Raw genomic sequence first — 144,179 nt, forward strand, 5'->3', positions numbered from 1 at the left:
TCAGATATGTCTTGATGTCTACTAGTGTAAAATAAAGTTACTCTCGTAACTTCAGCAACCGCAAGCTATTGCATATCTTCACAATTCTTTTATATGAAATATGTCAGGGCTGATTCATCCCTGCCATAATGTCAGATGGTTCGATGTGAAAAGGAAGGGGAGAAGAAATGAGGCCACTGAAAAGTGTTTCATGGAAGTGCTAAGGACACATCTCTAGTTTAAGGTCGTTAGAGCTGTTCCCGCGTGCAGCGAGGGGCAACGCATCAGGGAGTCTCCAAAGTCTTCGGACGGAAACGAAGACACAGATCTGGTTCCTGTGCTGCAGCTGCACAGGGCACAGAACTGAGCCTGTCACAAGACACACTTGTGGACTAGGATTTATACCCAAGGTCAGTCACAAGGGATTATTTAGGACCATCCTGAAGCTGCTGTAACTCATACTAGTTGCCAATAATCAAATTTTGATAAATTCGGATACGTCCCTAACATGCATATAAAAAATACACAATCTTGTCTCTGTAATAATTCTCCTAAGCACAGAGCAGAGCCTCCTAAGACAACTCTGAGAGCAGGGTTTTTCCCTAAGCCATGGCAGCTCTCCAGCATTTTGCCTTGAATGTCAAATCTCTGCAAAGATTTCTTGATTTATTGTCTTTCACCGTATTGCCTCACATTCAATATTACCCTGTAGGTGTGAGGAAACACAGCAAGTACCAATGTTTGGGTTTAACCTCCTAATTTTTATGCCGTAGAAGAGTGTGTGCTCTTGAAATACTCCTCAGAAACACAAGCACAATCTGGGAGAACATCAACTAGATGAGTTGGGCAGTCTCCAGCTGTGAAGATAGCAAGCAAAATATGTTCTGCAAACTTTCTAGAATCTGCATAGTATTACTACTGCACGCTCATGTTTTCTGTGTGCATTTTTAATCTGTCATTTTCTAGTTCTTAGAAACATATCTACACAGAAGGTGGTGTCAATTAAAAAACAGAACGAATAAATAGATTTTATATGACCCCTTCCCATTCACTTTTTTGAGGATCAGATCTGCCCATCTTGAGTTTTCATGCTGCGGTATTTTCACCTAAAAGCTGTGCAGCATTTTAGTGGAACATGAGAAAGATAAGACCACAAAATGCAAAAAGAGACAGCAAGATGTGTCACGTAGCAGTAAGAACTCCATTATGTGTGCTCCAGAAAAATAGAGATTTCTTGAAATGAAAACAGAATACATTTCTAGAAAAACAAGGAAAGATTTTGAAAGTCTGAATGGCAGGATATATTTGCAGTCCAGATGATATTAAAATATTTCACCTTTTCCACCTCTAGGGGGGACTATGTTTTCAGCAAACCTGTCTGTGAAGAATTTTCTTAATCTACAGCAGGCAGTTCAGACTGTTCATGCTCGTTGGAGCGAGTCAAGTGATTCTGGCTTTGTGCATGTGTTATTTCGGAGGGGGAAACAGCCGATGTCTGAAATGACCTTAGCCCTAAAGGGCCAGTCTGGGATCTTTGCTCTCGCTGCAGTCCACAGGCAGTCTGCCTGCTACTGATTCAGGACTGCAGGATTTGCTCCTATTAAAAAGCATTTATGTAGCTGGAAAAAAAAAAAAAAAAGGTCTGTGGAGAAATGTTGGATTTATAGCTATGGAAAATCCTGCAACTGAACTAATGATGAGGTGGATTAAGAGATATTTTGAATTGGGATTAACAAGTCCATTTTCATACATAATTTTTTGGCTCAGAAGAACGAATGAATCACAGGCTGGAGTTATTCTTTATAAAATCTCTTTAAGGTGAAGGAGAACAACTGAGAAGTTCATGATGCCTCGGGGCCTGCAGAGGCAGGGTTACTCCCGGGAGGCTGAATGCAACTGCTCATGCAGGTGAGGGCCACATACTGTGGGCCAGATCCTTTTCTAAAAGCATCAAAATCACTCTTTACACTTCTACTGCTAAATGATGCTGGCTCAATGCCCTTTCCCCGTGTGCTGGCCCTGCTGCTCCCACTCCCATTCGGTCCCGCAATGCTTCACCTCGCAAGGAGCATCCAGCGTGAAGGACGGCAGCCTCGCGGTTCCTGCGCTTGCTATCTCTGCCTCGGTGCTTACACAGCTTACACGCCAGCGAGACAGCGAGGACAGCATGGAGCTCACACGTAAAATGAAGAAGATCCTCTGGTGGGGGAAGGAGGGAATCAAAAGAGATGTTTCCAGATTTCAGTGTTGTAAACATCTGTAGGGTCACCATAAAGCAGTGACTGCAAAGGTCAGCATTTCAAAACGTGTCTTAAGAAAATGTTTTTGCAAGCTCTGTGGTGAAGATGGCTGACGCGTTGTATATGGTAACATTCTGCTTAATCTCGACTATGTTATACGCAGTCATTTACAGCAAAAAATGCCTGACATAACTTACAGTACAGGAACACACAAAACGAGCTGCACCAGGGTGGATGTTTATGTGATCTCCAAGAACACTCTGAAGTTCAATTCAGTAAGCAAATAAAAGTACTTTGAAGGCACATTTCTTAGAGAAGCTACCCATCTCTGAATTTCTGAGCTTTATTATTTTACTGAGCTGTATCAGATAAATGATCCCCCCGCCCCAAAAAAAGACTTTTTTGATGCTTATTTTTGCACACAGTATTATCCGGTGTTTTCATTCCACTTTGCAGCTGTAATTGCAGCTTCCAGCTTGCTTTTCCTTTCAATCAAGCGATGGCAAAGGTGAGCAGACAGGTCGCCCCGGGAGCCCAGGTTCCCCTCTCCGAGGCTGCTCGGCGAAGGCAGCAACAAATTAAGTTTACGCACAGCTGCCCTGACAGCGACCTCGGCACTGAAGGAAACAAACCCCCTCTGTAAGGCGAGGAGCAGCTCACTCACCTCCCTAACTCAAACCTGGGGCACCGAGTAATCGCAGAACGTGCAGCGAGCCGCCCTGCCCGGTGCGAGGATGCCGCCGTTACGGGACGCAGAGGCATCCACTGAGGGATGCCCCTCAGGATCGCACCGTCAGAGCCATCGGACATCCAGAGGCTCTTTCACAAAGCGTTTCACGTGTTTCATGCTGGCACTGCTCCTTATTCCAAAAAACGAGCGTCCGTTTTCAATGGATAAAACCAAAATCTAAGCGTAGGAGTTTTACAACTGGTGAAGAGAGCGGATCGGGGATGCAGTTAACACGCTGCTGCCAGGCAGCGTTGTCAGGGTAATTTAAAAAGTTATTTTCCTTTTTTTTTTTTTCTCCCCCCCCCCCCCCCCCCCCGGAAAGCATCCCAGAGCAGCACTTGTCTCCCCCTTTCCCCGGGAAGCCTTTGCTCCTGGCGGCACGGCGAGCAGGGGAAGGGGCGGGAGCGGCGGCCGCGGGGGGCTGCGGGCAGCGGGGGCGCCCCCGAGGGCTGCGCGGCCGCGGGGCGGCTGCGGTCGCCCCCTTCGCCCGCGATGAAGGTAAAAAAATCGCAGTAAAAGGCAGCGGGTCCCTTTACCGCCGGCGCGGTCCCGCGGCTCAGCAAGGCAGCAGCCGAGCGGGGATAAACCCCACGTAGGTACAACGCGCGTATGAAGACATACATCAGCGCTACCCCCGGGTTCCGCCCGGCGCGGGGGTGCGCGGGGGCCGGGCCGGGGCGGCCGGGGCGGCTCCGCCCTGCGCGCAAGCCCGGCCTCGCCGCGCCGTGTGCGCCCGCGCTCCCACACTATTTAAACGGGCGGGCGGCCGCCGCGGAGCGGCACGGGGCACCCCGGGGGGGCGGCGGGGGCGATGCTCCGGCCGTAGCGCCAGCCGGCGGGGGCAGGTTGTTAATTTAATTCTAAAAATATTTAAAATTTTTAAAATTTTTTAATTTTTTTTGCGAAGCACCTGAGCAATAAAAGCACGAAGGGGCGACTCGAGAGGGGAGGGAGGGAGGGGGCACCCGCGGCGCTCGGCCCCCGCCGCACCGCACCGCACCGCACCGCACCGCGTGGCCGTGGGGGCTCGCGGCCGTGGGGGGCCGCGATGCCGCCCTGGCTGCTCGGCGGGCTCTGGTGCGTGCTGGCGGCGCTGGGCGGCGGCCCCGCGGGCGCGGAGCCGGCGGCGGCGGAGGAGGCGGCGGAGGAGAAGCTGATCCGGGTGCTGGTGCTGCTGCCGCAGGACGACGCCTACCTCTTCTCGCTGGCGCGGGTGCGGCCGGCCATCGAGTACGCGGTGCGCAGCCTGCGCGAGAGCGGCTCGGGGCTGCCGCCGGGCTACGCCTTCCAGCTCACCTACGAGGACTCGGCGTGCGGCAACCGCGCGCTCTTCAGCCTGGTCGACATGGTGGCCCTGCAGCGCCGCCGCCCCGACCTGCTGCTGGGCCCCGTCTGCGAGTACGCGGCGGCGCCGGTGGCGCGGCTGGCGGCGCACTGGGACGTGCCCATGCTGTCGGCGGGCGCCCTGGCGGCCGGCTTCGGCGCCAAGGGCGGCGAGTACTCGCACCTCACCCGCGTGGCGCCCGCCTACGCCAAGATGGGCGAGATGCTGCTGGCCCTCTTCCGGCACCACCAGTGGAGCCGCGCCACGCTGCTCTACAGCGACAGCAACCCCGAGCGCAGCTGCTACTTCGCCATGGAGGGCGTCCACGTGGTCTTCCAGGAGGAGGCCTTCCACATGGCCGTGCACAGCTTCGACGAGGGCAGCCGCCACCTCGACCTCGACGACGTGGTCCGCACCCTGCAGGCCGGCGAGCGGGGTGAGTCCGCGGGGGCGGCGTGGGCATGGGGGGGGCCTCGCCCCCGATCCCGCTTCGCGTTGGCGAGAGGCCGGCTGCGCTCTGGTCTGCTCCCACCCGCTTCGCGTTGGCGAGAGGCCGGCTGCGCTCTGGTCTGCTCCCACCCGCGGGTCTCCTGGGGCAGTGCCAGGGCATGCCGAGCTCGGCCTTGTGCCCAAAAAGAGTTCCCACCACCGGTCTGGATCGATGCTGGGACACCGGGCAGGGAGGGATGTCACTTCTCCACCTGTTGGAGAAGGTGGCCGCCAGCGCAAGACCAGCCACACATGAGCTCGGCCCCCAAAATCTTGCCCTTGCGGATGGGGAGGGAGTTGCCCTTGGTGGTTTTTATTAGGATGGTTTCATCGCCATCACAGCTCGCCAGGGGAAAGCTGATTTCTTGTGATACCACAAGGCTGAAATCGCATGCGTCCACCCGCAGATGCGGAGCAGCAAATCTGTTGCTCGTTCTGCGAGATTTTTTTAAGTGACTCCGTGTAAGTTCAAAGGCTGAGCGGAGATGTTTTCCTCTCACCCTGCTGTGTCTTGCCGTGGCGATCTCTTTCCCCACTCCTGCCATTAGGAGCCCCGTCGAGTGCTTCATAAATAACAAATGCGTTTTGTGAAGCGGTCATATCGGGGAATGTGCGAACTCTAAACCCTCAAGTGCGTGCAGTAATATTGCCACCAACTGTTAGCAAAACACTGTGGAGATAAATGGCTTGTAAAACATGTTGGAAAATCACCCCTGGGCTGGATGCATAAAGTAGTAAAAGGCTTGAAGTACTTTGGAACGTTTAAAATACATTTAATTACAAATTTGAAATGCGATCTTGCCAACTGATGCACAGATATTGGGGGGGGTCATCAAAAAGGTATGTTCCGTTAGAGGCTTTACCAGCCATAGATTTCTTTAAGTTGTTGCAAAGAAAGAAAAGGTGTATTTTGTCAGCGGACTCTTAGGAATCAAGTTAGAGAAAGTTCTTAGCTGTGTTTCAGTAGAGACACAAACGCTGAAAATATTTTATGCTATTTTTACATCCTCAGTTGTAGCATCTTACAATAGTATAAAAATTGAGCAGATATAAATCCTGCTCTATGTGGCTGACACAACCTATGTCACCGTGCTGTAGGCTGGAGTGCTTTAACAGTCCAGCTTTGCACTAGTGATGTAGTTAATGTTGGTGTGAAATTCCTTAATATGCACAAGACCATATTTGTCTAATAACAAATGGACCTTTAATCTTCTTTTTGTGAAAATACCTAAGCAGGTGCTTGAAATGGAGCTTTCCTGTAAGTACTGTTTGGGACAATGTAGTGAATGAAGACAAAGAAACTTGTAAGTGCTAGAGGAAACTGCTAAGTATGGAAAGATTTTTCTTTTTCAAATCAACCTAAGTTATGTGCATATTTGCCTTTCCTCATGCTAAGAGCATAAAAATAAGATTACGTCAAGAAAAGATAAGTGTTAACCCTTAGGCAAAGGGAGCTCTGGCTGTGCTGTTGGATCGTGAGCAATGGCTAAAGGCAAGCTCTGCTCTCTATCCCGGTGCCAAGAGCCAGGGCAGAGAGGCTTGCTTTTTACTAAACTTAAATGCTTTGTTGAGCTGGGACCTTGTTGAGCTTGGTCTTGCGTTTCAGTTTCATTCTTTAACTTGCTAATAACTGGGTTAAAGCAGCCCTCTGTGTTACTTCTTTGTGCGTGTGGGATCCTCTCCCTCTGTCTCACCTGTTTCCATTTGTCCTTTGCTTCATGCGGCTACTGCTCAATGCAGTAGGTGCGACCCTTCCGCCTCCGTTTGTGCATTTCTGACTTTACGGGCTGACCGCATGGCTTGCCTTGTATGTCCCTTTTGTCCTAAGTCGTGTTTCTGCTGCCCACAATGCTAAGACCATCAAAATATATTTTAAGTCGTTTATCATGAAAGGATTCACCATGCACCTTAGCTTACCAGCTGAGGTCTTCATTTCTCCTTGGGACTCCTTGGAGGTCGCCTGATGGGGTAGCGTGGCTGGTGGGCAAGGTATTTGGGTGGTACTGTCCAAATCACTTCCTCTCTACTTCTTTTAACCAGCTTTTAGGGGCTACTGTATCACACCTATGACAAGATCGTCCCACGCTCTTGACTCTACACCCTCTCCCTTGCCTGTACAAATGCACAGGGAAGATGTCACCTCATATCCCTGCTGGTGGTGATCCCACCTGGACGGTGGCTTTTCCTTTAGCAGCAAGGAGTAGGAGCAGGCTTTAAAACGGATATGGGGTGCATGCTAGAAACTATCTTACGGCTGAAAAAGAAGTTGCACCATCAAATACGAATCTTGCAGCTTTGCTAGCCATCTTCTAGGGTGTCTGACTGGAAGAGTCTTAAGGTGTTACGTGCTCAGTGTGGCCTGCCATCAACCCTGGCTGGAGCTGCCAGGTCTGCGAGTGGCCCAGGCTGGCCCAGGAGGTTAAATCCCCACCAGACGGGGCTTTGCACTGAGCTATTGGGGCTGGAGCCCAGGATTGGGAGCTAGGGCCGCACCTGGCCGCACAAAGTGTTTGCTAGCAGATACCTGTCTGGACCCTGGAGCCTTTTCAAGAGCCTTGAGCCTTGGAGGCTCAACAAAATTGTGATGAAAAATATGGTGATAAAAGTTCACCGCCTGTCTTTAATGGATGTCATTAGTAGCTGAAGCTCACTTTTGAAGGCTCAGGCTAGCCATGATGGTCATGAACCCCATACTGCACTTAAACACACTTACACTTTGTGTAAGGAGGCAGGTGTGTAGCCAAAGGGACGCTTACTCCTTTAAGACTCTTTTCTTACTGGAATTAAACACTAAATATTTGCAGAACCAGTCGATCTTTGTCAATAAATTCAAAATATTAGTATTAGAATTACTTTGTGTATACTATACCAGAGGGAAAACATTTTGTGTGTGTGTGCATGTGTACATTTGTGTGTTTACAGTAGTAATGTACAGATGCAGATTAAGTAAACATAACCTACATTTTTGGAACATTGCAAGAGATCTGCCCAGAGCTAATTTGCCTCAAAATCTTGAAATATATAATCTTTGCTCTCCTGCTAGGTTAAAAACCACATCCAAATAGCTAATATCAATTTCCTTACATTCCTTTAGAGGTTTACAAAATATGACTTGGTGTATTTTAAAGCAGATTTTTTTCCTCCACTTTTCTTTATTCCTTTTTGCTCAAGATCTTTTACTGGTGTTATGGGAATTGCTTTGATTTCCATCTACAGATTATAATTTTATGATAGGTATGAATTATAAAGGCAAAGTCAAAGGAGAATTGGGAGGACAGCAAGGAAACATTTCAAAAGGAAATCTCTCACCTATACTGAAACTAGGAACAGGGAGACAAATCCATTCCTGATGTGAGTTTGGAAAAATTTTGATCCAAATTTTATTGTAAGAATTATTTTTTTCTTCCTTCGTGTTGATACCTCACAACAGTCATGAAATATGTCTTGCTGTGTTGCTCTGGAAATTATTATTATTACTCTGCAATAATCAGTTGGACAGAGGTATGCATGGTATAACTCTCCTGAAGTGTGTGGATTTAGCAGAATGTGATTTACACCAGGGCTGCATCTGGAACTTTAAGCCTATGATGGCATAAAACCAGAAGAGTAATGGGAGAAGATTCATTGTGTGAGAAGATTTGGCCTGTTTGGCCTTTTCTTTTTTCTTTTTCTTTTTTTATAATAACAAACACTTCTAACCAGAGAAGCTGAATGTGGTTTTGATTGAGTTTTATTGTTTGGGTGAAAATATTTGCGTACATTATTGTAGTTTTTAAGTCCTGCCATGCATGACAGCGTTCCTGGAAATGTGTGCGCAGTTGGTTTTGAATTGCTGTTCTGACGAGCTCTCTTATGACGAGGCTGTAGGATATAGTCACATGCATCGATACAATACTTCACTGCGCTCTCTGATGTTAGTAGCTTCATACGCATAGTCCTGTGAATGCACATAAAAGTTTATGATGTAGGGTGTTCAGTGTGGGAGGTATCTACCCACTGCTGAAGGTCTAGCTTGAGACTCTCCTTTCTCCTTGCAGAGGGAAGAGGTAACACGAGGTAGCTTGTCATGCCCAGCACACTGGGGAAGTGACGTCTCAAAGTGCATCCTTAGATTAATGTGGAAGAACACATTAGAGGTCTGCTGCCTTGTGGAGGGGTCTTGCACAGACCAGCTTGCTGGAGTGGATGTGGTAGGGCAGCAGTGGGATGCTGGGCTGTGCAGAGCCCTCAGCCTTTGCGTGGCAGAGAGCAGACCATCCCGACTTCCCGAGTCCCCGCTGTAGCATCTTTCGGGATAGGACATGGTGAATTTGGCTGGCATGCTTGAGACTCATGGCTCAGGTGCCAGGCAGGCTTTTCTAGTTGGGTTGTCTGAAGCTCTTTGCACCCCTGAGAATCACTGGTGGCTGTTTGAGCACCTCATAACAATATGTAGGGCTGTGACTGCATGGTCTCCTCTCTCCTGCCAGGCAGAAAGTGAGCTGGGCTGCTGTGCTAGAGATCTGCAGTGACGTGGAAGCTGCTGGGAGGGTATCTGGAGGCTTTGTCACCTAAGCTTTGAGTTGTCATCGTGTGGATCACACTCCTGCACAGAGCACATCTGCAGGCTTGTAGATCCCATTGCAAGACCAAAGCCCCTGTTTAGTGTTTGGTCCATGACAAACAAAGCCCTGTGGCATTTAATCTTCTAACCATGTTTTGTTGTCTTGCATGAAAGGTGGCACTCTTCTCCCCTCCCCCCCCCCCCCCCATTTGTAGCTACCGGACAAGCGTCCAGTCAAAGGTAGTTGCCTAAGCTCATCGTATTGTTGGAGAGAAAGTCATCTGCTGGAGAGATTCATATCATTGACCTTATACAATTGCCTTAGGATGGAGTAAATAAATTGCAGAGAGATTGCTTTCCATTGACTGTGGGGGACTCCGGACAAGAAATTTTACACTAGATGTCTACACTTCAGGCAGCTAAGGTGTAGGTGAGATGAATCAACACCAAACTGCTCAATGGACTGGGAATTACAATGGTAGTATCATTTTATCATCTTCATTCCTCATCTTCAGATTGTCTTATCTTCACTATGAAGCCACCAGTGGCTTATTGTTGCAGTTAACTTCATGAATATATGCAGCTGAACAAATTCAAAGCCAGAAATTCATTGCATGTTGCAGGAGTAAGATATTATGTCTTTTTTTCTTTTTTAAAAAACTCCTTTTTGGAGGAGATGAGGGAATATGAAGTCGCTCTGTTTGGTACCTGTCTTCCATGGACTCTTCAGGAAATCAGTTTTATTTGCTAGCTGAGTTGTTTGTTGCAACATTAGGAGGACGGTTTGGGTCACTGTCTCTGGCAGAGTACACGCTTAAGACTGTTCTCAAAAGTTCTTGAACTGCTTCTTATCTGTGTTTTCCATTTTTCTCCACCAGTTGTAATCATGTGTGCCAGCGGTGACACAATCAGGAACATCATGTTAGCTGCTCATCGACAAGGAATGACCAATGGGGACTATGCTTTCTTCAATATTGAGCTCTTCAACAGCTCATCATATGGTAATGTTTTTCCTTCTGGAGTATGTTGCAAGGTCTTCTGTAAATCTGGTAATATTTTTAGATCTGTTAGCCTCAAAATATGCGCTACTGAATCTCAGAATACACTACCATCTCTCCCTGTTATTGTAATTACCTTCCACTTGGGTTATGATATTGCAGGAAAGAAAATAGACGTTAGTTTTTGTTTAGCTATAGTTACCACTGGGTGGATCACAAGATGTAGTATGACTACGGTATGGGCTAGTTAGTTCTGGTCTATGCTGGGGATTCACCCATCTCATTTCTTTTAGCTTTTGATCGCCAACTGTTTCTGCAAAAATATTCAGCATTGAAAGAGAGATTCTGGATGGTACATGGGCAGTCCAAATATCTTAGAGTAGGCTGGGTGGATAAAAGTGGCTGACTTCACCCCTCATTTTCTAAGGAAAAATGATCAGATTTGTGAAGTTAAAACGGGACTTTAAAAATGTAAATTAAATTCATTTGATTTTTGAACTCTACCCACATTTGATATTATGGCAGTATGTGGCAGAGACTAAACCTGCTGTCAGCTGTTAACAGCTGTCTCAGTTAATTTAAAGTTAGTACTTGAACAACGTGTTTGCTGACAGCTTTAAACAATGTCAGACTGCTGAAGCTGAGGGAAGTGCCTGCCTGAGAACTGGATTTTACTGAAGTGCCAAAATGGCTTTTGAAAGAGCAGTCTCTTTTGCAGGTGCAGGGAAAATAACTTCCCCCCTGCAGGCTGCCTTAACTAATCCAGTACAATAACAAATTCATTTAAAATTGAAGACCAAGTGGGAGTTGAAAAAGAAAGAAAACTTGTTTTCTTCTTTTAAGCCTTAAAAAACTTGAACAGAAATAATTGAATTCACAAAAGGATGACGTGTTTTGTTTAACAGATAAGTTATTCTTAAGTGAAAATCTTTTAAATAAACTTTTGATTATCCATCTAGGACCTCTGAGATTGTTTTACAATAAATAGCCCGCTTTGTTGACAAGCTCTATGATAAACATCCGTTTAAATTCAGAGGTACAGATACATACAGAAGTACAGATACAGCTATATATCTCTTCCAGGTTAGCTAAAGAAGTGCCAAGTTCCACTAGCTAATAAGGAAATTACTGAAATAACTAAAAGGTAAAATTACAGAACAAGATCAAAACCAATAGTTCAAATCAAGGTTTTGTGTTTGCTGATTTAAATTTGCAGTGATTTCATCCCTTGTGACATAAAGTGAAACCGTTTGGTATTGCAACCCTAATCAGGACCAGGGTAAAAGCTGAAGGTTTTATCCATGTCATCAGTCACAACACCCTGAAGTTTCAGCCCTTCTGTAGAGTATGTATGGGAGTTTGGCAGACTTGATTTTTACCTGTGCCACTGATCAAATAACTGCTTCAGTTTCTGGGGTGTCTCATTACAGCTGAGCTACTGCCGCATTTCATCTCATGGAATGAAAATGTCAGATGTGATTCATCTGACCTCAGATACAAGTCTGCCTCTGAGCTGGGCTCCCTTTAGAGTCACAGGAGAGAAACAGGCACTCCTGTACAGTGATTCACCTCAACCTTAGATGTCTGAAATGGCTCAGATGAATCATTCCCTGAAGCTCACTGCTTCCTTGCCTTGGCTGTGAGCAGAGCCTGAAATGACTAGCTCAGCTCTGGAGCTCTACCAGGGAAGTGCCGAAGCTGGCTGGGACAGATGTTACCCAAAGTTGTCTTTGAGCACGGAGATGCTCAATGAGTGCAGGGGCTGCAGGAGGTGGGACACTGCATTTTGCAATCCATTCACATTTCAGGACGGTATTTGCTAGGAGGCAGTGGTGGTTGCAGGAGGCAGTGTTGCACTGGGATGAGTGTCTGCAGTGACGCAGCCACTGGTGGACGGCACTTGTTCAGCCATTTACTGGGCAGTGCTGTGCTGCCCTGGTGGGGGACCTCCACACGGTGCTGTGCTGGGCGGTGGTACCCGTTTGGCGTGTGGTTGTGTGGGGATCTCAGCATTGTCCTCCTTGGGTCATGGGAAGTCCAATCTACTTGTAGTTTTTCCAAGTAAATAGTTAAAACTGTCTACCCTCTGATGTTAAATTGTGGCATTTTCTAACACTTAAAATTCTTTAGAAACAGTTTTTCTGTTTCTTTTTTAATGTGTTTTCTGTGAGGAGCAAAATGACTTTCTCTCAGAAGCTGACTTCTTTGCAGATGGTCATCACATGCAAAAAGCAAGCATATAGAGAAACACAGAGAAATCCTTTCCCCCCCCCCCCCCCAAAAAAAAACCCTTCCTCTTCCCAGTGCCTTGAGATTTTGAAATTACAAAAGGTACAAAATCTAAGACTGGATGCGATTGACAAATTAACATTCCCCCAAGCCAAGTCCATATGACTGTGTTTTGTTATTGCCCTCTGTTCTGAATGCTTTTAATTTTTCAGAAGAGCAGACTTACTAAATGTCAAGGCCGCAACAACTGCAGTTAAGTACTGGAGCAGGACTACATCCTGTAAGATTATCCATGGATGAATTTAAATATGTAAATTATTTTAGGAACTTTGTTATGCAAGTTTAGCTACCCTGTTCCCACTGTCAGTTTGTTTAAAAAAATAAGTACGTACAGTGTACAGGACAGAAATTCATTCATGTTCTGAGCTTCAGCGCTCTGGCAAGGCTTGTGTCCTCTCGAAAGGAAGCCACCCCTAGTTACACTGCTAGCTCGGGGGCCTTCCTTCTGTTTCCATGCACAGACTGAGCTCTTCAGGTGTTAGCTCTGTCTCTTGAGCTAGGAAACTGTTGCTGGACGTGCATGTCTGTCTTTTGGAAAGCAGGAACAAGGACAGAGTGCACGTATTGAAAAGAAGAGTGCTACTGCTGACTGCAGTCATGTTAGCGTGTTAGGCTGCGGGATGTTGTCCAGTGTCAGGTCTGATGAGTGGAGTCCCAGCATAAGTATTTCTTGACCAGTTTATCTTTGAATTGGGAAAGAAATCCCTAGATCAAGGCAGAAGTATGTAGAATTTCATCATAAGAGAGCAAAAGAGCTCCAAAAATAGCTGGCAAAAAAAAAAAAAAAAAAAAAAAAAGAATGACTAAGGTCATGTATGCATTTTGTAAAGATTGCAATCCTTGCCAGTGCTGACCTATGGTAAATAAGGTTTTCTTGGTGAGGGGAAAGAGAGCTAAAGGGAGTTTCCATTTAACAGGAATCTTTTTCAGGGCTTAACTGGGACTCTGCCTTACTCCTTGTGTTGAGAGTGACAGGAGCTGCCATAGAGGCAAAAGCAGCATGAGGAAAGTGTTTCTCCCTTGAAGAGCACAGTTCCTTCTGTATTTCTGCTGTGCTCTCTGAGGAAGGGAAGCAATTCCCTAATTGTCTTTGGTATCCAAAAAAAAAAAAAAAGTCCTATCAGCACTGTCTGGGTACCAGAGGGGGTGAAACAAAGGCTCTGTATTCTGCTTTGGGAGGGCTTGGGGGTCTGTCCATGAAGTCTTGCTCTCACAGACACCCAGGTGCAGCCTGGAGTCCAGTGCAAGGAGCACTGAAGGTTTGGTGCCTGGGCTCTGTTTCCATTAGCATCTCCTCCCCTAAACCATTCACTTTTTTTGGTCCAGACAGCGATATGATTAAGGTCCTTTAACCAAGAAGGGTAGCCACATCCTCCCTCATCTCTTAGTCCTGCAGGTCACCCTTCAGAATTGAGCATATTCCACAGTCTTCACTTTTGCACACTTAGCCATGAATTTTTGTTGTTGTTGTTCCAAAAATAAAACAACTGTCTAGCTTTTAATTGTTTGTAAGTATTTAAAAGCACACTGTTTAGGGCTACTACTTTTCTACTCCTACTCTAGGCTCCTCTACTTATCATTTAAATAGAATAGCACAAAACCTGATCCAGGTCGATGCGTATCTTTCCACTGATCTCATGAAGCATTGGATCAGGGTCTCAGGACCTGTTAGGGTCAGGCCTTGTTAGGCAGAAGGGCTTCTTCTATCAATTAACAACCAGTCAGCTGTTCTGCTTTTTCAAAATCTGATTACTCTATTGGTGTTTTGAGTTGAATCACTTCCCTGCTGTGACGCAGAACACATGTAAATACAGCATAGGCAGAATCTCACTTATTTGTAAGTGTTTCTTTTCCATTGGGAGCAGGCCTCATCTGGCAGCCACTGCACATGTGGCTTTCTACTTGACTGCTATGGGAGAAGTAGCTGTACCATCTGCCTCTCACGCAGGATGATGATCATGCTATTGTATTTTCTGAAGCCTTTCTGACTGCTGAAGACTGAGAAGAGGGTCACTGATGGGGGCGATATGGAGAAAAAGCTTTGTGGTCAGACCCTCCCTCACTTGTTCTAAGTTAAATATCTCTGTGTCTGAGATCTGGCGTGTTTTTTGCTGAGAGATATCTTCTCATGCTTAGACTTGAATCCAGCCTTTAAAAATAAGCAAGCACAGCATGGGAGTAAAGTTGTCTTTCTGTTTGCACATTTACTTGACAGCTGTCACGTCAGCTGTTCCTTCCTGCCCTTCCTCAAGTGGGTTCAGTTCTCCTCATACTTTTCTGTCTCCCCTAGGCAAAAGAGAGGGGACTTTCTGATGGAAAAGGGAAGATGGTCCTTTAATGGTGCCTGATTTGATGTTGGAAATATGTTTGTTTTCCCCCTAGGAAATGGCTCTTGGAAAAGAGGAGACAAACATGACCTTGAAGCCAAGAAGGCGTACTCATACCTCCAGACCGTCACCCTGCTAAGGACAGTGAAACCTGAGTTTGAGAAGTTTTCCTTGGAGGTGAAAAGTTCTGTTCAGAAGCAAGGGCTGCATGAGGATGATTACGTAAGTACTTGTTTACAGGCTTTAGGTTTTAGCATCTTTAAAAACACTCTGCTAATTAAAGCAAAAACAGCTCTCAGCCCTTCTCAGGTCAGAAACACCTGGTTTCATTTACGAAAACTTACCATTGCCCATGTAATCTCCTTTTGCTTTGTTTGGCAATATGTAGTGCTTTTTTTGGTTTGGTTTTTCTGTGGGTAAAGCAAATACCAGCTAGAATAGACGTATGCACAGTCATCTATGACCAGTTGTCCTGTGTTCAGGACAACCTTTTTTGTCTTCTCCCAATACTCTTCTTCAGTAAAAAGACATCTCAGAAAATACACAGGCTGTGTATTGCATCTGATGATGAAGTTTTTCTTAAACGTAGTGAGAAATATGGTCTTGTTTCCCTAGTAAGCATATTTAACTTGTTATTGTTGTTTATTTTAAACTGTCCAATTATATCACTATAGTCCTTGCAAGCCCTTTTAAACCTAGGGGAGTTCCAGTGTCTTCCAGAGGTGGATGTGGGAAAGTGTACGTCTTTATCTTTTTATCTATCTAAATGTAGGAGGAAGATGCCTCTGAAAATTGGTTTTGAGCTACAGCAAAGCTAGTTCTTCAGGCATATTCATAGAAAAGTTTTCTGTGAAAGCAAGAATTTATAGCACATACCTATTGGGATTTCTGCATGCTGATACAAGTACTTCCCTGATAGTCGGCCCTCCCCAGAATGGAGAGTAAACTTTCCAAATGCACTTAAAGAAAAGAGCTCTGAAAGGGGTTTGGTCACTACTTAGCTGTAGGAAACGAGAGCTGAAATACAAACAATTCCATAATAAAAAGGACAGTCAGGGGGAAAAACTTGAATTTGTTGCAGTTAAGTGTGGCACAAAACTGCTTTTACTATCATACATGCCTACCAATAGAGGAAACAATGAACTAGTGAAGACAGAAGATATTTTGGCTTCATAAAATAAGGTAGTATATTACATTATTTTTTCAAGCTAATTCAAATATTGCTGTGAAATGTATTCTGTGAAATTAAGATGCTGCAGCAAGGGTAGATGTGCTTTGAAAGCTGGCTCTTGGGTGAAAGGACAAGAACTGAGGCAGCCAGAGCACCTGCTTTCTCACCTGAAGTGAGATTTGAGGGGAATTTAGGTCCTAAACTCAAAAAAGCAACCTGAACCCCTGATTTGCCAGCTGCCACTCAGGCACCTACCTCAGCTCTTAGCTTTAAGCATTGTGTCCCCCCAGGTGGAGGCATTGTCTTTGATTCAAAGCAAAAGCCCATGAACTTGAAGGCTGTGCTAATAAGTGACCCCTCCTGCAGTTTATCACATAACCTCAGCTGTCTTCAGAAAACCTGTGCTAGTTAGAACTTTGATATATTTTATTTAAAATGTAATGTTGAATCACATCAGTGGCTTGCATTTTTACTGTAAAGCTTCCAGAGTCTAAGCAGGCAGAAGCAATCTTTTGTTGGCATTCTTTGCCTCAGGCAAGTAGAGACACTCCAACTGACAAGTTCAAGGTGCTGCTCTCTGAAGAACCTGCTAAATGGGTTTTGAACAAGGCAAGGGACTGTGATTTGTGCTGTTTTTCCCCTTTCCCTTTGTGTGCCTCTTTGCAGATGTTACCTTGAAAACCTGCCACCTGCTCTTGACTGTGATTGTTGAAAAAAGTAATTTTGAATATTTAAGATCCAGTCACCCCCAAAGACTTCCAGCTGTAGGGTTTTGTAGCATTTCTGGTTCAGGCAGTGCGAAACTTTCCTGAATGAGGAGCACTGTTAAACTGGCCAAGTGCTCAGGATCCTGTGCACCCAGCTCATGGGCGACGGGCTGTGTTAGGGCAGTTTGAAGCAGGGGGGAGGGATGCTTTGGTCTTCTGTAGGATGCAGACCCACCTCAGACCATGTGCCAATTCAGCATTGGTGCATGCTGAGATACAGCAGTGTCACTGGGTAAATATGAGCCCTGTTATGTTCAAGCAGAATTGGATCTGCGAGAGATCAAATCCCCTGGTGCTGGCAGGGGAAGGTTTTGCTAGCTAACGTGTTTGCTGGGGACATTCCTTGCAAGTCTGTGCACCTGCTGCCAGAAGTCCTCTATTCTCTTTTCAGAGCATGGTTGCTTGTGCAATCAGACTTCTGTGCTGGCAGCGCTCCTGACTGTCCCAGTGTGGCTTCATGGGCGCCTGGCTCCCCGCCGCCTTCCCTTCTTCCCTGGCTGCAAATGCCTCATCCTTTTCCTGCCTGGCTCTGCAGGCTGCTTCCTCCATCTTCCCTTCTACCTGGCTGGGCACCTTTTCTTGCTCCAGAGCTTTTTACCTTGCTCCAAGCACTGCCTCCCTCTAAAAAAGGCTGACATTTCAGGGCCAGGCAGTGGCGCTGGATTCCTGCTGGCATTGCCACTGACTTCTGTGCCTGTCACCACTCTTACTTTCCCATCTAGCTTTCTGCACCCTTCTTGGTCTCTTCTCATTGCCTTGGGGCAGAGAGAGAACTTGTGATATATCTATGCCTGCTGTAGTTTCCAGCCATTTGAAAAGGCAGTTCTTGGCTCATGAGATCTTGAATAACTCATGGTGGAGCCCTCAGGGATCTGGGGCTCCCCATTTGGGAACTATGGATCTCAGCTGTTGGGAAAAGAGATTTGGTTTCAAATACAGAATTTCCTGGTATTGCACTGATGCTTAATGCGTATAGGTCTCAGCAGACCCTCCCATACCTGCTTTCTTATAGCCTCCTAACACAATGGGAGTAAAAACCTTTTTTAGAAAGCATATTCTTGGGTTGAGTATAGCAAAATAACTATGTTACTTCATTAACAAAGTGTGATTTTTTTGTTTTGTTTTGTGTAATTTGGCCTGCTTTTCACCGTTTATGATGAATGTTGCATTTCCTCACTTTGGACAATGAGAAAGAGATGGAGCAAATTCCCTTAACTGATTGTCTTGCTGCCACATTCAGAGGAGAAACATTTTGGGGAAGTCTTGAGGCTTAATCTAGCGAGGAGAAATAAAAAGCCAAACTGAGGTCCAGTCCCTTCCTCTGTGAAAGCTGTATGCATAGTGGGCATCTCATTAACAGTACTTCTTTTGGCAGCATGGAAAGAAAGTGGCAATGTTAGCCTCATGGCATGCTGACCATGGCTGTTTTCTCCGGGAGAAGCTTGCTAGGCAGAGGCCGTTCAGCTGAGTGGGCTGGGAAGTGAAAGAGACTGATTTTTCTCTGCTGGATTCTGCTCCTAAAAACAAAACCTATGGGGGAAGACAGTCTTTGGTACAGTCTATCTCAAATCCTGTCTGCGGGTGTTGAAACAATCCTTATCCTTTTCTGCAAGCCATGTCCCTGGAGGACAGAGTCAGAGAAATTTGGATTTGAAGTGTTCAGTGTTTCTGCTACTCTGTGTGGATTTTTCCAGTGTTACGGGAAAATGAGGCCCTGGATGTATGGCCTAAATTATCTCACAGTGACCCTAACTGAAAGAAAAGCAGTTAGTGCTGCCATTTTGTCCTGCCCTCTTGCCAACATTAATCCTAAAGGCATTATTATCTACCAAAAAAAAACATCATAAAGATGGAAAATAACCAGATGACAGAAGAAAAGATAAGAAAGACAAAGGGCAAAGTCCTAAAAGAGCAGCTGTCAAATTGCTGGACTGAAGAGCATGTATGGCCCTTGGAGAAATAACGGGTCAAACAGTGTTGGCCATCTTTGTTTCCAGCTGTGAAATTACACAAAGAAGTGAAATTTGGAGAACATATTCTGGATACTTCTTTCCCAGGTCAGAAATAGCTTTTGTTTCGATAGGGATGTCATATTATGGTGATGGGGAAGGCAGAAGAACCTGCCCCTTGTGAGTGGATAGGAAGGTGTTGGAGAGGCAATTTCTCTGATTTCTCAAGGAATCTCTGCTCTGAAAGAATAAATGTCCTTAAACACCTTTTAAATAACCACCAGCGAGAATAAGAGTGTAAAGGGGTTCAGAGGAGTTCTAAGATGCCTTCTCAGAAGTATTTGGGTAGGCAGTATCTGCACAAGATAGGGCTAAAAAGGATGATGTTCCCTGCCTGCAACATCCCATTGCAACAGTTGCTTGACAGTCAGCAGTGCTGTTAGTAAACACTATTAGTTTGCTTTCTTATCACTTTCCAAGTCTGAAAGTGGTTACTGTCATGTTAATATAAGCCAAAGAACTGGGCTGAAGCATCAGATCTGCTCAGCTCTCACTTCAGTATTTAATAATGACCCGATTACTTTTTCAATAAACATTGTTGTTCTGTAGAAGGTCTGGCCATTTTTTTGTACCTTCCTGGAGGCTGACCTCTGATAAAATAGCCCAATGTGGAATTCTTTCCAGAAATCCCTTTAGATTGGGTGTTCAGGCATCGGGACAGTAAAATCACTTTAATGTTGTTACAGAAATTACAGCATTTTTCTTTCCTCTGTAATGTTAATACAGTACTAAGATATTAACAGCAACAGGTCCTGGAATTTACAAAGCAATTGAGATCCTCAGTCTAATAGCAACATACAGGACAAACTCTGCTCACAGATCTATAGCAGAGGTCAGGCAGACAGCAATGGGAATTGCATGCATTTGCTTGAAGGAAGGATCTGAAACTCTCTGAACTGGTGTGTGAATAGATCCCAACAGATGCTCTAGTTAAAAATGTTTATGAATAAATAGCATTTCAGTTAAAGTATATGCATAACGCATTTTTATTAAATAATGCCGAACACTAGATGAATTGGTGGTAGGCTGCAGTTTGAAAGTTCTTAATGCACCTTCTGTTCCTGACTCAGGTCTAGAATTCAATAAATGCTTTTTTTATGTCTGACCCGGTATTCTGAGCGGAGATGATTTTATAGCCCAGGATATTTGCTCTTCTGAGGTTACAGACCACCCATGGCTTGTTTTTTTCTTCTCATTTAAAAACTGAAAATCTAACTAATTAAACAAATATCTCTGCTGTGTTAACTACATGTCAGCATTGTTTGCTAAAGTAGATGCATCGGTTTTATCCTATTCACAGCCTTTTTCACAACACTGAAAATGAACAGGAGGAAAAGGGAACTGGAGTCCAATTTGCCTGTGAAGTTATCTCAGTGAAAGAATGTGTGCAGAGTCACAGCTGCACAGATTAATTAGATAGTGAGATGCTATTACCTATTAAAAAGGGCAAGTCTGTTACTTTTAATATTTTCAGCCCTCCTAAATGAGAAATGGCCAGCATAAGAGCAACTGTTCGTGCTCCAACAGTTAACTACAAAAGCTACGTGGGAGGTAGCTGTACTCATAAACTTTATCATCTCATCCATAACATCCGTGCCAGACTCTTCCCTATGTGTATTCCTTACGTCAGCCTTTTAATTAGGATTGTACACCAGCTAAGATAAGGGTTGGGAGAAGCGAGCAATTCAGTAATGTCACTGAGAGAGATGGTAAAAATGTAACATATTCAGCAGCGTATGTCCCACTTGTCTTTTTCAGGCACAGCCTGGCAAGATTAATGACAGTCAGGCTTTTGTGTCTCTTCTAACTACACCAGAATGAGAGAGTTTTCTTGGAGTTTTTTTTTTTTTTAAACTTTGCCAGGGAATAATTTGTTCAAATGAATAGATCTATTCAGCTGCTGGAGTGCTTTGCTAATTGTGTTCGAAAGAATAAAAGCAAACCACAAGCTGCTTTCAGCAGCAGGAAAAAATGGGTTCACATGCCAGCTTATTAATAAGATGAATTCTATTATTAAAACATATTTAGGATTTTTGAGCCCAGCTCCTCACCCTCTGGAATTAATGAGAGTTTATTTAATTTCTGTAAGAGCAAAGTTGAACTCTGGATTGCTGAATTTGGTGAATATAGCAGACATTTGCTAAAGTTAATGCTTTCTCAGTGATATGAAAGACTAGTGTCTTCCACATTGGGGTCTTAGGCAAAAAATATGGAGTAATAGTATGTTATTTGCAGTTAACAGATGTCATAAAAGACAGGAAAAGAAAGAAATTATTCTTCTCTCTTTCAGTGTGTTTCTGTTTAGTTTTTCTACCCTAAGCATATTTTTGAAGGTTTCTTAAACCATGAACGAGATAATATAAAACTGTAGGTATATCTGAAAATAGTAACATCTGAACTCCATGGGAATGTAAAAGTTTAGAACTGATCTTCGTATATATGTTGTATATTTTCCATAGCTCCGTGTTTTTACTTTGGTTTCACAGATATTCACATTCCACTTTAACTAAAACCGACACAGATATTTATGGGCAAGGTACTCTCCCTTTGAAGTTCTTGCTAGAAATACACCTTATTTTCCACTAAAAAAGTGTGAAAAATGTGTCTTCCAGTGAAGTTCATAATCTGTTTGTAATGTCTCTCAATGCTATTTGCATTGCTAAGCTAACGAGCATAAAAGTAATGTGTCCAGTCGAGGTCTTGTTTTTATTTAAATTCACAGGAATTTTGCTGTGGATTTTAAATGATCCTTAGGTTTGGCTCTGTGGTGTTTGAATGAAGGCAAGAAAAGGCTATGTACCTCATTCTGCACAAAATTACACTTAAAAGATGGAAGACATTTGCAAACTGACTTTCCAGCAGCTAGTACCTTTCTCTACAAGCCATGTTCCCTGTAACTTGTAGAAATAGCACTCAGTTGGCAGTTTCTTTCTTAACTGAAAAAGATTCTAAACTAAGCAGGGCATAAAGTAGGAGGCTTGGGTGAGACTGGCCTGTGTCAGGAGGCTGTTGGTAGCAAGCAGCAGGGCACAAGCAGAGTCCTGCACCAGCAGCTGGAAGTCTTGTTCTTGCTTGGAAGGTAGATTGGCTACTCAGCATTTCAATCACTGCAGAGGATTACCTCTGTTGGTAGCCTAAAGCTGCAGTAAAATATACTGAGTTAAGATTTCAGTATTTGAAATTTGCTGGAACTGAACAATTTAATCAGAATTTGATTAGGAGGGTGACAGGCATTGGAAGAAAGGATTCTCATCTTGTTTCCTTTAAGGACATGGATGAAGGGCGGGTAATATTTCCAGGCCAGAACTGCATATACATTGGTTTGAGAATTCACGGGGAGAAGACATGTTGCCTCCACAGAGACGATTTGGCTTGATCCCACATGGAGATTGTTCAGGAAAGGTTTCCTGTACTTGTTTTAGCTATAACTTTGGAGAAGGCTATCCTGAATAACAGCAGGAGAAAGTCTGACTTTGACATTCAAGTGATAGGGTTCCTGAAAGAATAATACAGGTGGAAATCAGTAATACCCCAAGTCTGATCTTCTGCCATATTGACACATTCATTTCTTATTGCTGAGTGCCAGAAGGTTAAACAACCCGAATATATCACTGACAAAGACCCACTCTGCAGAGTTGCAGATCAGATATGAGGACACATCAGGCCCTGTGTGTGGGTGAGTGAAGTTACCCAGGTGTATGACTTTGCAGAGAAAAGGCAGGCAGCAGAACTTGGATCTGGTCAGTCTGGGATGTGAAATAAGATCAGCATACAGCTCTGCCAGCTTTTTTTCTTCTTCCTTTCCAGTGGATATTTTTCAAGTTCTCTAATGTGGAGGGGTTAATATATGAGGATGGACTGTGTGAATAAAGGCAGTGGTGTCCTTATGTACAGAAGGAGCCATAGGAATCCACTTGAGGAAACTCCCAATTTTCCTTCTCTCTTCAGTAGAACTCCTTTTCATCAGGAAGAGAAGTCTGAAACAAAATCAAAAGGTTTAGTCTATTCCAAGAAGAACTAATATATCAAGGAGGATTGGAAAGACAAGAATTGTCTATGTCCCAGAGCAAATGAATAAGAGGGGGCATGAGAAAGGCATGCAGGACAATGGGAGGAGGGTAGGTGAGAACCTCTGGTCGCCCTTTGCTCAGAACACAAGAACAAGGAGACATTCAGTAGGCAGGATATTTGCATTTGGTGGGACATGCGTTTTCACAATGCGTCCGGTTAGCCCACCAGACTCCAGACCACGGGATACCTTAGGAAGTAAAATCTAGTGGGAGCTCAGGGATTGGGCAGTTTAGGCTAAAACAGAGCAAGGATTTATAAGCCTTTTGGAAGGGCTGTAAATCCTCAGATTTTTAGGAATAAACATCTTGCTGCTGGACGTTGGGAGGACATATTCCAGGTGCATAGCTGGTACCTCACTGCCTGCTGACTGGTACACATGAACATCTTTTGAGGTAGCTGCTGTATCTTTCCTTTTGCATGCTAGTGAATTCCTTGCAGGTATGCCGGCAGAGGGGTGGTTAAGCAGCCAGCTGGACACCTTGCATCAGGTGTCCAGTATCTGAAAGAAAATAACAAAAACAAGTCATCAATTTTTAAAATATTTGGAATGGAAACATGATTAACAGCAGCCTGAGGGTTTGCATTAGTTCCATGCCATTAAGGTTTACAAGCTAGTATGCCCATTTACCCTGGTATTTAATAAAAGGATCATTTGTCCTAGCAACCTCAGCCTCAGGTGGGCTCTTCTGGCAAATGATTTACTTCTAGCAGTGAGGTACCCACAGGTGTTCACAAATCCTCCTGCTCCCTGAGCACCTAGGTTTCCACTCCAGGACACGCACATCCCAGGATGCCCTGCAGCCAGATGGTTGGTGCCAGGCAGGGTGGAGTTCACATTCTCTCAAAAAAAGGATTTCATCCTGAATTTCTCTCATGCTGGCATAATAGTCTTGGCCCTGGGGCGTTTAAGATGAAAGGGGGCAGGTGGTGATGCTTTCTTTCAGAGAATTTGAAAAGATTGGCTCCTTGTGGGGTTTTTGTACCAAAAAAATAAAAATAAAAACAAAAAACAACCAAAAAACCTCACGTGTCTCCATCCAGCAATGTAGTTCATTACCCTAGTGTATGAGTAACAGGGTAAAATCAGTCCCTCATTCTCCACCTTCTCTGCTGGCAAGGGTGAGGCAACGTGTTGGTGCTTTTGAATCCTGTTTTTATGTGCCTAAATTTCTCCCACTATTCAATAAGAAGCTTAGATGACTAATCCCGGCTTCAAGGGTACTTTAGAGCTAAGCACGATGTTTGGCAGTGCCTGAATCATCTGTGTTTATCCAGTCCTTAAGACTGTGTTTAAAGCAAACGCTCTGCTGGACAGCTTTTGCTAACCTATTACAAAGTAGAAATACTATGGTCCTTCCACAACACTGTGAGCAGACGCTCGTGATAACCCTGTGTGGCTTTTTATCCTACCTACTGAAGATGTCACTAGCCTGCACTTACCGTATTTATTCAGAAGCTAGTATAGCATAGTTAAATTCAGTTTGAATGCGTGATTTTCCACAACAGTAATTTTTCTGAGTTTTGCATGAGAACTGCTGTAATCTCAAGAGTTTTCAGTGGAGAAAATAAAGTATTTCCATGATTGTTGTTGTGTGGTGATAAAGTTAGAAATCCAGAGTCCAAAACAATCACGCATGAATGCCCTTCCTGTTTGTCCTAGCTCTGTATTTATTTAAACCAGTTAGCTTATTTTAGCAAGTGGAATTGATTTTTTTCAGATGAGTGACTCTGTCATCCTGCAAAACTGAAATATGTTCCTGTTGCAAAACAAACTTGCTTGCTGACATTTTAAACTTAAAGTTTAATGAAAGTACTGTTTTTGGTTACAAGATACTAATCTGCAATTAAAATGTTCTAACTGTTGCATAATGCTCACTTTAAAATGTAAGCATTTGTTCCAACGGTAGAATAGGTTATCATCAGACTACCAATGGGGTCCCTAGAAAAATCTATGTAAAACAGAAGTACTTAATATTTTGTGTATGTTCAGCTTGTTATTCAGTTAACTTACTAAATATCCCTCCTCTTTTGCCATTGTGAATAGAGGTATGACTTCTAAGCATGGTTTTGTAACTTATCACAAGAATACCTAAGTAGTTAGCCACAAGACATGAAAACTTACATGTAGAATGCTTAGCTATAGCTTTTACAGTTAAAATCCCTTCAGTGGTCAAGCCATGATGATATAATACTGTTTACTGGAGACTCTTTGCATTGGTCATTTATCTCAAGTTGGAGATTTATTATAAATATGATGAAGCATATTTCACCTTAGCTGCAGGAATGTATTAGTGCATTCTCTGCTTCTTTTTCCTTAATATCTGGCCTAGGGTCCTTACAGCTGAATTACAGATATGAATATTATGTATGTAAAGTATGCATACAGGAAAAATTCCTCTAAATGGTTATTCTCAGGGTGGTTCAGTTCGGGTACGAAGCAGTGCTACTCATTAGCTACATTGATTGCAATCCTTTGAGGCTAGTGTTACATATGTTCTATGTATGTATATATGTTGAGACCAGTTTAATATATACTCTATCTTTCTATAATAGAATATATTATTATAGAATAATATAGAAACCAAAGCACAGAGGTGTAAAATGGCCTGTCTCAACTTGCACGAGAAATCAGTGAGTGGATTTGACAAAGCTAGGAATAAAACCCATACAGGTTTGCAGGAAGGAAATCTGGTTCCAGTGAAGTTCCCAGTCCCTGGAATGGGGACTGCACTTTGGGCACACAGTTGGAGGTCCGAGGGGAGTTTGAGGCCTGGTGATGTCAAGCCATGAGTTTGGTCCAAAGTTTATGCAAATCAGCAGCAGGAAGAGTCCCTTGATGTGAGCTGACTGCGGCTTAGGCTTTAAACCTGCTGAGGTTGAGGTTCCCATTTCTGTGTTTGTTGGAACTAACAATTTTTGGCTATATCTAGAAGGCTTTCTGCGTGGCCTGTTGACAGCAGACTCTAGAGATCTAAGGCTGTTTTCTGGATAATCATACAAGAGGGCTGCAAGCAACAAATAAATGAGCAACGGGGGATGCTCACCAGTAGTGTGTTGGAGTGGTTCTTCCGTGGACTTGTGTATCAGCTGTCGCTGTGCTATTTTAGCTGGTATGTTACAGTGCAGCTCCCCTGCAGCCTAGGACTGAATAGGTTTGGACTTCAATTCACAGCTGAGACAAAAGAGCAACTTGTAGCTGCCCCAGCTGGATGATACTGAGTAAATCTACTCGTTTTTCAAGAACTGGGTATGAAGAAAAATAAAGAAGAGAGCATGAAGAATAGGTAGGAGGTACAAGTGTGTGTGTGTGGTGGGGGGGAGCAGGCTTTGCATTTGGTTTTCTTTCCCTAGCAAGAAAATAACTAATTGACAAAATCCCAGAGCTCCTTGAAATTGGCAGCTTTTTAAAAATAAATTCCAGACATTTGTTGTTAAATTCTTTTTATTTCAGCATAACTTTTTGTGGAACAAAGGTCAGCTTCTGGTGCACATCTGACTTTAAAGCAGATAAGGAGTTTGTTACGGTATTTGTTGTAGGCAGTATTTCAGTCCTGTTGGATTAAGCATCCTTTTGCCTAGGTGTAACAAGGCTAGCAATGGCCTGGGGTGCACATCAGCCTGGGTACCAGCTTTGCCAGACGCACAGGTAAACAGCACAGGAAGGGAAAGGCACAGTCGCTTCCTGAAGGAAAAGGGCTTAGCCACAGAAGAGTATCTTTGTGTCCAGATCGCACAAAGGCAGTGCCGGGAGAGGAGCTCTCTTGGATCTCCTGGCCATCCTCTTCCCATAGTTAGTGCTGTCGACTTCTGGGGAGCTGCGTGTGCTCCAGCGCGTTGGTAAACCCCGTTGCAAAGGAGCTCCTACAACCAAGAGCCTGCAGCACGTCCAGCTTTCTCTGCTTTATGCTACAGCTGCTGGCAGCCACAGGGAAGGAGGCGTAACTGCTGTGTCCAACCTCGGGGACTGCCTGGGAGCACAAGATACCTGTGGTGTGACAGGCCACCCCCAATTGATCTTGCATGCTGAAAAATGCAACAGCATTTGAATAAATCTTTCTAAAATGTGCCTGATCTTTTACTGTTACATAATATCCCCCTTCCCATTGCCATTCCTGCAATCTCTTTCTAGGTAAATGCTTACCCTAATGAATGCTCATCCTCTTTGCCTAAGGAGTGATGCAGGATCCAGCCCCAGATATCAAATGAGACTTGGGACAGTTACTTGTCCTATAGAAAACGAAGTGCCGAACTTGGGCCTAATGTGTTCTTGAACAGGCACCAGTTAATTTATGTATTTATACAGAGCTGGTATCAGGGAATACACTGGGTAAGAGACTGTCCTTGGTTACATCTGTGTTGCCCTGAATTTGGTGTAATGCTGTATATTTCTTCTCAGTGGTGAACTAAATATTGAGGAAGTGGCCTTCTCCGGAGAAGTTTTTCTGTTATTTTTCTCTTTCCCTTCCTGTTTCTTTGAACCTCTAAGGTCTAGCTCCATTAGAGGAGGAGTCTGGTTGCCCAGGAGAACAGACTGTATTTTTAGCATGTAGGAATTTAAACATACAGCTCTGATTAACTGTTTTGTAGCTTTATCCTCCTTTCCAGTGCCGGAGTGGTTTCAGTGACATGATTGCTGTGGGAGCAGGTCCGACCCCTGGTTGTGTGTCCATGTCTGTGGGCACCACCCTGCAAGACATGACAGCTGTTTATGACAGCTGGATGGATGAATCCTATGGCTTTGCCTTATGCTTGGGAGTCCTTGAAATCTCAATCCAGATATATAGAGCTAACTGTTACCTGTAGGTCAGATTAGGAACTCTGCAAGTGTCTGCTGCATGGCAGCATTAAGAAATAATGTGAGGATGTGAGGAGCTGGACAGTGACTTAATGAGGCAGGCATGCAGGACAATCTATGATAGTGGTAGTCGTGGTAGGACTAATGTGTTACTCCAGAAATGAAATGGGATATGGCATTAATGCTTTGAAATACGCTTCACGTACTTGCAGGTAATACTCAGATGTAAGAACATTCTTCCCTCAGCTTCCAAGTCTCAGTCTGCATCCCACTTCCATCCAGAGTTTCTTGTTAAGTTTATGCAAACCAAAAATGTAATGGAAAAATATTTTGTAACAACTATATTTTATCTTTTAAAAAAATGAAGTTATTAAAACCAAATCAGTTATATCTGCCAGTTGTCTGCTGTATGGAGATCATGAGCACTTCTGTTCTGGGTTTGGGCAGCTCAAAGCAGGAGTAGAGCAACTGATCAAGGAGCTGCTGAGGGCCTCCGAGCATCCCAGGAGCAAAAGGAGCACTTGGCTCAATGACGACAGCGGTAGCAGGGTGTTGAATGGGAACATGTGATGTCAGCAAATGGCATCAAAGATAAAATGAGGAGTATATTGCTAGGTAGTGTGTCATTCAACAGTAAATGACCGAAGGTTTGTGTTCAGAAATGGATGAAAAAAGTTACTCTGTGAGTTTCTTGCAAAAGCTCATAAGCAAAGGACAATAATTGACTTGTTGAAGAAGGAGAAGAGAGACCTGAGAGTTAAATTGCAGCTGCTTACAAAAAGACTATTCCACTGACATACATTAAAACAGAACGAGGTAGTAGAAAAAACGTCACCCTAAAACGTAAGATGTGTTGCCATGCCACAGAAATCCATGGTCAAATAAAGTGGATGAACCAACTTGGCAGGAGACTAGTTTGAAATATGATGTATGTATAATTGAAGTACAGTTGCTATATTTGAACTCTGTTGCTATTATTTTTGCTAAGTCATGCTATAGTTATATAGCATGATACAGTATTGTTGAAATTCACAAGGGTTCATTTACAGTATTCATAGTTCTGAAGTTTTACATGGTTATAGCATGAAACTTCCAAATTTGATTGCTTTTAAAGTTTCATCCCTGTGGACTAATCCAAAAGACTGAGCATTAGCTCACCTGAGCATTACCTCAAACTGTGGTATCCATGTCAGGTATGTAACTTGGTAAAACGTTTGCAAAAAATTGGGGTAGACCCCATGCAATCCCCCAGAGTCCTCAAGGATTTTGGCTGGGACTATAGTTTGACAAGACCTGAAAGTCACTGTGGACCTACTGGGATGTACGTTCAGCCAGCCAGTTTGAGGGACATTTGTTTTTGCTGTCTGACTTTGCAGTAGGAAAAAAAGTAAAGATCCCCCCTGCCTAGCACTGAAGTGGTATGGATTGCTGTAATCGCTGTGATTCAGAGCTGGGCAGTTCCAGATGGAAGAGAGTAACGTTACTTAACAGTCAGTGGGCAGGATACAGAAAATTATGGGGCCTGTGTAGCTGTAGCTTGGCTGTCTTCCATGTCGGTAGTATTTTGCATTGCTGTGTATGCTGTTAACACCTTGGTATATATGAATAGTGTGGTCACACTATAGCTGCTTGGGGAGCTATAATTTTGAACTGTGTAAGATTTATTCATGTGATTTCCACGGAGAGGGTTTTTCTCTAATGGATGATAGTTAATTAGAGTAGAAAGGCAGGAAAATAAAAAGAACAAATGTGTGTTTATCTCATTCAGTTTTCCAGCTATGCAGTTAGCTTATCTGCTTTTAGTTATACTGTAGCTTGAGCGGGATGTGAGTGTGATGTGGAAGGTATTGCAGGCTGGGGAGTTCCACATATTTGTATTGCAGCCTCCAAAGAGGTTCAGCAAAGTGGCAGCTTCTCTGCTGCTAGTCATATTGCTCATGACACATGTTGGTGTGGTGGCTGTGCTGTGGAGCCAGCAAGATTTTAATAGACCTGACTTGCTGATGGTAGTCACAGCATTTGGAATTAATCTCTCACTTGTAATTTAAAAATCGGCATAAAACAAATTGGAAAATACTATCATCAAAAATGTCTGCTTTTATTCAAGCTCAACTAAAAGAATTACTAATTACCTACAAGATTAGGGGGTCTTTAAAATCTTGAGCTGTGTAGTGTCTTCCTGGGGGCTGAGGTTGAACCACACGTCATTAGCTACCATGCAGACCTTTGAGCAACAGGTAAAGACATCTTCAGTTATTCTGGTCCCCACTTGACACATTCCTGGAACGTCCACTTCTAGCCCTTTAAACCTTTCATTCCCACAATAGTATATTTCTTGCAGCAAGGGAAGAATATATTATTTTTTACAAGTGTGATCTGCTTTTACTGACAGATATTCTAAAACCTAAATAAACATAGACCAAAAAAATTGCGGAGAAGAGTTTGGTGTCAATCTGGTCATTTTTGATAGGTTGGAAAGATTTTCTGAAGATATCAGTCATTCGGGTACTTCAGTTTTAGGATATGCATCTTGAGAAGTTTTGGTGTCCTGATAGAGTGATGTCACTGTCCACAATTCAGGCCTCTCTAAGTTATTTCATGAAGCACACTCAAAGTCTCAAGTTTCTTTTGAAAATACTGGCTGTTTTTTTTATTTTTATTCATGCACACGCACATGCACACGCTCACACGCAGATTTAATGTTTAGATACCTACAAAATGCTAGACAGAAATTACATGAAACTTCTCAAGTATATGTAGGCTGAAAACTGGCACAAAAATATTTTGAATTGATTGTAGAACAGAAGCTACGTTTAAAAAAAAGGGCGGGGGGGAAATAAAGATTTAAGTCTTCTTACCCACGAGATACATGAGGTACAGTAGTATTCAGAGCTAATGTTGTCCAAAAGGGAAGTCCTGGGACACCATTCTAGTAAGTCAGGAATGGTATCAGATGCATCATCTGGCACAAATTTTACATTCATTTTATTCAGCAGGTTTGTTGTAGACGATCTTAGTCGCAGCAACAGGCCTGCAAAATGGACCTGAATAAGCTCTAGGCAAGTAGAAAATGAAACAAAGAAATAGAAACAACCACCCCTTCAAAATTATCCCAAGTTGTTAAATAGCTATTTAATACTTGCATATTCCTCCTGTCCCAAATGTTCTCTCCTTTCCAGCTCAGAGCAGTCCTGAGCTCTGCTGATTACACATTATGCAACCCATTCTCTGTGCAGGACTGTGCAACTTCTGAATGACCCAGCAAGGTGATAGGCAGGAAAACTTTACGCCCTTCATGGTATCCTGTATCCCTCTTCAAAAACTGGTGCTGGAGAAGTCTGAAAAGTAGCCAGTGTGCCCAGCATTTGCTTGGCTTTCCAGCTGCAATTTGTAAATATCACTCTTTTAGGAAAAGATTTGAAATAGCATGAATTACTAGTAGTTTCACCTTCCTTGACAATGTAAGGAAAAATGCTGAATTTTGTACTGGAGGAACTGCGAGGTGGCACAGATGATTTTATGATGATTTGCCTATGCAATGTCAGGACTCCTGGCCAAGGGGCAAGGCAGGAGGCTGCAGCAATACCCTCCCAAGCTGCCAGGCGAGTTTTGCCAAGACTCATCTGGCAAATCTTCTGTAACGTCTACGGGAGGGTTTTCTGGCTGGTTGCATGGGTAGATTTGAGATTGAGCAAGTTAGCTGACAAAACAGATTTTGATGGTTGCTGTGTTACACTGAGAGGTCTTTGCCGTGGACAAAGGAAGCGACAAATAGCTTTCCTTGAAACTCATGCCAACCACAAGCCCTAAATCAGTCAGCAGGCAACCAGAGAGACTCATTCCTTCTCCTCCCGAGAGAATGAGTGTCACATCATGAAAGCCCATGTTTGATCATCCACAGGCCACTTGGATTCTAAGGCTGGCACATAAAGCGGTGGTCCAGCTTTGTGAGGTGCTTTTTTGTCTGTTTGTTTGTTTTTTGTCTTGAAAAATTAAATCCCCCACTGGCAAAGCCTGTCCTAGAGTGCACTGTCTCCATCAGCTCTTACTATTCCGCCAAAAGGTTGACTTTCACCTTTTCTTTTGTGCTTTCTCTTTAGGTCAAAATAACTTCAGCTGCCTTTTAGTCTTTGGCTGTCATACTGAACTGAGCTGTTCAGCGCCTTCTGTTATACTGGCTTTTTTTCCCCTAAATTAGCGGTGCATTTTCTTTATGAAACAGGTCAAAGTTATCTAAAAGTCCAATTTTAAATGTCAGAGAAATGTAAGCTTTCATATTTTCAGTGAACGGGTTTAATTCTCCTTACTGTTGGCAACCAGTTTAAGAGTGAAAGAATGTCTTGTATGTAATTACATAACCGGGAGCTTGGTTAATTCAGCTTGGCCAATCAACTATGTAATACTTTTTATCTATGGAGCAGTTATTTACTTAACTGGCTACATCTTTTAGCTCTTTTAATGTCCAGCTAAAACTGTGGGATTTTGAGCAGTGCTTTATTTACCAACATTTTTTAGTTGTTTAGATACACTGAAATTGAAGATAAGCTAAATATTGTTTTTAACCAGGAGAATATTTATAAGAAGAGTGTTGTTCACTGGAAACAACAATAAGAGGCCCCATGATGTGCTACAACCTTTGCTTACACCTTTGCTGGTTTCAGCACATCAGGCACTTTTCCAGCGTAACTAAAGTGTGAGTGAACGGGAACATCCTTCTTTCAGCTGAAAAGATAATTAATTCTGAATTATTGTGCATCAAGCCAGGATGTGCATCAAGCAGGACAGAGATGTGAGTTGTTGCTTAGAGGAGAGGAATACCTGTGCTGTTCAAGCCACTTGTGTGTCTGCTTCTTGGTGATGGGCCCGGCTCTGAACTCAGCTCCTGATATAGTTCCTTGCTTCATCGCTGAGGTGCACCTGGCTTGGGTGAACAAACCTGTAATGTTTGTGCAGCACTCTGCTTTTAACTATTGCTGATACTCTGAGTGTTGCAGGACAAAAGCTGCAGGCTGTCTGTGTTGACTCATGGAGGACATGGCCAGTTTGCAGCAGTCTTCTTATATTAGTGTTAGAAAGCAACATTTTGTTTAGTTCATACCATTTACTGAAAAAACTATAAAAGATAGGAAACTGTTTTGCTGGCAGTCCCAGGGAACGCATTACTGTACAGGGTAAGCAGTTTCCCCCATTGCTCATTCGCTAGTGGAGAGATGCTCAGCTGAGCAAGGGCCAGAAGTGTAAGCGGTAATCATTAAACAAGCAAATCCACCAGTCAGAAAAACTTGTGCGCTCCAAAAAAATCATGGCAAAACATACTTCCCAATCCTGACAGGTGCTAAGTCCTTTGTGCAGAGGGAGGAGGACATTTTCAGCGCTGTGGGATGAGGGTGCTCAGCACCTTACAGAACCTCACACTATCGGCAGCAGAATTTGTGCAGCTTGGCATGGGAACTGTGATCAGCAAATTTCTCCCCTATCTGCAGAACTATTCAGACACAACATTAAAGTGCGATTTGAGTGTTCAGAATAGCAGATAGTAGTTAACTGTTTTTAGAAGTGGGTCAAAAGTTACCCTTTTGCTCTTGCTTTTTCTTCGAGACACATTCCTTTGTGTTCCAGCAGTTGAGAAAATAACCCTCTAAATTGGTTGTTTTGATTAATCTGGAGATTCTCTCCAGTTAAGCAGTTCCATAGGGAAGACAGATGTTTCTCATGTGTCAATTGCCATTGCTTTTTTTTTTTTTTTTCTTTTTAGGTGAACATGTTTGTGGAAGGATTCCATGATGCTATTCTTCTTTATGCTCTAGCTTTACAGGAAGTCCTGAAGTATGGCTTCAGTAAGAAAGATGGGGAAAAAATTGTTCAGCAAACGCGGAACAGAACATATGAAGGTAAGAATTAATGTGGAATTCCAGCTTTCAGAGTAAAAAAAAAAAAAATCAGGTCTTTACTGTGTGCAGAATAAGGACCACTGCCTATCTAACTCTTAAATGAGAAGCAAATATCCATATGAAACCATTTACATCTTTAAGGCTGTCTCACATACCAGTCTGAACTTTTCTTGCACCATCCCTTGAGGTGTTATTCAGCTCAAAGAACTAACAATTTAATGACCCTCACTGATGTTGTAAAGAAATACCAATAATTTTCTCAGGCTCCTTTGTTTTTGAAAAGATTATAGCTGCTCACTTTACTCAAGTGCATCTATTAGCTCTCAGATTGCCTCATTCTTTCCATTTGACTTTTTTATCTTAAAAGGCTGGGAATGGATCGAAGCAAGCAGGTGCCAATTTTTTTGTTTCTTGACAGGCTCTTTTGGGCCCTGGAAGGATTTCCTCCCAACCTCTTTCAGGACTTTTGCATGTTATCTCAGAGGCAGCAGCTGAATAGTACTGTGACTTTCTGTGCCTAATCCTGAAGGCTGTGATTCTGCAGTGCAACTGGCACATGTTTGTCACCTTACTGATGTAAAGCTATGTGAGTGCTCTTGCCAGGCAGGGATATTAATAAAGAAACTGAGTTCTGATGTTGTTGGATTCATCTGTCATCTCTTACGATGGTCCAGTCTTTTGGAATACCATTGATGAGATTTCCAATGGAAATGCCTAACAGAAAGAAACATTTTCCCTTGATAAGAAGCCAGTTATTAATTTAAGCATGTAAGGAAAAGTTAGTGGCCAGATTCTCTGCTCTGAGAACACACACTGGACATAGTGGAGGAAGGCAAGAAGGACAGTTGCTGAAAACCTCTTATGTTCTTAAACTATGACTGAACAGGAGGCAAAAAGCCCACAGCGTGGCTTTAGACAACCTTGGGATTGCTTTAAATGATGCTGACTCCAGTCATCCCGTAAGGATGCCTGCAGACTGTGCTCAGTGCTAAATGCCCTGTTTTCTCCTTTCTCATCTATGGCTTCCCAAAACACGCTCCTTTAACAGAGGTAACTTGCTGTCTAAAGAGTTGCCTCACTGTTTGGCCATCCTATGTATGAACAGATGCTCCAGCACAGCCTGTCTGTGTTTTCTTGCCTAATTTTCTGCTCCAGAAAGCCACCAGATGATGTGCCCATGCAAGTCTTTTATAGTGCCATGTGCTCCATGCAGAGGAGACCACAGGTTACACAATAGGTTCTCACACCTTACTTGTAAAACCAGCCAGGAAGAAAAAAATGTTCCCTTTCCTCACTTGTGAAAACCAGTTTGTTTTTGCTGGGTGACCTGTCATAGCTATTCTGAAAATGCAACTGCCAAGTTGAGCTGTGAGGGCACAGCTTGCAAGGTCAAAATGCCATGTAAGTTATATGCCATCTCCTCCCTGTGACAGTACTTTGCTGAGCTTAATTTTAAAAGGATAGGCCTGATTTAAAAAGAAGCCTTCAACTTGGCTTCTTACAATCCAGTCCTGGTAGGAAAATCACGTCCCTTTATCCTGTTTGTAAGCACCTCTCTAAAATAAATACAGCATACAGTCCGTCCATACAGTTACCAGGTCTGTTGCAGGCCTGAGGCTTTATAATTCACTTAAACTTTTGCAGGTCTCAATAATCAGAAATATAATTGTTGCCATTAATTTGTAATTGCTGACATACAGATCTCTAATTGCCTGTGCACCTGATCTTACAGGTGGCTCTGAGTAGGTGACCCATCAGAAACCTAACTGGATGTGGATGCCATTTCATGCAGCATTCACAGACAGTCCCAACTGCCAGCCGCAACTGCACAGACAACAACATGTACTTCAGAAGAGAAGGCTGAAGTGATCAAAATATTTCTTGGGTTTACCAAATTTGGGAAATACCATTATTTCTGGGTTGTTAGAGACACTTTGATATGACTGAAGTGAACATTCTGTGGGCAGTATTTTTTTCATTAAGGTTTCCTCTGAAACAGTTGCAACATTTTTTGGTATGTAAATATCTAGCATAATATAACAAAAAGATAGTCCAGATAAAATTCTTCTAGGTTCATCCAAATGTAGTACTTCTTTGAGGTTGTTGTAAAATTTCCTAAATATGCTTCTTCGGGAGGAACGTCTTAGGAAATATTGACATTTCAACTCTTTCTTTTAATTCATATTGCAAGTCAAAAAATTAGTGTTTCCCATTAAAAAAATCCCATAGGAAATCTGAGTTTTAGCAAGTTCTAGTACCTACTTCCAATAATTCAGTTTTGGCTTTCTTAGGCTGGGAAGGTGTCTGTTCCATATAAAGCCTCCTGCCAGATCCAGCAACCTGACTGCCATGTAGGCAAGGACATTGCAGCTCTTTATAGCAGCCTCTTTCGAAGCTTTTGTAGCCAACTGGTTATGCCCATTCTGTCCTCCTGCAATAATCAAATTCACAGTTGTTTGGTTACTGTACTGTTATACTTAAAACTCAATATTTGACAGTAAATCTTTTGATTAACAGTGCATATGCTGAAAATCACAATAGGCTTAAACATTGCTGATATCACTATGTTAAAGTGGGAACAGAGAACAGATAAATGTAGGTGTGTTAATCTGTTGAAGGTTTACTATTCTTAGGTATGCTGAGGGGAATTTGGACTCTGGCTGAATAGCTGACATCTCTTTTCTGATTTGCAGTCACTGTCAGCCTGATTCTCTACTGCTTTGTGCCTGGCATAACCTGTGTAACATGGATATGAAGTGATGCTTGTTTGACTTGCACTGGCTTTGCACAGGTGTAAATTGCTACATTTGGTGTCAGGCAGTGGAAGATCACATTTCAGCAGCCTCTCAGCATGAGGACAGTTAAGCATTGAAACCGAGGTTGTATAGTCTCTCAGCTTTGAGATTTCCAAGACCATATAAATCCCTGAGCAGCCTATTCTGAACTCCCAGCTGACCCTGCTTGAGCAGGAGGTTGGACTGGAGACCCTCTGTTTTCCCTTCCCACTTGAATTATGCTTGACTATAAGTTTTCCCAAAGTTTCCTAGAATATTAGTAGGAGTTACAGATAGAGATGTTGTCTAAGACATGCACAATACATACCAGATGTTTAATTTATTCCTCATTATTAAAAACAAATTCTCAAATCATCAGGAATCAGACATGATTTAATATATAGAATTTTTAATGCGACTGCATTGTATGAAGGGCTGCTAAGATGAAGCCATGATCTGTCAGAATGGCCTTTAGGAGTCTAAATTTTGTTAAAGTATGTGAAACAAGACTGGCAGCTGCTTTAAGGGAATGTCAGATTCTACCCTCAGACGTGTAAAGGAAGGAAGTGAGCTGGGGTCAAAAATGTAAAATGAACAGCACCATATTATGCAGTTAATCATATGTAAATGAATGCAGGATTTAATGTACATTTAATATATGTGGTTCCTCTTTTCTCTCCCCCTCTCCCCGCCTCCAGTATCCCATCAGATAGGATTCAATGCTGGATTAGCTGCATGGGTGCCCCAAGCTCCATCAGGCTGTGGTGCTCCTGGCTGTGCCCTGGAGGTCTCTGCAGCACGTGAACTGGACTCTCTTTACTGAGGCATCGTTAGCTATTTTGGGGCTGAGCTCTCTATAAATAATTTGCATTAGAAGTATTTTTGTTTTATTCTGGCTCAGTGGCTTTCTGGGTAAGGTTTTTCTCACATATTCCCGAGTCTCACACATTTAATATTTGAAAAGGAGAAATGTTAAGAATTCAGGAATGCAGACACCGAGCTGAAATTACAATTTCTTTTGGAATGTCAACAAAAATGCTGGGAGACTGATGAGATTTCCTGTCATATCAGTCTGTAAAACCTGTCCACTGTTTTCTTGTTTTCCTTGGAAAGGCTCAGTATTTTAACTAATTAATTTTCTAATTCCTCACATGCCATTCTTTAGGCATTGCAGGGCAGGTGTCCATTGATGCCAATGGAGACAGATATGGGGATTTCTCTGTGATTGCAATGACGGACCCAGAGGCAGGCACACAAGAGGTAAGGAAACAAACACTATTTCAACTGGCTACTGATGAGTTAATGAGCTTGGTGTAACATCGTATCATCTGTTTAGTTAGTGGGCATCTGTTTATTAAATATACACACTAAAATGGTATTGCCGAGTTTATTAATACATACATTGCCCTAACTCCAGCTGAAGCATATGGGTACATTACCATTGCACTGTTAGCTGCAATGTCAGCATCAACCTGAGCTTTGCTAGCCTTCCCCACTTTGTCAGAGGCCAGCAAGCTCAAATGCAAAGCTGCAGTATACCTGAGCTGGACATTTTTATGTGTGGATTTGAATCTAATGAAGGGAACTCTCAAAGTACTGTTCATGTCAATGCTGCAGTAAATACAAACTCAGGAAGTCTTTTTAAATGCCTGTGATCACTAGTGCATTTTGGTGGGTGAAAATGACTGAAAAAGTCCAGCAGTGAATTACAGACACTCCCACGGGTAGGAGTAATCATCATTACTTAAAGTTAGTAGGACAAATTGATTGGGATAAGTTTGATAGGAACAGAGTATATCTCTTCTTTTTGCGCAGTGTGTTAGCTTTTTATCATGTTTATCAATTTAGTCTAATTCTTCCAGCTTTCCCTCCTTTGCTTTCCTTCATTTCCAATTCAGACTGTCTTTCATTTCTTTGATGTTGCATTCCTCTTCCCCTTTAGCATACTTCTCATCTTAATTTCTCTCTGCTTTATGATGATGATACATATAAATATACATACAAATTACATATTCAATATGCAATTATTTATTACTTGTTTCTGCTACTTTCATTTCTGCCCTCATGCTTCACTCTGACTAATAACATGGTTTCTTTGATGTCTTTGTTTTATTCATTCTGCCAATTCCTTCCATGTCGGCATGAAAACTTTTGTTTCTTCGTGGAACTGAGCCAGACAAACCCGTGTTTGGTCAGAGATGTTTTCCTAAATTCATTCATAGAGTTTAAAGCTAGAGGAAAACATCAGATTACCTAGTCTGACCTCTGCTGCATCACAGGCAGGCACAGTCTCTTACCCTTGTTTGGAGCCTGGCAGTTTACATGTGACCAAAGCTCACCCTCTCGGAGGCATTCATTTTTCGTTTGAAGACACTGAAAAACAGGGACTGTCTCACTTGCTCCCTCAGTGTTTGTTCCAGTGTTTAACCACTCCTGCTCTTTAAAAATGTGTATCTTATTTCTCATATGAATCAGTTTGCTGCTACCTATTTGTTCTTGTTAAGCCTTTCTGCATCCCTTCATATTTAGTAAGTCCTCTTGGTAGAGAAGAGTTACACTGTAATAAAGACACCTCTCCCACTCCTGCTCAATAAGTGAAACAGTCTCTCAGTGAATTGTGTGCTGCCTGCAAATGGTCTCCAAGGTTTTTTTCTGTACTTTTTCCAATTTACTGAATTTGCCTGTATTTTTGAACTAATATAAAAAAGTCTTAACCAGCACTTGCAATACTGGGAGAGAAATCTGCTCCCTTATTTACTGTGAAATCTACCTTTGTGTAGCTAACCAAGGCAAATGTTATGTGCCTTCTAAATCTTTCTCTTCAAAATGGAGTTCAGGTGTAAGATTTGAACTGGCTATCAGTAGCCTGAATAAAAGAAGTGTTACTCTAATATCTAAACCCAATGTACTTATAGATGTATCTTATACATAATTGGAAACTTAGGCCTTTTGATGTGCTTCTGCCATCCCTGCTGACTCCTTCAGTGGCTGTGTATCGTATATGGCCTTTTACCTTTATTAGAGTGTATAGATTTTTGGGAACTGCTTTCAGATGAGTGACCTACTACTGTTATCACAATTTAGTCCTGCAACTTTGCAGTAGATCCAGTGTATCTTATCTTGAATAAAGCCTTGATTTACTTTTGAGGACAGGACGTAAATTCTAAAGCATCTTGATGAATTGGTCTGAAATGATAGCACATGTTACCAGAATGATAAACCCAAAATGCCTTTTCTATGTAAATATTAACAACTGCAGAATTACAAGGTAGAGAATGACTGACTGTAGTAATTCTGCAGAAGATGTGAAAGTTTTAGCTGAACCTCAAGTACTTCCAGGTCTGTGCTAAAAAGAAAAGTCCATTCAGGAATGTGCTGTCAGGAACATCAGAACTTTCAGTTGTCCAGGTGTCCTGAAGACCTCCACTGCAGTACCTCCAGTCGTGAGCACTCAGTCCATAGTGCAGCAATTGAAGAAAGTCCAGGGAGAGCAGTAGGATTATTCAGAGAGCTAAACACTTGTGTGAATCAGGTTTATAAAGAGGAGAAGCCTGGGGGGAGACATTATAGTAGTCTATCAATATGTAAACAGATGTTTCAGAAAGGAAAAGCTTCTGTGTCCACTGGCAGTAGAATAAGTAGTGATGGATAATTACAACAAGGGAGATCTAGGTTACATGTTAGGGAAAACCACTAACAGTGAAGATAGCTAAACTCCAGAATAATTGCCTACAGGAGCTGTCAAGACTCCATCTCTGGAGGGTTGTAAAAGCAGGTTAGATAAGCATCTGCCAGGAATGCTTTTGTTCAGCTGGTCCTGCCTTGAGGCAGGGCATGGACTACATGACCTCCCAAAGACCCCTTCAGCCCTATTCTCAGTCATTCAACATCCTGCCACAAAAGTTCAAGTGATGCACCTCTCCTGTTTGTTTTCTGTAGTTAACAGGAAAATGTTTTCATTCCTTTCTTTTTTTGCATAGGTGATCGGGGACTACTACGGAAAGCAGGGACGTTTTGAAATTCGATCAAATGTGAAATATCCTTGGAGTCACGGCAGGCTGAGATTAGATGAAAGCCGTGTTTCAGAGCACACAAACAATACACCGTGTAAATCATGTAAGTTTAGTGATATAATGCTTGCATCCAGGCTGTCACAGAGAGGAATCCATGTGGTGATGCAGCATAATGGCCCATATTAGATTGCTTAGCACAGTTGTCCAACTGAGACATCCTGACTATGTGTCTCTGCCGACCATTCAGAAGGCAAGAGTCTGCCAGCCCTCGATAGTACGTGATCTGAATCACTCTCCTGAACTTAAATATGATAGTAATCATGATGTCTGCATGAGGCACTGGCCCAGTGCCCTGGAGGCTCTGGGACCTTCCAGGTGCTAAAAGGTAAAATCTCTTTTAGTCAGAAAGAAGCAAAGGATATAACTGAACCTTGTAGTTGAGAATAACCGTACTGATAGTTAGAAGTTGGGGAGCTCAGTCTGACAGGAGCAGTGTTTGCTCTTCCAGTGCAGAACGGTTTTTCAGTGCTGAGAGAAGATACTGTGAGGAGTCCAGTAAGGTGAGAAGAAATGAAGTAGGTTGAACAGGCTAACCACTGCAAATCCAGAAAGTTGGGACTACTCTCCACAGAGCAGATGTCCGTGTTTTCCAGCATACTGAGTCTGCAGACCATGTCATACTGAGCAGGGCACTGCAAGGAGATAAGGGTAGGAAGATGGGGGTGCCTGAATGGCGAAGTGTGGTCTTAGGTCTTCACAGGAAACAAATTGCTAGCCCAGCAGTGAAAAGGTATTTGCAGCTTGTTAATTCATCAATCCTTGAAAAACCCTATGCATATAAACACCGGAGAGACTACTTCTAGCCCATGCCCTCCATGCTCAGCACAGGTACACAGTATAGCTATGCACCTTGTTCCTTCCACACATCTTGGTGTACAGAGACAATCCCCTCAAAGGGTCAAGGATAAACGAAGAGGAGGGAGCTGTTTGATTTGCTTATTTCTTCTCTGTTCCTTTCCACGAATTCAGATTAAGGCATGGAGAAAGAGAGCAGGCTGCGCCCCCCTGAAAATGATATTGTTGTTTAGCTGCCCTGTGCTTCCTAGAATGACAGTCCCTGTTGGGCTCCCCTTTAGCCACTGTGTCCCCGCTGTGCCCCTGTGCAGACTTGGGGCAAGGCAAAGCTCATGTGGCTTTAACTCGAAACAGCATAGGTTCAGAAGAAGTCTGTGGAGCTGTTGAGTAATCATACGGTCATTTTAGTAAACCTGGCTGATAGTTGGTTATGATGCTAAACCAGGTGAAATAAGATTGTTTCTTAGGTGATATTCAGTGCTGATTCCTATTATATGACTTGTTATAATCACAGTCCAGGTGTTATGATTCAGACCACGCTGTCCAGACCAGTTTCTTAACAACATCCCTGCATATCACATCTTTCTGACTTTGTTTGGCACTGACCTTAGGGACTTGTTTAACCTCAAGGAAAGCAGGGACAAAAAATAAACATGCAGGAACTGAAACTGAAGAAAAGGTTCCCACGGAGTCCTGAACTCTGAATGGCTTTCGTTATTGTCTGATGCTGGTCATTCATTTCCTAGTCCTGTGTATTTTCGAATATGTGAATGCAAATAGTTCTCAATGTGAACCCTGATCGTTTATTTTTCCCTTTTTCAAGCAGGTGGTCTAGGAGAATCAGCAGTTACAGGAATAGTTGTGGGCGCTCTGCTCGGAGCAGGATTGCTAATGGCTTTTTACTTTTTCAGGTCAGTCCAATTAACTGCAAGTTTCTTAAATTCTTTACTCTTCATCTAAACCTCTCAGATCTTGGCAGCACACCCTTGATGTGAGGAAGGTGGGAGACAGAGAGGCACCATAATCATCTGTGGTAAAATTCCCACCAAAGACTGTGAACACACTTTGACTGTCCTTATCTTCTGTGCATATCCAAATCATTTTATGGATTCAGAGCCTTGTCCTGTAAAAGCTTACATCTCTGAGTAACTTTACTCGAGGAAATAATTCCAGTGTGTTCTGTTCATTCACAACTCCCTTGATAAAATGTCTTGGCTTTGAAAGCCACCTTTGTTTGGTATTCCTTGCCAGCTTAATTGTGCAGTCTGTGATCATGTGAGAGATTTATATCACTTGCCTGGTATCATGCTTAGTTTTGATTATTGAGCAGAATTCTACTGGAAGCTAGAAAGAGATTTCTGTTTGGTTTAAGAGAATATTTGGATTTCAAAGCTGTATGTTTAACTTAATAAACTGGTGTCAGTGCTGGGTGATTGATGTTTCATGCCTCTTTAAGAAAAATAATGCTTACACTGTTGGTCAGCAAATTTAAAGTGTTAAGAGTTGATCCTGCACTGACACACCAAATTATTTTAACACCTGTTCAGCATCCTATATGTGGTGTGGTTTATCCTCTTATGGCATGGAAGAGAAAAGACAAGCAGGAGAATAGATTTAACCTCTGCATATAACAATCAAATCATTTTCTTCAATGAAAGTAATTACCTATAAAACACTTTAACAAAATGAAACAAGCAAAACCCACTTTAGTTCACCAGCCTGCATCCAAGGTTTCAAAATATCTCAGAGCCCAAGGTTATTCATCAAGTACTTATAACTGAAATTTCATAGGATGACTGATACTAGTTGCATGGCCAATTAATCCACCGTTATGAGAGGAGAGGACCTTTGCTGTCCATGTTATAGAAACTCTATGGTTAGAGAAAAAGGGTTTTTTGCATGTGTTTAGTGCTTACGTAATGTATTATTTGTGTCTAAGACAAGGCAAGATAGTTGGGACTGACTTTTTTGTCTTTAAGAAACCAAAAAAAGATAAAATACAAGTATGTCCATATTGTATGTCATCATAGGCTCTTGCATTTTTTATACCTTCCCAATCTGAGATGGTAATTTTTAGGTGTTTTTTTTTTTTAGCATAGCTGATACTGAGAGGAAGTTCATGGGTAGGCACAGGAAATGTGGCAAAAGACTCATCCTTAGCTGGTATAAAACTATATGGAGTGTTCAGTGTAGGAACAGCTCTTAAACTCTTAAGCATCTGACAGTAAGATTTGGGGTGGAAATTTATGTGAGCAGAGCTGGGTGTCTGTAAAAGTGGATATCTACACTTGAGCTCAACACCTAGTCTTCTTATTTATGGTCAAAGGGGAGAAATAGGCACATTTTTGGTGCAGTTCCTGTCATCTTCATGTAAAATAGGTCAGAAGAATGCCTCCTAGAAAGGCCTATTTCTCTCTGTTGACTATTAAGGAAGGTGCAGGTAACTCAGATGGACCTGCACTTTGGAGACATCTGAAAGCACGCAGGTGAATTTTACCCTGAAGATCTGATTGCACCCATTGAAAGCAGGAGTACGGTCAAGCCCCTAATTTCTCTTTTAGAATAAATATATGAAATGTGGCATATCAGGATGTATGGCTCAGATTTTCAGAAAATGCAGGTCTGGGAACTGTGTGCCTGGAAGCGATTTGTACCTGCAGCTTCTACAACATTTGTACTGCATATGCACCTTCTGATTGCATCTCTCTGATCATTTGGATCTGTAATCACCACAAAGGGACATGCAAATACTGTTTTGAGTGTGCATATGAACTCTGATGAAGAATCTGTGTTGTAGTTCTGATACGTAGCTTTGAAAGGATTTAAAGAAGAGCTGCATTCCTAAAATATGAGCCTGTTCTTGTGCATGAGCTACTTCTGTGCATTCTCTGACCTGTGAAAGGACTGACTTGAATAAGCATAAATGAAGAATATAGATTTTTAAAGTTTTTTGGTCAGATACAGACACAGATGTCTAGGGGAGTTTTTCAGGATGTGTAGGTACCCACTTTCTATTGAACCACCTTATCTGGCTAGAACACCTTTTTAAAAATCTTGGTGTCTTGAAAAGCCTTCTTTCATCACTGTATGTCTGGCTCTGACTCCTGCTACGCAGGCAGATGAAAGAGAGATATCCTTGGCATACAAATATTTTGTCATGCATCTGCATAAGCAGTTCTGTATACAGAGGGGCTGGACTCTAAGGCCCTTTGGAAAAATTGGTCCTGAAACCCAGTAGATGCCTAAATGCATAAAATATAAATGTGGGGAGTCTAATGATTCTTTTTTTTGGAGATCTTGGTACTAAGGGGAACAGAAAAACAATCTGAAGGCTTCTGTTTGACATATAAATTAGCATTAACACAATTCTTCAAAAGGACCTGGAGGAAGATGCACAGGAAAAACTGTCTGATGCATGAGCAGTTGTATTTATTCCTTATCTATCCTCTACAGCCCACTTCTTAATTCATCTTACTACCTCCACTGACATTATAAACATAGTAGCTTTCCTCAGAGGGAGATGGGAGGGTTAGTTAGTTAATGTATAGTTTCAGTGAGAAATGCAACTGAATAGTCAGCTCCATTGTTTGAACTCTGCAGAAAGTGCCCCTGTATACAGGAAAGAAGTTTGGCTTTGATCAGTATAAAGCAGTGATGTGACACAGTTCACATGCTGCTTCACAAAAACTTCCTAATCACTTAGATCAGAAATTTTCAAAGAAACAAATGTCTGTGTCTTGGTGCTTTGAGACTGCTGTGTAGAAATTAACAGGCATTCTTGGGCTAGGGTAAAATGTTTCAAGGCAAACTACTTTAATCTTTGACCAGGGTTTCACATTCTGTCGCATTTCATTTTTCAGCTGGAACCCAGCTGTCCCCTACAGGCATTCTTTATAAGGGAAGTCCTGTTATGCTATAGCAGGAGAAGGTTTTCTCACTCTGTTCTTCCCCTTTCATGCAGAAAGAAATACAGAATCACTATTGAAAGACGAACTCAACAGGAGGACTGTAACATGGGGAAACATCGGCAGTTACGTGAAGACTCCATTAGATCTCATTTTTCTGCTGCATAAAGAAGAAGAAAAATAATCCCATTCTTCCTGGAAAAAGAAATTAGGGAAATGGACACAACCAAAGACATCAGTGTAAAAAGAAGAGGCTCTCGAAGAACTCACTCTTTTAAGCAGTAATTTTATCTTAATTTCTTTCAGAAGCTCAGGAATGATTTACTAATCACATTATACCACATGGCCTTTCATCTCATGAAAAAAGAAAATGACAAAGTTTGATCTTATAAGATGTACTTACTGTGTAAAGACAATATTTCTTAAGGCATATGCTAAGGGCAGCAGATTTGGGCTTGGTTGATGGGGATGCCTCTTTTGGTTCCCTTTTTTTTTAGCTCCTACTGCCTTCTTCCTTAATGAAATCTCACTTGTGGGTATCGAATGTGGTTTCACAGACACAGGTGCTGCTTTGCTGTCAAAATGAAAAAAGGGCTTCATTTGGGGTGTGATCCTGCATCGCTGAATGATTGCCGTTGATTACAGGGGATGCAGGACTGGATATATAGAGCTCACTCCTGGGAGGGAACTGGCGCTTGGGTGTAATTAACTCCACTGAGAAAGTCAGGCAGGTGGAAACACACACAAGTCATCCCTGCCTTGTGTGTACAGTAGCGCACTGAAAAGCACTGGTTCTCCCTTGTACACACTGGGAGTCAGGAACAGCTCCAGTGAAGGACGTGGAGTTTCACTGGTATAAAATAGCATGGGAGAAGACAATCAAGCCTCCGGAGAGGACTGGCTAATTCTTCAGTCTTACGTGTGTTTTATCATGCTCTTCTCTCCCCACTGCCATCACCTTTCAGAGAGGCAAATATAGTCTATGAAGAGCCTCTTCCTGTTCCCAGTGAAGTCAATGGCAAAGTCCCATTAACTTCAGTGAGTACAGGATTACATCCAAAATATGTAAATATGAAAGATACAGAAGTGTTTGTATAGCAGAGGCAATTCAAAAGAGGGTCTTTTGTGTAAAAACAACATTTCATGCTAACATTTTATTTTTAGGATAATTTTTATCTTGTATTTTTCTATTAAAATATCTATTTTTTGCTTTGGTAGGATTAAAAATTAAGGGGAGTGAACGTTTGAAGACATATTTTTTATGACAGGAGTAACATGCAGGGAAAGTCAATAGATGTAAATACATTTTAAAAATCAGTATGTGGGGAAGAGAAGGGAGTTTATGGATAATAACAATTATGGATAATAACAAGCTTTCTGCCCCACTCTGTTCTCCAAGCATGTGCAACATGCAAATAGTTATTTAACCAATATAAATGTGCTTATACAATTGTCCATATGATGGCCCTGATCCTGAAAATAATTAACTTTTCCTATGTTGGGTAGTCTCATGTTAGTCAGTGAGACTAATCATTCATGTATGTACAATTAAACACACTACCTCCATGACTGGGGTGGTAAAACACTACTGTAGGGCTGATTTTAATATTTCTGCCATCAGTAGTCCTAGGAATTTTGCCATTAATTTTATTGGGAGCAAGACTAAATCTGTGATGAATTAGCTACTGATAGGTTATTTTATATTAGAGGAGAGCTCTATGCTTTCTAGTCAACAAATGGAAGTGAACAGTATGTATTATAAACATGATGAATAAGACCCATAAAAACATTGTCTGAGAAAACCCAACTATGACCATGATTCTAATGTGGTAAATCTTTTGGTTTATCCTATTCTGATTTCAGAAGCAGAACTTTTGGGTCCCATAGTTATACTTTACATGAAAGTTATCCTCAAAACTGGCACTGAAGCCCATGTTCTACAAAACTTTCACACTCTGAGAAGCTCAAGGGCAAATTCAGAGAAACCATTTTGGGGTAGCTGGAAGTGAGTGAAGAGCAAAAGTTGGCTTTATCTTCTTTCTGCTGTCTTTTATCAGTTAATGTTATATGTGCAGGTCACATGGGATATTTCCCTGGGCTGGTTTTACTGTTTCTTACATTGCACTGTCTCTTAACATATGTGGTGGTTCCTTGCCTGCCCTTTTGAAATATCATCCAATGTCCCAGGGCAAGGCTTCTCAAATCTCAGGGCTGCTCCAGAGTAGATGATGGCTGTAGAGCAGGTAGATGTGGCATCTTTAGGCCTCACAGTTACTGAGCTGTCATTCACATGGTAGATTCACATCATCCCATTTCCCTTTCTGGACCTACAGCGTATGACTTCTACGAAGGTGCCTTGGCCAAAGTAACAGGCCAATGGACACTGTTTTCTGGAGTGGCCTCCTTAGCCCATGGGCAGCAGAGAAGGACATAGGCTAGAGCAGCAGTTATACTGCTGTAGTGTTGGAGTGGAAAAAAAGAATTTCTAATTGTTTTTTGGAATTTTTTTCAAGCAGTTGACTTTATTTAGCTTGGGGGAGGGAGGGGTGTGATTAATTTTTTTTTAGCTAATTTCAAAGAGAGTTTTATGTTTTGATTTGGAAATATACCTTTCAGTATTCTTTCTTTCTTTTATCCATTTGATTACTTTGCCACTGAAAAAGGGAAGAAAACTTTTTAAAAATGTAGAGGAAGGGTGGGTATGATCTCAAGGATAAACTTTTTAAGAAATGTTTGCTCTGACTTGCCTTGCAGACTGAACTCATACTCCCTCAGTCCCTAGTTAGGGAGCACCGTAGTAGTGTAGATCTGCTTTTTTTCCTGTGCCAAGCACTGTTAAGTCAAACAGGAAGATCTGGGCCAGGACAGATCTGGCTGGGACAACAAATTGTTAGGACAATTTTTTTATTGTGCCATTTTACTCTAAATTAAAAATAAAAAACAAACAGAAAAAGTATAATTAAAGGTCACTCTTAAATTAAAAATGTAATAATTCTGATCCCCAATTATGTGAAGCGTTTTTAATCACGTCCTCAGGAAGTGTTGTCATGAGATATCTGCTGGTGGGATGCTGATGGAGGTCTGGCCACATTTTACATCCCAGCATCTCCCACCATCCTCCATAGGTGAACCATTCTTGCATATTAGAACATTTTAGATCAACGGGTTGTAATCTTTCTGAATTTGGGAACACGTGTACATTTTTGCCATGGAGATGTAGAGATCATTTAAGACATTTCACATAAGTAGATTCCTGCATAGCATAAATAAACTTGCTCTTCTTAGCTGCCTTTCACAGGCCTCTTGCTAATAGTTCCCAGATCTTCCAAGGACTATAGATCACAAACTGCTTTGAGTTTAGATTATTCAGCAGAGAGATTCTTTACCATCTAATGCACTTTTCCTTTCTGGCTCATCTGCATTAGCTCAATGCCACAATGTTTAGGCTTCAACCTCTGTAAGAGAATGTCTAATCAAAATAATAATAATGGATTCCCAAAAGAGTTTTCAAAACCTACATTTTTGGCTGCAACAAATTGCCCGTATTACAAACATACATCTGTATTACAGAGCAGCACAAGGAGGGCCTTGACTCAGCCCAGTACTTTAGAACACACTTAAAATATGCTCGACTTCAGCTTCTAAGTGCTTTGCTCACATGGGACCAAAGGGTACGATCCTGGTCCTGGTTGAACCAAAGGGAATCTTGCCATGTACTTAAACCAGAAAAAGGTTGGCCCCATAGTCCATATGTTTTTTGCTACGTCTTACAGCTGTGGCTGTTAACTTGAAACTATACTTGTGGCTTTGGGTTTTTTGTCTGTTTGTTTGTCAAAGATCTTCTGCTAATTTAGCATTTCTTTAAATTACTTAATATTATTCAGCTTAATAGGGTCTCTTCTTGAGGATTCTAGGGACAAGTTATCTGGCTTCCAGCTCCTTATCTTCAACATGCAGACTTCCACTGCAAGCTGGCTATTGCAGACTACTCTCCAAAGACAAAGGTGAAGCAAAGCTTTCAACAGTACCTCTGATTTAGTATGCTGAGACCCACAGCTTTAGAGTCAGATGTCTAGATACCTTAGTCTTGGCCATAGGTACTTCTGGAAGTTTTGCTTGTGGATGGTTTTTTTGTTCTGAGTTGTCTCAGAAGTTTGTAAGCAGTTCCTTCTGTGATGTGCTTCACTGAAGACCAAATCCAGCCAAGTTCTGAGAATATGGAGCCATTGCTAAAAATTAGGATTGAGGGTGCTGTGCACCTTGCAGGATTGTGTCCAGAATTCAGTTTAATAAAGAGGTGTATTCATTCACTTCTGAAAATAAATGTTAATGATCTATTTTCAGATTGTTTTTAAGAAATGCTTTCTTGCATTTTTGAAAGCCTTTTGTTATTTTTTAATGGATAATTATTAAGATGTGGCTAATGCTTTGAAAATGCTGGGAGGAGAGAGTTGTGCAGGACAAAATAAGTATGTTCTCTGACAGGGTGTTTTACTGAGAGGTTAATTTCTGATTAATTTTTTGACTTGGAGATCCAATCCCACTCCTATTAAGCTGATGAAAAAAACCTCTCATTGACTCAATGGAAGCAAGCGCAGGCCCTTTGTGAAGTGTCTGCAGGCTTTAAACTCGGCATCTTGAAGCAGTTCAGAGTGAATTTCTCAGCTTTGCAATAGAACAGGCTGCATCAGCCTTAGCTGACCTTGGCTCTGGAGCGATTTTCACCTCATGAATGCCATAATGCTCCTGGAAAGCCAAGAATAGACATCAAAGACAGGAAGCTAATAGTCCTGGTCATAAATTTCTTTGGCAATTCAGTCCACCTTTTCCGGAGCTTAAGACAGTTCCACATCCTTCACTACCCTCCTTTACGCTTCACAGTAGCCATGTAACCATTCTGTTTCTATAAATAATGCAGATGAGATTTTTTTCTCAATTTCTCCCAGGGTAGAATGAAAACTGTTGAATTCCCTGGTTTTTCATGCCTTTTTCTCTAGCTTCAGAAGTACTCTGAAGAGACACAGCCATTTTCCATCATTTATTCAGAAATGCTTCCTCTTCACTGAGATGTGGCTTTTATATAGCTTCAGCCTTCGCTTGTGGCTGCCATGCTGTTGAGCTGTGGGCGCAGGTCACGTTGGCCCTCTTCCATACCAGCCATTATCTGAGATCTAGAGCCAGAATTGTCAGATGTTACCTGTCTTTGTAACTGACTAAGTGAAGTTGAAAGATTGGCTTGACCAAAAACTTTCTGAAGTTTAATCTGAAGTTTGCAGCTGGTGTCCTTTCCTCTTAAGAACACCCAAGACTAGTACTGCATATTGTGAGTATTGGAGCAGTCCCATTAAAGCCAGTATGATTACTGGGCATGACTGGGCTGCAGAACTAGGTTGTAGTTCAGCCATGGTTGGATGATGTCTGTTTGTGTGGTGATGTCAGGCAGTGTCTTTTGTTTTTGCCCTAATCGTTGATGCTACGTAATGACACCAAATTTAGTGACCCTCAAAGCAGGACAGATAGGAACAGATAGGTAAGTTCTAATGGTGCATGACTTATTTTATTGGTCAGGGACATGTCCTAATAACTTCTGTCACAGCAATGAACAATCAAGGGACAAATTTCAGCAATGTGCATGTATTGTAGGAGGCAACTTTAGTCTTTTTCAGAAACAAAGACATATAAAAGTTACTTTTTGGAATATACTTTTAAAGAAATGCTGGAAAAAGTTTTGCCTTCAGGTATGTGCTGCACATGCCTCTAATCCTTCCCTCCTTTCTTTCTTGCCATTGAAAGCACAAGAAGATTTGTGGATATGTGAAACCTTTCAAATGGAAGAATCAAGTGTTTGCACTGTGCATATCCCTACTTAGAGTCAGAAATGAGTTCAGATGGCAAAAGACCTGTATTTTTTCCACTCTCAGATACCTTCTAACATTGTAACTCTGAGTCTGATGGAAAATGATTGTTGAAATTAAAACAAATAGCTACTTGTGATAGACCTCAGACCTGGCTGTCTACGGGATCAGCAAGCTGTGCAGTAGACTTTGATAGTGTGTTTTTTCCTCTAGAGAATGACAGGAAGCCTAAGGACTTTGATTTGCCCCAGTAAAGTCTTAAATCTGGCATAGATGCAGCTCTCCCTTTTTCTCACCCATAGAAGAAGAAAGGATGATGGTTATGGCTGCTGTTCTTACAAGGATATTGCTGATTTTGATCAAGAAGATAATGCTGCCATGGCTTTGAGGCTTCCTTGGACTAGTGTTTAATTATGTCCAGTATATCATTACATAGTTTTTTTTATTATGCTATTACTTCTTCCAGAATTTACATTTCAGAGTGCCTCTTAACTGACATACACAAGATTTACAGCATACAAAACTGGCTTTCAAAAGATGAGGCTCAGAGTTCATTCAAAATCTCTTACTAACCACTAAGTTAATATTCTACATCAAAGCCAAAATATTCTAAATTATCTGACACTGTTAAAGTTTGTATGTTAAGCTATAGTACTTCTGAAATCTTACATGGATTCATTAGGTGTTAAATCTTTGAAAGGTTAAAATCCACTCTCTGTGAACTGTTGCTTGGTGTTTTTGTCATGTGAATGTTTCTAGAAGACACTTGAGCAAACAAAGGAAATGTACCAAAAAGGGTTTAAAAAAAATCATTTTAAGGTTTCTTTTGTAATTTTAACTGGTATGCACAAGGAACGCACAATTCTCTCCCCAAACTCTGATCAGAGGTTTTGCTAATGTTACACTAAGCCTTCAGCTGATATAATCAGCACAGCTACGCTGATTCGTACTAGCTGATGATCTGGACGTTTCTTTCTCTGCGAACTGCAAATGCAGTGTGACATAGGAGTGAGCCACCACTGAAACGCCAATATCACAGTTACTAATCTGTGGACAGTTATTTTGGTGCCATGTGAGATGATTAATGTTTCCTCTCATATTTAGTACCTCCCTATTGTAGCTTTGTGGCAGATGTTGTAATGACTTCTGCAGCAAAGGATGCAAGAAATGAAAAGATCTGTTGAAAATATAGGGAAAGTATCTGTGCAGTTGAGTTAGGGAGAAGGAAGAGGGAAAATACTCAGGGACTGATTATACTCCCATGAAGATACTGTTGACTCTGGTGAGGGTGGGATCAAACTCTTTCTGTACAGTACACTGTCTTTATTGTTCCATACCTAATTTCTTAAAGACTCAGCAGAAAGCGTATTCACCTTTTAAATCCCACATAGTCCCCTTACATAAAGTTTAAATGGGATTTAAGTGGTGCATAGGACCTGGCCAGGGTGCACTAGACCAAAAGTTGTGGTATTACCTAGTAACAATGTCTCCTTGACTGCACAGATCTAAAAGTGCTGAGGACACGTGGGTAGAGTGGCGGGATGAAGGCGATGGGTAGAATTGGCTGTGTTTCTTGTGCATAGGCTGTAATTATCACAAAACTAAAAGGACTCAGGATAGACACTGTGGACATTAACTCTGTCCCCTTTTTTGGGTGATACTGTCCATTATTAATGTAAAAATACTGGACAACAGAAAAACCTATTATCAGTCTAGCAGAAAATGAATGGAAAGCTGCACAGTATATTGTACTGATGTAAGTAGAACTATCTGCATATAATGTGATTTTATTTATTGTTGTTTTTGTGTAGAGGAGAGTGAGTATTCATGACTGTGGATATAACCTTTGTTTATTTGTGTAATGTATTTTATTTCTGTTATGACTTGGTCATTTAAAATATCTACAGTCATTGGTGTCCTTTGACTTTTTATTATGTACATTTTCTTTTAAACATTTAAAAAATGCAAGAATATCACATACCCAAATTGTAGCAACATGTTTCCATTAAAGAAATAGGAATCTGATACCTCCTGTTTTCCTGGTGTCTTTTGTCACCTGTTCACTGCGTTCTTGGTCTGTGATGTGTGTTTTGTATAGAGAGTACTATCAGATTGTAAGAAGTTAATAACAGGAGGATTCATCTGGGTCTAAGACACCATATAAAACCCTGACTTTAATGATGACTAGCAATTAATTAAATCAGGAATCAATCTGACCTTTCTTTGGGAAGAAAAATCCCCCTAATGTTTCAGGGCCTGGGAAAGGTTTAGTCAGTATAAACATGCATAGAATATTTTTATATCTATTCACAGTCCTCCAGAAATACAATTAAATAGTAACAGAATTATTTAAATGCACTGGAACCTTAAGTAGTAAGCATTAATTCTTACAGCCTGTACAGATGCAAAACTCACAAATTTTACCAACCTACAAGTTCATTTCTTCGCAGCAATCTTATCAAATTGGGGACATTTCATTCTGTTTCTTTCCTGCTCTTTTAAATACAGTCTTTATTATCCTGTTTTGTCTAGCCTTCTGCTTTCTTTAAGCATGTGTCTGTTGTAGCGATGTTGCCAAATTTAAGATTTGTGCCTGAGAGTATGCCAGGCCTTTAAAATCTAAAATAACTTGGAAATGGGTATGAGGAAGAAATATCTGATCACACTTATATCAAAACTAAAAGCACCAAAAATTCACCGGAGAGTTGATGCAGAGATGGAAACATCCTCTGATTTATCCACCAATCTAAAATCTCTCTGCCCCCAAGGAAAGGATAACGCAAAGGCTAGAAATACAGACTTGCAGAGGCCCATTCAGTTAGGAGAGGGTTGAACTACTTTTCTAGCTGCAGTTCCTTTCATTTGTAAGTCTCCAGATATGTCACTAAATTAATTAACTCCATACTACCAGCAAGTAAATGAATATTGCTGGTTTGTACAGCTGATCAAACCATAAGATGCAAAAATATTACCCTTCCTAAATTTGTGTAACATTCCTGATAAATGTTAGAATTCAGATCATTTTAAATTTGCATCCTCAGAGATACACCTGTATTTGTATGGACATTTTATAGACAGATATTACTATTTCTCCTGATTTTGTTTGTTGGCTTTTGTTTTGTTTTTTAGTGGTCATATATCTTTATTCCATTATAAACAGGAATTCTCTGGGACTACCTAGGGATTTTCCAATGTTTCTTTATAAAGAACTGTAGAATAAAACTATGGAAGTATGGTTTTGTGTTCTGAATAACTGCTGCAACCATTAGAGATCTTCAGTGAGCCCTTTAAAAGTGTACACTTTACATGACTCCTCTGCAGTTAATTTAAGACCCTAGTTAGGATAATCTAAAGATTAGTTTATTAGTGTTTACTAATGCAGTTTGCTAGAACTGAGATTAGTAACCATATAAGCTTTACTACTGTTATATTTCAGGGATACACTGTCAAGGATGACAACAGAAGCTGAACTTTTGACATCTGGCTTTCATTGATGGCAATGAAAAAAAAGCTCCTTGTCCTCAATGAAATCAGATGTTCACTCAGGCTTGAGAGTATGGCATGAGACACTATTGACTGGATTTATTGCATGAGACATTATTGACTGAATTTATGTTCAGTGTATAACCCCGAGGCTATTACTGAATGCCCAACATTTAATTACCTCCATACTGGAAGGACTTCTACTGTTACGGTGATTTTTTTTTTACTTTTTTAATAGTTAAATGAATGCTTGAGAGTCGTGTTATGAATTGTGTATGCATATACATACATCACTATTTATGCAACAGTTCACTCCTATGTGTTAAGAATCTTTTTGTCTGAGAGTATCAGCCAGTCTGCCAGGTAAAAATTTCATTTGCTGAAATTACCTATGGCAATTGATCTTCAAGGAAAGCAACTTCTGGATATCATTCTAGATATCCTGTAACCTGGACACATTTTTGTGGCTTTATGAGGAAACTATTTCTTGAGGAACATTCATCACATTTCTCAAAAATTATGGTGGCTGTTGAGCCAAATCTTGGTCTTGAACTTCAGCCAGTGTTTTCTTGACTTGAAAGAGTACTGCCAATAAAATTTAATTGTACAGCTGACAGAACCTCTTTTGTTACCTCCTAGGAATAACCATAATTTACAGCCCGTGATGCCAAAAGGGTCTCCCTGTGTACATATGCTACTCTTGGTAAATTTTCCTGAGTCATTTTAGGGCTGGTTTGATGGCCTTCAGTCATCTGTCTCAGAAAAAATATTTTATATTTCCCTGTCTATAAGTAATTATGCTGTCCACTACAGCTATTTGTTCTAGCTGTATACTGCTTTATTACCATTCTCCACTACTTCTTGACAATGCCATTCAATTCACACAATATGCCTCTGCTTTCAAATTATATATATACACATTTAGGTGCTGGCTGATGGTGAAAACTGTCACCATGGGGTATATGTTTGTCCAAGCTCAGGGGACACAAGAAATTCATATCCTTGGGAGCCCTATTCTTCTCCCACCTATATCCCCACAGTATCAAAGCAGCAAATTTCCCCAGCCTGATCTATTCCTAGCACATGCTACATGAACTACCAAAGACCTAATGCTACCGCATTGTCTATAAGCCAACAGGCTTCACAGCTGGTTATTTCTCCATCACCCCAGCTGTGCTGGTCCGTCTTCCTCCTGCCTCTTGCCTAGTGTTAGATTAGTAGTGGCATGACGAGGGAAAACCAGTGACAGTTTTCTCTTCTACTGGACTTGGATCAGGGACAGGACCCCAGTTCTGCTTCCTAAGGGATTGCCCTAAACATGAATGCTATTTGTGAACTGGTGTCTTGCTGAACTCATATACTGTTACATAAAAAATGAAAACGCCTTAGTAAAAGCATTTTAAAATAATTTTCCCATAACCTAAACGCATGCCTAGACTACCAGACCACAGCAGGGATGTCTCACTTCTTATTTCTCTTTCTGTAGCAGAACATTTCTTTTATTGTTTAGCCTTCAAAAGGAAAGAGTGAGAAGACAGACTATATACCATAGCCTAGAGGCCTTTCTGCCAGGAATGTGGATTCCTGGACTTAAACTGCTGTTCAAATCAAGCAGAAGAAAGATTTGATCTGAGGCTTCCTACAACCCTGGTAAGTATTACTGATTGAAAGGACATCAGTGAGAACAGTCCCTCTCAGTGTGATTTATATGTACTGGCCAAATCAGATGCCCGAATCCAGGAATGGACTAATGGCTGTGAAGCCTCAAGAAAGAGAAAGCTGCTCTCACTATGAAGAATCAGCTAGAGAGACAGAGCCCTAACAGCACTGTCTGTCACTGAATTTGTGTAGATGCATAATATGCCCTTGCTGAAAAGGAAAGATTGCCAGTAAGAAACAATTATGTTGAACTATTGCTTGGACAGCCTTAGAGTGTGGATTTTATTGGGAATCCTAAGCAGTACATTTCTCCTGGGAAGTCAAAAGGAAACGTTCACAGCCCCTGACTGATTCCTTTCATGCAAAATCTCTTCATGGTAAGAGAGGAAAGGATCCCACTTGCTCCCATTTGACTACCAGAGTGTTTTATGGGATATCAACTGGAACAACAGCTTAAGAAGTACCTGTGTATTCCTTGGGCATCAAAAGGTATATTATAGATAGAGGAGATCAGGGCTTTGGTGTCTGTTCTCAGAAGAGATTTACCAGAGCAGGGGACTGGCCAGTATCCAACCTCCTACCCTCCTAGGATAGAGGGAAACAAGGCTTTCTACTGGAACTTGGGCAGTTTTAAGGAAGACATAATGGAGCCTGTCAGGAAGGCACCAAAAGGTTTAATGAATGTGGACTAGTCCCTGCCCTTTTGCATGCCTACTTAAACAGAAATAAACCTCAGTACCACCTGGGATTCACCCAGCACTAGTTATAAATAGGAATAACGGAGTAAAGACATCAAACAAAGGAAAATGTAGGCTATGTATCAGGAAAAATTGCGTAAGAGTGCGATCTATTAGCTCTCAGACACCCCTCCCAAAGGGGGTGGGGGTTGAATTTCTGTTGCTCAAGGCATTAAAACCCAAAGCCCTTGGGAGTGTGCTGCAGGAACAAACCCGCACTGACTAGAGGGAGGATGAGGTGATTTAACTGGTGGTCATTTTCATCTCCAGATCCCTTTAATGTACATGCCAGGATGCCTTTAGTGACAAGCTCCAGCTCAATGCCAGAGCCGAAAGCAGCCTGGACACAGCTCGAGAGAGTGATTCAGAAAAAGTAGACAGGAAAGGAGGTATAGAAAGAGGAGTGGGAAGGAGGGGAGTTAATTTAACTGAGACAAGCCAAAGCCTATAAAAATTTTTCCAGTTCACTTTGGGATGGGAGCTGAGGTTGAAACAAAGAAAGAGCGAAGTGATCCCATCATTCCTTGAATATTTATAGATGCCTGTCACATGGCAATGGCAAGTATGTTAAGGCCTCATTAACTTTGCTTTCCTTAGTCGGAGCCTGACAAATTAATACAGATATTAAGGGCTCCTGCCTCCTCCAACACAGACACCACTGCTCTCTAAGCCCTCACCTGGGCCTGACCAGTCTGAAATTCTTCCTCTGCCAGAGTTGCAGCTGAAACAAAAGTTTCCATCAGCACCAGCACCAAACACTTAATTTCCTCCTCCCTACAGCTCCCCTTTCTCTGCCAAGGAAATAAAAAGGAAGGATAAAAAACCTTTCATAATCATGAATGCCTGTACAAGAGATCGTGTTTAATTTCACCCCTTTACATCGTCAGTCCTTTCTATAGTCCCTCCTTCCATCATCCGTTTTCACTCTGAGGTCACTTTTTTCCTCCATTTCCTCCATAGGCCTTTCTAGTCCCTCTACTCCATGCCTAACCTCCTTTCCTTCTGCCTGCCTGCCAGTTTTCCTAAGTGCTTTCTTCAAAGCTATTTTTAAAATTGTTGTTTTCTTGTTTTAAAGAGTCCACCTGGATTAGTCAGCTCTGGAGAAAAAGCCTCAGCCACGCCTGCAGCCCGAGGCAACCAAGCTCGGGCGCAGGGGCCGTTGCTTCGGGTGCAGCAGGCTGTGCCGAGGAGTGCTGCCTTCCATTTTTCTGTCCTCGACCTGCTCTTGTGTCCCTTCCCCTCTGTACTTCTCCTGTCCTCTGTCCACTCAGCTGCTGAGACTGTTAGCTGGGGAGAAATACCTTTCCCTCATGCTACGGGGCTTTCATTTTATTTCCGGCTCGCAGTGGTGATATAAATAATAACCACAAATCAACTGCATTCCTCCAGAGGACATTCCTTATGCCACCTATCAGTTAGTGAATTCCACACAGTGTCTTTTTTCTTTTTTTTTTTTCTTTTTCATAAAAGGTAACACAACTTTCATTAGGACATTTTCAACATATTTTTGTAGAAATAGCTGGCTTCTCTCTGAACTCTCATAGCTTAACCCTCTCAGCCTGGAAGAACGACTGAAATCCATAGCACTGTAATACTGCAGCCTTCAACCACATACAGACCACCTGTTGAAAACAAAGTTTATGGTCTGTCAAACAAATATTATTAGGAGTCTGTGTTCTGCTAGAACATAATGTATCTAACTTGGCAGACTAATGTTAACAGGATAGTACCATTGTAGCGGGAGGAGGCAAAGTCACACCCTTACATGCTTTGTGATGCCAGCGCAGTTCTTGCTATTCCTACAGGTCTGTAACACGTGGTGCTGGCTATATTATCTTTAGACTTGTAGCCCTGTGTTCAGGTGACAATGAGTGGTATATTGTCAGAGGAAGTCTTTGAACACTGATAATAACTGCCTCTTCCATACTTCACAAAGGTAAAAGGTCCTGTGCAAACATCAGCAAACCCACACAGCACGTCACTGACGACGAACAGTGCTGCCTCTCAAAGAATGTTTTAATGTTTTGACCGAACGCCAGCTCAATTTTCCTCGTAGAGTAACTTCTTTGACTAAAACTCTGTGTAACTGGTTATGTCCCATGACAGACTGGCTATCTGATAAAGCCCTTTCATTCTCCTGTTGATTTGGCTAAATACTGAACCTGACTATGGGACAATTCCCATAACTTAAATGAAAATGATCTTGTTGGGTTAAGACACTTCCAGATACTGTAGTCAAGACTTCGCAATAAGGACTGGGGATTTGAAATCTCTCAGTTCAGGGGTGCCTAATTTGGAATAGTTTGGAGTAATTTGACTTTGGTAAATGGTAAAACCTTGCTCTGGGAAAATCAGATCTTTAGACTGGCTCAAGCAGGTCCACCTACAAACACGGCATCCAAAATCACTACTCATTTGGAAAACAGAAGTCCAAACAAAAAAAGTCAGTCCCCAAACCCTGTTCATCAACCCTCTTCCTTCCCTACCCTAAAAATTTGACTATTGCCTCCTCTTATTGGTAAGCAGTTTCTTTCCACTGGCTGTTTTACAAGTGCACATCCGTTCCATAAGAGGAATTACATGGAAACGGCAAGGAAACTGTATAGGAAAGTTTGAAATATTGGAAAAAAGAAATTTTTTTTAACCCAAATTCAATATTAATATAGAAACCCATGTGCAACTTTCATTAAAAAGTCAAGAATGATCCTAATTCATTTCCTTTATGCTGCTGTGCACTGCTGTAATTATATCCTGGAGTTCCAAAGCCCACTAACCCTGCTGCAGATGTAACGAACTTCAAGTCATTATCTGACTAAATCCTGTATTCTAAAAGCAATTTGAAGCAGAGTGTTCATGCAAAACATCACCTCTCAGCTCTGCAGCTATGGTAAACTTAAATGCCCACACGTTTACTTTACATTTACATTGCTGCAGTGCTCCAGGTTTCACATGCTGCTTAGGCTCCCTTGTGGCTGCGGAGCTAACTGGATTAATTCAAGCTTCTGAAGAAAAGTTGGTTTTGCAAATGGGAGGCAGGAAGCATCACTTTGCTAACAGAGCCAAGTTTGCTATCAAGGTTACAGTGTCAAAATCAAGGGGGTAATGTTATACCAGCTAAATACCGCATTAGCTGTGACTTAACTAACCTAGCCAAATTGTATCAATGCATTCTCATGCTCAACACATTGTCATCTTTTAACTTATACCATATAATCGGAAATATTAAAAATATGCATTAACTGTACAGTGGAAACAGAGTCAGGTTGTGCATCGACGTGTCATTTTCAAAAGGTCAGGGTTAAATGCTTTTCTTTGTCGTAAGAATCATGCCTTCTATGCAGATTTACAATCTGCGCCATTTGCAGAGAAAATTAATAGTTGAGAAGCAAGTTTTTTTAATGGAAGTGATGGCTCTTTTTTCTCTTCTCTTCCCTGACCATCCTTCTTTTCACAACCCTCTTTAGGGTTTGTAGTATTCAGAAAGAGAAAATAAAGCTCTTGGAATGAAGGAAAAGCTTTAGAAATTATTCAAGACATGATTCGCCAACATAAATTCAGTAGAATTATCTCCACCATTCCATCATTGTATATGGATACAATACATATAAGATATAATACACTGGATATAGAATATATCACAATATATCACATGTATTGAGACACAAGATTGTATAAAGATGTATTAAGATGTAATACATGTGCAAGATTTCTCACAAACACTTGCATGTAATATTATCAAAGCAAAATAGATTTGAGGGTGAAAAACATATTTCTGAGGCCTATTCCTAGTTACGAAACTTCTTGATATATTTCCTATTTGTTGCCATTCTTCCTCCCAATTTGGTGATCACATAAGAAAAGCTTTATAAGTGGTGTGGATTGAAAAATGCTCACCAGTATTATTTTCAATGGAAAATTATTGGCTAAATGTTGTTTGAAAAGAACCTATTTTCTGAGGAGAAATAAAATATTTCAGTAAAAACACCTGAAAACCATTACTTCAGTTTGAGGTAGTCCCAATAGTTTAAACTGCAGGTTTTCAAATATGTTATGATGCCACCTTATAATATTTTCTTCTCAACATTAGCCTCTCAGAGCAGATGGCATCTGAAAGTTTTTCTAGGGTTTATAAACTGCACATTGTGCTTTACAGAGGGAAAAACTGAGCATCATGAGAGACAGAAGTCTGGCCTGCCCCTGCTCATAACACTCCACTTCAAAACCCTTGAAGAACTGTTACATCATCTTGAACTGGTAAATTTGTTTTCTGTTAGTCTTTTTTTTAAAAAAACAGTATTTTCTGCAGGGAAGATAGCCCCTCTTGTTTTGACCAAGTGTGTTTTCAAGCATGCAACACAAAGAAATTACTTAGAGGCAGGGTAAACATATTAGATAGTATTACCCTCACCAGGCATTTTCTGCTGAAAAACACTCAAAGCTTCAAACAAGGGTTCTGTAGCAAGGCAAAACTTTAAGGAAGGGTTTCTGTAATTAAGGGCCTCATTATGCCCTCTGCAGTGTTTGCCCAGTTTACTAAAGGAATGGAATTATGCACTGCAACAGTTTATTCATCTGTGGCAAGTTTCGAATCAGCTGGCTAATTTCAACATTATTTGACAGAAGGATGGAGGAGACTGAAAGATATTTGGGGTCCAGAAATTGCCTGCAAATGATAACTAAATAGGAGAGACCTCGAGAGAGAGTGAGCAAGAGAGAAGGACACAGCTACTCATGGAAGGAATAAAAAGGTAGGTTCAGCATTTACCTGCTCTGTTGGCCTGATGCTAGCCAATAGAAACCCATGTACTGAGTTGGTGATCAGGCATGCTGCCTATGCCCATTTCATAATAACAATTTTGAATGGTAGTATAAGCTGGAGTCATTATTTTTCATTTGGCATTGAAATAAACAGAGGAAAAGGACAAGGAAAGGGAAGGATAAATATTTTTGCAAAATACATCTTAAACACTAATGAACATTAAATCATTTCTACAGGAGTTTGCAAACCAAAGGAAACAAGGAAGAAACCCTCCTAAGTTTGTTAAGTTGAGAACAACTCCACTTATTTTTGTTTTTGTATTATTATCTGGAATTCTCCTTCTTCCTAACATTATCATTATTAACTTACATTTAAGCCTATGCTAAGTGTGATTTAACACAGGAAATAGAAAGCCACAGAGGTCTGGTTTTCAGTATCAGAGGCGTCTTTGTTGCGGAAAGTTGTCAGCTCCCAAACGTTGTCTATACCACATAGATCTGTGTACTTTGGACAGGTTTATAGCTCAAAATCTAACTCTGCAGAGACTTACTGTAACTTGTAAATCTGTAAGGAATTTTTCAGACCAGTTCTATGTCCTAATTCATTCATTTGTGAGAACAGAGCCACTACGCCATTTTTAAAGGCACTTTCAAATACCTGCTTTTCTTTTTCACACTTGCATTAGCAGTGATTTGAAACACTGAAAAAGATGTCAGGTTAGTTCTTTGGACTAGATAGCTTTCTCTTTGGGTTTCTAGGTAGAATTCCTAAAGCTTTTGGTTTATTATCTGAGCGGAGGATAAATTGAAGGGACACAATTTGTTCCTGGCTTTTTTCTTGGATTTATTTTTAAACGTACTGCTCACCCTGTAGGTCAAATGCCTGTATCAGCTATGCAGCTGGACAGAACACTTTCCAGCTGAAAAGTGGGGAAAAAATGAACAAAATAATTGTCAAATGAAGCATTTAATCTTGTGTTAACCAGTACATTTTGGGATGACCTGAAACGTTTTGGTGTTTTTGATTTTGATCTTTTGCTGGGGAAAAAAAAACCTGCTTTCATTTCATTTCAGCCTGAATCAGCTGCTGTCTCTCCAGAGTTTTCAGTTTATTTAAACAATCACTAATAAAACAAGAGCATGAGCTGGTCTGTATATTAGAGTATTATTTAATCCTATTCTTTCATTAAACATCTAAAAAGTTCCCATTTTTTTCTGGGGGAAAAACCAGCTTCTTGCATGAGAAATTATTCAGGAACTTCCAGTACTATAAAAATGTAGCTCAGTAGATTACTTCACACTTTGTCCCAGGATTATAGTTTCTTTGGCTGCATGGATTACTTGGCTTGGATCTTTACTCTTTTTTTCTCACCAATGCCTTCCAGTCTTCTCCTAATAGCCTTTCTTTCACTATTATGTCCTTTTTTCTCCATCCTTCATAACCTTTTCTTTATGCTATTAAAGCCACAGATACTGCGTCCTTTTTTGCAAGACAAAACCCCACTCCTTTCTGAATGCCAAGAGGACATTGCAGCTGATCACAGACATCACTCCAGGAGGTCCACTCAGCACTGAGATGGGCCTGCGTTCCCAGGGTAAGACGTATATCAGGGCAGAAAGCGGATGGCCAAACCCTTGCTGTACTCTAGCAGTCCCTGCCTAAGAAATGGCCCAGAGGTTCTGTTGCAACTGGAAATAGCCTTGAAGTCCTGCAAGATCCTTCAGGGTGCCTCCATCCCAGCCCTAGGTGAGAGAAGATGGAGGCAATTTGCTGATGCAGTTGAGCCTTCCATTTCCTTGCAGAGCTCCAGCACACCTGAAGTGCTCTCTCACTGGGACTGTGAGGGACTGGGAGTGACTGAAATTAGTCTCTTGAGGATTGACCTCCAAATGATTCAAATAGCATTGTGCAAAAGCACATTTCTGATAAAGGATTTATACACCATTTTGTAGTGCTTTCATGTAACCCATATTTCCTCCTATTCTGTTCTAGTTCATTTACCCCGTCCACCACTATGGTGTATGAGAGTGTTCAGAGAGGGTGTGATTGCATCTGTTTTATCAATACGCGCCATTCTGTGGAAAAGGGACCAGCAATTAAAATTAAATTATGCTGTTTTTCCCCTTTGAAATCATTGATGAAAAAAATAATCTAAAAATATTATCTTAACCTTTTGCTAATATCACGGTGAACCTTTGGTTTAAGTTCTCTTTATTTAACTGTTTAAAAGAGGAAGTGATAACAAATGTTTCAAGTAACATTGTTTCCAAAGACATAGGAACTCTGTCTCCAAGCAAAATACTTAACCACTTCTTGTTTACAAGAGGTATTTTCTAATGTTCTTTTCTGGTCTGAAAAGGTCCAAAACTCACAAAAACGGGAGAAGCACCTTTTTTGAACTCACAAATAAAATCTCACACTTGCATCATAGCTGGTCTGACGTAGAGATGGAACAGAAGAGGTGAAAAGTACTCAGCAGTGAGTTTTCCCATAGGTCTCTTGGGGAGCACATAAGCACAAGTGAAGCTAAGGATGTCCAGTCACATCTACATTGCAGAGAAATTAGAGCCTTTTCTAACTGTGAGAAATAATTTAGCCAATTTTTCTAACAGAGACTTTAAAAACTGAATTGACATAAAGAAATTTATGCTGCAAAATATTTGATATATTGTTAACCAAAGAGAATTAAGAAAAAAATCACATATTCTCTTTCTTACTTAATTTTTGCACAGTGCTGAATGCTATTTTTATCCATGCTAGCTCCATGAAATTAATGGAGCTGACTGAGAGTAAAAGTGGCATGCAACAGGATTCATCACTTTTATTTTGATTTACTTCACAAAGCACATCTAGGTTCCCACCTGCACATTCAAGAGATTTTTGATCACAAATCTCTAGTTACAGAAGTAGTACTGCTGCAACCAGAAGAGAAGCAAGTGCCTCATGGGCTTTGCTGGCCTGTAGAGTACATGCCAAAAGGACTAAGAGCTTCTGGAAGGCATAAAGCTTATGAAACCGCTAAATATTACCGCTAAAAATTGTTGAAACAATTTTTAGGATTTATGTTGCTGACGTGGAGAGCATAACCTGGCCTGCAAAATCCAGTTGCTTCTTCAGTTTTCTGCAGCTGTCCTGGACAGTTGCTGGATCTGGTCTCTGGTGGGAGTTTTGTTTAATGCTTTCTGACAAGTGGACTGAAAGACCCTTGTTCAGTTGTTTCCCTCCTTGCAATTAAAAGACAATTCACTCTACCAGCTAGTTTGAGGAAATCTTCGGACTAAAAAAAAAAAAAGGGCGCAATTTTAAATACTTGGATATACAACATTTTTAAAGGTGAGGAAAAACCACCAGCTGAACCATCTGACCACTGGTATTCAGCATCAGAGACAAAACTAAGGAACGTTAATTTGTCTGGGGTTTTACTTCTTCCCTCCAACAAGAGTAATTACAGGGAAGTCAATAATGTTACTCAATTGACTTGAAACAGGTTTCATTTTTAAGCCTGGATGTGGATGTTGGGTTAGTATCAAAGAAGCTCTACAGCTGTAGACAGGAAAAGCAAGCAGGAAGGCTGATTCTCCCTAGCGAAGGACATAATGACTTTTATCATGTCCAGTGAGATATGTATGCATTACCCAGGAGGAGAGTAATAATAACACAGAGAAAGAAGCTAACTTTTTTGAGTAAGGTTCACTGCATTTACCCTGTGTTTTGCAGTAATCAGATAATTTAAGGAAAGCTGAGAAAAAATGCATAATGGGAAGCCCAATCTATGTTAGCTAGTGATTATTTTGTGCCTTGAAGCAATGGAGTCATATATAAACATAAATCATATTTTATATGCCTATATTAATGCCAGATTCATATTTGAATTCATGGAGTTATGTATCTGTGAAAAAAATAGTATTTTCTGTGATGGGTTTTCAGTGTATTTCTGTGTCTTGAGTATTTTTGAAAGGCAGATTAGAGGCCATTACCTAGTCAATTTGTGTAAAAGGGCCATCATACAATCAAAATATTGGCTCTCTGGACTTGCTTCCTATGCAAAAACATCACAGTAGATCTAGGCTAAGGTTGCCTGGTGCATAATACATGTAACACAAAGAGCAACAAAACAAAAATTACAGGCTGTAGCATGACATACATTATACAACTCTCCTGAGAGACAGATACTTCATCACTATAACAACCACAGTGTGAACCTGGCAATGACCACAGCCATAACTCTGTCCCAGGGCAGGTCACTGTCAACTTCCTACTGCTCCAACTCATTTGTGACTCTGCACAGTTCTGAAAAATTGTGTTTGGGGATGGGAGTAAGTCTACTGCTGTGCTGGATTTCCATTGTTGGGATATCCATATGATGTGCAAAACCTCCTGCAATTTCCTTTTCCCTTTACTGCCTTATCACAGCATGAAGTGTATGTAAAACACCTCCTGCTATTTGATTAACACAGACAGAGTAGAATAGAACCAGAGATGCAAAACCCGACTGATAAAGGCCTTGCACACTCAGATAGAAATAACTGTTTTTAAGCCAGATTTAGAGCTTTCACAAGAGTATGTGGACATGAAGCAATGCAGCTTGATTTTTGCCAGCACTTTATGTCATAAGAAGTCTTTTTCTAGGCATACCAGGAGGAATTTTGGAGGTGATTATTTCTCACATAATTTTACAGTGAGAAAATACTTCTCACTTCCACGTGAGTAGAAGGAGAATGATAGTCTGGAGAGCAGGCCATGCAACAGCAAGTTGACCCTGACTGCGCTACCCGTAATCAAACTGAAGTGCTAACCATTTCTCATAGAAATTATTTCCTGTCTGCTGGATGTATTCCCACAGCACTAATAGAGGGCTGGTATATTGCTCTAACTGGAATAGCTTCGACTGTCTAGGAGTTTTGCTTTGTATAAAATACAACCTAGAATGTTTACTATTGGATAGTAGAAAATATAGAAATTAATCCAAACTAATAGCTATTTTGCTTTCTGTTTTTTTAAAACTTCTTCCATGAGCAACAAAACTAATAAATACTGAATGCGGTATGCAGTATGCTGTGCTATCCTTTAAATAATCCTGCTTCCCTCAACCCTATTTGCCTTAAAGTATCCCATACATTTTCCAGGGTACCTCCTCTCTTTCTCACCTTTTCTAATGCCTACTCATGCAGAAAGTAATGCCTGCTGTAATGCATTCAAAGCAAAACAGGTACTGACTAGCCAGACAGTATACCTAGGCTGACTAATCAGCTGGGAGGCAAAACAGAGCAGATGACTGACAAACTGAATGCAGTATTTCTCTTGGTGGTGGCACTAATGTACAGATTTTCAGGAAATGTATAAGAATGTAATTTCTGTCCCTTTATCATAAATGGTTGAAATCAAACAACAGATTCAAAAGTTGTTAGTGGAATGTCAGATGGACTGGCAGCCAAAGCTTATGCATGGTTAAGAAGCTAGACTAAAAAAATGAGACTGGAGAAATAGTGCACATGTTGTACATTCCTAATGTTAGAAGTGTGATACATATATTGCCTGCACAAAATAAGTATTTACACCTATTGAGCAAGGAAATGCCTGTTTTTGATGAACATTTCCACATAAAGATACCTCTGTCTAAGCATATAATGAGCTATTTTTGTCTCTCCTGAGAGTGCATGCAAATCATCCAGGCATCGTTTAGGGTGGACTTAGCACGGACTTCAACATATAGCTATTTTTTAAATCTGCTCGTATTTATTAATCATTATTTGAAGCGCATGCCATAGCAATTAGGCAGGCCTGTCTGTTTGCAGTAACACTGTTCCACATCAACCTTAGAGCCAAACTTAAAGCTGTGGAGAAAAACAGTTCCTTCTCCTCAGGCAGAGAATTGCTGAATACTGATCAAAGAGTACTACCCTGTTCTGCAACCATAAACCCCTATCTCAGGTGCTGCAAATTAGACTCCACATTTGTGTATTTGCAAGCATCCTTTTTATGTCATCAAAAAATAGAAGAAAAAATTAAAGGGGCTGGTCCTAAATTAAAATGGGATTTATGCAAAATGTGTGTCATCATAGAACTGGTCAAGTCACCCCTTTTGGACATTCTTGAGGTTGCTGAGAATAGTAAAATGATCATTCTGTTCCTCCCTCTGATTTTGGGTACCTAATCACCCCTTTCTGGGAGTTGAAAGCCTGTGGTCCATGAGTTTAGACACTGTGATTAGTACAGCAGCCACAGACTCCCCAGTATCTTAGCACAACCCTTCACAGAGTTCCCTTTCGTGGGCAGTCTGACTTACAGTTCATGTCTTCAGGGACACATGATGGTGGAAGCAGACGGACACAGGCCTTGGAAAAGATCCAAATCTATTAATCTTTACTTCTGGTAGCATAAGTGATATCCAAATCCAGACAAACAATAAGCCATCTGTATATAGTTGCCTGCTTCAGTTTCCTCATACTTAAGCATTCTTTGGGGTTAAGTCACTCTTCTAAGGAGTTCAGCATTTTCTCCTTCCTGCTCTAGTTTGACTTTTCCTTCAGAACACTCCTCCAGAGCTGAAACAAGCTCTCTTCTCCGAACTAGCCTACAATGTCCAAAGAAAAATGTTTTCTTTTATAACTTACTTTATCCTGGCTAGCCAGCTTTGTTTAATTACTATGTCTTAGGGAGCTCAGACATGAAAAATTAGTTTGCCCTGAGCGACAGTTCTCTCTTTAGACAAGGCTAATGCCATCTGAATGCACAATCATCAAAGTTTAACACATTATTATTATCTTCCATTATTATCCCTGTAGTCAGTGGGAAAATTTCCTTAGCATTGCTACTGGAGTTTAACGTATTGGGGAAGCAAAAACAATACTGAAAGCAATTCAGTGCCACCTCCGAAACGGATGTTGCAAGCTGACAAAGTCATGTGCGTATGGAAAGCTCATTTCACATGGACTTTTTCAGTGACCTTTTTTCCTACCCTATTGCAGAAAAGATATTCTGCAATAACTGTGTCCATATGGCCAGCTGTTTCATACTTCATTTCTACAAAAATGGCATATAGACAGCAGGGGCCTTTTTCGAAGTAAGCACATACCATTCTGGGCAGGAATCCTATGGTGCTTTTTCCAGATGGTGAGCTTGCTGTCCGTATTCTGGATCCTTTCTTGTGGTGTGTTGTGATTATATAGCAGAGCCAGCTGGAATCAGCTAGAATTGCAGGACTCATGGTCAAACTACACATTTCCACTGGATCATCTCCCTTTGGTGTACCAAAGCATTTTCAGGTTGCTGTCAGCTAGCATGAAGGGAGCTCCTCCAGTCATTCACCATGACTCTAGGAGCCTCTCATGCAAAGACACTGAGATCTCCACACTGAATGCATTTAGCTATGGAAAGCACACACCATTTTGATATACCATTTAGCAGCTCAAATGGGGTGATGGCACCAGGAAAAAGAGGAGAATATTAAACAGGAATGAACTCTTTTTGAAACAATTTCATTTTATGAGCATAGGAAAAAAGTAGATAATGCCGGGAAATCATTACCCTGCAGATCTGGGATGCTCAGTGAAGGCTGAAAAAAATATTAAAACTATGAAGAGCTCTCTTCTAAAGATCTCTGTTAAGCCAACCTCATGGCTATAGCAGCAGCACAACAGCATGGGAGCTTCCCAACTTGCTTGGAAATGTTTAACTGTCCAGCAGTCCCTCCTTCCAGGGGCTAACAGATGTCAGTAAAACAATTTGACATGGATAGAACAATGTTATCCAAGATTGCTATCACTGAAGGATAAGCTTTGCATGAATTCACCACATGGGCAATGGAACATGAAAGCCATTATATATTCTTAGCAGCTCTACACACTTGTTCCCAAGTGATACTGATGTATTAATGGGACCCATGTGCCCACACTTTCCCTGCTGCATGAGGATGAAGTGTTCTAAAGAAATGTAGCTAAAGAGATGTTTTTCTCTAGTTTTTGATGGCCTGGTTGCACAGCATGGCAGCTTCTCCAAAACTAGAGTCACTCATGTATACATGGAAAAAGCTGGGAGATTTGCTTCAAGAACTACAGGGGATGCTCATAGTGTTCAAATCCTGGCCATTGTTTTGGAAAACACAGCTTACTGCCATTCCCCTGACCCCTGAAGCCTTTGATTGGAGTCCTGCATAGTAGGAAGTATTTGTTTATCCTAAGAAAGGAGGTTATAGAGGTTCACAGTGGAGTATGCATTTAAAGGATTGAACTGGATTGGAGGAGTACTTATGCGGATGACATTGAATAGTACCTGCCTTGTGAGTGCTTGCTTGCTTGCTGTAGTTTCAACGAAATCTACTTTATAAGAACAAAGGAAAGCTTTTCTCATGGAGGCAGAGGGCAAAGACTTTGAGAATGAGAGGTGTTCTTCCGCAGATGGCAACTGGCAAGGACAACAAATTCAGAGAGGACTTGTGTTCCTACATGGCATGTGAAAATAAAGTGACTTCACGTATAAAGTCTTTTAAGCATGGGAATTATACTGTTATGAAATAGGGAACTGCTTTTCACAGAATGGCATATCTTAAACATGTTACCTTGACAGGAGAAACCAGTGTATGCACTGTATTCTGTTGATGTGCGTGAAGGCCAATGCTTTTACAAGCCATTCATTGTGTTCTCAGCCTGGGGTACTTTGCCTTATGAGAATCAAATCAGTTCTTAACAGAAAAGTTCTTATCAAACACACAAAATCCACTTACCATCATCTGACATGTGGAAGCTTTTTAACCACTGAAAAGATAAAGATCTGGGGAAGGTCAAGCTTTCTTCCTTACCAGTTGCTCTTGTAGAGTCGAGTAGTGTGCTCAGAATTTTCAAGCAGAGGGTCACGTCCCATCCCCAGCAGCTCCGTCTGCCCTGAAGGGCACTGCAGATGTGTAGAAGAAGGTGCTGTACAGAGAATTTCTGCTCCAAGCAGGCAGTATTCTCAATGACTTGTGTACGTGACTGGATCACTGAACTGCCTGAGGCTACTGTGGTCTCTGAGGAACTGACAGTAATAACTTGCACTCCTGAAAAATCATTTGTCTCTTCATCAACTCCAAGAGCTGCCTCTGTCTGTCTCTGCCCCTTGGGCACTATTCTGGAGCAGGTAAATGCTCTCTCATGTCAGGACAGCACTGCCTAGAATGAAAGCAAGTCAGCTTAACTTTCTTAATCAGCAAGGCAGCTGCTTAACTAAATATCTCTCTTTCTTTTTCTCTTTCTCTCTTTCTTTCTTTCTTTCTTTCAGAACAGGATGTCAGCTGTTTTTACTTTCTTCTGGGACATCAACAGGAGATTTCTGGCCCATTTTCTCTTCTGTCATTTTTTTCTTCTTGTTGGGCCAATGCTTAGCAGATAATAACAAACCTTACCTTGAATGTCTTGATACTTTGTTTATACTGCTTATAGGAAATGAAAAACTTAGCTGTGGGTGTTAACTTCTCCTTGCTCAGTCTCCATCAATTAGCAGAAGATGACAAACTGTGCTTTCTTTGTGCCAGATTATGAATCTTGCTGTAATGAACCATATCCTGTTACTGAGTTGTGTGAAGTCATGGTCTGAACCAGTGGACACCAGCATCTGTCTTTACACTGTGCAGCGGGACATGTTTAGCATTCAAATAATGAAGCATCCATAGACCATAAACTCAGGCTTTTCAGTTAGAGGCAATGGGAGAGTGGATTGGATGGGAGCAAATCAGTAATCGCACCTGCATGTCCATAGGCAGCTCTTACAATGTCAGATATTATATTTTCAGGGTTAGGAGAATTAGAAGAGATTGTTCACAAGACTAAGTACAGATTGAAGAGATATGCAATAATGTTGAACCAGGCGAACTCCTCCAAAATCTTGCTGGACTGGAAATGCCTCATTATGTACCTCATTGCTTTACAGTTCTGCCATGCTGTGTCCATGCTCTGCACTGAAGCAAAATTTCCCTTAGATTGTTCAGAAGGCTAAAGAATCACTGCATCTTCCATGGATGTCTATACAGATGTCCTCAACATCTGGGATGTCATTGTGTCAGCAAGAAACATTGGCTTTCAAAGGGCAGGTCCTTGTCAGCATCAAGGTCGTATCTCATCAGTCTCTTTAGTATTGTCCTCCACAATCCTGGGTTCTGAGACATTACCCCAAACAAGCAAAAGCTGAGGAATCACACTAGGGTGCACATAGGTAGATATGCAGGCAGGTACCAGAGAACAGGATAGCTCTAGAGGATGCTGTAAAGTACAGATACATCCATGCAAACATTACTCAGGAAAACACAACAAGCTGGAATCTTTTTCTAGACAGATAGAAAAAGTCACATCAACTGGGAAGTAAATTCAGAAAGAAAAATATATCAAGTGGCACAGAAAGAGTAACTGTGGACAAACAGTCTGAGGCAGGTATGCTCACAGATAATGAAATAAAGTTTCCAGTGTTCAAGATCCATGAACCATGTAAAAATTTCTCTCAGCATTAAGTATAAAACTATTTGTCTAATTTCTGTGTATAAATACTGCACAAACTGGAGCTCAGGTTTCACAAATGAACACTTATTTAGGTGCCTGTTTGAAGCACCTCTCTTAAAGCTCCTTAAAAATCCAGTTTCTAAAGTGTGACAAGTTATGCTTTCAAAAGTGAACACAATTATGCTCACTAATCAGGTTTGAAAAATATGATCCTAGATATTTGCATATAGCACTGTGCAAATAATTGATTTTCCAGTTGGTTGGCTCAACATTTCTGTTTGATTTCACTTGACTGCACAGAAGAGATACAGTCTTCTCATTAGCAGTTTAAAGAAGAAACATTTAGACCTTTTTTCTAGATCTTTTATACCTCAAGGATTCTTATGAATAAACAGAGTAGATCTACACCTTGACACAGTGAGAGCAGGAGGTAAGATTTAGTTAAATATGTTATTTTTTCTCTATATTTTTATTTTTAAATTTACAGATATGATTTTAGTTTTGGAAAAAATGCTATGTTGTTGATTTCTAATGAAAATTATCTAGGGAGAGATGAGACAGACAGCAAAGGCATGTAGTCTTTGCTTTAGTAATCCTGTTTTTCTGAGTCAAAATTTTCCTAAGAGCTTTTCAGTCATGTTTAGGTTGGTATTATTGAAAGAGAGCATCATGTGCATTGCATTTGTGTTTCAAGGAGAAGAACACTTAAAGAGATAAAGAGTTGCACCAGTACAAAGACTGATTCCAGATCACTGATTTCACTTGCAGTAAAAAGCCAGCAGCCCGTCAAGTGCATTTGTTACCACCCAATAAAAGAGTGATAATACACAAAAATTACTTGCCCTATGATTAAAATACAACTTCCCACTAGGCTAGAAAGATGTAAATGTCTGGATGTACACCAGGATAGAAAGCTAAAAAGCGCATGCTGTCCATCACTAGTTAGGAGGAAAATGTTTTTATCTATAAGGTGACATTCATTCTCAGATATGATCCAGATACCAAGGTCAATACTCTGACTTTTGAGAACACAAACATGGTCAGCTTTAGAAAAAATAACTCTTAGTGCCTTGGTATGTGTTTTCATATGAATATTTCATTCAGTTTCACTTTGCATCTGTAGAAACCAGAGCATTTCACAACAGGGTTTTTGAAAAGAGCTATGTAGGTAGACTGTAGTGCGGGAAGTTTGCAGCCTGAAATTTGCTTAGAAGCCATCACGTTCAGCTCACCTTTGGTGTGTGCACAGGGGGACTCCAGAACTCACGTAGAGGGCACGGCAGGAGGGACTAAAGTGTTTGCCCGCCTTTGCTCTGTGCATATGACCTCAGCTGAACTGAAGTTTCACATGTATAGGATGAAGTTCACATACACAATCAAACTTTGATACTATCTAAAGCTGTTCCCTGAGATTAAGCCACATCCACACCAGCGTGACATTTAATTATAATAAATATTGAGTTGAATTGTTGTATATTAATAGATGTTAAAGCCAGAAAGGATTGCTGTGAGCCTTAGCCCTGACATCCTGGACAACACAGGATGATCAGGTTATGACAATTAGATTCTAATTCACATGACTATTAAAACAAAAGGGCCACTGACTTCAGTGAGTTGGTGCCTTTTTAGTAAATATGGTGGATTATTCTTCACGGTCAAATTCTCTTCTCAGGTCATGGAAAACCCACTCTGATGATGAGCTCTCGAATGTCAAGAATCATTTGCCAAATTTGGCTATGCCAAAGCCAGGACAGGGACAGCCCTAGCAGTCAGCAGTTGCCCAGGACAGCAGATTGCCAGAGTGACAAAACGGCCACGGCCTCACTGTTCAGTCTCCCAGCGCTGTGGGAGCTGTTTCGAGTCGCTGCTGCCAGAGGTGAATGCCAGAGCATGGGGCAGCAGCAACGGCTCAGGGCACCGCTGCCACCTCTCAGCAACAACAGCCACGCAGCAGCAGCAACCCCCTGGCTTTCTGCCCCTTTCCCTCCTACCCTTCCCTTTCCACATGACAGCAAGTTGATGCAAGTCAGGAGCCTGCCCCTTCTCCTGCGAGGCAAAGAAAACCGATATAGGCTACCCTGCTAAAAGCCTTCAGCAGCCTCTGAGTCAGGCATATCATACTTGGCTCCTTGAAAGTCTTAAAATGCATAGCTAGATTGCCGACAGGAACCTCTATGCCCTGTATTAACTATTATTTATTAATAAGCCCAAACTAAAATCTATAGGAACATTAATTCATTTTTTAATCCCCAGGAAATAAAGCTAGGCAGTCAGTTTTCCAGGATACTCAGTATTTCACTTTTGCTTCCTATTGCCCTGAGGTTAAGCATAAAAAGACAAGGAGCACTCACATCACCACCCAAAGGACTCAGAAGACCTCTTTAGCTCCTTTCTTCTCTTGCATAAACCAGAGAATTATTATGCTCTATGTACACTGTCTCAGCAGTGTGCTCTAAAGCAAATTAAGAAGTTAGTTTAAATACATGAGGATCCTACAGTGGAATTTTGTGAGCTCTTTCCCTTGGGGAAGTGTACATATCTGTTAAACAACAGGTAAAATCCTGGCCCCTTTGGGAAATTGTTGCCTGGCTTTGCTCCTTGTCAGGGTTTTCTTCAAAGTGGTATGTCAGCCTGTGTGCATGGTATTTGTACAGCTCTTTTACATGAATGTACGTCCTGATGAATATAGCGTAAAAGAGATTTTTTTGTCCAAGACATGTTTCCAGGCGCAATCCAGGGTTTGAAAATACTTTGGGCTACATGCTGGAAGTGAGGCCCAGTTTCTGTGGCATGCTGCCACATCTCTTTTGATTAGGAAACTAAAGGCTGGATAACTTCTGAGAACAGGAAGGTATGACAGCAAAACTTTCTTTCGATTAAATAGCTCCCATATAAACACAGGAATTCCACTGTCATCCCTGCTCCCTTCCCTCAGCAGGTTTTGCAAGGGCGGACTGGCTGGGTGACAGGTCTGGTGGCTACGTGCTGACCGCAGGTCACAGCAAGCAGGTCTCTTACCTAGTTCAGCTGGCAGCCACTTTCCCCTGCCGTCCGCCCGGGCAGGTGGACACTTTGTCAGTGCTGGGTGAGGCGAGCGGGAGTGACGCTGGAGGCTGCGGCTCTGGGCGCAGGAGGAATGGGTTCGTTCAGGGAACGGTAACATGCCCCGTTCAGCGCTCTTTGAAGCTAGCACCAGAACTCTCTCACATTTACAGTCTTCTGCTAATGCATGTACTCTGAAAGGTCGCAACATATCCGGTGTTAGCAGAACTTGCTGTTTTGCTGCAGATCTATAGAGTTTCTTTAAAGTTTCATGGAAACATGAGGGAAAGCTTCCAACACGTGACTCTTCCCATATACAAAATGGCTGCCCTCTCCCATGGCTGCCAGTGGGAGGGAGGCCAGTGAAATGGCTGCTGCTGCCCTTCGCTGCGGTGGCGTGCGGAGGAGGGACTCCTTGTGAGCCAGGTGCGACTGCCTCTCTTTTCCAGCAAAAGGGAGTATGTGCCCAAAGGTAAACAGCTGCAGTTGCGCAGTTCACAGGGGTAGTCACCCGTCACCGCTGAGCACGTGCCTTGTGAGGATCAGTCCCTGTGCGCTCGGCGTGAGCAGAACAAGAAGGAGGCACCAGAGGAGAAAGAGGTGGGTGGAGGCGTAGGAGCGATGCTGGTGAGCGTGGGACACGGGCCTGGCGGGCAGCTCTTCTTCCTGGCAGCAGCATGGAGGGAGGGAATTCCTCCTGGTGCTGTGATGGTGCTCGAGGCTGGATTTTCACCACAGAAGCTGACGGACTCTTTGGGGGTATGTATCATTCACCACAAGCTGAACTACCAGCAGGAAACTGAAAAGCCCTCAAAATGCATTAGTTTAGCCTGGTACGTGATTTTTACTCTGACCTTGTGCTTGCTGGAGGCCTAGCTGATCTCCCTGGGCTTGTGAGGTCGGCAGTTGTGAGCAGCGCCATTTCTAATGCTGGCGACTGCAGACTGGTGAAGCGTGCTTTTTCTGAATTATTTTTTGTTGTGCTTGAATGTTATGAAAATAATTCAAAGATGTCTTTGAAGGCAAAAAAAAAAAAAAAGCCAGTTTTGTTCTGATTTCTACTGAAAGATTGGCTGTCTCAAGTATCTTGTCTCTCTTCCTACAGGACAGTGACAAGATGGTGGCGGAAGAGCTGAGTGGGCTGAGGACCCCGAGCAAGACGCGGTGGAGAGGATGGGTTCAGAAAGGTGGAAAGTGGCTTGAAGACCTCAGAGCAGAGGTAGATAAGCAGCAAACGACAGCAGCATTGTAAAAATCTCTCCTGCATGTATGTGGATAGAGAACAAGCTAGAGAAAAAACACAGCGAGTGTTTGATCTAATGCAGGTGATGAAAACAGTCAGTCGCCATTGTGCTTGTACTCATTTTAATGGTATGAGCCGTTATTAGCTCAGCTTATTTATAAGCCAGTTTCCCCTAAAGTTCTTAATGAGGCTTAGTAAAATGTGAAGTATGAAAGCTTAGTAAAAATATTTGTTAAGTAAACAAAGTGAAACTTAGAAATACAATTTCTTAGAAGACTGGTTAAGTTAATTTTAACATAAATGATCTGCTCCCAAACCCGCATAAAATTCAATCTTTAGTTACAGAAAAGGTGGATTTTGGAAAGACATTATGCATTCTTCACATGAAATAATGTTATTTAATCTAATCCCCACAATTAACTCCCCTCTTAGCCAATGTTTATATACCTAAAACTTATTGTAGTTTCAACAGGTCACTGAATAGACATTGCATATATTCAGGTGAGAATAGAGTAGAAAAAAATCAAAAGGATATATTAGAATTATTGATTCAGATCTACTGTTGCTTGTACACAGTTTTAGAAAACAGATATACATCAATGGAAATCTGGTATATTCCACTAATCAGCAATGCCTGCCATTAACTCTCTCCTATGCAGTCCCTAAATGGCTGGGAGTTAGACTGGGCTCATCATTGCTCTCACAAATCAAGCTAGACTTTAAGTACTGACAAGCCTGAATATTTTCAGCATCTTCACCATTATGGGCCACACACTTCTGACAAATTCTGAAAAGTACCTCACACTGATAAATTAAAACTCCATCCTCAGAGTTGCCTTTAATAGTCATACGTTGTTTAAACGTACTGTGCAAACTGTGACTCCTTAGAACAATTACACAGATCAGTGGCTTATGTTTCTTTATAAACAGCACTGAGATTAATTAGTTGGAATGGCTTCCTTTCCTTCGCCTCTGATGTCATGAAAATGCTATTACTAGCTCTTCCTTGGACAGAATAAACAAGCATATCTGATATGCAAGCTAATATAATGTCCTTTATTTACATGATTGCAAATCCTGTTAGCTCTAAGACAATTTTGAATTTAAAAGAGGGCCAAAAAGGAGAATAACAAAGGAGAGAAGTGACCTCAGTGATTCCACACTGACGTATCTTCAGCCTCAGAACTGGCATGGGAAGGCTGTGTTATCAGTTGGCTTGGAAAACCTGTGTGATGGGTTTGCCACTCTGCCCACAGTAGGATATAAACAACCATTAATTGTCTCAGGAGTTCGTAGCTTTTACCTGCACCTCAGTTAAGTTTTCTAGGTAGCATGCATAGGGTTTAAGGCACTTTGAATAGAGATAATCCTTTAAATAATGCTAAAATGGGATTTTAGGGCTTCATTTTCCAAAGAACTTTATGTCCAATTCCAAGTGTTTTAGGCTTCCAGTATAACATCTATAACTATTTTTTCTGAGGCTGCACATCATATTGAACAATCTGTTTATTTAAGTATCTAAATGGGATTTCTAATCTCTTTCAAAAACTGAGACCGTATACTCTCTGAAAATGTTGGTTCATGATACAAAAATGCCATGAAATATCAGCCAGCCATGAATCTCACTGCCCAAGCTTAAACTGGTTATCTAAGCACTTTACCCAGGGTATTTTGAAAGATACAGATGTTCTTCCCTGGTTTCATCATGGCACCTACTCAAGAATGAACATACGTATCCTGTGAAAATGATGAGCATTTAGCACACTTTGTCTATTTAAACATACCTTTTCAGCTACATTCCCCACTTCATTGTGAGCTTTGTTACAAGAGCAACTGTTAAAAGATCACAAAAAAAAAAAAAAAACACGGGTAAAAGTCAGACCTATAGAATGAATGACAAAACTTCCACTTATTTCAGTGGAACTGAGGTTTCAGCCCAGCCTATGTCAAAGAAGAACTCACAGAGAAATGGCTAGGACCTTTTTCTCATAACATGCTGGGTTTGACTCACCAGTAATTGGTTCAGACCAGGGCCCCACATACATCCAAATCCAAGCTGATTTTTAGCACTTTGTGGTACTTTATTTAAGTTTCATAATAGCCCAAATGATGTAAGGCTGGAAAACTGAAATTATGTTCAAAGATACCCAAACAGAGCAGTATTCAGTTACAGCTGATTTATAGTAATTTAACTCATAGTGTTCTTGCACCATCAGATGACCAAAAGAACAGAACAGCTATCCTGCCCGAGGTCAGTCCAAGCCAACTGTCATTATAAGTGGATGCCTGGAGAACAGTAGACGCATGGCAAACCTTTCTGCAAGGACTCCAAATATTTTCAGTTTAAGAACTTCATAAATTTTTCTATCCCCAAAGGCAAAGATTCCCTAAAGAAGCGCATAAGCTACAAATGGATGTTCAGCCAAACTCCCGTATGTGCTGAATTGGGACCATTAGAGCAATTCGTTTAGCCTGTGACCCATTTGTAATGGCCATATTTTTGTGGGCCCCTCAGGAGATTTATCTGTGTGCACATATTCTGTAGCACAGGCACAGTAAGCTATTCTGGGCTTTAGGCACACATGTTATATAGCGGGTCTGTGCCTGTTCAGTAGGTCTAGTCATTTGTCAGGGAAAGGATAGTGGCATTCAGACTCTGCCTGCCTGCCTGATTGGAAGGGCTGGAAACCACTGTTTTCAGAAATGCATTCCCATTCATTAGTGAAAATGTTATTTATGGAATCAGCTTCACCGTGGTGTATGCAGGATTAGCTTTGCTGAAGTCAGTGGCATTCATCTCATGATTTGGCAACCTTCTTTTCTCTAAAAACCTACAAGAAAATAATAATAGAAAAAGCAACTGATTACTTCTTCATCTCAAAAAAGAAATCAGTCTGATTTATGATTCTTCTCCTTTCTTTCTTTTCATGTTTCTATGACAGAAATGAATAGAGTAAACATATTATAAAGAAATCACAAATTTTTCAGGAACTCATCTTAAGCTCTCACCAAAAACTTGAAACAACATTTATACATTGTAATATTTAATTCTGTGTGATAAATATTATTCTAGTTTAAAAAGCACTAGAAATTTCCAAGTACAATATCAAGTGTGCCCTGGGACACGTTAGGCCTAGGAGCTGCTCTGAAGCTTCAGATTTAGCAGAATGAACAAATTAAAATTTGATTCACTCTGTACTACTTTGCTGTGAATTCACCTTCTCCTTCAGGACTCCAGACCTCTTGAGTATGGTCTAATATAATATCATTATTGGATAAATCATTGATAAAATTATCAAAAGCCTATAGTATCTGTACAAATTAATGTAATTATATTGTAATTGTATATGTAATGTAATTTAATGCAATTAAAATGCTTAATGTATATTAAAATGCTGAGCATTTAGCTAAAGTTAACCTTACTGTGCATACTGGTTTTAAAAAAGGCAACCCATAAGATCTCTAAATGTACAGATTTCCATTTTGCTATGACTTTTCTAGAGGAACGATTCCTTTACAGTTTTACTTAGCTCAGGCTTTACTGTCAAGTCTGCGTGACAACACAATTACTGGCTAGCAGGTTTTGGAAAAAGGGCTGCTGGTCAGGTAAAACCACTAGTGAAAAAACTAGTGCTCTGCATTTCCTCATTCTGGTTTAACATCAAGCCCATGTGCAAACTTTTCTCCCCTTTTCTCACAGCCCATTTCTGACAGAGGTATTTTAACTTTCAGCTTTCTTTTCTGCTTTCTGTTCTGGACAGATAGCTAGTTTTCAGAGTCCTGTGAGCTCTTTTGCCTGCAAGAACTGGATGCAAGAATTAAGTGGGTTTTTCAGTGTGTTGTTTTTATTTAGGAAGAGTGTTTTCCTGAATGAGGCAGGAGATAATTCTTCACTTACTGTAATAAGCCACATTCCAGCCAGCTCTAAGTTCCAAAGCTTGCTGGTATTGCTTCTTCTCAGGGCTGTGCTATCTGTGTTTCTGTGGCTGAGCCTGGCCCTTTTTCCCAGCTCACATACAGGCAGGTGTACATATACATCTCCATCACTTAACATCCCAGGCTTTCATTTTGGTCTTGCAGTCTCCAGGGGAATTTTTGAGTCAGTCTGTAGTCAGCTCTACCGAGTTGCTACTTGTCTCTGCTTTGTTTCTGTTTTAAGTTGGTTCCTTTTAGTGTACTACTCTTCACACCTCACAGAAGAGCATCTTTTATCTTTACACACATCCTGAAGGAAATCTCTCTTGCATTCATTAGCTTTTATAAAGTTTAGCTCAACCCACAATCACTTACTCTGGGATGTGGGGTAGATGATAAAGTATATAGGTAGAAGGCAGCGAAGGGGATACTAGAAAGTCTTGAAATGTACAGAAATGTTGCTGTTCAAAACATTCTGTTCTGTTTCATGTGCAGAGCAGACATTTTTGACGGCAGTAAATTATTTGAAAATTTCAGGAAGCATTTACAATATGAAATGGACAGTTTCACCTGGTATTTGGTGTATGTAAAACTTGTTCTATTTCATACCAGGCTCATTTTTCATTTATATATATGTTTTAATATTTGCATTATTTTAATATCTTGCCTTCTTTTATCAGATGATGAATTGCATTCTTTAACCATCTGATTTATGTGGAATTTTCACCATCCTGACCCAGCAGCAGCCAAGCACACTGTCCTGAGGACTCATAGTTAGTGTAGGACACCAGTGATCAGTCTGCCTAAGTTCTCAGCATTTCTGCTGGTCTGCTGCATGCCCTAAGATAAGCTTTTTAACTTCTATACTTCAGTTTTCTAGCTTAAAAAAGGCAAGGCTGCAGACCTATCCAGTTCCATATGAAAATTTCTTTTTTCTCAGTTTCTGTGGTACATCAATGACAATTTTGTCTCCTCTCCTAGAACAGTAGAAGTGACAAGGGAACAGAACCTAACAATAGAAAAATTCATTCAAGGTTGTTGACTGGTTAAAGCACAGGCCCAAAACTATGGTTCAGTTCCTTGGGCAAGACTCTTAATCTCTCTATTCCTCCATCTGTGGAATAGAGATAATGTAGTTTTCCTTCTCCCATCTTTTTCCTGTCATTGGTTATTTATACCGTAAGCTTTTTTCAGTCTGTCTCTTACTACATACATGCACAGTTTCATAGCTCCCATGCTAACTGCAGCTTTGACTTTCACAGCATCTCTTGAGATCTTGGGACTTTGCTGCAGAATTCAAGCACATTTCTTCTGTAGGAAGGTCTGAGGCTGCAAATGTGTGATTTACAATAAAAATTTACTCAGAAGTTTTGACTTCAGTTCAGCACCTGTAATTCTGCCCTGTCAGAGACAGTTAGTTCTCCTAAAGCAAAGTATTATTTTTTCAGAACAAAGACGCTGAAGAGAAAATGCACCTCTTAAGTCGCACCTCCTAAGTCATGCACAATGTAGCTACTTACCCAGCAGTCAGCCCTCCTGCACATGGACACACTGGTAAGCACATCACAGTCTGAATTGTACCACTTTTCCAGGTGCCAGTACTTGCTTTCTCTAAGCATAGGGCTGTTGTTTTACACAAATTCAGGTCAGTCCCGTTCTTAGTCTTTTTGAGCATAATCATACATGCTTCTATAGGGACGATAAAAAATATTCAGAACATTTATTACCTCTGTTGTTTCACCATAATTCAACTAGCTATCATCCCTGGTAACTTTATATCCTGTGGAAAGCAATGAGCTAGAAACAGAAGTGCCTATTAAGATACATATACAGTTTCTAGTATTAATACGATCATCTCCAAACAATTTTTGAAATTAATGCAAGGTTCATGCCTTGAGGAATGGGTCTCATTTTTCCAGTGTGGCTTCAAACATATGTTTCATAAAAAGATGTTTGTTTAATGCATCTGGTTATATTCTAAAAATAATGCATCTTGGTCTCAGAAAAGGAAAATACACTGCAGTATGCAGCTAAAGTCTCTGAGCAGGTAAAGTTGTGAGACTGAAAAAACATTGTCACAACCCACTCACTTGTCATTGCTAAGAGCAAAGTTAAAATACAGATTTCACATTAAAATTAACATTCTCTGCTGAAACCTTTGAGAAAATATTGCTCAGTGCAAATCCCATACCTAAGCTCAGCACGTATTGGACATGTATTGGACAGAGTTCAGGTTCAGTTTAGAAAATTCAGATGTTTAGCTCTGTACATCATTTAACACAGCTGTCTCTGAGCTGTTCTTGCACTGCAAAATCTGTCTCCCCTTGGTAATTAACTTTTTTTAGGACAGTCTGCATTTCTATCCAGCATTACATCTTGTCTTCAGAAGTGAGCCAGTTGAGCATCTGATAACTTCTGGTGAAACTAGGTGTTCTGCTGCTCCAGCTGTGTAAAAGTGTGAATAGATGTCTGTTTACACCCAACACATGACCCCTTTGCATTGCCAATATAGAGTGGAAGGCTCTTGGAGAGAATCAAACCAAAGGCCTTCATTTTTATAAGCTTCTTGTACTACAAATACTGTCTAGCTGCAAAACATTCACACTCTCAACGACTAAATGGCGCCACAGTGATATAAAATATTATTTCATTGCTATTTCTATTTTTTGTTGTTATGATAAATACAGTGGTGAGCTCAGTGGAGATTTATGTCTGACAACAGTCCCTGGAAAGTCAGATTGTGCTCTGGTAAAGCAAAAAAGCCTTTTTCTCTGTCTTGCCTTCTATTAAGGCTAGCGAACACAGCAAGCATGACAGGGCAAATTGTAGGGCATGGTGAATGATGACTTTTCCAGTGACACGCTTGTCACTTGAAGCTGGAGAGTAGGATATTTAGTTGTGAAACAGGAGGCTGTAAGATGGGGCTGAATAAAAAATGTCAGGAGGTAAGGTTTACATATCATTCTTCATCTTTTAACTGTAAGCTTCTAAACTATGTTTTAAACATATTTCTCTACTCCATAAACTATTTTAAATGATACTTGGATTGCATTATGTCACATTCCTGTAAAGATGCCGGTAGCTTAGTCTAGTCATTCATTTCAAACAAAATTTACTGTTTAAGGAATATTATTTTTCTCCTTTCTGCTTCTTCACCTATCTTCACATCTTGCTTCTAAAATCCAGGTTGTGTCTGACTTTTTTCATTACATGATTTTTGCCAGGGGTGCTATAATTTCAGAAAACTCAGTGTATGGGAGTGTAATGTCAACTGCTCAAGACCTGACCTTCAAGCTGCAAATCCTCTGAAGACCAGGGAAGGTGAAGGGGATTAATAAGTCTCAAATGTGGGCCTCTGGGAAGTTGAGGGTGTGTAGCGTGTAGTCACAAATCACAGAATGTGCACATGAATGCCTTAAGGGTGCTTTTATCTGTTCTGATCGGAGTGCTGCTTTGCAAATAGCCCTCTCTAACATACACTGTGAGAGCAGCCAGAGTCTTAACATTGCCAGGACATTCACATTCTGATCAGTTTGAGGTGACCAGCAAAAAAAGGATGAACAGGATATGACTATGTTTCAGGGACAGTCAAGCTTACACCAGGGCGAGCTGCATATGAATACAAATTATTAGTGTTGGTACCAAATACTAGAAGTAGTTTGTTCTGTGTTTTCAGAAACCATCCGTGGTATGTGCTTGAGATGTTCATTATCTCTACCCGGAAAACTTGTCTGTAGTCATTCTGCCTCATTTGTTACTTTTGTTACTTTCAGGAGATATATATATCCTGTCTATGTGTGTATTTGTGTCTATGTGCATGTGTGTAAACACTCTAAATAGCCACCTGCATTTTCTGTGCTGAAGTCAGATTTCATTCTAGATTCCATTTATTATCAAATTATTTAGTTGCTCTCATAAAACCTGTGAGCCATTTTGCCAAGTTCTTCAAAGAACAGCTGCTACTTCATAGTGCTTCTAAAGACATCAGGAAGCTGGGGAGGAGGGACCTGCCAACTTACAGTCTCATAAGAATACCCCAGGCTACAATCTTGACCTTTCTTCAAGATAAGGTTATGGGAAAGGGTTGTAGATCTACTGTCAGTCCTTTGTCAAGTTGGCACCAAAGATTATGGATCCCTGCAAGCTGTTTTTCAATCATCAATGGGTTTCTTTTGTGAAGAAAAGCACTGGACCACAGGAAACTCATTCTCTTTTTCCTTCCTACCATTTCTTCTTTCACTCTGTGTCCACCTTTGCCTACTCTCCCCATTTCCATCAGATGAAAACTAAAACTTACTGAAGGAGGAAAAGGGATAAATCTATTTGCAGAATTTCCCATTTTTAATGGTAAAAAGGACAGATTTAGGACTGTGGAGTGCCAAAGTGACGAAAGGAGAATCTGTCAGCAGATGAACCCAATGGAAGAATCTCATCTAACTCCCATGTTGTCAAGAGCCTTTCCCCTGATGTCTAGAAATGCTGCATCAGATGCCGAATGAAGCCATGAAGATCACTGTACAGAGATGGTTCAGCTACTATTTGATGTTGTTACATTCAATCTCATCCTGGTGCTAGCTAGCTTAGAAAAATTAGTGTAGCTTTTCTAGACTCATTCTCAGAGTTCACTTTGGGCTTTAGGAACCTCCCAGATTTTAAGCTCCCAAATACTTGCAGTTTTTCTGAAAAGAGGCAGGTTATGGTATAGAAAATATCACTTTTCCTTACAGAATTTGTGCCTGGAATTCAAACAGGAAGAGAGTTATTCCAGCATTTCTATCCCTGTCATTTTAGAAATTTGGATAACTCAAACTCAGAAATAGGAACTGATCTTTTTACAGCTATCTGAATGAAATTTTAGCTCTAATTCTCTGGATGCTTTCTGGGCTTTTAAAACCTCTTCTGCACATCTCTCAAGATTGCAAGTTTGGCTTCTGAGAGTCTTTCAATTTCTTAGAAAAGTAGTAAATCTCTGTAAAATTAAAAAAAAATCAGCTTGGTAAGGACAATACACCTTTGCTCAAAGATTTGCTTGGTTTGTTTGTGAAGTACCTTTTATCCTTTACTGTTCATCTAGCATGTTTGTTAACTGGCATGCGGCCAGCTTTCTCACATAGACCACCCACCCTTCACAGTGACGTCAAGGAAGTCCCCGAGTTTGCATTATTCAATAGCAAGGAGGCCTTTGCTGTCTTTGACTACACAGATGGGGAGCAAAAGGATGGGAGCCTTTGGATTGGACTGCATCCCTTCACTCTGATTTGTTTTTTCTTCTCAACAGAGCCCCTCTGTAATAAAGAAGTCTTCTGTTTGGCATACTTGCAATAAGAAAATAATGTTCCAGTCGATGACAGGTACTTTAGCTTGCATCTGATTTCAAAGCATGTCATACTGCTATGAGAAAAACCCAGCTGAAGAATGCATGGAACTGTAATGAGCCTTTCACAGCTCTTGCTGCCTGATCACCAGGAATGTGTTTTACCCATCTGAGCCTCAGTGCGCAGGACTGCAAGCATCATCCTTTACTACTGTTCACTTAAACTCCAGGCACTGTCAACTACCACATCCCAGCTGAGATCCATACCTGACTGTGGTCACAGCTGGGAGAGGTAAGTTAGTCACTAGGCCAAAAGCTGAGGGCTCGAGCCCAAGCTTAACACATAAGGTATACACTATCTTAAACAACGAGGGCTACTGGAATAAACCAGACACGTCTCATTCTCTTGTAAGGGCTGGAAAGATGCTGGGGAAAATAGACCTTTGCTTGAAATCATATTTTGGCTAATGAACATTTCCGTTCTGTTTAGAGTGCTGTTTGGTCACTACCTGCCTCTGTTCAGTGATTCCAAGAGCTGCAGATTAGAGCTGCTGAGCAGTAAACAGTTAGTGCAAAGGGCCATTGCACCTTGCAAAAGGAACATTGCAAGTTTTAACCTGAAATCAATTAAAATATTAGTTATGGGAATATGTGTGGAGAGAACAGGGGAGGAACTAAGACAAAGCTATCAGGATGGAGATCATGGTGTGGTTTGTTAGGAGGAATACAGTTAAGTGCAAGAAGGAACTTCACTGACCTATGCACCCTGGCATCTGTCAGACTTGACCCCTTTCTATGAAAATCATAAAAGCTGTATTTACAGAGTTCACTTTTAAGAGTATAACACCTTTTGAAATTATTTGCCTCATATCACACAAAAGATTTGTGAGCAAAGAGGAAGCAGAATGGAAGAATCCTGATTTACTTTTTAAGTTCCATCCATTAGCACTTTATCTCCCTAAACCAAATAGGAAGAATTATTGAAACCTGTTACATCAGTTAGGAATACATTTGGGAAAATTTGCCTCTGAGTCTAAAAGTGGAAGGAATCCACTTCAAGTTTATGTTTACATCTTTTTCATAAACATCTGCATGTACAATTAATATGGTTTATAAAGGCAAGTCAAATTTGCATATGTACCTTGGACAGATCTAAATTTCAATATGCATAGTTGCATGAGGAAACACTATTTACATACATAGATTTTGTTTATAAACACGTGCAAATTTTGAGCATCCTCTTGAAAATGGCACCTTTCAGTTTAAATGCCACTGCCTGAAAGGACACTGAAAAAAAAAAAGCTACACTTGGATGAATATACAGTGAAACTTAACTCTGGCAATTCTAAAACAAATAACTTTTCTAATTTTATTTTCCAACAGAAACTGCATACAGAAAAAAAAAGGTGGTAGGAAGAGATTCAGTGGTATAATAGAATCATAAATTAACTTTAAGTACTTAACTGAATTGCCTGCTAAAGAACATTTTTCCTCAGGCTGCTTTATGATCAACACAGAGAAAGGTATCAAGACAGTCTCCTTTAAACCTGAATCATCCTTGAAAGTCATCTAGCTATCCATTAACTATAGACCTAGCTATAAGCCTGTTAGCCTAGACCAACTACCTAGCAACTTAGGCATCTTACAGAAAACTTAAAAGTAGGAGGAATGAACCCAGACCTAAATGGATGTAATAACAAAAATTGGAGAAGAAACTTGTCATTTCCTTTCCCAGATTCAAAAGTAAGAGAAAACACCAAATAAGTGGATTGTCCTTTTCCAATAATCTTCTGCATTCTCTCTCTAAGCCACTGTCCTCTGTTCATTTCTGCAGGAATTGAACAGAGGTGTGCAATTTGTGGTGACACAAGTGGATGTGATGTCACGTTCTGCATTTGTGCCTTGATTCCTGGTCAAATACTTGCTCATCAAACACTAAGGAAAGAGAAACAAATGAGAGAAAAATTCTGAAAAATGCCACAAGCATAATTCTGCACTATCCATAAAGTATTTGGATAAATACTTTATCCAAAAGGTCCTGGTAAAACTTGGATCCTTTCATTAATTTTCAATTATTTTTCCCTAACAAAACAACCCCATCTTTCAAGGAATCTCTGTTTTGGAACTACTCTATTTTATGAACAAAAATGTGGAAAGAAATCCAACATTGACATTTTGGAATTGATTTATTTCCACTGGATTGAGTTAAAAATTACATATGACATATTTCATCTGTTTCTTCCAAAGAATTAGCAATTCCTTCCAAACTGAGGACTGAGGGAATTACTGTGCTTCTACTAAAAAATGAGAAAAAAACATTTCTGAACCCCAGCTGAACAGCCTTCTTCACTTGAAACACTGGGTCAGCTTGTGCATGTAGGTACTGTCATTTCTGTTCCAAAGGCTCAGCAAGGTGAATTTCAGGACAGAGAGCTGCACAATAAAAAAGTTGAATCTATAGAAAAAAATGGCATTGTGCAATTTCACACTGAGTAGACTACTGTCTTTATACCTACAAGTATTGCCACAAATTAAGGCCAGCAAACAGATGCTGATTTTAGTTAAATTTGCTGCCTTATAGTAAGATGGAGAACAAGAAATCCAGGGATCCCTGGTTATTAAAAAAGCCCTTCATGAAGGCTGTGATAGCCAGCATAGTTTAAAGTCAACTTGAGGCTGCTGAGGCTTGTGCAGTAAACTGAAACAGCCTCCAACATACCCTAAGAGAAGGGCTTCCGTCTCTGAGTTTGGCCAGACTGGGTCTAATAAATGGCCCATAGAAATCTTATTATTTATGAGATACCAGAGAGCAACCTTTTTATGGAAAAGTGTGATTTTTTCATGTGTAGGATAGTCACTATTTTTTATTCAAAAAGGAACACCAGCATCATACCTACCTACTTACACTACTTAACTGTTTTACTAAGTCTTTTGGGGGAGTCTAAAACAGATGTGGAAAATTCCAGTCAAAACAAAAATTAGTGAAACAAAAATTATGAAAAAAATGAGAAAGGCTGGTTAGAGAAGGAACTGGAACTCAGCAGCATTAGAAAGAAAAATGCTGATATCAGCTATGATTGGAAGAGCAGAGATTTTTTTTTTCAGGAATTACATCCTTTCATGGAGAAAAGGCAGTAAGACCCATAGTATAATAAATACAGCTAATGGTTTATCATAAGTGAAATCAAAATAGTTAGTCTAGTGAAAAGGATACTACTTTATTTAAAAAAATGAACAGCCAAAACATGGATTTAATAATAATGATAAACAATACCTGGTAATATGTCTGTTAATATAGAATTAAATGTTATTGATACACAATGGAAAGCTACAGAAAAGTTGTGTATTTATTAGCATTAACTGAGTAAATAGAAAAATATGTGAAATGCATCATCTTCCACAAGTATTCCAATTTTTAGAAACATGAAACTAAAACTGCAAAGCAAAATGTGAAATTCTGATATATTAAGGAAAAATCTATGCAAATTGTCAGAGCAATTTGAGACTAGTAATTGTTCTCTATAAACCCATAATGCATTTTATCCTACTTATTTAGCTAAGATGAAATTTTCCTTTGCAATTATAAATATTCTGTACAAATAAAGACTGACATCAACAGATTTGGATTGGCCAGCTGATACTTATCATAGTCTAGCCTCCTGTAATTGCACAATGTGCTGCAAAGATTTTAAGAAAGTGATAACAAACCATACTAAAGCTGAACATACTGCAGGCAAGGAACAAAAGCAGAAAAACACTGTCTTGGAAGGAGGCACAGGACTCAGACTTTGAAAACCAACATCTCATTCCTAGTTCTGATGCGGGCTTTCTGTATTATCTTTGACAAGTATGTAAATTCACAAGGCTTTATTTATAAAAATAAGTTTATAATAACATATTCATTGGGCCATCTATATGGATTGAAACAAAAGCTCTCTCTTATGATGTGTACATTTTCTTTTTTCAGGCCATACTGTTTATAAATTCTAAAAGCCCTGTAATAAAAACCAAATTTTCACTATGTACAAAAAAAAAAAAAAAAAAAAAAAAAGAAAGAAAGAAAGAAAGGAAGAAAGAAAAAAGAAAGAAAAAGAGAGGGCATGTAAAAATGAAAAGAAATTTTACAGTTTTTTGCATGCTGCCATTGCTGGTGCTGGCTGCACCATTTGAAACATTTCTGCAATGATGTGGCCAAAAAAATCTCTCTCTTAGCCTGATGTGACAAGCCCCCACTTGTTCACTTGTAATTGGGGTTAGTGTACAAGAGAGGCAGTTCAACAGCACTGTGTCTGCCCCTAATGTAAATGAAACTCTGTTTTACTGACTCCATTTGTATCAGATTAAGAGACTGATACTAGCTTTAGTGATTTAGCCCAAGATCCGTGACACTCTATGTTTTATAAACATGGACTTTTTCCCCAGCTTCATTAAATCTGATCTGTATGTTGGACACAAACTGTAGTGTAGTTTTATTAACCTGTAGGTTTACACCAAGAGCTGCTGTAAAAAAAAAAAAAAAAGAAGACAAAATTAGTTATAGGAGGGAAAGGAAGAGAAGTATTCTGTTTAGCTCCTGTTTAGTCAATCTGAAATTACTGCTAATATTTTATACAGTAGGGTGCATGTTTGCAGTGCCTTACAAAACTATAGTTCGATCTGCAGTCACTCTGCCAGTGCCAATGAAAAGCAATGGTAAACCTGAACAAAAATTATTTCTGGGATGTAGTCTCTAAAGGATAGCAGCTCGTAAGAAATTTCCACGTGTGAGATTCTTTTCTATTGACTATGGTGGGGTTTTCCCATTGGGTTCTTGCTGAGACAGGAGACTGGAGTAACTGGACTCAAGTTCTCATGCATGGAAGTTTCATAGTTTGTAGAGTTATAGGAAATGCTTTGATTTTTGCTTCTATTGAATATTGCATTCATCAAGAAAGGTTTCAGGGAAGGATAGTGTGCTTTAACAGACCAACTAATACAATTGGATAGAACAGATAAGGTTTGGGGTACATGAAGCCTTTTTCAGGTGAGAAAGAAAAGCAGTGTCTATTTCAAACCTGAAGAAAGGCTTGTTTTGCTTTTTTTTAACTGTGTCAGTTGGTGTCATAAAAGGTATTACTTCTTCTTTCAAATTTTACCTTTTATCCTTGGACCTTCGTGGCTGTGGTAGCAGTGCTCCCACTTTTTTGTTAAGCAATAGCAAGCTCTTTTCCCTGTACCTATCTGCCAACCAAGCAAGTGCAGCATGGGACAGATGAGCTCAAAGTTATTTAGCAGCTCTTCATGATATATACACAGGAACCAAAGAGCTGCAACCCAGGGCATGCAAGGAATCAGCATTTCCTGCCTTTGTATCGGTTGGTCCTTCAGAGCAGAACCAGTTTTCCAGCCAAAGGGCTTCCATGACTGATAAATCAGCTATCAAGGCTACCTGTTGGTTTGGCAGAAAAATTTCTTGGTTCTCAAGAACCTGAAACTAGCATTTCCATTGTTAAGAGCCATTTCTGTGATTGCCATGGCACAGAAAGGAAATGGTGATATAGTAGGATGTCTCTTTTAGAGTTGCCCTTATCACTTAGAACTGCACTGAACTGCTACAAAATGGAGACCAGAGATACCTTGTGTTCCAAAACGTGTTCCTGGTTCGTTTCTGTTTGAGTCATCCCCTGAGTCTATGCTGGCTAAGGATAAATTGCTACTTTTCCGATTGGGCTGAAATTACATTTAGACGGATCAGATTCTCGTTCTACTTATCCCCAAGCAATCCTAGTGTGTTCAGCAGGCTGACAGGGAGATGATTAAGAACCAAGTTCAATATTTGCCCCTTTAACAGGGTTATGTGCAATCTATCACACGTGCTTCTCTTTTTTTCACACACATACTCTTTGTGCTACACTTCGTGGTTGTTCCCTATTCATTTGTTTCAGCCCAGCCACAAAGACCAGCTGAGGAGAACTCTCTGAGGAGTTTGTTGCTTACTCTCTTCTAATACAATCTATACCATGCCTAGGTTGAATGTCTTTTTAATACAATCTATACCATGCCTAGGTTGAATGTTTTTTTTAGTTTTACCTTCTTGTCTCTGAGAAGTGTAAACAAACTACAATCCATGTACTCATGAATTCTGAGCACTGGTTTGAGAAGAGAACCTGTAAACTATGTATCCAAGGTTGCATTTAATAATTCTGTAATGTATGCTCTTCTTTTTTTTTCCATCTACTAGCTTGTTCCTTTAACAGGGGAAGTTTATCAGCTTTGTTTTTGAAAGACATGACTTTTGGCTGTACAACTTGGAGAATTATTTTCTTAACCTTAAATAAGAGGAGAGCAGAAGTCAGCAGGTCAGAACCTCAGATGGCAAAAGCTGATGAAACTATAGTGATTTATAAGAGCCGTGGATGTGGCCCAGGATATCAAAACAGACAGTGTAGCACAATCTGATGCAAAGAGCTGTTATGTAACATACCAACTAGGAAACTTCAGTTCCTGATCTCCAAGGTGTTGTCAGGCAGCGTTTTTTTCTAAATTAAATCCCCTATAGCTGGCCTGAAAAAATAACGTTGAAGCTTGAGGGCAAGGCTGACAGTCTTGTTTGTTGAAATGTAGCCCTCATTTTCAAAGTGTTCCCCCCTAATATGACGAATTTGATTTTTCACTGGAAAATCTTCTGCCAGAAAGATTGCTTGGGATTCCATGGGAATTCATCTGAAACATATCCAAAACAGAGCTCAGAGTCTGAATACACGTATTGTATATTGAACTGTGCTAGGGTGAACTTAGAGGGTAAAATTAGTTGACAGCTTCTATCTTGAGAGTGGCTATGCCAAAAACTTCAGGTACCATTTTTTGTGTGTGAGTACTGGGCTTAGGGAAACATACGGCCTGTAGAAATGGTACATACCAAAAGCATATTTGACAGAGTTTGAAGGCAAATATCATTCTAACAGCAATTTGTGGTGGTCAGAATTCCCATTTATAATATAAGACAGATGGTCAGGCAGGAAGAGTTGCTATAAGACGTAAATCTAAATCTTATCTTGCACGGATGACATGTTATTTCTAGAAATTAATTCCTAGGAGATGTGGGAATAAATTGCCCTTTAACCTTCACAAATGAATCTTAAGAGAACAAATATAAATAGAATTAGGGTGTTTCTATCTGTGTATTTATGTATCTTTCTATAACTGCTTCCTAGAGAAAAATAACCCTTTCTATCTGCCACAATTGTTGAGTGCTGTGTATGTAGAGTTTTGCACCTGCCAATGTACTAAATGCACTGGAAACATCCTGCAAGTGGACAGTTTATTTAAGTATTTAAATATTCGGCTTGATATATGCCTAAAGGAAGCAGTATCCATACCAAAATACTTAGTGGCATTTAACAGATAATGAGTGATGTCAAATTACCTACTTTCAAACTGTCCCTGCAGATCCCCTGCCTAGGCAAGATGCACATCTCTCCTGCTCCACCACATTCTCTATTTTAAACTGCCATTTCTTGAATTCCATCATCTGCTCCTAATGCAAAGGAGGATTTACACCACTGGTAGCTATATGGGCATCACTGGAGGCTCTTCTTCCCTGCAACAGCAGAAGTTCCTTGCAAATTTTCCCCCAAATATGCTTTCTGATAGTGTAGTAATCACTCCAGAAGCATCTGCTCATCTTTGCCTGTGGTTGTTCCTTACAGAAGCTCTTCTCTTTCCCCATTTGGGAGGCATATCTTATAAATAATTATACTTTCATTGATAAGCAGTGATTATACAAGCTACCTTGCTCCATTCCTTCTTTTTCCAGATAGGTGGGAAATTTTCCAGCTAGGTCTTTGAATTTCTTTTCAATTGGGGACTATTTGGTGAGGTATTGGGCTAGATCTGTAGGAAGACTCAGATGTTTAAAACAGGATTTAAATGCCTAAACTGCAAACTTAGATCCACAAACCGCACTCTACTACAGCTAGTGGAAGACTGTGGAGTCTGTAGGCACCTCAGGTTTTTAAAAGAAATCTCTAGAGGTATGTCCTTCTGGGCATGGCAATTGTGAATAGCTCCTGCTTAACTCATGCCCACAACCTGTTGGGATCTACCAGCTGGGCATTCTCCAACCTCCTTCAGTCTCCCTCCATCAGGAGCTTGCTCCTAAAGCGTTCTGATGGTGAGCCTATCAAGTCAGATACCACCCAAAATACAGCAGCAAAAGCTGCTTTTTTTCAAAACACAGGTGAAAGTGATGTTTCCCCAGCCCTTTTATACATGAGCTCACTGGATGGATGACTTGGTAGGTGAGAGATCTACTGACAATTCTTCGTCTGACAGATGCTCTTCTTCCTACATCTGAGAAAAAAAACCCTGAAATCAATCCGTAGACTACCAGCCACAGACTACCCAGGGTGAAGCAGGGAACTTTTCTCCATTCTGACTGGACCAGTTCTACCTGGCAGAACAGAATTACGAATGATTGGTACAGACACAGAAAACAATGCTAAAAATGATTCAAGCCTCATAGTATTCTCCTGCATTTCCTTCTGTAATGATGATTTACATGAGTAATTAATCTAATTGCTCCGTATTGTAGAACACATAACCCCTGGTAGGAGCAGGGACTGGAGTGCAGGTCTGCCCACTCTGTGAAACACCCTCATTTCTAAACTGAAGAGCAAGGTGCTCACCAGCACTCTTTTGTGACCCAGTGACTGTAAAAGCCTGGAGAGGGCAAGGTCTAATATACTGTCTTGTCCTCCATTTGCCCCCTTGGTACCCTCCTTCTCATGGTTCCTGCTGTGAGAAGTCCAGCTTTTCCCTGATGCTAAGTAGGGGCCTGAGTTGAGAATATCGTTGAGAACTGTGTTTAGCAGGTCGTTGTCCAGAGCTGTCACTGATCTGGCCCATTGGCCATGTGCATGTATACCAGGCATCACAGACTACCTGTGCATTCCCACTGCCGACATGCCAGACACCAACTGGCTTGTATCACTTCAGCAGTCACAGCTAACCTGAATATGGACATGGCTTTTACCCTGTTATTAATATCTGGTATGGTTTCTAGCAGAGATGAGAAGCTGGGTGTCAGACTAGTATGTTACATTACAAGTGCAAATCACTGTGTGGATGCTTCATGACAAATGAAGTTCCCCTCACAGGCCTCTTCCTAAGCCAAACTCAGTCTTTTCCCCAGACTATATCTGCCTTTTTTTTGTATCCATACGTATCTTTTTCTCCTCAGCATAGTAGATTCCAACAGTAGCTACATTCCAGGTAAATGCTAAATATTCTGCTCTGAAATACCAATGCTGCATGTTGCCTTTCTAGTGCAAAACTCCTTTGCTCAATGTCCTTTTGTGAAATTCCATGTAGAAACTTGGGTTGGATTTGGTACAGGCTCCTTTACATTTCCCTCACAGTCTCATTGTAAGACTTAGAGTGGCTCTCCAGTGAAGAGTCATTGATGTTTTACAGCATTGTGTTCAATGTGGTTGCACAAAACATCTCCATTGTCTTTGACGCTCTGAGTACAGCATAGTAATTTACTATAGATAGAATTAGACAATAATTTTCAAACACTGTAAAATACCAAAGTGATATTGACTATACATTTTTTTCAAGGCACCTCCTGGAGGAAAGCTTTGGTTAATGATACTTTCCATTAAATATTGCCTATCCGATCTGATATTTTTAAACTATTAAGTGCTTTTTCCAGAGCAATGGAAATGCTATGCAGAAATATCTAATGAAAACTGATGGATATACACAGACCTAGTTTTACATGTTTTATAATATAAAAATACAGATCTTATAAGCTTTAGTAAACAGGAGCAAAATACTACCTAGTTTTCATCTTGCATTCTGTAAATACTGTTGTATTATCAGATGGATTTTTTTCAGTCCCACAAACGTATACTCCTAAGAGTAATGATGAAGAGTAAGTATCCCTCACCAAGTACACTCAGTACAGTAAAAATATGCAGGGAAGATAGAAAAGACCAACCAATTAACCCAGAGACTAACTTCAGCAGATCAGAGACCTAAATCTCTTACAGCAACAGTACACTAGGGGGACTAGTTTTACTCTTTCTTCAATCCTGGACATATGTCACAGTCACAAAAGAAAGTGCAGCTTCAGGGAATTAGTAATTTTGGCATTGCTAATAGTAGACACTGCATTTAGCAGGACAAGTATCATTACTGTAACTCCTCTAAAATCAGGAAAATAACTAATACCTAGAAGTCGTCTGACTCTACAGAATTTTTTCCCTTCTGTTCAGAAATACATTTGCCTAGCAGCAAACTGCATTTGTTAAATATGAACATGGCAGGAAAGAAGAAATAAATCCTCATAACATGGAAACTGGTAACTCCTGATATTATTAAGTAGACCAGACTGAATCCATTTCTGCCAGAGTAAATCTGCAGCATTTTCACTACATCATTTTTACTACATACAACAGACTTGCCTCAGAATGAGGGACATCCAGCTCCTGGCTCATTTTATATGGTATGATTAGAAAAGCTGAGTTTTATACCACAAAACATGTTTAAATTTTGACTTAAATAGAAAACTCACTGGGTTTGTTCAATGCTTATTGGTTTATAGAATTCAGTACTGGGTGGGGGGGAATTAAATATTTTCTTATTTAAATATCTTATGTTCAGCAGAGAATTAATAAGAACGAAGCCAGGAACTCCTGACTTCTAATTCTGCCTTTGGTACTGCCTCTCTTGTGTCTTTTGAGAAATCACTGAATATCTCAGCTTCATTTCCCCCCTTTTTATGTATAATCCTTGATATGCTGCCAATTCAACAGGTAACATTTCCCTGGGACAGGCTCAAAAGGCTATACTGTACGGGCTAAACTTTCAAGAGCTCAGCACCCAAATGCTCCTGTTTGAACACACGAAAACAGGCCTGAATTTTCTCTGCTGCAATATCATTCTCAATAGGAGCTGTAATATGGTGGAAATCTCTTTTTATATATGTTGGGCTCTCCATTTTTTCTATTTTAAATTCCCCTTCATCTTGCTAGTAAAGTGCTAGAGAGAGGAAGCTTAAGTAAAAAGGCTGGTATTCAACCTTTTCAAAATCGCATTCTATATAAAGTAGTTCTCAGGAGCGTCTCACCTGCATCGTTTATGGAAATCTTCAGTGATGCTATCTCAAACCAGTTCTTTAGGAGTCCAAGGCTATTTGAGTTACGAACTTTTTACTACAGCCTAACCTAAACTTTCCCTTCCTTAGTTCCAAGCCATTGTTCCACTGTGGTTGTAAATATTTCTCTTCCTTCATTTAAGATAAACTTTTGAGGAAAACATCAAACAAACAGAAAAAGAAATTAATCTTCTCTCCTTTATAAGTGGTGAAATGCTACAGTACAGTTCAACTCTGGGCAGCTTTTAATATCTGTGTAATACAGCAATTCATCTGGAAATTCATAATTGGAGAATAATCTTGCATGTCATTATAAAGGCTCTGAGCCTGAGCAACTGAAAAACTCCCAGGGACAGAAATCTACTATAATCAGAGGTTTTCAAATCACAGTCCAAACTGCACACGCTGGTAGCATGCCAAGAGCCACTTCTCCCACATATGTTGCCTCAACTCCTACATTTACATCTGGCCATGAAATTAGAGTGTTAATATTAATGTAACATGATTAGACTTTCGTAAAGCATTTGATTAGGTACCCTTGGGCATTTTCATTAAGGCAGCAGAAAAATTAAAATATAAATATTTCACATATTTAACAATAATAGCTAGCAAACAGATAAGTCTCAAAATGTAACTGTAAGAAGAGAATCATCAATGATCTGGTGGGTTTTTTAGTGGGAGCCTGAAAGCCTTGTTCTTGGCTCTGAGATGATCGTCATGTTTTTTAAATGGGCCTGGAAGAAAACATCATATCCCTGCTGACCGAGTTTGCAGATGACACAAAAACCGTAGTATAAGTAATGTAAGTAGTGAAGAAGGTTGTTTAAGGTAATTGAATCATTTGATAAGAAAGTCACAAGCAAATTCTACACAGTGCAATCACAGAATCAGTATGGCTAGATGAGCAGTCATACACCTGGGACTACTCTGGCAGGACATGGGTGATTTTCCTGGGAAAGAGCAAATTGGGGTTCATTGCAGACAGCTAACTTGGACATGAGCTCCCATTAAGATGCCATTTCCAAAAGTGCTAATACAGTCCTTGGATAAATAAAAAGGAGAATCTTGATTGTAGATAGCAAAGACATATATTAGCTCTGTAATTGGCGCTGCAGCTAGGAATATTCTGTCCAGCTCTGTTGTCCAGAACTGGATAGTTGTTGTTGTTATCTGTGTGTTGATAAATTAGAGAGAACTCAGAACAGGATTACAAAAGAACGTGGAAACCTAATACAGTGACAGATTCATGGAGCTCAGTCTGGTTTGGTTTCATCAAGAAAGTATTTTGGTGACAGCAACTGTGAATCAATATCTTAACAAGAAATCAGAATGTGAAAAGAAGAGGGGAAGAGAGACTTAAGAGGAGCATTTATTGATGGTTATAATTAGTTACAAAAAGAGTTTAATAAGAATCATAGTGGAGTCTCCATTCCAGGAATTTTTAAAGTCAAGATTGGGCCTAATTCAAATGAAAATTAATTCATGAGGCCCTGAGCAACCTAATCTAAATTGGCCCTGCTTCAAGCAGGGGTTTGGACAAGATGATCTCCCAAGGTCCCTTCCAACCTTCTGACCTAAAACATGCTATGATTCTATGGCCTCTGCTTTTTGGGAGATCTGGCTAGGTAACCCCCATTAGCCTTAAGGTACTTTTTTGCAATATAGTGTAAAGAGAACAGCAGCACTGTAGCTGCAAGGAGCACAGCTCAGCAGAAATAATTTATCCAGTGAATGTATACCATACCTTACCTCCAATAACCTAGGTGTAATCTGACTTTCAGTTTTCCAGAGCTGAGGTGTGCACATGTGCCAGTGGAATCCAGACACTTCACTTGTTTGACGTTAGCCTTTAGTTTTGGTACTTGTTTGCTAATAACAAAATAAAACCCGTTTGAAGTCAAGTTAGCACTGGCATAGCATTGGCTACTGGTAATATCTTTCCAACTTTAGTCCTCATGAGAAAAGGAGGAAGAAAATAGGACACAGTACCAACATACAATTACCAACACAGAGGAAGGTGTATTCCCTGTCCCAGGAGAAGGAGTTGTAACAGGGCCATAACAAATCAGGAGATGGGAGGAACAGCATTGAGAACCCCCCCCCCCACACACACACACATAAAGTAAAGAGTTGCTCACTGAGGTATTTCTGAACCCTGTAACATTCATTTGCAGCATTAACAGTTTGTGTTTTTGGTGTTTATTCAATTATTAGTATCCTTTTGATTTCTGTAGCTATCATGATAGAGGAGGGATGTAAATGAATGTCTTGCACGTCAGTTTGTGTGGGAGTACCATGAATCAGGGCAAGCTTGGAGAAGGCATTGGACCACTTGCAAGAGAGCCAAGCATAGGTTCACTGATTGGGGTAGAGGGGCTCAAGGAAATACAAGAGGCAGATAAAGAAGAGCTGTGGTTTCCACAGTTATTGCTCGTTCTTGCCTTTTGCACTTTAATAGGTTGTTGTATGGTCTATAATTTTTCTTTTTGGTAAATGGTGGTATTAGAATTTTGGTATGGTTACTACATTCCACCTTGCTGCTGCACTAATATTAGTTTTGCATCTCAAATATTTGTATTCAGCAATTTACCTGGCTATCTGATGAATGATGGCTAATCTCAGTGCTTTCTCTTTGAAACTTTCTCTCCTTATAGTCATGCAAATTATCACCAAGGAGTAAATCCAAACCAAACAGATCAGCCAAACAGATCAGTATATTGACCGATATTGCCCTAATAGGAAAAGGGTAAATTCGAGATGGAAATGAGTTAAACAGTTACTGCATTTGTTCTGCTTGGCTAACGTGTCTGTTCCTTCCAGTTGTCAAAATTAGCCTGCTAAAAGGAGTGAAAAAGCAACTGAGGAAAACTAAACATTCAGCACCAAAGTGTATTCTTTCTTACAAGAGAGCAATCTGCATGCAAGGACCTAAACCTCTGTGGTTTGATCCTGAAGCATCTTAGCCCCAGCTTTGCACCTGGGTAACAGCACAGGAAGAGAAGCAAGTTAAATATCCATTTTACTTGGGCCAGCTGTCATTCTGCTTTTTAGGATATAACAGAATAATTTGGGATTGCTGTGCATAGGTCTTACAAATCCTTTTTTAAAATACATTGTTTTACCAGAAAAACACCAGCTATTTACCTAGCACGCAGTACATGCATTAAATGGAACCTGAATATGGCTGAGGAGAATTACAGGACCAGCAGCAAGAAGAACAAAGAAGCAGGCTCCTTAGGTGCACTCTTTGCTGCAACAGCAACTGCTGAAAAGCACTGACATGAACCGAGGTTTCTTCAAGACATCTAGGAAGCTAGCCTATATAATATATTTCCTGTTGTTAAGACAGGTAGCACGCGCCCAGGTTGGAGGTGAGGTGCTTGTATTGTTAGTTTGAAGAAAACAGGGAAAAATGAATTCTTACTGAGAAAAGCTATAATAAAAATATCAGAAGGAAGGCCCAAAAGATGATATCTTTTGTACTCGCATGGGTAAGAATAGTGCTAATGGGGGAAAAGATAAGGAAGAGGTAAGAACACCGAGGTTTTCATAATGCTGCTGTGTGCCCATGGGTAGAGATTAACTTGCTGTTATTACCTGTCCTGGCTGACTGCACTGTAAGTGCACTGCGCTGGACTAAAACAGCCCAGTCTGTTCTCCCATGGCTCTCGCTATACCCATTTCTGTAGCTAATATGGGGCAAACCAGCCTGAAAGCAGAACTAACATTCAGTATGCCTCCAATTGCTCTTTCAAGCAAAATGATCAGGTTCCAGAGAAAAAATAACAAGGTCTTTGCCCTGTTCTCAGGGAGCAAGGGATCTTAACAACAGGAGAGAGAGCTGAATCAGCATAAGGCGAAAAGTTTCAGAGCAGGGAAATCTATAATTAATAATTAGTGCCTCAGTTTCCCTGTATTTATGAGGGGATGTTACTTTGGCTCTTCCTCACAGGAATGCTGATGGATAAATAATCATAGTAACACACTATTGGGAGGCTCCAAAGAAAGAAGTTAGATAAGCATGAAGGACTATGCCAGAGGAGGATTGAATTTCCAAACTCAGAATTAATGGAAATCTCATAGTACACTTATTAATCAAGAGTTTGATGTTATGGAAGAATCTGTGATTACTGACTAGGACTGAGTCCTTTGAGGAGAATATGAACATTTGTCATGTGAGAATGACAACACACAGAGAGTACAGTGTGTACTTATTTTTAAGTGCAGTCACTGTATAGGTCAACAGAGTACAAAAAGCATGTGAGAATGTACATGCTCCTTCAGCACACAGGCTGTAACCCACAGTCTCAACACAAGTTGCGCCAAGCAATTCTTTTTTCTCTCTGTTGGCACAAACACACTTTCGCCTTCTCCCCTTCGTATCTCTTTTACGTTTGTCACATTTACACAGCTGGATGTGACTGGACACTGGCCGTTCCAGCAGCGTCAGCCACAGGCCCTCCTCCCCTTTTCCTCTTGCTTTCACGCCTTGGGGGAGCTACACAGAAATGCAGACGGGCTTGTGAAAACACTCGTTATGTCTCCTTCCTTAACAAGACAGCCCGTTTATTTTAGATAATGCTGCTGCTTTAGTTGATGGAAACAGAGAATGTCAGAGTGGTTCATAGTGCTTCTATCTTCATAAACATGAGATTTACTGACCAGATATAAAGCAAATGGAAGGTGAAATTATGCGTCACAGAAATGAGAGCTGAAGTAAATACAAGTAAGGGCACTCACCTTTCTCTGAAAAAAGCTGAATAATGACTTTCATGCCCCCAAATCTGTGTTTTTGTTCCAGCTACCTTAGCTAGTCTAATGAGAAATATGATATGAAATTACAGACTGTATGTCCTTTTTTTCTTTGTCCCAGGCAGGCATTTTCTTCACAGATATATGCAGATACGATATTTGGATAAATATTCATTATGAATTTGTGAACAACTTTTTCAGGAAATATATCAAAGGGCATATCAGCAATCTCAGAAAGCAGGCATTCAGTCCTCCCATTCTGTTTACATAATGTTTTTATTAAAAAAATTTTTAAAAATACTTCATATCTTATACACCTTTTCCTGCCCTTATTACAGTGCTATCAACGATGGCTGATAGGTATGGCATGATTGTTATGATTGTTACAAGAATTAGGATTAACAGCCTCTGATATTTTTCATTTTGGAAGACTGAAACTCTCAGTAATGTGAGCTTTCCATCTGGAAAGCTCCCACACTGTGATCAGGATCCCAAGCATGCTTGCACAGTCAATTAAGCATAGGTTATCTCCTAGCTGTGTTGCTTACAGGTGGAGATTTAGGCCAAGCTCCATAGTGGCGTAAGGGGAAAAGTCAGAATTGTGGTTGTACGACTGCAACTTGGTTTAAGTCTAGAAAGAGCCAACCATTCTACAATGCAGTCCACCAGGACATAGCTGGCACTCATTTCTGTCTAAGTGTGTTTTCCCTGAGCCTGTGCTACCCCAAAGTAAATTCTCAAAAACAGGTGGTACCACAAATATTCCCAGCACAAAGTTGGACTGGTGCTTGAGGTCATCAATTCTACAGCACACACAGAAAAATTACATAATATAGCTTGGAAGACATGCACAGTTCTTAATAATCTGTCTTCAAAATAATGTTTTAACCATCATTTGGCAAAATACTCTTCCTTCTCTTTCTTTATTTCTACTTAATAATGTGGTTTTATGATATAAAAAGAAGATTTCATTCAGAAACAATAATTATTAGATGAAATTACCATTACTTGTTTTTAGTATCCCTTTCCTACTTTCAAAGAATAATTATCTTGGCACTTTCATGACAAAGGGAAAAAGTATAGAACTGCATGGGCTGTCACAAATATATATTGAAGAACAAAGGGACCGCAGAACTTAATTCGTGTTTTAACTGAAATGAAGGAGAGACACTCCGATTTAAGCATGTCTTTTTACAATGTGATTGAGCATATAAAAGGTATAAAATGTAAACCAAAAGGCCTTTCTGCCAAAATGTGTCCCTTCGAAGTCAGTTTTTGCCATTGCTTTCAGAACTCTATCTTTGATATTAATTTTCTGATGGAGTGTCTTCTCTTTAATTTCAGCTACATTTTGTCTGAAATGTGACGGCAGAATTATTTAAAAACTCTTGATGTAAGTGGCTTCATTTTATCTTCAAAGGATGTCAGTAAGATTTAAATATGCAAGTCTGAAGTATCTTAAGCAGCAGACGCAGAAAAGAAGGTGTATCAACAGTATGTCATTGTCACAGGAGAATAAACAGCTTAGCATGATAGACAGTACTATAGTTATTATTTACCATGAAAGCTAAGGCATTTTCTTTTATGGTTGATTTATTTATCTGGGAAGGTTAAAGACTGAAGTAGCACTTGGTTCTCAAAGAGAACCTAATTTTAATCAAATCCCAAGGCTGTCTTTAGCACAATACCAACAAACTTTCTGCATTGCTAAATCACCCATGCGGTCTTAAACCACTTCATTAAACTATGGTAACTTAGACAGTCACTTATGATATGTAATAGATCTCCTGTGTCTCCGTAACAGCAATTCCAACTGCAATTTCCGCTTGTAATACCACTAGAAAGATTGCTTTCCCTGCGTAGGATTGGATTTGAATATAGAAAGAGTTCTTTTCAATACCCTGTGCAAGCAGCTTCATCTCTGCTATTGCTCAGGCTCCTGATCTTAATATCCCCGTTATTTCTTGCTGACCAAAGTTTAGAGTTTGGAGTTCGTAGATACTTAGATGTTCTCCAAGTTTGGAGTAGGTGCAATCTTATCATTTGCTGCCCTACTTTCTAGGTGTTTCTGAGAAAGACCATGCTGGAAATCCTTGCCAGGACATACCTTCTCACTCTATGTACTTATATAGTTTGTTCTTTTAGGACACATCCACATTGCAACCATGAATGTGGACACAAAAGAGGGATTCGGATCCAGATTGTAAATATCTGTATTTAGGTGTCTAAACACCAGGCATCTATGTGCAAGATAGGTATCTAAGCCACCATTATTATCAGTACATTAAATCTAGAAGGCAATTCAACTGACAAGATGTTGAAGACTGCCTCAAGGGGAGCTGAATAGTTCTCACCATTTCTTTGACTGTCTTGACTAGGGGCTTGATTCAGTGGCCTAAACATAAACGTCTAGTGCCAACTGAGATGTCTTGGAGTATCTGAAACAACCACACATGGGTGGGCACTTGTGTGGCCAAGATGGGCACAGGATCCATAGGAAACCTCTGTCCTTCTGGAATGTAAGCTGGGGGCCACCGGAAAAAACCTGAGGGTATCATAAATGGCATTTGATACCCATTTGTGGCCAGGTGGATTGAACTCTAAAACTCCTCTGTCTATAATAGAAGATCTACTACATCTAAGTATCTGCAGTTTGGATTTGAATCCTATCCAGTCAGAAGTTAGCCACAGAAGAGAAAGTAACACGAGTTTACTACCTGAAAAACACCCCATTTCCTGGATAGATTTGCAGCTGTGAGAAATCCCATGCTTTTGTGATCACATTGATGCCGTCATCCAAGCATACCCAAGTTAGGTTGAATGTGGGCACACTATTAAACTGTTATTTTTAACCAATTCTACCAAAGTTCATCTGTTGAAAGAGTCAGGAGTTTCATCAAAATTTTCATCCACTTGCCACTGAAAATAGCATCAATAACATTGATGGAAACTGGATTAGACTTTGACTATACACCATTATACACCACTATACACCACTTCTAGTTGTCAGTGAGACACAAAAATAAGCTCCTTTGGTTCATGTGTTTATATGATCACACTGTCTGTCAGATGTTAGTCTTTGTGCCACGCTGTGAATTATATTACTATTCCTACTTTGCAGAGGGAGAATTGAAATACAGGGATATGATAGCTTCCTCAAACTCATAAAATATTCCATAGTAGAAAGAAAAACTGAACTTACTTAAAACAGGACTTAATGTCCTGTCTAGTGACTTAAATTGCATGACCTTCCTTTTTTACAGGTATAGGACTATGTTCTCAACTGGAAGAACCAGTCCATGCTTTTTCATGGTAGCATAAAAATAAAGCTGTCAGAGCTTCACCCTGCATTATGCAGAATCATATAGTGACAAGAAGAGTTTCATAACATACATGAAAAAATTACATTTTGGTCTTTCCATTTCTATAATTTTCTTATCCTGAATAATAGCTATTCTTAAGAATATGGATTAGTTGTTAGCTATGAGGAAGTTCTGGAGTTATCTAAGTGTGAATAAAAAGTTATAGAGCCAACTTCTCCCACCTTCTCTAGTAAGAACTCAGTTCCACTGAGTTCAGTGCATGCAACTCAACACTAGAAGCTATAATTTTAAAAACATGTTTGGGAGAAGCATGGACTCTTAGGTAGTGAAAATGCAGACACCAGAATAATCAAGTCAGAGACTCAAGGTCTGCAGTATTAGTTTTATTGCTTTTAATAGGCACTTCAATATCAGGATAATTGAATAAGTGGATAAAGGAAGCCTTTTAACTTTAACTGTGAATTTTAAAATATGGAAAGAGTTTAAAACCAGGAAATGCATATGAAAAAAAGAAAATAACAAAAGAAAGCAAATAAGTTACACTGTTATTGGTTAAACCGAGTGTGATTGCATGAAGTTTAAATATAGACTGACGAATGAAAGTGTCTAAGTTGGTAAAACAGATTACAAAGGCAAATTCAGCTTGTCTCCTGCTTAGGAATCTTGCAAGTAAGTATGATGTTATTTGCAAAAATACTGGATTTAATTTATTTTACTGAAAGCTTAATCCAGATCTCAATCATTACTTTGGTGTAAATAGTTTCCTTTAAGTTCAGTGGGTTTTAGCCCAAATCCTCTTTGGGCATAAGAACATCAACATTTCTGATGAGGCAAAGGTCATAGGAAGAAGCAGTGGTTTTTTATCAGACTAACTGATAATTTTGAAAAGAAAAAAACAGTTTAGCTTCCAGATGTACAAGCCTTTCCTCAAGTCTGGAATGGAAGCAGCAAAGCAAGTACTTGATAATATAAATCGGATGATTCGGGAGAAAATGTCAGTGTCTGTGGAACAGGGAAGATGTTAGCAATGGAGCTTACCCTGGCACAAACTGATCAGAGATGCTGGTTTTATGACACAAGATATACTCCGCTATCTTCAGTCACCCTCTCAGCATTCAGTCGCAAGTAATTTCCTGTATCTCTCTTTGGTCCTGTTGAAAATAACTATATGATCACCTCTCCCCACAATAACATCTCCCACTCCTCCACTGCTAATCACCATTTCTTTCAAATTGTATGTTTAACACAGCCAAGTTAAACTCAGACCAATAGTTCTCAGCACCTGCTATTGCTTAAAAATTGTTGCTTCAGTTTAAGAATCTGCATGCCCAAAGCCTTGACTGTTTCTTGCAGCTATATCAGTTGCTCTTAAAAGAGATAATATCTCCCTCTAAAGTTATGGCTGCAATCAGTTGTCTACTACAACATATCCAGATATGAAGAAACAAGCTAGGATATTACCAGATTTTCTGAACAGTGACAGTTATATATTGTTTGCATTGTTAAAACTTGCTGTTACAATTCAGAGCTACAGTTCTGTTCTGAATGTCAGAGTAGTGCAATTCTTTATAAAATGAAGCCTAGGACAACAGAGCAATGATCTCTAATAGATGCTCCATCCTTCAGTCCCTCAGATAGGACTTACATTTTTTTCGTGGTTACTATTATCACAAACAGAGCAGCTTTCTAAGTAAAGGATTACCAGTCTGGCTATCAATCATATCTTAGTGCTCATAAATAACTAAGATTATACCCTGATGGATTATAAACTTTAATTAGGAAGAATGTCATAATAGAACTAGAAAGTTGTGGTGGTTTAGTTGGCATTTCAAATAATAATTGCTCATCTCCTCCTAAACTGTCATATTTTAGTGGACTTTATTAAGCTTCTGGTAAATTTTAAGAGAGTTGTTTTGTCCTGTAATTGGTTCCTGTAGCTATTTTCTCTCTCTAGCAAGGATAGTTTAGCTTTCTGTAATCCAGAGTTCTAAAAACCACCATATAAAGTGATATATTCCGTGCATAAAATAACACTTATGTAGTGTCATTTTCTTCCTCTGACGTACACATCTGGAATAGGCACGAAGTGAAAACATTCTGGGTATAGTTTTAATCATTCCCATTTAGGCAGAAGTGAGGATATAAATTCCTGCCAATATTTTGACAAAGATATAAAGGGTACTATTTTCAAATTTGTCATGGCTCCTTGGCCATCAGAAAGCAAGGAATGGATGTCACAACTCTCAGAAAGCTAATCTGTTTTCTATTTTTATTTTAAGGGTCTCAGATTTTCATTGTGGATTTCTAATAATGTAGAATGGATCACTTCAGGAAGGCAGATGGCTGTAACCTGAAATTTCCTCTCACTTAAATACCAAACTCAAAACGAATAATACGTAAGCTTCTGAAATGTTCTTATTATTTTTCCTACTTACGTAAAGAAAAGACAGAGACATTCACTTTCTTTCTTCGTTCACTGAAGACAAAGAAGATATATACATTGTGGTCTTTCATGGAAATATTGTCTTGTTCCTTATTTTGTTGTTCTAATCTAAAATAAAAATTATGCTAATTGCAGGCATATGGCTACCCTTTCTACACAAAAATACAACAGCCTAGGAACAGAATTACTGTATATCTTGCCATTAAAAAAAGCTCTTTTTTATAAAATTTTTGGCTCAGTTTTACTGACTTACTTACAAGATTTCATTCTTTCTGATACTTTGGAAAAACATCTGAAATTTCTAATGAACTCCAGAACTGAATTTGAACCCAGGTTCTCTGAAGTTACCCCGAGTAGTTGAATTAAATTACAGAATACTGGTCTGTCACGTTTGTTATGTAGAATCTATCCTTCCCCATGCAATACCATGGACAACAATAACTGGAAGAGAGCATGTGTATGCCAGCATCCATGGAGCACAAGAGAACCTCCAAAACCACTTTCTCTTCTCTTCCCTCTATAAAGTCATACTGACCAAGAGGAGCATCAGTTAATCATGGGAATGTAATAGTCACATGCCTGCTTGTACATACCATCACAATCCCTTAATGACAGCTAGTATATACCACCTCAGATCCCTTAGAGACGACAAAGGGTAGAAAAGATCAATGAACTAATTAAAAACAGATAAATAATTTCTTATCATAATGTTCAGAACTATACAAGAGCTGCTCTTCTGAAATAAAGTTACACTGCATTCTCCTTCTCTCTTTCTGTGAAAAATTTAGGAAATACTTCTTGTATTGTTACTGAAGCCAAACTAGGCAAATGGAATCATAGCTTCTTTTCACCTGTTTTTATGAATACACAAAATAAAATTTTAGGTAAAGATAAGATGAAGGAGAGAAAGTGATTTTAAGATATATACATATGCTGATACTGTATAATGCCACTTTACTTATAAAAGGTTATTTTTAACTAAACATATACTAGAATGCTTTTTTCAAAACGTTACTGAACTAAGGGTTTAATTTTATTCTCAGTGAAGTCCAGACTTTTTGTTCCTGGGGTCAGGACTTGGGGTCAGGACTTCACTTATCTTAGATAAATTATTTACTTACTAAACTGAGTATTTTGGTACCCAAAAGTGAGTTTATGGAGTAGACATCAGCATCAAGTTATAGCACATATAATAATCACATATAATAATCACAATAATATTTCCGTGGTATTTTTACTATTAGCTACTGCGAGCACATTTCTTTAGCTATGGAAAATTGTTAAGGCTTCAAGGCTTCTCTGATGATTTGTAAAACAGCAGAATCAAGAAAATTCCCTGATGTTGTGTTTAATTAGAGTACAAATGGCAGCAGGTTTGACCCCTGTGACTGAATAAAGAAAAGGAAGAATTTTTAAGCTGATGGTTTCATATTTCTGATATCAAAGGACCAATAGTAAAGCTAATGCATCATCTAGACTACAGAGTTTTGCTAGCCTATCAAGCTGACTGGAAAGTAACACAACCATACCAAAGAGACAGAAAAATATGCCAGCAAAGCCCCAAGCAGAGATGCAGCTACAGCGACACAAAGCAAGCTTTAGCAGCTTGCAGTGTCGTGTTTCATGCGGACAGTACAGCTACCATGATGGAAACCTGCCAGCAGACCGTATCTCTGCTAGAGGACTTTCCCCAGACAACTCTACTGATAGAGGGGCTGTGACATCAAAAAACCCTAAGGCTGAGGGTCTTAGGCCTAGACCCAGCAGGGGCACACATGCCTGCTTCTGAAATGCAGTCCAGAAGACTGAGCTAGGCATTCTTTAGCCTACATGAGATGATGATTTAAACAGGATCCAGAAACGGCAAACAGACTGGACAAGGAACTGCCTTAAGTTGGCATGCTTACAGTCCAGCTGGCGATGGTTAGCCTATAGGAAACAAGGGTCTGTCTGAATTTTCTCTGTTTGATTTCCAGAATGGATGATGGAGGTACCTCCACCACTGGTGAAGACAGATGCCTGTAATCTTCCTTTCAAAGAGCTGTGCTGGTATTGGAAAGACACAGCATGTTTGTAAAGGGCAAGCAGTAGGGGAGTGCTGCCTCCTTATGCTGCTCCACCAACACAGCATCCATAGTACACAACAGTGCAGAGGACTGAGGAGCTAGCTGCCTTTCAACACCCTCATGTCAGAGGAGGATGTAGGTAAAGCCTTTTTCTCTCAGTTGATGCACTAAGGCTAGCAAGTTCCTGGAATCAATTAAAGAGGAAAGATTTTGGACCTACACAGTAAGAAAAGTTATGTAAGGTTTATACATGTGATCCGGCTGTCATCTGAAATGCTAGGACCTTAGAAGAGCTGTTCATCTAAAACCAAATATTTGAAATGTAGCAACCATTTCTCTATTCAGAGGGAGTAGGCAGAGGGAGACAAAGGAATGAAATCTGCCTAGAACTTGTTTGTGAGTCTTTTTTGTGTTTGTCTTCACAGCACCTCCCTGCATGAAATAATGCTGTTTCATATTCTTCTAATTAATTGTTGCTATACATTTCAAAATAAGGTGGTTGGAATTATAATTCTGGGGTTTGTACCCATTAGTCAAAGTTTTCAGCACTGTTATTTTCTCTCTCGCCTTCAAATTGTTTTCATCTTTTCATCCTTAGTGAAAGGACAGTCTCTTCAAGCTCATTCATCAGCCCTACTAGTAATACTGCTCTAAGAGCAGCTTTGTACTGTAGAGTTTTACCAGCGGAGGTCCATTAGTCAGGAATGTGGAAAAATAACAAGCTCTGACAAGGTCAGAAAACTCATGATGCACATGCAACTGTGCCAACAGAGGAGGTTGTTATTCATGGAGGAGATGCATCTCTGCAATCTGAAAATGTCCTTTAGAGAACATAATATTGCATCTCTGATGTCACTGCCAGCACCACTGTATAAGCCCAGCTTCTGCCATATTTACTCAAGTGAAGTGGTAGCTAAGTTCTCGGATAATGTAGAGAAGAAATTCTACTTATCATGAGTAAAAGTAACAGAACTCAGCTCCTTGGGTTTTATGCTTTCTGGGGCAGTACCTACACTTTCTTCTGAGCTTTGTACAGCAATGAGCACACCTTTGACTGCTTTAGGATGACACAAGTATTAATTTTAGACCTTTCTTGTGAGCTGAGGATTTGGCTTATTATTTGTAGATCAATTTACTAAGCTGGCAAATGTTATAGGATTTTTCAGGACAAAAGACACTCCCTGTGCAGTCATACCAGCTCTTCTCAGATCAGAGTTTGGCAGTGCAAATGGAGGTCAATAACAACATCAGAGTTACAGTCACGAGCAGAGAAGTTTAACATAAGTATGACTGGATTGATTCAGACCAAAAAGTCCTCTACCCAGCATCTCATCTCTGACAGCAACCAGGAATGCACAGCTAATGGAAAGACTATGGTCAAGTGCTACAATGATTCTTCCATAATACACCTTGTCTGCTGCTGGCAATTGGGAGTTCATGGACTTTCTCAACCACTGAATTTGTCTCATCTCTTTCTTTGGGAACTACTCATATGTTTTTGAGAATTGCTCATATATTAAGATACTATCATCATATTGCTGTATGGAAAGCTATGCCAAACACGCTAGGTATTTAGTCTCCTTTTACACATCTTTTGGGTTGTATTGTAATTCATCCACTTGAGATGAATTCTCTTCAAGAATGAGGTGCTTATAGAAAATCTTTTATTGTAGCCATCCAAACCCTCACTTAAAATCTAGACACCTTCAAAAATGTACAATAAAGAACAACAATTTCAAGCTGAAGTGGAAAGAAGATTGAAAGTAATGTGTGAAAATACATGTAGTATCAAGGGCTGATAAGTAGTTTAAAAATTTGGTAGAACTGGATACTATTTAATATCAAAACTGCAAAAAAGAGAGACATGTAATCCAAATCAAATCTGAAAGGAAGCCACTAAAGAAGCACCAGTAATTTGAAGGTGCGGTTACATTTCTGTTAGAGAGATATTGATAAATATGTATTGACAAGTAAGCCAATATTTTCTTGTTTTTTGTTTTGCTTCATGCAAAATCAATATGTGTAGCTTGAAAATGCATTCCTGAAAAAGTTTATTTGTATTTCTTGTGAGTTTATTTCATTTAAAATTAATCTCTGGATAAAAGTAAGCAAGGGAGAATAACCCTTCTTAGGAGTATGCATGGGATTTAACTTCTTTTTTTTCAGTGTTTTCAGGGTGACTCTTTGTTATTCATATGATTGCAAAGGCTATCCCAGTTTTTCATGTCCTTTCTTTGCTCCCCACTGAGATTTGGATGGATTCACTCCACCCAAAACAAACTTATTCCTCCACCCATCAGAGATAACTTTTGTAATTGTACAAACTTCATAGTGTAAATCCTGTTCTGATAAATTTGAAGCACTGATTCTGTGAATGAAGCTTCACAGTATGTTCTTTTGAGCAGTTATAAACAAGATACGAATATTGTTTCTGACATAACAAAATCCGTACCTCGCTCACAGCTTTCACAAGGAAAATAAAACTTTCACATCCTTACACAGGGGACTTCTTGGAACTGCAGTTGGAGATGATGATTATGGGGAAACTAAGACTTATAAATGCTTTATTGTTTTGATGGAAATCAGCCAAGAAGGCAGATAAAAGACTTTAGAAGAGGCTAGCTAGGAAACAAATCAGAGACCTACATGACCTTACTGGAAAAATAAATTCTAGAACTTAACATCTGGTTCTTGCAGTTGTCAACTCACTCAGCAAATGGTCAGACTGATTAGCTGCTTGTCTGCAGAATATAGGGAAGGGAGTAAAGACCACATCGTATCAACAGTAGCAGGCAGTGCCAAGTGAATGCTTATAATCTACAGTGATATTGGTAAAGGTAGCAGACAGCAGTGCCTAGATAAAGCTTAACTTTTAAAGTTTGTGCCTGTGTTGCAGTGTGACCCCTTGCTGGTACAGCAATACAAACAATAAATAATGATGACTTGGTTGTTAAGGAGATGGCTGTGGAATCTTAAGCATCACACAGAACATTCAGTAGCAAATTACCTTGGACTTTGTTGCAAGTTTTAAACTGAGGCCAGGTTTATTCAGGTCATGAACTGTTCTTCCAAAAGTTTCCAGTTAGCTTAGACTGATTTACAGTTACTGCCTTACTGACTTAGCTCAAAACCACATTTTGATGCAAAACCACAATAAAACCAATGACTTTGAAGAAGATTTTTGTTTGAAACAGAACTTCAAAATGAAGGATTTGGGAAGCCCTTTCAAAATGGAAGAGAAATACCCCTGCATGCATGCCCTGAAGATGGGAAAAGACTAGGGCTGTGCATAGGCTTTATTTACACCATACAATAAAGGGAAGTTCAGGGAACTACTGCACATGAGGAACCTGGGACAATAAATCCGCCCAATGCAGCTTAACACAGTGCAAACCCAGGCATACAGATCAGCTTGGGTCTAGCCACATTCATGTAGTAATGCCCAACCTGATAACCCTTGCAAACCGTGCAGCATGTATGGTACCAGGGACAAACCATTTGGCTGCTTCCAGACCACAACTGGCCTCCCCAGAGTCAGCATAGGTGTCTCCATCTTGGCAAAGTCCTGAGGTTCATGGGGACAGAGCCACAGAGCATGTCTTTGAACCAGAAGTTACAAGTGTTCACAGTATCGGTGACCCGGAAATTGCTCAATGTCTGACAGTTTTTAGGTACTAAACAAGCAGTCAAGAACATCAAAGAGTTCTCTTGTTATTTAAGGAAAAGTAAGTGGAATTCAAGTGTCTCTTTGCTTTGCTGCATAAAGTACACTAATGTGTGTGAAGTTTGCTTCTGTCTCCACTAGTCCACTTTGTCCATGATGGCAAATCTAAAAATAAACACTATGTCTCCCTAGAGGTGTCATTCCTCAAAGTCTGGTGGGATGATGGTCTTCTTGCATTATTAGCCATTCTTACCTTCAAACGCTTCAGCATATTTTGCTTGCAGAGTAGTCTTGTTCCTCTGTAGAAACTGGGCATGGGTAGAGTTCTTCTGTAACATGCTCATTTGTAAAAAGCAGTCCTCTTGCCTAAGTACTTAGCAGCAAATTAATGGGGCAGTCTTGGAAGATGCAGTGGTTAATATGAATGAGAGACAGTCGTGTTGAACAAACACACACCCCTAAACAGAAATTTTACTGCTATTGCCTCAGATTTCTTCACAATCAAATAAGTAATTGGAAAGGGACAGAACCATCTTGAAAGGATGCTGGTGTACCTCCAAACCTACTCCATGAAAGTGCAGGGAATCAAGCCACTGTGGGCCAAAACATGCAAGTTTTCCTTGGGAAAGCAGGAAAAGAGCTAGGATTCTCTTGTTTTCTGCCCAGATAACATCCTATGAACCATACTGAATGCCACACAGACATTTCCACAGGAGCTGCATTTACATCCATCAGATTTGAATATGATGGTTGGATTATAAAGCTGATCTGTTTGTTGCATTTCTTTGTATAAACATAGCTGTATTTCATCTTTGCTTTTTTTAAAATTTTTATTAATGTGGCTCCATAATAGGTCCAGCAGTTTGAGATGCCTTGGTGTGAATTATGCAATACTCTTCGGGCTAAATCCTGATTTATACAATCCAGTGAAATTTTATAGTTGTTACTGGGGGCAAACTATGGATCCAAAACTTTTTTAGGGAGCTCAAGGGTTCAGTCTTTATCTCATCACCTCCTGCAGTCCCTAAAATAATCGTCCTTTTTTCAATAGAAAAAAGTGCTACTGCGCATTTTAACCATCCATATAGGTGAGTGGACCATGCTCAAAAACCCAGTCTTTATATATCACTCTAGGTTACAATAGCAGCTGTGACAGCTGATTATCAGGCAGCGTTTCTGAACGAAATTTAAATGACTCACAATTTTAAGACCAGTGCAGGGACTATAAAAGGGCACTTCAGGATGATCAAGTATTCAAGTATAACTTTATGTTCATTCATTGTGATTGCTGGATTTGATAAATCATTGACTTGGATGGAATATATGAAACCTTAACATTTTCTGGGACTATTTCACAGCTTGAGCTGGGCAATGAAAATGGAAAAAAGTTGATTTAAAGAAACACTGTCTTGTTTCAGGGTCTTGCACTCTCCCCATTAAAATTCTTTTGTAAAACAAAAGCATACCATTTCATTAAACAAAATAACTACGTAGGCTCCTCCATATGTTATTTTCTTTTAAGGTCGACGCATGTAAAAAAATCTGTATTGCATTAAATAGGAAGTGAATGTAAATATGACATATGGAAATCTTCCAGATGATTAAACTGTAAAATACGATTTAATGCTGAAGAAAATTTCTCTTCTCTCTCAGCTGACAGCAAGCATTTCTATATAGATACAATACAAAACTTTTCAAGTGTTTACTTTCAAGAAAATTAGCTAGCACTTTCAGCAGAAAAATCTCATGCTATTTCTATGTCGATGTATTGGGTTTTTTACTGAAATTAACAGGAAAATAATGTCTTTAACATGAGGTCTAACTCTGTTCTCATTCAATCAGTATAAATCAAAATCAACTCCACTGAAGCATGTGAAATTCAATTGATATGAAAGTTATAAGGTCAGATTCAGTTCCATTGACTTCAGCATAATTACCTCTGATTTGCTTCAGTGTGATATCAGATTCAGTCCAATATGGATGGACTCACATATTCAATTTAACTCCAGAAATGGGCTTGAGATACAAAGTTTAAATGCACATCAGCACTTCCCAGAAGGTAAGGTGTTCAAATCAGCAGTCTTGGGCTTGACAAGAAGAAAAACAGGAACCAGCTGCAGAGTTCAGGATGCTTAGATATAGACACATTTCTAATAAATTTATTTTAAAATGTAGTGACTGCAAATCAGCATGCCTGTTTTTATTGCTAGAACATAATTGCATGTCTCTGGATTTCTACTGCATCAGAAACATAAAGCAAAGTAAGGAATTTCATTCTTTATACTATGCTTCAGGTGTGAGCAAAGTTATCTGCTGTTGCAGAAGAAACCCAGAACTCTGGACTGAATTGCTGGCAGGCAAAAGTCACTTGATTCATCTTTATACCAAAACCTAATGTTGACATTAAGGATGGATAAAATGAATAATTTTTGGTGTTCTAACTGTTCAGAGTGTTCAGCATGAGTGAAGCTAACGAAGGTGACTAAGTAGAGAATGGATCTGGTGATAGAGGGGTTTGAGCTGGATGGTCACTTGTAGACTGGTTCCTGTCTTTCCTATACTTCCTTGAACCTTCCCCATTTCTACAATTACCTCCAATTTTTTTGCACTCTTTTGAGGTTTAGAACCATTTCAATACGTCTTTTCTACTTTTGGTTTTTGATTGCATCTAGAAGTGCCAAATGTCCTGAGGAAGGCTGTGCTCTCCTCCCGATTCATTCAAGATGTTTGAATTCATTTTCAATCCATATGGAAACCCAACCTAAATATAAAATCTCCTGAGTTTTGCACCTCATTACCTCCTACAGGTTCCAAAAAAGCAGTGCCAACCCACCTAGCAATGCTGTGAACACGTCTGCCTCACATTGCACACTTGTTACATTAAACCAGATAGCAAACTGTTAATAAATATCACATTCTCAGTGGAGCATTATGGACTCCTACGTAAGAATGCACATTATGGTTTTGTTCCCCTTTTATTTTCAGAGCATATCAGCAAAATCAAGGAGGAGCCTTGACTTGCAGTTTAGCCCTAAATATCTTGTGCTGCTTTGTTGTTTTCACTTGCAGTAAATATCAATGTTAAGGATACTAGCTAGAATCATGCAGAAGGAAAAGGAAAAGAACAAAACCTGGCAGATCTGCCACCTGTAGCCTGCCCCAGGACTGGCCACAGTTTGAGGTGGATTCAGACCTCTTCTTTCCTACCGCTCTCATATGGAGTGAGTGTCCAAACAGAGGCAATGAAGAACAAAGTGCAGGCCAGGTAATGGTCTAGTCATCATCATAAAATCATAGCGTGGCAGTATAGGGAACATGCTGCACTCTTTGTGAGGCAGTACAGTGCCACATAAACATGGTACTTTCCCTGTGTCGGAATAGCAGAAAAATTATAAAACCCTTTAATACATAGACGAGTGAGGGTTTAAATTCCTGGAAATCCACATAGCTGGACAAATTAAATCAAAATCCAGACAAAAAATTACCTACAAGATAGGAGCTGAGTGACAGGCCAGCAATCTACCCTTTAAAGTGATAGGCCAGCAATCTAGCCCTTAAAGAAATAGATATATGGTAAGACTGCCATTCTGACTGACAGCACAATAGATAGGGATGGCAGCATTTTGTTCAAAACCTCTAAGCAACATTTGATGGTACAAGAAGGCTTCAAGTGTACGCAGTATCTATAGACTTGGTTTGGTGTGTTATTTTAAGTTTGCTTAATTTCCAGATTGCAGCAGTAGCATGTGTAATTTGAGATAAATAAATAAATAGGTGACTAAAATGTCACATTAGGTTTACTTGTTTTTTAAAAACTTCCATGGAAAAGATTTATAGATAGAACAAAATGCAAAAAGAAGAGATTATTCTAAATGAAGTCTTCAAAGAACGTAAATTGTTCGTGTCTGCTGTGCTGCATGATACTTAACAGAATGACAGGTCATTCAGAGCCATTTGTGCTCAGAGAAGATCAAGAGGTAGCAAGTGATCCCAACACGAATTCCAGAAGTTTAATAGAAGGGCTCTCCAAGACAATCTCACCTTGGTGCAACTATGTCCTGTTGCTAGACAAATGCCAAAGTGTATTCAAGTCACTATCAGAATGAAATGTCAAGGAAAAGCTGAGATGTTTATTTTCAAAGCTGGAGACTCAGCCCCAGGAAAGCAACCTGCTGAATGACCCCATTCTTCCTGACTATATCAAATGACAGATGTAGGTGTAGGGTCACGTCATCTGATAGGCACTGGAGCACACGGGTAACATTTCTCCATCATGAAACAGGATACAGAGACGTTAATTATGCAGTCTGTATCTATTAAGTTTTTGATGGTTTTTATGGCTAAAAGAGGCTCCTGGGAATTTAAGATGCCCAGTGAATAAAAAAACAAGCCCTTGACGAGAGCCCCAATGAACATATCTCCACTGAGCACTGGCTCTAGGCTCCTGTGATAGTACCCATCAGCCTGGTAATTCTGTATAGCACACTGCAGTCTGCAGTGAGATGGCAGCCCACAGCCACAAGCCATGTCTTTGCGTAGCGGTGCCTGTCAGGAGCCTGCATCCCAGCAGCACTATGCACTCATGTTGCCACGCACTGATCCTGCTCCCCTTTGGGATGGAGGGGTGGTGCCTGGTTCTCTCCCCTGAAAGTCAGCACACACCGGGACAGCACTGGGGTTTTGCCTCCCACTCCTAGATAAACTAATGATAAAAGTCAATGGTGGGATTCCTTTTTCAAAACATCTACCTTGATGGAGCACTCCTGCCAGGTTTAAGGGTAGTTCAGTCAGTCGACACAGATATAGACTTCTACTTCTTAAGCATTTATCTGTGGACTGATGAATCCTACTTCCACTGGCAGGAAGTGATGGGGAATAGGGGGAGATTTTCTTTTTCTGTGTTGAAGAATTTTTGAAAATGTCTCCCAAAATATTATTCTGAGGAAAAACCATTAGGGTCTTCCAGTCTTTTGAAAAGAATTTACAAAAAACAGCAAATGCAGAGCAGCAAACAGCTCGGTGTCCGGGCACTCACCAGAAATATGGAAGATTAGTCAGGTCACTAACATTCATTTCTTACATTTTTGAATAAATATCTAAGTTTGGGGACTATAGAGTATCTATCTCTCATAGCCTCCTTTTGTTCAGTGAACACTTAAATATTCCTGAAAGTTGGAACAGCTTTAAGAAGAGACAAACACAGGAACCAGACAACAATCTGAAGGTGAAGGCACTTGGGGGTAACAGGAGACATGCTGACACAGGTCTTATTTATATCCTTTGTGCCCCAATTTAACTTTTTTGCTGATCCGTATTGATTTATATGTGATCAGATTTAGGATCATGCAATTCTGCTTTTCATGAGAAAGGCTTTGGGTTTCTTGGGGAGTTTTATTTTAATGAAATTTAAAACTTTGTTTTGAAGCTTTCTTTTGTGAACAGTCCTAAATTCTGCACAAAACTGTAAACAATTGTTGAGGACTTAAACTGTCTCCCCTTTTTGGACTTCTCTTAGAAGGAGGTTCATGGTGATGATGTTTCAGTATTATTAAAATAGGGGAAACTAGTCAACATTTGGATGCACTGAGGAGACCGTGTGTCTTTGTAGCCTACAGAAGGCACCAAAGGAAGGAACCCAAGCTCCAGACATGCATTTATGATTCATTCAGCCTCTGCAGCAGCTGAGCTGCAGAAATCCATGAAATTTCCAGACCAGACCTATAGAACTGAGAAGTCTGCTGAACAAATTCTTGTGATGCGTTTTGGTTTAACTCTTTCAAAGCACTGTCTGAGTTTAATCTGATAAAAAAATATATATTTGCTTGCTTTTCCACTGTGTTCTTTTATCAATTCCCAGTAAGACAGCTGGAGAAAACTGATTATTCTGGGATGGTGGAACAAGTATTGAGAAACAGAACTGTTTGGCTTTAGATCACTGATTTGAACTGGAAAGGGGAAAAGCATGTCAAGATTTAGTGGTTGTTCAAGGCTGCATATAGAATGAATTAGTAACTTCAGTTTAATTCTCAGTTGCATAAAGATAAAAAATGCTACTACCATGACTTATGCCTTTGTTGGCAATCCCAGCAGAACAAGATAGGTCAAACTTGAAAGCAAATGAGTGCAGTAGGGTAGGGGAAATTCCCTCTCAATCCTACAGGTGCACTATCTAAGCCAGAGCCGGAGCACGTGGAGGAGGCAATATGAGGTGTTTTGTGCTGCCAGAACACCAGCTGGATCTGCTCTGCGTTTAGCCAACAGACCCAAATACACAGATCCAGGTCAGAATGGCTCACAAACACTTCATTTAAACAAAACAGATCTGCAGTGTCTGTCACTAGAACTCCTGAGTCTTCCCAGGCCTCCACTGGGTCCTTGCTTAATACTGCATCTCTGTTGGAGTATTTTCTCCCATGCACCAATAAGCCAGCTGACAATATTTAAAACATTTCAATTCCCTAATGCTTTCCTGTATGAAAGTGATCTTAGCTGGATGCTTCTCAATTTTTCTTGTTGTTCTGGTTACTCTAAAGTTTGAGTTTTATGCTATTTGCCAGTCTATCCCCTTCATCTCAGTCAAAAAAATCTTAATAAGTTAACACCGAGTGGACTGCAAATGGAGTAAACCTGTCTAGCCCCAGAGTGCAACAGAGCATTAAGACTGGTGCATTTTAACTGCTTTTGACAGAAGGAAAGCTTTCAGCACATTTTTATCAGGGCATGTTTTCTATTTGCTCATTTATAAGGTTCCTGATACTAAGTTCATCTCAAGTCAAACATCCACTGTACTCTGATAACAAACTCAGGACACTTTGCATTTGATAGTGATAAAGTAACCCCTTTCTTCCACAGAGTACAAAACATATTTATTTTAGCTAAGGTTGCCAAGAAGATTAAGACTACTTATCCTACAGTACAATGAACAATAAACTATTAAACTACAAGAAAAAAAGATCTATATAAAAAGTTTTGCATGTGATATTATGAAATCTCTGAATCACTTGAAATGCTATCAAGACAGAGTGGTAAAGATTGAATGCTCTCCATGTGAAAAAACATATAATTTTATGCCTTGTATCTTAAGAAATTACTGTTTGAGTTTTACAGTTACTAAAACAAAGGAGACAGAATTGCAGTGAACAACTCATTAACTAAATTTTGCATTTTATTAGATAGTAAACCAGCTGCCATTTCCAGGAAACTGACCATTCAAAATCATGCCAAAACTGCCAAATTATTCTAACTTGAGAAATTTTTTAATGTGAGGGAAATTTTTCAATGAGGGCGGTTTGAGAAGTATTCAATATTAACATTTGGGCATTCAAATGACTCTCTCATATATCTATCTATAAATATCTTTCATAAATGCATATTTAAACACACATTAAGTCAATGTGCTTGCTTCTGTTTAAATTATCTTTACTCCAATTTAAGTTCCAATTCTTGATCTATCATATATTCAGAATTACATTTCCCTGAATATTTTGTAATACTTGCTTTAAATGTGCTGTCTTAAACACTATTTCTGATAGCATGCTTCTTTTCTAGCAAATTCACAGAAGGTAAAGCCAAAGGAATAAAAGCAGTACTATTTGATTCCCTTCAAAATTTGCAGCAAATGTCCCTTTCCTTTTAAAAAAAGATAGTTTTACCTCATTCTAATTGCAAAGGTGTCTCTGACTGACATATTTTATCTAATCCTGCTTATTTAAAAAAATAAAGGTGCTCTATAACTTTCCAGTTCTATGGCATTAGAGTGCTTGCCAAGTTTTTCTTGGCTAACACTATGGATAATTATTTTTCAACTATGTGCATTTTAGCACTTAAACCACAATATTTACCTACATAACAACTACAGTGAGAGTGCAAGTTTCCTCAAATCAGTGTGGTCCAGACACTTCTGCGATTAAAAGCCATGGTGATAAGAGACCAATATATATGGCAGTTACATCAACCAAGTGAACCAGTTTTAAAATCTGCTGTAACCACAGAGTTATGCTTTACCGTAATTTACACTTGTGTTACCAAGCTCAGAATCTAATTAATTAAAGAATCTTTAATTCTTGATGTTTTAACAGAAGTTGCCAACAAAGCTGGCAATTAGTGCTATTAGCAGTCTAGCGTTTTACAGTGAAGCGCATTTTTGTCCTCTAGGAACAAGACAGAGACTGATTCATTTTGCACGAATCGCTGAATGGCTTTACACAGCGCTCTTCTGCCAGTACAAGCTGTACTAGCAGCCTGAAGTTGAGAGCCTTTCCCTTCTGATCACTTAACCATGAAGGCTGGACAGAAGGACTGTGTTTAATGAATGTATCTACCTGCTGGATCTAGCCTATATGTGATCATCCCATCATCATGGTATCTAGACATACAGAAGAGCAGGGAAGTGTCCATCCTTTTAGGAAAGAACTACTAGCTAGTTCCCAGCAGCTCTGAAGTACTTCGACTAAGTAGTCTCCCTTAGGACTGCTTCAATATTGCACAAGACTTATTTAATCTCTGCATCGGTTGGTTTATTTGAAAACCACTGACCCATCTTTATGTAGTCTTTATGGCCCAGGAATGTATTCAAGTGAGATTTCACACTCTACTTTCTTCTGTCATTAGTCTGTGCAGATCTAAATAATGGAGGCAAAAAAAATATCCATCTTCGGAAAGTTTCAGCTCCTCTGCCTGCCACCTCATCTAGCTGTAGCAGTAAATACTGAAATGCACTGGCATATAGTTGCTAATCTGAAGACATCTGGGTGGAATGCGCTGTTTCAAGAATGATTACATTTTCTTTACTTTTAAGGTGGATGTTAGGCTCTTGCCTCCACCCCAAAAGGTAAATTGTGTGGAAAAATAGTGATATGTGAAAAGGACAGATTGGAGCAATTCTTGGTTGAGTCATGGCTACAGGGCAAATAATTATGTTTGTGTTATGCTTCTTGCTATAAAAGGCAACACTGATATTGATGGTGGAATATTCCTTGGTGTGGAAAGTGGGGGAAGAAGCTGCAATGGAGTGACCGTAACAGTGTTCCCTATTAGCGTTAGTCGTACTGTTGCTTGTGAACAAAAATTAGGAATATATCAGTCTGTGAAACCAATCATGAGCATATCCTAGTTTCTTTTGAATCCACCCTTTATTTTTCAACTGATAGCCAAAGGTTGTGCTAAACAATTTTTAGTGCACCTTCTCGAGCCATTCTCTGTAGATCTTTCCTTTCAGTCGGCTGGTCGGTTGCCTAAAACTTCTGATGCAAAATGAGAAGGATATTTGACTTGCAAAGAGAGGCAATGCGCAACTTCACTCCTGTGGCCATACCTCGTGGAAAATCTTATGATTTCCTACTCTCTCCTTGCATCTGCTGGGGGAGTGTTCTGTTCCTTGCCTGCACCCGTTCAGTGCTTCATTCCCTGCCCTGCCAGATCCACTCCAGGTGTCAGCATGCTCTGAATCCCCGGCAGCCTTTGTGGCCCAATTAATGTGGCCCAATTAATGTCCATGGTGAATTAGAGGATATCAAGGACAAGTGATATTTTGCCCAGGATATTTCACTTGTTCCCTGATTAGAAGATGAACCATATTAATGCTGAAGAAGACAGAACACATTTCTGCCCTCACTAATCATTTGTGCTGAAATCCACACCTTTTTTAGGATTTGTCAGCATTCTCAGGAACAGTGGAAAGTTGTCCAAATAATTGTGATTTACTAATGTTGTAATTCTCTACCAGTCACTGAAAACTGAACTTGGATTTTGTATTTTTGCAGGGATTCACCTAACAAGCTTATATATCATTTCGTTACCCAGCTAGCTCTGTCTTTATGGAACATGCTGAACAAAACAAACAAAAATAACCCAACCTTCATTCTTCTGTTTGCTTTTGGATGCATTGGCAGCCTGGATCATTTTTACACCACACATAAACACTCCCTAGGGACAGATGTCAGAATGGTTCAGCCTAAAAAAACTAGGCTAAAGGTTCAGGTCCTGATACTTGGTTGTTGAGGCTTCTATTTACAAAATTTGAAAAGTAGAAAACACAGCAGAGAGAAAAAATCTCTCTACCTTTCCACTCCTCTCCTTTTGTCTGCTTTGGATGCTTGGGCCTGCAAGTCCTTAGAGCTGTGTGAAAAAATGATCAAATCCTGCAGCAACAAGGCAAAATGATTCCTTCATCATTTTTCAGGGAGGCAGAATAATTTCCCTGAACTTGAGTTCTTGTGGCAGAAAGTCATGGGGAGATGGTTTCTGTGGTTAGAAGCTGGCAGGTTTTTTTTGAAACTCCAGTAATGACAATTTGAAAAAGACATGGTTTTGCGCACACACACAGCCTACTACTACAAAACTGATGGCCCAACTCCAGGCCTGTTGCTGTCCACCTGGTGCGGTCAGCTGTCCTGATCAGGCTGCCCTGAAATCGAGATGCCTAAATGGGCAAACACTACCAGACATTATTCATGGTTGATGTGGGTAATGGTTACACAGCTACAAAGAGCTCTTCAGATCCATGGAATAGCTGTGTCCAGCCTTATTAATACTATGGTATTAATTAATTAGATACTGTAATAATATTCCCTGGGCCAATGATTATGCTTTGGTCTGTTGGTATTACAATGGTGTTTTAAGGGATTTATCCAGAAGACAAGCAACATTTGATTAGTCTGCCAATCTCTGGAGACTATGTTCACTGAGACAGATTGAGGTTAGGAAGGAAAATTACTGGCCAACGCCTTGCTTTCTCTTCTGCACTGCAGAGCAGCCCAGATGTAGTTATATGGTGTCATTCTTCATGAGCAATTCTGAACAAACCTGTTGTTCCTCCTGATTTCCAATCTAGAGCTTCTGAGCAGATGTCTTGAACAAAATATGGCTTGTTGATTTTGCTGAGATAATCCAGAAGTAAAATATTCTATGTTTGAATGTTGGGATTAAGCCACTGGCTGCAAAGTGTTTTCATTTAACATGGGGCTTCTCCAGGCCCCACCATCCTAAAGTGCAGACAGCAAATCATTGTTCCTGGTGACAAAACGAGTCATCCCATGCAAAAACATCACAGGATGCTTCTCTAACCTTGACAGTCCCAGGGGATTTACACTTCCCCTCTCTTGTCTTGATCCCCCTTGGCTTTCCTCTCAGCTCTGGACCTTTCATAGCCTCTACCAACATCCCTTCACTGACACGTCTGGCAGTCTGGCTCCTCTTGTTTCTAGGCAGCCACTACTTGACTGCGCTACCCTTGCTGGCTGCCCTCCTCCTCTGGAGACATCTACATCCTACGTGTACAGGCAGCACGGTGATGCCAGAGTAGCTACAGGCAGCAGGCATATAAGTTTGAGGCCACGAGTAAGGCCCAAGCAACAGGGGCAACAAGCAGCCAAGAGAGGTGCTGCTGCACTCGGAGAACAACAGCCGTCCGCAGCCAGCAGAGCTGAGACATTGGCAGGGACCTCTGTAACCGATACAAAGAAAACCTGCCCCAGCCAAAGCCGGACTCTTGGCACATCCGTAACTGCCGAAAGAGTTATACAATTTGAAACAAAAAAGCATTTTTAAGGCCAGTGGGGAGGAGGAGGAGGAGGCCTCTTCCTACATAAAACCTGTCATGCACTGTGTGCACAGACATTTAGACATTTATATTTTAGTGGTGTTGGTGATATAACTTTCCTTTCTGAAAATATGTCCATGTGCTGTAACAAGAGAGAGTTACTGGGAATGGATAACCGGCTGGAAAAATGTGGTCAGGTTTAAAGCTTTCAGGTCCATTCATGCCTATGAATTAATTTAGCTTGCCATTTTATGATCTTAAGTTATGAAATGTTCGTGCAAAGCGTTAACAACAAAAGCAATCCAAGAGACAGCATATTATGCCAAACTCTAATTGCTAGACAGTAATTAGGCTGTCAGCTACAAAACGTAAGATTGTGATGTTTCCAAATCAAGCAGCAGCCAGTGCCATGTGTCAAAAACTGGGATTGGTTCTGACAGGTACGAGTCTCTTTATTTGACAGTTGCCAACTTAATTTCTGAGCAAACGAAAACCTTGTTCCATCGTGCCAGTGAATCCTGGTTTGAAAGAAGAACTTACAGAGACATTCTCGGTGCAAACCCACAGATAATAAAATTTGCTAAGCATATAGAGAGATTTTTCCTTGAATTTCATCACAGCGGCAGATTCTTTTTTGTCTATTTATCTGAGTACTCAGGGCATTCCTTTAACACACACACACCAGCAGAAGTTAAATATCACAACGTCCCGGAAAGTCTAGTGAAGCCTGTTTTACGGCTGTTGAAAGTGAGGCTTATGTTAAGTCCCGCATTTTGAAGCAACCACCATGGAAGTCATATGACAACATCCATTTTCAGGATCTTAAAAGACGAAATCAATGGTGTGCTATCTTCGGGCTCCAAAAGTACACTTAGCTGCCTATGCGCCCATATGCCTTACTCCTAGGCTTCAGGTAACCTTTTACGCACATTGCTACCAACAGCTCCCCAGAGCCTGCTGGCTGGGAGAGGTAGGATATTAAGAAGCACTTAAATCACTGCACTCTTGCAAATTATGCTACTAGCATAAACACAGGAAAAATGAACATTTAAGCTCAACTGTACCAACATTACGTGAAGCTGACTTTGGATGATATAAACAAAGACACTGATATTTTATGTTCAAATATGCCACTTGGGACTCACTCAGCAGCTTGTTTGTGGCTGACCTGTCCAGACTGACATTACGAAAAATATCTCACAACCCCGCAACTAACCATTGTAGCAGGCACTTGAAATTTCAGACACTGATGATGAAACCTTTGCAAACAACTTGTGGAATAAGAATTATTTACAGAAGACATGGATGCATGATTTTCGGCAGTGAGCAGGCTGGTTGCTATAATGGGCAAAACAGCATGGTCCTTCCTCAGTACGGAGAACCACACTGTCTTTTTTCTAAGAACATCAGTGTAAACCTACATGTTTCATTTTTGGTAGCAGCAAAACTCTCTTTAGGAAGGATTAACATTTAGTATTGAAAAAGGAAAGACTGATAAGAAGTCTGTATTATCTTTTCTTGTGATTTTATTACAAGATATTTTATTACTAAATCTCCTGCCTACAGATGGGCTTGAATGTCTGAGCAAGGGAGCACCTCCCTCAAAATATCAGAAAACATATTTTCTTATAATGTTTTTTGAATGCTGATAGCTAATTCTCAGGCTGACACCCCTGTACACAGAAACGCACACACTGTACGTATCCACTCTTAGATACAGATGTGAATTTGCCTGCTAAATAGATACCAGGAGCATTTTCTAGCTTGATATACAAGAAGCAAGCATTAATGCTTTGGCAATCGCTACCAGTAACAATCAGCCCACCACTGTAGCCATTTCGAGGGCTAACAGATGCAACTGTAAGTATCAGTGAGCTATGAGATAATTTAAATAATATTACTGTCTTGCACAAGACCAGGAACAGTTGCTAGTCTCCTGTGTTTATCAGAAATGTTTTTTTAGGGAAATAGTTGTTCAGATGTCCAGATTCTATATAAACATTTGGGAATTTCTTTTCTCTTGTCAACATGCCTTTTGTTCTGCATATCAGCCTATCCCGAGTTATGCTAAACCTGTGCAAATATTTGGTAGGTGCTTAGGAACAGATTTCATGAAATGCCAGATAAATTTCACGGGTAAACACTGTGAAGAATAGAAAATATAATTCAAATACTTAATTAAATTGAAAACATGGGAAGAAAAAAGTGACTATGGCACTTAAATAGCCCCACTATCAGCACATCTAGGCACCTTGCAGTGTTGAAATGCACTTAATCTTACAGCACTATTTCCTAGTGATAGGAAGTCCTGCTAGCCCCCTTTTAAAAAAAGAGCAGGAAAATAAGCCCAGACCTCTCAAATCTTCAACTAGTATCTTAAAGCATCATTCTTCTGTTCTAACTGGGAACAGACACACTTTACACGTCTGGGAAATAAATTATTGCCACCTGAGGCCAAAAGGAGAAGCATGAAGAAAGAAAGAGAGGAAGGGAGAAATATGGAAAATAACTTTGAAAAAGACAGATTAATGTTAGATATGACATTTGACATGACTTTTCAGTGCCATATGGTAGCACGAAAATATGTCATTGCAGGCAGTGGGGCATCAGGTCATGGGGAAGAGAGGTTCTGGTGAGGCCATTTCTAGAATAATACATTCAGTTCTGAGCAACTTACTATATGATTTGTGCCAAATTGGAATGGATTCAGAGAACAGCAAAACAATTATTAAAGGGCTGAATTTATGAGGAAAGATAAAACAGCTAAATATATACATAGCTTGGCTAAGAGATATCTAAAGGGAGACAATACTCGTCTGCTAATACAGTATTCAAAGGCTTAAATGCCAAAGAGGCTGAAAAATTACATGAATTATTTAGTGAGATATTAAGAGGATGTAGTTAAGGCTAATGAAATGGAATAGTCTGAAGTGATAGTGCCTGAAAGGGCTGGCCCTCAAAAGCTTAATATATGATTATAATCTTTAGCTTAACTTCCATGTTAGCAGTCTGTAGATTATCAAGAGCACATGTGTGTAGGCTAGGGAGCAGAAAGGAAGGCAGTAGAGGCAATTTCACTCCAAAATTAATTTATGATGAATAAGGTGCAATTTCTGTTCTGGATGAACTAATGGTTTGCTTTATGACTGTAAACTCTTCAAATCGTTGTGGAAACAAAGTGTTTGGAGTAAGAACTACAGCATTTAGCCATCACAAATTGGGAGTTTCTATGCTGCAATCTGCATGCAGGCTTCATGCTCATTGCAAGCTATGATATTAGCCTTTCTATTATTGATTTACATCTGCAGAAAGTACATATGTAGTGCAACTGAATAAACTTAAAATGTTCAGTGGATTTCAAAGAATGTACTTTCCTGCCTACTGAAGTTTCCAGTATGAGAAAGAAATCTCCAGAGATTTTGCTTTTGTTTCTGTGCGAGATGGATGAAACTACGCAAACACAGAGACCCCAGCCTCATTTAATCTCCCCTCATTCCCTGGCAAACAGTGCAGAAAACTTTGGAGACCTTTGGTTCTGCTAAAAAAATAGACTTCCTCCATTTCCGCTGTGCTGTTACGGTCTTTATCTATGGTGCTTTGTATGGAAGTTGCCTTAAATTTTTGCCAAACAACATCTGTGTTGCTCATGAAAAAAATAAAAATGTTTTCAATTTGTTTAGACCAGCACAAAAATATATTTTCATGTGAAGCAGTGCTTGGTCTTGCAGCTATCTGATGAAGAATTGACTTGCAAATGCATGAGTCAGAACTGCCCATGGCATTTTGCTGCCTGAGGTGAACTCCAAGCCTAAATACCTGTTCAGTCCTTTATCACATTTGACAATGTAATTTAATAAAATGCTTTAGCAGAGAGCCTTTTATTTAGTCCGAATTTTGTAAAATAATTTGTCTCCTTTGTTTTTGCTGTGCTTCATGCTCACATCCTATTGATTTCAATCAGCTTCATGCTTCAGCATGTCTTTTCCCTCGTTACATTTATTTCCTTAGGACATAACATTTTTTCTGCCATTCAACCTCTCTTCGTGCATTTCCCTGTTTTTCCTTCCCCCACACTTTTTTTCTTGGAGTCCCACTTTTTCCATTTCAAGCCAACCCACTTGTCTATTCTCCTGCAACATGCTGTCCACCATATGGCTTTCTGTAAGCAGGGAGTTAAACAAGAGACATTAAATCATAGTCCTTAACTCAGTAACTTTGAAAATTCAGATGAAAGCAGAGCATTTATAATTTAGAACAAGCTAATTGGATTGAACTCAAGTACAGCCTTTCAGTTTTAAATCCAAGTCCTGGGAAGCCATGGCATTTTACTACCCTACAGAAGTAACTCCTACAAGTACAAACAGACTGTGGGTCCCTCAGCCTGTCACACCTTAACACCTAATGAGCCCTAATGCTCCTGAATGCAGGAGCATTTACAAATGCAGAAGCATTTCCTTGCCTTTGAAGGAAGAGTTCTTTCTAATACACACCTTGGCACTTTTAGGGCCAGGGATTTGCAGGAGGGTTGAAGTGATCTGATGCTGATGGAGTGCGCAAAGTCTCTAAAGAAGGCAGAGAAAAGGCAAAAGGTCCAGCTGCAAAACCTTTTTCTTCCTGTCTGTTATTTATTTTTTTACCAATTCTTTATGATGGTACTTTAGTATCATCAGTCTTTTCTTCCTAGCTTTGAAATGTTGTCTTTCTGAATCAGAAAGCAGACAAGATCCTGCAAAGATATCTGCCGGTGCTGTGGCAGGTGAGCACTCCTTCTCTGTCCTTCACTTGCAGGACAGGAAGGCTCATCCAGGTAAGAAAGCATATCTTCACCTCTTCGGTGCTGCAGGAACAGCTGAGACACAGCTAACGCAAACCCTCAGTGCACAAGTGTCCTCTTTTGGAAAAGCATTAATATAGTTGCTAGCAGGAAAGCCCTGCTTAGTCCCAAAGGATTTGGGTTTAGGAAAAGCACCCATGCTGCTGATCTAGAAGATGAGGGTGTGAGGCTGATGTGTTAGCACAGAGTCTTCTGATTCCTACATAGTAACTTCAGGTGAAAGGCCTAAAACTCATGTGTATCCTGCAAACAGGACACCTTTCCAAACCCTTCCAAAAAGCCCAGCCCCTGCCATCTCTAAAAAAGTGCCTAAAGTGGGCAGACTTCACATGGAATATGCTCCTCTCTTGTCCTTTGTTGGGAAGATAGCCTTGGCGAAACCCAGCAAAGCGAAGTGCCCCTTTGTCACTCCATCGTCTCCATGAACTGTTCAGGCTTACATTGAGATTCAGGAACACTTCAAAGAATGGGAGGTGTGATACACATGTATATTTGATATATACGTATATGCATATAAATATACACATATTAAACCCTTTGAGTGTTTAACTTGCCAGGAGAGTGGAGAGTTTGAAAATTCAAGAAGCCATGATGTTCAGATGGGATTCTTTCCTAATACCTTGCCCTGCTTGTTTCTGAACATAACTTTTCCTATTCTACTTTCTACAGTTTTCAGCAAGTGTTTTTAGTAAGATATCTCGTGTGAAAGTGAGAGCTTAAAATTTCCGGATGACAATAGTCAGACTGTCTAGGGGAACTGTGAAACCTGATGCATGAGAAATAGGATGCAAACTGATTACGGAGAAACTAGAAATGTATCCAGGAGTTTGGGAGCGTAGGCGTTTTTTCCAAGTATCATAGAAGCCCTTAACCATATTTTAGATGGAATGTGCTACTGAAGTAAGTTGTTCCTTGATTTACTCTTATAAAAATACTCAGGAAAATTTGGGGCCTCTCCAGGACACACTAATTTTTGGTTTTTCAATTGCAGCTGTCCACTGAGATTAAGGTACTTAAATCAGTTCCAGCCTTCATTTACACATGTTGAAATAACAAAATTCTGTTTGCTGTGTCACATGGTCATGCCTTTAATGAAAAGCATGAATCTATGTGTTATAACTGTTGATGCAGAGATGAGGATAGAAATGTAGAGCAAAATAAGCATTCTCACACTTCCTTCCTATTACTTATTTTATTAAACTAAGTTATGGTAAATTTTGAATATGAAAGTGCATATAGGATTTTCATTTCAACACATAATCTTGACCCAAAATGCTGCCTCAGCTATGCAGATTCCTGCATCCTCAAGAAGCACACAGACATGCACACCCACTTGCATACGTATACACAGACAAGGGCATAATCTCGTATCGTTCGTAATAGCATGATAAATCAGACATAGCTATTTGAAGCATTCAGAAGAAAACAGAAATAATCCAGCATACAACTCTTCACATATTCAAAAGGAAAAGAAAACACCAAGGGCCCTGGGCATGTTGTTCTTACCCTTGTGACTAGGCTATCCTCCTGGGAATGGCTCCTTGGTCCTCACTGGGAGGGAAGTACTGCACAGTGGCTGAAGAATGGAAGAAATGTTCCAGAAGTTATTTCATTGTCACCAGCTGCTGAGGTGTGTTTGAAAGATGGTATTATAAAGTGCAAATAAATGTCCCAATTAAAACGTCACCAGGCTTGAATCTTTGCTGATCCTATTATCAAAGAATGACTAATTAGAGGTCAGCTGTGGAAAAGAACCAGTTTCTTAATACTGTTCCCAAATGTGTCTATAACAAAACAAAGGATGTATGAAACCTTTTACTGCCTCCCAGCAGGTATCATCAACTACTAAATTCTAGGCACTGTTAATGACATCACCACAGAGCGTGACTTAGGTCAAAAGCTTGGCAGGAGGTGTTGGCAACTGTTAAATCAACAGCAATCAAAACTGGAAAACCAACATACTTGCTACCATCAAATTTAAAAGAGAACTTATTGTGCCTCAAACACAGCAGCAGGTTTAATAGAAAAGTAGACATGTTTATGGTTTCAGATTTACAACAAGACTTATAAACACCTTATTACTCAGAATCCAGTCTGCTGCCCTAGAAACTAAGAATGTTACTTTGTTGAGAAGCAGGATCTGTTGACATAAATGTCTTGCCTAAGTTTGCCATTGTGGTTAACCAAAATATATCTACTACTGAGAAGGTAAATAAAAGCAAACAAGATGCCTCTTATACCACAATACAGCAGGGTTCAAATTGACCAAGCTTAATGCTATGACATAAATATGCTTAATGTTTATGGAATTTTTCTAGAAGCTATTTGCCATGTTGGGCTTAACGTCTTATACGAGTCCTACTGAATGGGAATGTGTTTTCGGTATTACACGTACTTAAAGACTTCATCAAAAATATTCAGAGGAGCTGCCATGAATACCACAGTTGACCATGTTGCAAATAAAATGGATCATGGTTTATTCTTACATTAACATGAATAAATCAATCCTGTTCCATATAGTATATGTACACAGAAAAGGTTACTGATAATTAAAATGATAACACTAACGGGAAAGATTTTGTGTAAGCGTAAGTCAATATAAGTCAGTGAAATAGTGCAATGTCTCTTAAATCTGTAGGAAAACTGAGGAATTGGGAAATCGAGGCCTGCTAATCTGAGCTTCTGTACAGACAGGGCTGCAGGGTCTTATACAGACGCTGGCTGCTGCTCCAGTACATAACCAAAAACATGCCCAGCCTTATAAGGTGCTCATGGAGCAGCTCCAGCTCCCAGAGAGCCCCACAGTGTCCAACCTTGTATTGCCCCACTGCCATGGGATACAGCGTGGCATAGAGGGATATGGGGCATGCAGGGAGATAGGATGCAGGGATACAAGGAGAAGGAGGAAGACAAGAAGAGGGAGGTGGAAACTACTGAGAAGAAATACAGCCAAAGTATGTCTATCTAAATTTACATTCCTAAACTGGATCAGCTTGGTTTGCAAATCTGAGTAGTCTTGAAAGGCAATTCCCCTTCATCTGAATTTCCTTTTTGCTAGATTCACACTTTAACACTACTTTAATTCTTTTTTTTAAATTGAACTCCAAGTCATTAAAAATAATGCAGAAGACCAGCCTCCAGTGACTTTTCAAAACATGTTATTAAGTATTGCTCCAGAACACCTCTATTTAAGTAGAGAATGCATATTAAAATGAGATTGTTTTCCCAGTAGTAATTCTTTCTTAGAGTCTAAGATGACCCCTTCATGCACATCTGTGAGCAAGACTCACAGATGCCTCACATCAGAAGTGCTACAATTAATATGAAAACACAAAACAGTCAGCAGCTGTTGAAGAAAAAAAAAAGAAAAGAGCCAAAGTAACAAGATCATGTGACTGCTCAATAAGACTATAATTTACACCCTGCCACAAATCAGCATCAGAAGGGCAAATTTTGCTCAGAGATCACAGATTCCTTCCAAGAAGATCCCCACTATGCTGTTGTAATTTGTGACAATCTGTGACAAAACCACTCAATGGAATAATGTTGACAGGTCAGTAGAAATTCTCCCCCTCTACAGAAAAAAAACCCCTAAGCTCTGATTTCTTCAGCTTATACCTCCTTTTCCAGGCTTTTTTTCCTTCTTGGTGGTGGTGATAGAGTGAAGAGGAATATTTACAGTCACACTCTATTTAAAAATATTGTGCAAAAACTTTGGAAATAAGCTTTCTTACATCATATCCTGACAGAGTCAGGGCTCAGGAGTGGGTTAGACATGTTTCATTTGTGGAAGATGAGTGCTGCCTTGAGCTGTTACTCTCCCGTGACTGCTCCCATGCCTGTGCCTGCTTAGATGAGGCACAATGCACACTCTTTGTCAGCATCATTACAAACTGCAGCAGATTCAGCTCTATTAGAAGTGTTCACATGGCTGTGTACTATGGCAGCTAAACAGCAGTAGCCTCTTGAAAGACTCCAATGATTCTGTGAATTGCCTGGGAACTCATAGAGATGAAAAGTCAAGAGCAGATATTACACCCTTCTGTTTAAAGGTCAGAAGCCTTTGTCAGTTAAGGGGTGAAAAAAATACTTCCAATTGATAGTGGGCAACTTCACTGATACAGTCTTCAACTCAAGACGTCCGTAGCCACCAGCTTCTGAAAGCTCAGAGCAGGCTGTTGAGAAGACCGGGAAGATTCTTGCAGTGTCACCATAAGCATTCACTGCTGCTGCTGTCAGGGACAAGACAGCAGGGCAGCGCTTACATAAATTCATCCACATTTACAGGATTGTTGGCCAAAATCAAGCCATCTCTCAGCTATAACAGAAAATTGGTCATTCGGCTAAAGCTCTGAGTTATTGTTTATTGAAAAATAACGTGGGATAAAGATAAACAGATAAAGATAAGAGGATAAAAATACATCATACATAAAGTAACACATCAGAGACCAGACTTTTGTGTACTGAGTTTGCAAAAATAAAGAGGGTTAAAACATTTTCTTTCAAATTTTGGCAACAGAATGTAGCTTTGAAAGTTAGCATAACTCTTCAGAAGAAAAAAGGACAAAAAAAAGATTTTTCTGCTGTGCTCATATGGCACAACAATCGCTAATTCTTGCAAAAGCAACATTTGTAAATTAATCCTTTTTAAAAATGTTTCCTCAAAGACCTTAATTTGCACAGAATCCAGTAGGTAAAGTACAAGCATCAGTCTGTGTACACATATCTTGAAGTTGTGTTTCAGACCCGAGGCACTTTTGGAATTTTATAGTGAATAGGACTTCTCTCTTGTATAGGAAGTGGAGATGTGAATTGTGGATCATTGTATGTTGGCATAAAACTAAACTTGCTGTGGGGCTGAGGTGTCTGTGTGGGTGTTCAGATATTATGATGTTTGGTTACTAAAACTCATAATTTGAGGTTAGCACTGACAGTTTGATGACTATATGAGCAGTTTCCTGGAATTTAACTATGACATTGATAGGAAATGCAGCTGAGCAATTCTAACCCTAAATTAAAAATTTTGTTTTAAGGAAATAATTCACTCTATGTCTTTATCATAAAAAGAAACTTCTTATGTTTATGAAGAATTATGAAAAATACAGTTACAAAAAGATTGCGTCACTAATTCATGACTTAATGAGTTAACTGGGGTTAAATTACTAACCCCCAGAAAATGTCATTTAAAAAAGCTCTAGGACTCATTCAGCAGAGGACAGTTCTCCAGTTTAAAATATCTGGACAATTAACCCAATGAGCACACTGCAGCCTGGTCTACGAGAATGCAAGCCTGATCCAGACTCCACTGAAAATAATTTGTTTTTCCAGTGAGATCACCAGATCTTAGGACCAGTCCCTGATCTACCTGCCCCAGATATTTTAATTGAAATAAATAATACATCTTTATCCTGGTAACTAGCTTATTACTGAGACACTTATGAAAAACAGTCTCTGGTGGTTTAAAGTCCTTCAATGCAGAAGTACTCTATTGTCTGCTGAAAATCTCTGGGAATGTGGAGTGCCTTTTCCTGGGCCAGGTGTCAAGGAAATGGCATGCTTTTAGCCGCAGTATTTTGGGACAGGCTTTTTTGTTCCTGATTTGTGACGCCCATGTCAGATGCACAGTGATAAACATGAGCAGTACCTGCAGAAAAGCGGACAGCTAGTTCAGTCACACGTACCTCTTGTTTGATATGCGAGTCTTGATGAATCAAATTCACAGTCATTTGGCATCACACAGAGTAGCTGCAGCACACAAGTGAATCTTGCCACCAGTGTTAAGGAGCTCTACTGGTTTTGATGAAGGCACTAAAATGACTTGTTCTTTTTTTTTTTTTTTTTTTTTTTTTTTTTTGCTTGGAAAAATGTCTGCACAAGGTCTAAGGCTCATGTCTTTATCAAGATATTGCAGATCAATGTGACTTGATATACTAAATTTAGAGATTTAGGGAAGCTCTTTGGCCTCATAAGCACATTCTATGCTGGCTAATTCAGTAAACAGCTCTATAGAGCCTGATTTGATCTCTAATGTAGTTTTATCCCTTCAGAAACAGTTTAATATGGAGACCCACTACCTGCTTGTGATCATCCTGTTGATAGAGATTATTGCCACAAAAAAACTTAGGGCACACATTTTTTTAAGCTTTCCCTGATTGCTTCAGTACAAAGTTAGCCAAATTATCAGACGCTAGCTTCACTGATAGCTTCAACTGTGCTGCCAGCCTTGGTGTTAATTCAGATGAACAGTGCTCACTTGATGCTGTTTCTTTACTTAACTGAGGGGCAGTAACTTCTAGACCTTAGAGAAATAACATCTTCTATTTCTACAGCTTGATCTAGAAGAAACTGCCTGTCTGCCTTTTCTCCAAAAGGTGTATTGAGGCTACCATTGTCCTGTTTAAGTGATTGTGCCACACATTTTTAATACACAGATTGATACAGAACGTAAGTTCCAATGAAAGACACCTTTAGGATGCTGGTCAGGATATCTCCTACTTACAGAAGGAACAGAATGAGTTTCAGGGAGAAAGATTAACTCCGTGTAGAATTAGTAGACTGCAAAGGCAAGACTGGCTAGAACAACTTAGCATGCTCCATAAGAAGGAGGGCATGTGCACAGCCTGCAACTCTAAACGCCAGCTGGTCAGAAGGGAACCAGCCAGCGAGACACTGAGAGTCTTTTCTCAGATAAATTTTGTAGATTAACTGTCGATTTTCTTTCATTTCTTCACTTTTAGAAAACGTTTTAACTGTGCTGTCCATTTTGAATGCCATGGGTGAATGCTCGCATTTGCGTTTTGTCTTGACTTGGCTTGAGTTAAATATGATTTAAGGTAGCTGGAGAACAAGATGTGAGGAATCCATAAACCATGGCCCTGGGACTTATTAATTAAGTCTCCTAGTTCCACAGCACATCCAAAGGGTTACACAGTGCATTTCCCATGAGGACTTTGATGGGTAAGATGGAAAGCTGGAAAGCACTGGGGGTGAGGGGAGGAGCAGAAGTGTCTTCCAGCAAATGCTGATGACACTGAAAGCATATTAAGGGCCCAGGCAAAATGTCACAGCTGCTAGTTTAAATTCTGTGTTCTCTGCTAAAAAAATGGGAAATCCAAATTTACATTATTTCATCAATGGAAAAATCAGATTTTTTTTCATAACAAGAGGGACTCTATCCAATCACAGTCTGAATATGATTCACATTAACCAAAGTCCCACCCCATAAAACAAATCTGTACGTAGTCTGAAGAATTTCCTTTTCAGCCTGAGTCAGAGGAAACAAATTTCAAACCATGACAGCATTCTTATTTCATAGCCATGAAGCCCATTAACTCATTTATCAGCCTCCATTTTCTGCTGCTTATTAACATTCACTTCAGGCTTTTCATAAATAACATCCAGCTTTTTCGCAAAGCTGGTCTTAGCTGTGAAGTGTAATCTAAATACTGTATGAGCTTGCAGCTTCTTTCTTGCTATAATTATGACTGGTTTGATTTGGATTATTGGGAAGATCATCTCTTCCACGTGACTTCACCAAGGCACTTGAACCAAGTGTTCATCTAGTTCAACATGAAAAAAAGATTCCTTTGCTTTGGGACTGTTCCTTTGGGTCTGACATTACCAAGTATCCCCACATCAAACATTTATGGAAAATCCATTTATTTTCTTAGGTTTTTTAAAAGGGACAGAACAAAAGTTATCCAAAGATGGCATGTTGCAGTGAAGACAGGTTCAGTTTTTGTATGACCTTTTATTAATTTAAGACCTATACTTCTAGCACGGCTGTATAAGAGCACCATGAATCAAACTGAATACATTTATCAAGATGCAAATACTCAGTTCAGTGCAAGAAGCCTCCCAGGAAGGCTAAATGAGTGCCTGTATCCAATGTGTATTGCAATACTACTCTCTCAGTTTACCGGTAGATGTCTCTGTGTCAGCTTCTCCCTCTATCTTGCCTCAGATAAAAATCTGCGTTTGAAGACTATGCTGCAAAAGGCTGCCTAGCATTTTTCACTACATCTGCCAATCCATGTCCATATCCAAGCGATTTTTGAAAGAAATTCAAAGAATCAGGTTTGTCTGGGTTATTTTAAAAGGGTAAAACAGGCATTTTGTTATAGTTAAGCTACCAACAGTTATATCAACATTAGTTAGGGTATCTTCAGCTTAATTATCTACATGTTATTTATGAACTAATCTAATAGATGCAATGCTAATGCAGCAGGAACACATCACAACAAAACTGTTTAAATAAGGAAAAACTGAGTTTAATCAAAAGAAAAAACCCTATATTGAGTGGATGTGAATTTCAACATTAATTCATTTTTATGTCAAAACAAAAAAGAAAGGCAGAAATATCACTAGCATACAAATAGCTTCCTCTCAGAAAGTTATTTATCATTAATGAAATTAACAGAGAAGAAAAAAAGGCTACTGACCAATAACAGGAATTCTTTGGGATGTGCTGTCCACATATGTATTTGACAGCTTGTGTAACACAAACACAGAATTATTTCTCCTACTGGAAAATTAATCTTATTAACACTTGATGGGGTGCACCAGTTCTGTATCCCTAGACCATGCCTATGCAGAAGTGATATCCCATGCATTCAGTTTTTCTCAACTTACAATCCAATCAAAGAATTACAGGACAACAATTTAGAAAAGAATGAGGTCAGGAAGCAAAGGTGTGTATGAATGATACATCTTCAAGAACTCCAGATATATCAGATACCTCTTTTCTTATCTTCAGGTAATATGCTCATGCTCTGTTATACCCTGAGCAGGTGCAAGCAACACATTCAGAATCACCTTGTGAGTGGCGTCAGTGCTACACACAAATTAGGGTGTTAACACAGTCCTGGTGTGCTTGGTAAAGGTATGAATGGATCTCCAGGTAGTCACCCTTCACTGTCAGAGATACAGATATGCCATAGGAGGCCTGTGAAAATGGTTTGGACTCCAATGGCATATGCCATAATTCCTGAAAGCAGCTTGGCATTGCCTAACTTGCATCATTTCCAATGGTCTATGTGTAAGTCCATCATTCCTCATGTAATGGAGTCTGGCAGTATAAGAGGCTTTCTCAAAGGAGGGGGAAGGGAAGAAAGATCAAAAGCTTTCAGTAGGGAGACAAGGAGCAAGGAAGTCTAAGATGACAGGAATGGTGGAGACAAGCAAGAGGAGTAAGCAGAGAAAATAAACAGAGAAAAGAGGAAAGTAGAGGACCAAACACATTGCTATGTCTCCTCTCCATGAGATAAGAAAGATGTGTGAGGATGAATGTGAGTTCAGTGTTTCCCTGCAGCAGAATACCTGCAGCCCTGTGGGAGTCCAAGGCCACTAGTTTTGAGGTATTGCCTGCCACAGAATAGATTCAACAGGACGAATGTTCAAATCTACCTTGATTGAAAGGTTGGTATCAGTTGAGGTCATTTGCCAGAATGTGGCATTCTTCTGGAAAGTAAACCCAAAGCTTCGTATACGTAGGCATGCCTACGTAGAGGTGCATTATGGGCCCAACAACTCCAGAGATCAGTGAATGAACTACAATTTTATCTTACCATTTTGGTAAAAAAAAGGGAAGGAAAAAAGGAAAAACAGACAAAGAAAAAGAAAAATCATGAAGGAAATTAGGTGTGATTTGGAGAAGTATAGAGATCTAGTGAATGCTGTGTGCTGTGACCTCTGCAACCATTTACTAACATCAGTGAGGACATGAAGCACACTTTTAAAAGCTAGTGCCATTATGAAAAAGGAGTCCAGTCCGCAGCACAGCTCAAAATCTGAATGGACACACTGACTGTCACCCTAGGTGATCACTGTAAGTACCTAAGTACCTGTAGGACACCTCCAAAAAGATAGTTAAACTATAGCAGTAACAGCTTCTAGTTTCTGTTAGTTTCAGAGTAGTTACACAAACAACTAAAAAAATAGATCTTCAAAGAATTCCATGAAGAATCCATTCAGTTCTCCATGGCATGCTGCAAACCACTAGAACAGACCTCTGCTGAAATAATCCAGGGAATTTCTCCATCACAGCTTTTGTTTTTGAAGACAGCACATGAACATTGAAAAATTTGGCTTCAGATCATGAAAGAATTAGGTGTAGAAATTAAAGCTTCCTGGCATAATACTTCAATGGAACATACTCATCTTTTATGGAACAACTGACCCACACACACTGGATATGTGAAAACATAGTATTTTCTCACAGATTAACTCTTTGCTGTTTGAACTAAGGCTCTTTCTTGAATTGCCCTGTTTTTCTTCTTCCAAACACTTTTAAGGAAAATCTACTTGTATCAATCCCCCTCTAAGTGTCTCAGATGGCTGTTAGCACATGAGATCTTCCTTTAAGCACCATCCTTTTTTTTTTTCTTTTTTTTTTTTTTAACTGCAGGACTCCAAATGCAGACTTGCACTATATGCCAGTATAAGGGGCTGAGAAGAAAGATCAGGTATTCATCATCTGACTTTCTTGTGCTGCCTACTTCTGTTTCTAGCGAGGGGATATACTCCCCATAGGGCTGCTATTTGACCTGCCTTCAGCAGACAAGTTGGAGCAGCTGAGTTTCATAGCAGGTGTAGGACTGACAGACCACTCCCTACCTACCCAAAAACATGAGAAATGGAAAACAGAACTGCAGTTCTAAGCTGCAGGCTGTTTTGTGTTCACCTCCTAAGAGAAAGCCAATTAAAAGAGAATTTCAATTCTAAACACCAAAAGAAGGTGTTCATACTGTTTAACTAAATGTAGGCTCCAAAGAACAAGAACAAATACATTAGAAACCTCCTTCCTTCCATTGATTACCAAGCGAGGAGTCTGGAGTATTACCTGGGATGGCTCAGTTAGATGTTAGTGTACTATTATTAGTGTAAATTTATCTCCTTCAATAATGTTGGTGCCTGACAACACATTCAACTTTCCTGGGTAAACAAACTGTAAACAAAAGAGAAGAAGAAAACACTAGGGTCTAAAGTTGAAGACTGTCAAGTAGCAGAAAGTATTGCTTTAAACATGGAGTATTAAAGAATTGTTACAAATAGGCTACACAGACACGGTTACACAGACTAGATTTCAGCATGTAATAACCAAGGAATTCAACAAGGTACAAATGAAGCTCAGCCTCTGAGAAAAAAAGATTTAACATGTCACAGGAAGGAGGCAAGGTGCCAGCTACTGGACATTGTACATTATTTCATGTTTTTAGATTTTTCTGCCCCTGAACAGAACCTCTTACACTTCATATCAGTTCTTACTGGTTCAGCCAAATAAGAATCAACCCAAATTCTGTTGAAATTGAAGTCCAACTTATGAGTTCAAGTACATTCATTAAAGGAATATATCCATTCACCTTTCTTGTCAAATATCAAATTAGCTCCATCACTATGCTTCAGATCCTTCTATCAGCGAGCTTCTTCTGCCTACTACTTAACACGATGCTTTCAAAGGCTTACTTTCCAAGGATCCTCAGCCCCCCTCCAACTTCTCCATGCACTCAGCACATACTCCTTCATCCTTTTTTCTTCTTGATTTGCAATCCTGTCTTCAGACTAGCTTTGCATTTGTGTGCCTCACATGCTCTGTAACTTCTTCTAATATATCCACATCACTCCCAACTGCAAAAATTTAACTCAGCAGCTGTGCAGTCTCACTGAGGCTGACTTTCACCCTACAGCTATCTTTAAAGAATGACCTCTGAATCCTTCCTAGTGGCACGTTCCTTCAAAGTAGAAGAAACAACCTGCTGAAAAAAGGTTGTGATGTGAACCAGAGCTAGCCCATCACATTGCCATCCAAAGCAGAAAGAGGTTGACTGGCCTTCTGTTACGTGCTGTGAATGGGGAAACCACTCTTCTTGAGCAGCCTCCACAAATCCACAGTATAGTGAATTTTCATGAGAGAGAGAGTTCTCCTGCCTTCATACAAATCTACCACTCTTCCAGAAAGCCTGAAACAGGTTCTTCTTCTCATTCATTTTCTCTCATTGCCAGATCACGAACAGTTCCTGGTGGTGTGAGGTAAACCTCAACAACTTACTATTTTCTCAAGGTGAGCATAAAAATGGGAGGGAGTTCCAAGCAATTTCCCAGTCTCATTATGAACACAACTTTCCTGCCTCTTTCACCAAAATATTTATATCTCTTCACATGCTTTACAGTGAATGGGAACAGAATTTTAGTTTTGTTTAGGGACTATGATCAGGTGAGCACATCTAGTGGAAAAACAATAATTCAGCAATTGAAAACAGTCTCTCACAAGCTGAACAAAAATGGCGATATAAAAAGAATGAAGGAGAAATACATATGTGGTGACAGTGGACAGCCAGTCATTTTAAGTATACTTATCCATAACATATTTGGAAACACAGCTGAGGAGAACAGTTTGCGTTAGCCTTCTCTAGCTAATTAATTTATGGTGACCAGTAGGAGTGAGTTAGCACTGTTTTCTTGAATGCCAATCATTATGTTAATTGCAAGTGAAGTGTACTGAGCAGGACAGCAATGAAATTACAAAGATGAGACAGAGATACATCATACATGCAGCCAGTCAGCTTGTAATTGGTGGCAGCCAAACACTGAGATCCCCTAAAGGAAGGCATCTATCCTGAAAGGTAAAGTCATTAATGTTTCATTTCATTCATTTAAAAATTCATAGGGATCCAATTACCTCGATACCTAGAGAACAGTGTATGAACTTTATAAAGCATTTAGAAAGCTTTCCATGACACTTTCTTCTCTTCTCAGTAAAAGCTTCAGAGGGAAAAAATAATCAGAGATACTCTAGGGAATCTCCTGTAAATAAAAGAAATCCTACTTATCATAGTCAATTCAAGAGCTCCCTCATTGGCACTACCTGACAACAAAATAACAGAAAAGAAATCATGATTAATTTCTCCTCTTTTATTATAGTCATTCCTTGATGAACAAACCACCATGCTGCTTCTGTCACTGCTTGGAGTCTAAGATACTCAAGAGACTTTCCCTCTTGCAGCACTGTGTAGCTAATTTTCTCAGCAGAAAATAAGTATTTTTAATATGTTTTCTCCTTGTCTTCTTTCTGCATCTTGTTCAAATTTCCCCCTTTGCTCTCTCTTTCTTCCCCACCGATATTACTACCACGTGTACAACCTTCTCACACAAGGGCTTTTTTTTGGCCCTTCATACTAAGTACAAAAATGTAAAACCTGCAGGTCTGGGTATGTTACCAAAGGAAACAGTTTTACTTAAAATCTTGTTTTTGCCAAAATATTTTCAAAGTATCTGGAGAGGAGTCAAACCACAGTGGCTCTCAGTTGTATTTCCTTTTACTATTTCCCCAGGTACTCCCAGCACAGCATTAAGTAATTGGATATTCGTTCAGAGAAAAAAAAAAAAAAAAAAAAAGAGGCTGCACGAGACAGTTTGTAGGTTTAAGAATTATCCTTCTGGGGCCTATGGGTATGAATACAGGGCACATGGTTGCCAAACTTGAAATCCTTACTAATGTTAGCTGTTTCTGATGACAGGAATTAAATATGACAGTTTATACTAAATACACTGATTATGTTCAGCCTTTGTAATGCTGTATCAAATCTGCTTAATTTTTAAAAATTAGGAACTGGAGATTGAATGAATCTGGGTTTTTACTTCATTTTGGTATCTGATTCTGCCTCTATTTTAGACCAGCCTTTTCCTATAATGTAGATACACAATATGAGTTTAGACATTGGTTACTCACAGAGCATTAAGAGTGTAGTGAAAAAAGAAAATAGTCTCTAATGCAACTAGTTTCACTGAGTTAATCATTTAAATATTTGCTATAACTGCTATCATTCCATTTTACATGCCATCTAACTAAATCTCGTTACATCCCAGACTTCAGCTTATATTAAAAACACAGCTGCAAGGCTTCTTGGTATAAGCCAAATACATATTCCTTGTGTACTGGGGGTCTTCCCACAGGCTGCCTGTAGACTATTATTTTAAGATTTTACTTAATTCTTCTCAAGCTATTTGTGGTCTCACTGACATCTCCAGAAGACTTATTCCACATCCCCCTTTAGGAGTGCTAAGATCTTGAGAACACAGGCACTTCGCTTTGGCACTAGGGATTCTGTCTGTTTCTCTTGATGGTTGCTGAATTCTCTCCCATTAAAACTGGAAAAATGTTTTAAAGCTGAAGTAGGAAAAGTCTTTTTAGTCCTATGCCTTCATTATCCTCATAGAAAGCTTGATGTGAATGAATTCTCATTATGTTTTTGTTTCTTTGCAAGATGATCATTTTGGGGAAGAGAGGCATAAAAGACATCGCTTGGTGAAGGGCAGATGAGCAGCAGTGAACTGGCAGAGGGAGCAGCAGAAAGAACTGAATTCGAATATCACATCCCACGAGATACAGAGTTGATAGTTGGCCCCAGAAGGATGTCTGCTGTATACAGTGTGTGCAACTAGGGGGTTGTTGGAGAGCTCTTTCAAGGAGTAAACTATTCCTTTACATCTTTGAGCAGCCAGTGTTAGCAGATGGACTCTGTCTAATGGGTTTGTAGAGAAGAGATGACAGTTTCCTGGAGTATACATTGCACCTATACATGTATGGGCCCTACTGCAATATCATCTTACAGCCCTTAATATGTTTTCTCAAAAATTACTGATTTGAAAATGTGCACACATAAACAACTTACAGCTGGAACAATGTCCAAAACATGGAACCTTTCACCTCAAACTGGGATTCTCTCATCACCCAGTATTATAACAAACACCCCTTTCCAAAAAGTATTAGGAAAAATT

The 144,179-nt window shown here is 40.2% G+C and overlaps 1 protein-coding gene across 2 annotated transcripts; it reads left to right on the forward strand.

Annotated features, from left to right (window-relative positions):
• Positions 1-3,918: 3,918 nt before the first annotated feature.
• LOC112982180 (atrial natriuretic peptide receptor 3) lies at positions 3,919-53,050 on the forward strand. 2 transcript variants are annotated; one of them, XM_064500014.1, is made up of 8 exons: positions 3,919-4,709; positions 10,184-10,306; positions 14,975-15,141; positions 33,488-33,623; positions 37,563-37,657; positions 40,378-40,513; positions 42,092-42,176; positions 45,227-53,050. In XM_064500014.1, exons 1-8 carry the CDS (start codon positions 3,998-4,000, stop codon positions 45,336-45,338), a joined length of 1,566 nt encoding a protein of 521 aa, XP_064356084.1. In that variant the 5' UTR covers positions 3,919-3,997; the 3' UTR covers positions 45,339-53,050. The 2 variants fall into 2 exon arrangements, with proteins under 2 accessions (XP_064356084.1, XP_025954159.2); XM_026098374.2 differs by having other exon boundaries at positions 3,920-4,709; positions 42,089-42,176.
• Positions 53,051-144,179: the final 91,129 nt, after the last annotated feature.

Source organism: Dromaius novaehollandiae, chromosome W (assembly GCF_036370855.1).
Source record: "Dromaius novaehollandiae isolate bDroNov1 chromosome W, bDroNov1.hap1, whole genome shotgun sequence".
Classification (NCBI taxonomy): Eukaryota; Metazoa; Chordata; class Aves; order Casuariiformes; family Dromaiidae; genus Dromaius; species Dromaius novaehollandiae.

Coding starts and splice junctions, on each gene's coding strand:
- LOC112982180 (XM_026098374.2), top strand. CDS start 3,998: ATGCCGCCCTGGCTGCTCGGCGGGCTCTGGTGCGTGCTGGCGGCGCTG. Junction 33,624..37,562: donor GCGGAACAGAACATATGAAG/GTAAGAATTAAT, acceptor GCCATTCTTTAG/GCATTGCAGGGCAGGTGTCC. Junction 40,514..42,088: donor CAATACACCGTGTAAATCAT/GTAAGTTTAGTG, acceptor CCCTTTTTCAAG/CAGGTGGTCTAGGAGAATCA.